Source organism: Diuraphis noxia, unplaced genomic scaffold (genome assembly GCF_037042655.1).
Source record: "Diuraphis noxia isolate RWA-SAM2 unplaced genomic scaffold, SU_Dnox_SAM2 contig0001, whole genome shotgun sequence".
Taxonomy (NCBI): domain Eukaryota; kingdom Metazoa; phylum Arthropoda; class Insecta; order Hemiptera; family Aphididae; genus Diuraphis; species Diuraphis noxia.
In genome coordinates, this window is record NW_028301711.1 from 10,070,155 (window position 1) to 10,194,049 (window position 123,895).

The 123,895-nt window shown below is 30.4% G+C and overlaps 13 protein-coding genes, 1 long non-coding RNA gene and 7 pseudogenes across 15 annotated transcripts; 12 read left to right on the top strand and 9 right to left on the bottom strand.

Annotated features, from left to right (window-relative positions):
* Positions 1 to 3,658: 3,658 nt before the first annotated feature.
* Positions 3,659 to 5,143, bottom strand: LOC149059541 (protein CFDP2-like). Its single transcript, XM_089224779.1, has one exon. It carries the CDS (start codon positions 5,141 to 5,143, stop codon positions 3,659 to 3,661), a length of 1,485 nt encoding a protein of 494 aa, XP_089080905.1.
* A 7,320-nt stretch (positions 5,144 to 12,463) lies between these two features.
* LOC107170608 (uncharacterized) lies at positions 12,464 to 13,233 on the bottom strand. Its single transcript, XM_089224803.1, has 3 exons — positions 13,229 to 13,233; positions 12,721 to 13,016; positions 12,464 to 12,663 (listed from the first exon to the last, which is right to left on the bottom strand). The coding sequence occupies exons 1-3, from the start codon at positions 13,231 to 13,233 to the stop codon at positions 12,464 to 12,466; spliced, it is 501 nt and encodes a 166-aa protein (XP_089080929.1).
* A 20,678-nt stretch (positions 13,234 to 33,911) lies between these two features.
* LOC149059542 (uncharacterized) lies at positions 33,912 to 34,485 on the top strand (annotated as a pseudogene).
* Positions 34,486 to 37,795: 3,310 nt separating this feature from the next.
* On the bottom strand, positions 37,796 to 38,434 carry LOC149059543 (uncharacterized). The gene is made up of 2 exons (XM_089224827.1): positions 38,082 to 38,434; positions 37,796 to 38,014 (listed from the first exon to the last, which is right to left on the bottom strand). The coding sequence occupies exons 1-2, from the start codon at positions 38,382 to 38,384 to the stop codon at positions 37,796 to 37,798; spliced, it is 522 nt and encodes a 173-aa protein (XP_089080953.1). The 5' UTR covers positions 38,385 to 38,434.
* Positions 38,435 to 41,008: 2,574 nt separating this feature from the next.
* Positions 41,009 to 62,243, top strand: LOC107170607 (cilia- and flagella-associated protein 61-like). The gene is made up of 23 exons (XM_089224834.1): positions 41,009 to 41,050; positions 41,121 to 41,233; positions 41,294 to 41,428; positions 41,519 to 41,679; positions 41,775 to 41,907; positions 42,601 to 42,733; positions 42,936 to 43,153; positions 43,446 to 43,651; positions 43,809 to 43,983; positions 44,053 to 44,173; positions 44,251 to 44,324; positions 44,423 to 44,602; positions 44,981 to 45,197; positions 45,254 to 45,477; positions 51,290 to 51,484; positions 51,771 to 51,896; positions 51,963 to 52,069; positions 54,443 to 54,579; positions 54,659 to 54,863; positions 61,140 to 61,561; positions 61,668 to 61,859; positions 61,915 to 61,980; positions 62,073 to 62,243. Exons 1-23 carry the CDS (start codon positions 41,009 to 41,011, stop codon positions 62,241 to 62,243), a joined length of 3,753 nt encoding a protein of 1,250 aa, XP_089080960.1.
* LOC149059544 (uncharacterized) lies at positions 52,748 to 53,781 on the bottom strand. The gene is made up of 2 exons (XM_089218111.1): positions 53,459 to 53,781; positions 52,748 to 53,007 (listed from the first exon to the last, which is right to left on the bottom strand). Exons 1-2 carry the CDS (start codon positions 53,562 to 53,564, stop codon positions 52,748 to 52,750), a joined length of 366 nt encoding a protein of 121 aa, XP_089074237.1. The 5' UTR covers positions 53,565 to 53,781.
* Positions 62,244 to 62,947: 704 nt separating the features above from the next.
* Positions 62,948 to 108,829, bottom strand: LOC149059545 (uncharacterized; annotated as a pseudogene).
* Positions 65,172 to 67,803, top strand: LOC149059546 (uncharacterized; annotated as a pseudogene).
* Positions 69,355 to 70,521, bottom strand: LOC149059547 (uncharacterized; annotated as a pseudogene).
* On the bottom strand, positions 71,773 to 74,012 carry LOC149059548 (uncharacterized). The gene is made up of 3 exons (XR_016189717.1): positions 73,713 to 74,012; positions 72,033 to 72,107; positions 71,773 to 71,959 (listed from the first exon to the last, which is right to left on the bottom strand). It is a non-coding gene; the product is annotated as an uncharacterized LOC149059548 (long non-coding RNA).
* LOC149059549 (uncharacterized) lies at positions 80,323 to 84,431 on the top strand. The gene is made up of 4 exons (XM_089218112.1): positions 80,323 to 80,386; positions 80,527 to 80,637; positions 83,846 to 83,993; positions 84,077 to 84,431. Exons 1-4 carry the CDS (start codon positions 80,323 to 80,325, stop codon positions 84,429 to 84,431), a joined length of 678 nt encoding a protein of 225 aa, XP_089074238.1.
* LOC149059550 (uncharacterized) lies at positions 81,114 to 82,469 on the bottom strand (annotated as a pseudogene).
* Positions 85,206 to 85,604, bottom strand: LOC149059551 (uncharacterized). Its single transcript, XM_089217255.1, has 2 exons — positions 85,383 to 85,604; positions 85,206 to 85,298 (listed from the first exon to the last, which is right to left on the bottom strand). The coding sequence occupies exons 1-2, from the start codon at positions 85,602 to 85,604 to the stop codon at positions 85,206 to 85,208; spliced, it is 315 nt and encodes a 104-aa protein (XP_089073381.1).
* On the top strand, positions 89,099 to 89,840 carry LOC149059552 (uncharacterized). 2 transcript variants are annotated; one of them, XM_089217254.1, is made up of 4 exons: positions 89,099 to 89,205; positions 89,275 to 89,319; positions 89,387 to 89,635; positions 89,702 to 89,840. In XM_089217254.1, the coding sequence occupies exons 1-4, from the start codon at positions 89,100 to 89,102 to the stop codon at positions 89,728 to 89,730; spliced, it is 429 nt and encodes a 142-aa protein (XP_089073380.1). In that variant the 5' UTR covers position 89,099; the 3' UTR covers positions 89,731 to 89,840. The 2 variants fall into 2 exon arrangements, with proteins under 2 accessions (XP_089073380.1, XP_089073379.1); XM_089217253.1 differs by having other exon boundaries at positions 89,099 to 89,319.
* Positions 89,727 to 91,705, top strand: LOC149059553 (uncharacterized). Its single transcript, XM_089217252.1, has 7 exons — positions 89,727 to 89,880; positions 89,961 to 90,053; positions 90,329 to 90,430; positions 90,514 to 90,660; positions 90,748 to 90,968; positions 91,031 to 91,196; positions 91,502 to 91,705. Coding segments are annotated over exons 1-7 (822 nt in total). The 5' UTR covers positions 89,727 to 89,879; the 3' UTR covers positions 91,594 to 91,705.
* Positions 97,874 to 99,496, top strand: LOC149059554 (uncharacterized). Its single transcript, XM_089217926.1, has 4 exons — positions 97,874 to 98,030; positions 98,550 to 98,700; positions 98,764 to 98,833; positions 98,885 to 99,496. The coding sequence occupies exons 1-4, from the start codon at positions 97,874 to 97,876 to the stop codon at positions 99,443 to 99,445; spliced, it is 939 nt and encodes a 312-aa protein (XP_089074052.1). The 3' UTR covers positions 99,446 to 99,496.
* On the top strand, positions 102,020 to 103,126 carry LOC149059555 (52 kDa repressor of the inhibitor of the protein kinase-like). The gene has a single exon (XM_089218113.1). It carries the CDS (start codon positions 102,020 to 102,022, stop codon positions 103,124 to 103,126), a length of 1,107 nt encoding a protein of 368 aa, XP_089074239.1.
* A 1,500-nt stretch (positions 108,830 to 110,329) lies between the features above and the next one.
* On the top strand, positions 110,330 to 114,421 carry LOC149059556 (uncharacterized; annotated as a pseudogene).
* A 94-nt stretch (positions 114,422 to 114,515) lies between these two features.
* On the top strand, positions 114,516 to 115,372 carry LOC149059557 (uncharacterized; annotated as a pseudogene).
* Positions 115,373 to 115,943: 571 nt separating this feature from the next.
* Positions 115,944 to 116,975, top strand: LOC149059558 (uncharacterized). The gene has a single exon (XM_089224850.1). It carries the CDS (start codon positions 115,944 to 115,946, stop codon positions 116,973 to 116,975), a length of 1,032 nt encoding a protein of 343 aa, XP_089080976.1.
* Positions 116,976 to 117,064: 89 nt separating this feature from the next.
* LOC149059559 (uncharacterized) lies at positions 117,065 to 117,868 on the top strand. Its single transcript, XM_089224856.1, has one exon. The coding sequence runs from the start codon at positions 117,065 to 117,067 to the stop codon at positions 117,866 to 117,868; it is 804 nt and encodes a 267-aa protein (XP_089080982.1).
* Positions 117,869 to 123,895: the final 6,027 nt, after the last annotated feature.

Consider the following 123,895-nt stretch of genomic DNA (forward strand, 5'->3'; position numbering starts at 1 on the left):
CTAATTTTATCATATCTAGGTATCTTAAATAAAGGATTTATTATTTAATAATATAGGTATGTAATTATAAATTAATTTCATTGCTATTATTAATTAATTTATAACTATATACTAAGGTAATACAATTATAAGAGTGATTTAAAAATTTAAACATCAACATTGATCACAAAGTTATCCTTCAGTCTTAGTTTGGTACAGTAATCATAATTTGCTTCTTTCTATATGATCTAAACCTTACATTTTTTTTTTTTTATAACAGTTAACTCCTACCTATATCATGTTTCATGTATAAAGAAAGCAAAACAAAATAAAAAACAAATCATCTAGATATATATTACTTTTTATCATTGTCTTGGTTGTTTCATTTTATTGTCTCAGTGTTTATTAAATGCCTACTTAATAATTAATATTATAATTTAAATTCATAAAAAACTTATATAGTAACTATTATAGAACCTATTTGATGCTATATTAGTACACATTTAATGTTTAATGCATATTATAATTGGTGAGATTATTTTGAGCACTACCTATATTATCTAAATGTATTAAGTGTTTATTAATAACAGATTAATAGATTTAGGACTTAAATCTAAGCCTTAGAGTACAAAAAATTGAATAAAATAATAGATAGAGTACTTACCAAATTGTATAGGTCTATATAATGTACATACAGGCATACATACAGCTACAGAATACACTATAATACAGTTGAAAACACACTTCACAAATTCACAACGATTAATAATTATTATATAAGTATAACCGTTTATGTTATAGATACCGCTGCCCGCTGGTACCGTTATTGAATTCAATAATGAATATTTATATTTTTTTTTTTTTTTTTTTTAGGCTTATTCCGGGCCTTGAAGGTCCATCGCCGTTTCTACTACACCTCTCCACAATTCTCTGTTCTTCGCCAGTTGTTCTCCTTCTCTAATCCCCAGGAGCTTGAGGTCTTCTTTAACCCGGTCTGTCCATCGCTGTCTTGGCCTTCCTATCGGTCGTTTTTTATTTGGTTTCCACATTGTGACATCATATACTGTTTGGCCCTCCGCTCTCCATACATGCCCGGCCCAGCTTATTCGTCTGCTTTTAAGTATTCCCACTATGTTTGGCTCATTGAACATTGCCCTTAATTCTGCATTAGTTCTTCGTTCATATACATTTTCTTCGTTTCTTTTGGGTCCATAAATTCTTCGCAGTATTTTCCTTTCAAATAGTAGTAATCTCTTCTCATCCGACTTTGTTGATGCCCATGCTCCACACGCATATAATACTATAGGTCTAATGAGTACTTTATATAGTCTTATTTTTGTATTTTTGGAGATTAATCTTGATTTAAATATAGGTACGAGCGCAAAATAGCTCTTATTTCCTGCAGTTATTCTCCTTTTAATCTCATCATGGCTGTTTGCTTGTTGGTTAACATCTACTCCCAGGTATTTAAAGTTTGTTACCCTTTCAAAGGTAAATCCACCGACTACTAACGAATTTTGTACTTGTTCTCTACGTGATACTATTAAGTATTTCGTTTTTCCTTCATTAACTTGTAGTCCAATCTCTTTTCCCTTACTTATTAATTTTTCTGCCGACCGTTTTAGGTCCTCTTCGGTTTCTCCCATAATTATTATGTCATCAGCATACGCAGCTAGTGTGATTTGGTGTCCTCCTCTAGTTCTTAGGCCCGTAACATCATCATCAAGTACTTCTCTCACTACCGATTCTAGGGCTATGTTAAATAATGTGGGGGATAACGCATCTCCTTGTCTAAGACCTGTTTCAACTGAGAAATCTTCAGATATTTCTCCGTTGAACTTAACTATGCACTTGGACTTTTGCACACATGTCTTTATCAATCTCACCAATTTTGTAGGGATTCCGAGTTGGGTCATTGCTTTCCATAATCTACCTCGATTTACGGAGTCATATGCCTGTTCGAAATCAACAAATAGTAGGTGCACATCTATGTCAAACTCGTGACTTTTCTCTACTATTTGTTTTATTGTATGAATTTGATCCACTGTAGATTTCCCTGACGTAAAACCTGCCTGATATTCCCCTATTATTTCCCTTGTGTATGGCTTGATATGGTTCAGTATGATGTTCGAAACTAATTTGTAACAAGTGTTTAGTAAGGATATTCCTCTGTAATTCTGGCAAACCATAGCGTCTCCTTTCTTGTGAACCGGGCATAGAACTGACATGTGCCATGTTACTGGTATTTCTTCTTGTTTCCATATATTATCTACTAGTCGTTTCAGTCGTGTCATTAGTTCTTTTCCTCCTTCTTTCAGTAGTTCTGCAACAATTGCGTCTTCCCCTGGTGCTTTTCTATTTTTCAACATACGAGGCGTGTCCCAAAAGTAAGGTCTCCATAATTATAATAATCGAAATAAGCTTTATTCAAAATATTTTTTACATGGTTATATATACAGTACTTATGAATTATTTTTCCACATAATCGCCATTTACTTGGATGCATTTTTCAAGGCGCTCTGGAAGTTTTTGTATGCCAGCCTCATAGAAACTCGCCGCCAGCTCCTTATTTAGGTATTGGGTGACTTCTGTCTTCACTTCTTCATCTGTCTCTAACCGTTTCCCTCCCAAATGTTTCTTTAAGTTCAAGAACAAATGGTAGTCGGACGGGGCAAGATCTGGACTATAAGGGGGATGGGAGATCACATCCCAACCAAACTTTTCCAAGAGTGCTTTTGTGTCACGGGCAACGTGGGGTCGGGCATTGTCATGCAATAGACAAACACCCTTCGTCAGCATGCCTCGTCTTCGATTTTGGATGGCTCTGCGAAGTTTTTTCAAAATCTCACAATACGAAGCTGCATTAATGGTTGTCCCAGTTGGCATAAACTCAATCAACAGAACTCCTTTCCTGTCCCAAAAAACAGTGGCCATGATTTTTCGAGCAGATTGCGTCACTTTAAACTTTCTTTTTTTCGGTGAGCGAGAATGTCTCCACTCCAGTGACTGTTGTTTGGACTCAGGAGTGAAATGGTAAACCCATGTCTCATCACCCGTTACTATGGAGTCTAAAAAATCCTCTCCTTGTTCGGCATAACGAGACAAAAATTCTCGAGAAGTCTCAATGCGTTGGCGCTTATGGTCCTCGGTCAACATTTTAGGCACCCACCGAGCACAACATTTGTGATAGCCCATATCATTAAAAAACCTTTGAATGGTGCTTTTTGACAACTCAAATCTTTGTTCGAGATCTCGAACCGTCACTCGTCGATCTTCACGAAGCTCTCTTTCAATTTGTTCTTTCAACTCGTCTGAAATCGAAGGCCTTCCACTTCTTTGTTCATCATGAACTTCCGTCCGACCTCCTGAAAATTCTCTACACCACTTTCTAACATTTTTTAAAGACATGCAACTCGTACCATATGTTTGACAAAGTTTTCGATGAATGGATATTGGTGTTTCACCCGTTGAATGCAAAAATCGAATAACGGCGCGAAGTTCGCATTGAGCATACACGGGAATAGAGGTGGCGGCGGCTGACATAGAAACGTCCATCTTAAACGCGTGTCAGACGCAAACTAAACATCGGATCTAGTTGAGCCGCCTCTCATTGGAAAGGGTACGACCGACCCTATACAACAGTGTTACCAAATTTTGAAAAATTTATTTATTTATGGCTCTAGGAGCATGGAGACCTTACTTTTGGGACACGCCTCGTATTTACTGCCCTTTCTACTTCTTCTAACGTGGGTTCGTCTAATCTCTGTTCAACCGTGTTGAGGTTTTCTTCCACTTCTACTTGAGTAGGTTGGTTCAGCATTGTTTCAAACATGTTTCTGAACTCGTTTGCAGCCTTTTTTTTATCCGTTATTAGTAATCCTTCTTCATCCTTTATAATTGTTGCTTTTGTCTTAAATCCATTCTTAATTTCATTCGCCTTTTCAAAAAAAAAAAGTCTTACATTGTTTTTATAGCTGTTTTCTATTATTTCAAGTCTAGAATTTTCCAATGCTCTTTTCTTTTTTCTAAACAATTGTTTAGTTTCCCTTTGTCTAGCCGATAGTACTCTCTTATTTTCCTCACTTGGGTCTTTTAGCATTTTTATTCGGGCAATATCTCTTTCATTATTCGCTTTTTTACATTGTTCATCAAACCATTTTTTCCCCCTTTTTCTTTCTTCAAATCCTAGGACTTCTGTGGCCACCGTTTTAATCGAGTTTTCGATCTCATTCCATAGATTATCTATGTTATTATCTACGTTATTTGAATTCTCCGTCAGATTCAAGGTCTCTTTTAGTTTGTTCTTGTACTGTCTATTGATATCTTGGTTTTTTAGGTCTTCTATGTTAAACCTTTTGATAGAGACGTTCTTTTTTCTCCATTCAACTGACAGACGTAGCTTGATTTTTGCTCTTACTATAAAATGATCGGACATTGCGCTGCTACCTCTCATGCTCCGGACATCCATGACGCATCTCTTGAAACGTCTGTCCACTACAACATGGTCTATTTGGTTTTTTATTTGTCCTGATGGTGATACCCAGGTTTCCTTGTGTATATCCTTATGTGGGAATGTGGTGCTACTTATTATCATATTTCTGGTTGTAGCAAAATTAACTAATCTTGTACCATTATCATTTGATGTTCTATGCAGGCTCTCCTTCCCAATTGTTGGTCTATACTCTACCTCCTGCCCTATTTTTGCGTTAAAATCTCCCAATAAGATTTTTACCTTGTTGGTCGGTATCCGGTCGCACTCATTTTCCAAATTTTCGTAAAAAATATCTTTGACTTCATCTTCTTTGTCTTCAGTTGGGGCGTACCCGTTAATTAGTATCACGTTAAACCATCGGCACTCCAGCTCCATATGACAAATTCTGTCATTCACTGCCTTAAACTTCTTAACTCTATGTAATATTTTGTCATTCACAATGAAACCAACCCCACCCTGGTGTTCATCGCCACCACTATGGAACACCGTCCAATTTCCAGTTTTTAAGCTTCCTTCTCCCGTCCACCTTACTTCTTGAACCGCAATAATGTCCAGCCGATATCGTTCAAGTTCCAATATCGCTGTCGTCAAATTTCCAGGTTTATATAATGTTCGTACGTTCCAGGTTCCAGTTGTAAAATCCTTAAGCTCCATATTTTTCATCCGAGGCATATTTTGTAGTTGTTTCGTAACCAGGTTTTTTTTAACACTGTAGGGTGGTTAGCCCTACGAGAAACCCCCAACCTGGAGGACCAGACTACCCCAACCAATTAAGGTCAGGGTAGGGCTATTGCGATGCATTTTTAAGATGCATCGGGCGGTGGGAGCGCCACTTTCCCTACGCCATATATTTATATATATCGCTAAAATAATACTGATAACAATATAAATAATAAACGACATCGTCGAAAGCGGAATACCCGGCTATATGCTATTACGTCAAGAAAACCTATATCATCTAAAAATACATTTTAATTAATATTGTAATGTCACCATACGTGCGACCGTGCGTCTATGCACTGTTATTATCGGTACGCTGGTAATGATAGTGAACCTATGGGCTATGGCTATTGTCATTTTTGATATTATGTACATAAATATATTATGCATTATTGTAATTTGCATGTATAATATATTATATTATATTATATTTATATATTAATATGTAAAATACGAGTTAAAATACTAGATTATATATTTATAAGTACACTATTAAACTATTAATGTTAATATTATTTTTATATAATAAAATAAAATTTATATACTTCTGTTACCTACGTGCTATAATGAATGATTGATAATATACAACTAAATAATATAGAAGTATCACTGTATCAGTATTGAATTCAACTATATGTTGGTTATTATTTAACACATATAATATATAGGATATAAACTATACAGTCTATAGTCCTATAGATGTATACCTACAATAGTTAATAATCAATATAGATAGATAGCTAGTTATTAATTAATATTTATAGGATATAAAAGTATAAAACACAATTTTTTTGGGGAAATGGGTACTTAATTTTTTGTTATGCCTCAAGTATAAAATTTGTTCAGAAATAAGTTAGACTAAGTGTGGTAAAAATAAATTTGCATCTCATATAGTTATAACTGTTATAAGTTATTACTAATTACTAATTAGTAAATAGGATTAATAGCTAGATATACATATAATATATAATAGCTCATCAATCTTATATATAGGATATTAATTGTAAATGTAAACACTATAACACCGTGCGTGCATTGCACCTATTAACTGCATTAGTACGGTTTACTAGCATCAAAATAATAATATTGACACATTGACATTTTTAACGTATGAACGCAGAGGGAACGGTATTAACTATTACCTAGGCATTGTTGGTAACCGAAAACAATTTTTCACCGTGGATCTGAATGAGAACCGTGTTTATTAGGTTATAATATTAGGTACGGTAAGATTTTGCACGTTGGCCGTCATTATGCACTAATACGATATTTTTTCCGCACACTGGAACCGTGTGTGAATTGTGCTCAAAGCACTGTGCATAAACACCGACGTTGCACATCATAAATGTTACTCGGGTAGTTGGTATTAACCAATCTAAACTTAGTGTAGTTGACCAATTCTCTGCTGAAATTTTACACCCTGATCTTGACATACCTATTAATATAAATTTTCATGTGGTGCTCAACGATACTATTAAGAGTGGCTGTTGGTTAGGGCGCAACTTTTTATCTCACCCTCGTATAATAACTTTGAGTGTTGAAAATGGACAATTTTTAATTAATTTTAAGAAAAAAAGTGTCAACATTTCTTTTGAAGAAATTTTATCTATTAATTTTAAAAATGAATCGAATAGTGATTTAAATATAGAAAACAAATTACCAGAAAATGTTAAATTAAAAGTTAAACAAATTTTCAAAAATTCATATTTGACTGGTAGTGGTATTGTAAATGATGATAATAGTATACACCCAGAAATGACTATTCAGTTAAAAAGTGATAAGCAGTTTTATTTCAGACTACGACGTCTCTCCTTTTATGAAAAAGAGTGCCTAAAAAAAATATTAGACAATATATGTTGAGTAAAAAATGTAACGGAGTCACCGGAAGCGAACATCCGTTACTTCAAATAAAGTATACAAATGCCTTTATGGTATCATCTGCTGGTTTATTTCTATGATAAGGAAATATATTTATATACAATATAAGGGGAGTGGACGGCTCGCGCTCCCACACCGATAAGGTTGTGTATGGATGCGCGGCGGTCCTTACAAAGTTGGGTATAGGTTTAATTGAAGGGGCGACCGGTTGACTATGATCAGCCCGCTCGAATAAGTGGCGTCGATCTATAGTTCCGGATGGGAAGCGTGGCCTAGGCAGGCGCACTTGGGGGGACAGTACACGTTTGTTATCGGCCCTTAAAAGTGCCGTTTTAGGTATCCGGCAACTTTACGGATTGAGTTGCGGGTCATGATCTGTTGGTAAGCCGTTCTATTGGTGTTGTTGACGGCGCTGACTGTAATGCTCGACGAGCCGCGAGGTTTCCGCAAGCTTCTTGCTCGTCTCGGCTCGTAAGCTGTGTTGGTGTTATCAGCCCGGAAACGGGCTATTTTAATAATGCGGTGTGGTCGGCGTTGGCTTCAAAGATCGTCGCCGTTCGCGGGTCTGGACTCTGGGTAGTCGTGTCCGATTCGCTTCTTAATGAACTACAACGTGTTTCGTATTCGGCTTCGTCGTCGGTCGTTCTCCTTTTCCTTCTTGTAGACAGCAATGAATCTTGTTTGATAAGTTCTTGATGTCTTGAAGGTTGAAGGAGTACTGGGTGACGATCAGTAAAATGCACCCGTATATATACCAGTTTTTGCTGTTGTGGCTGTTTTCATTGGCGGAGAATTCTGTTATGACGAGTGAACATGACATCGATCCTATGATCTATTCTGCTCCGTTGATGTCATTTTCGCTCGTCATAATCGTTGAGCATACTTGTGAAGAATCACCTAGTTTTTATCCGTATGTATGGTTGCTCGTATGATTCTGTCTTGATATGTGCATTAAATTGGTGGCCGTGAGAACGGCCGTTTTATGTGTTGTTGTTTGTGCCGTATCAAAAAATTATTAGGCCTAGTAAATCTGAATACAGCAGCCCTATAGTTCTAGTAAAAAAGAAAAACGGTAACTATAGATTATGTATTGACTATCGTGAGCTTAATAAGTATATAATAAAGGATAGGTTTCCCCTTCCGTTGATAGATGATAATATAGATTTGTTAAAAGGGAAAAAATACTTTACTTGTCTGGACCTCAAGGATGGCTTTCATCGTGTTAATATTGCTAAAGATTCGGTAAAGTACACCTCATTCATAACATCTTTAGGCCAATTTGAATTTTTAAAAATGCCCTTTGGGTTGGCCACGGGTCCCTCGTGTTTTAGTAGATTTATTCAAGACATATTTAGTGAATTTATTCGGAAAAAAGAAATAATCGTGTATTTTGATGACATTATGATCGCCACCGAGTCTATTGAAGAACATTTAGATTTACTTATCAGGGTTTTGTGTGTAATGAGAAACAAGCAACTTGAAATACGTTTGGATAAGAGTGAGTTTCTCAAATGCCAAGTAATCTACCTTGGATATAGTATAAGTCAACTTGGTATCCGACCAAATCCTAAAAATATTAGTATTGTTCAGAACTACCCAGTTCCAAAAAATCATAGGGAACTTCAAAGTTTTATAGGCTTAGCATCTTATTTTCGACGCTTCGTCCCAGATTTTGCAATCATTGCTAAACCTCTGTACAACTTACTTAAAAAAGGAATTATTTTTGAGTTTGGAGAAGAGCAACTTAAATCGTTTGATTCTATTAAAGAAAAGTTGGGAGCACAGCCGTTGTTAGCTATTTATGATCCGAGAGCGAGTACAGAGCTTCACTGCGACGCTAGCAGTCATGGGTACGGTGCTATTCTGCTTCAAAAACAGGTAGATGACAAATTCCATCCTATATTTTACTATAGTCATAGAACTACAGACACTGAGTCGCGTTATCACAGCTACGAGCTGGAAATGCTAGCTATTATTAATGCCATTAAGCGTTTTCATGTATATCTATTAGGGATACATTTCAAAATAGTTACTGACTGTAATAGTGTTACACTAACACTACAGCGAAAGGACATTAACCCGCGTATAGCCAGGTGGGCCATGTTCCTTCAAAATTATTCATATGATATCGAGCATCGCCCAGGATCACGCATGCAACATGTTGATGCGCTAAGTCGTTGCAAACAGATAATGGTGTTAGAGGCTTGTACTTTTAATCAAACTCTTGCGATCAAACAGGGAACCGACCCAGATATTAAAACTATATTTGAGTATCTTGAAAAGTCAGAACACCCGTTATTTGAACTTAGAAATGGACTTGTATATCGAAAGGGTAACGAGCGGTTGCTATTCTATGTTCAGGCAGATATGTGTGAACAAGTAATTCGTTCCTGTCATGATGAAATTTGCCACGTAGGTGAAAGTAAGACTATAGAACTGATTAAACAAATATACTGGTTCCCAAAATTAGCTGAACGCGTTAAAAAGTACATAAGTAACTGTCTAAAATGTATTATTTTTTCCCCAAAGGAAGGCAAGGGTGAAGGCTTATTAAACTTGATTGATAAAGGAAATAAACCATTTCAAACGATACATGTTGATCATTTTGGCCCAATAAATCAAACTAAAGGTCGATATAAGCATATCTTAGTTATAGTTGATGCATTCAGTAAATTTTTAACCTTATATCCTGTTCGGACAGTAGCAGCAAAAGAAACCTGTTCTAGACTGTCCCAATATTTCAAATATTATAGTAAACCTTTTAAAATCATATCTGATCGTGGTTCTTGTTTCCGCTCAGAGATATTCCAAGAATTTTGTCAAACTCATGAGTTTAAACATATTAAAACTGCAGTAGGCTCCCCATCATCAAATGGACAAGTTGAGAGATATAACAGAGGTCTACCAGCGATGTTGTCTAAGCTAATGCATGAACATAGTAATGATTGGGATGAGTATTTGTATAAAATTCAATTTGCAGTAAACAACACAATTAATAGGTCAATCCAAAATACACCCAGTAAACTTTTATTTGGCATCAATCAAATAGGTGAGCAAAGTGACTATGTGAGACTTTACCTGGAAGCTATTAGTGAAACTGACGATGTTAATGATACTCCTCGTGACTTAACAAAGTCCAAAAGCAATGCTCAGGTTAGTATTCAGATGGGTCAACTTCATAACAAAGCTTACCACGATTTAACGAAGCAAGCAGCTACTAAGTATACAATAGGTGATTATGTAATGGTTAGAAATGTTGACACTGCACCTGATACTTGTAAAAAACTTTTACCTAAATTTAAAGGCCCTTATAAAATAAGTAAAATACTTCCTCACGACAGATATGTCATATCTGATATCGAAGGGCATCAGGTGACTCAAATTCCATTGAATACTATTTTTACAGCAAGAGATATTAAACATTGGATTAAAATTTGATAAACTGTTTTTTATCTATTTTTATTTAGATTGTATATTCATACTTGTGTTATATTATAATTTGTATTGTAAGGTAACAATAACTTGTATTAATAAATTATGTTTGTTATATTAATTTTGTATTACACTGTAAAAAAAAAATAAAATGTACAGATCGAGGTCGATCTAAACGTCAGAAATGGCCGAAGCTGTAGTAATAAATAATAATGTAAATAAATAATAATGTAATGATGTGATAATATGATACTATGATTATTATAGTTTTGTGTTGGTAGACAGTAGTTCGTCTCGACGACCCATCGAGTGCGGAGTAGCCCGATGTCGAGTTCTTTTTATATGTTTCTTTGATATATTTTATATTTGTCATACGTTAATTTTTTTTATTTAAATAAAGGTTTTTGTGCCGCTAATAATTATTTATATGCAATATTAATTGATTTATCATTACACCTGACCGTGACGCCCCTACAATAATTAAATTATAATTATTTTATAATCCAATAATTTTATAATTCATCATATTTTATTTTGAATTATAATAAATTATTAAATCAATTTTAATTTTAATGTACCTACAAATCATTAGCGATGTAGACCAGTAGCAGCACGAAATTGCGGTGGCTTTCTCGCACATTGTTGGGATATACGCATATACGGCTAGTATATCCATAAATAAATATAACATATTAAAATATTTGTTATTACCTATCTAATTATAGTACAATAATTATTGCTTTCAATATATTTATTTTAAATCGACTAAGAATTTCTTATTAGTTATTACCATAACGTCACATCTTGTGCAAGAAGGTGCGTGTATTTTTGTTAAATTTTTACGGCTTTTCTGAGTTTGAAAAATGGATTACGAAGGATTCCATTACAAAATTAATAAAACACGTGGTGGTAAACGGTAAGTAACTCTTTTTTTTGTTCGTTTTTAAGACATACTATAATCATCAAAAGAAGACATCATAATCAAGCCTTGGCATAAACGCGTTAAAAAGTTAAAAGTTAAGTTAATTGAAAATGTTGATATAACTTTTAACTTAACTAAGTTAAAAAAGAATTAGGTTAACTGTTAACTTTAAACTTTTTTAAATGTTTTCCATTAACTTAACTTAACTCAGTTAAAAAATTATCATTAACTTGCCCAGGCTTGATAATAATATTAAACACTGAAATAGCTAACCTCTACCTACCTACTTATTGCAGTTATTACATATGTTCAAGCCCAAATGTCTACTGTAAGGGTACGGCAGTACAATTAGAAGATGGTACTATAAGACATAATAAACCTCACACACATGAACCATATGTTGAAGTGTTCAACGAGCAGGAGGCTAAAAATGTTTTTCGAGGTACGTTAATCGAAAGATCCAAAACCGAGACATTAGGACTGAGATCGATATATGATAAAGAAGCAATTAGGTAAGAATAATTTCATCTATCAATTTCCCCACAAATGTATTTTTAACAATTATTAACTTATACACAAACTAGCAACTACCTACCCGTTACAATAATTTGCCTTTAATTATATTTGTTATTTGTTTATTTATTATTTAATAATTTTTTTTTTCAAATATACTATCAGGAATAGGTAATCCAGATAGTTTTAAATTTGAATTAATTCATATTATAGTAATTAAACTTTAATGAATAACTAATACTTGAAATACTTAAAAATAATTTTACAGGTTTTCAATTAAAACATAAATACCTACTTTTAAGTTTCAAATTGCAAATTTATACTAATAGGTAATACTGTAATAGATGTCTATTTATTTTTCTGTTAATAATAATTATTATAATTCAGAAGAAAGAACAAATTTATAATAATATGAAATTTATTAAAATGTATTAATACATTAGTACCTTCTTCTAATGGTAAAAGTAAAAAAAAAAAATATATTTATTAATAAAAAGTACAACAAATGTATAACAATATTTATAAAATTAGTTTCCCAAACGACTTTTAATACTTTCTCTTTCAATTGAAAGTCGTTGTCTCTTAAAATTTAAATCAAGTCTTTCAGTTTTGATCTTTTGTTTTTCATCTTTCAACTCCAATAATCTTTTAGACATAAAATCATCATCGATTTTGTTTTGATGCAAAATATGTTCGTTAATAGTTTTATTTCTATTACTTTGAGGAACTATATTAAAAATAAATTATTAATAAAACAAAATAACATTTTTAAATCATTACATACCTTCAAACATATTTAATTCTTGAGAACCAATTGACACTTGGGATAAATTTAAAAGTTCTTTTTTATCAAATGTGTTGTACCAACTTTGGAGATCTGAGGTTTCATTCCAATCTGGATTAATCATGATTTTAGAAGATCCAGAAGACACCCTTATTTTATTGACATTGTTGTAATCAATAATTTTTCCTCTTAGTATTGCCATAATATCTCCTTCATCAGCATTAAAAGTAGTAGCTTGTGTATCCCATAAAGTAACAGTAACCCAAAACAAAAGTAATTTTAATATAAAAATGTATCTTGTATTCTTTTACAATCAGTATGTACCTACATTTGTTTATAAATCAAAATTAATAAACTTGTAACGATTTAGGTTTATGACAGAGATATTACAGAATGTAGATACTTAAAATAATTAGTTTATTTTAAGGAGAGAAATATATTTAAAAATACATTTTTTAATACAAATTATTAATTAATATCATATTTCTAAAATCTACAACAAATTTACTGCATAATACAATGTATTTAATAAGTTAAGTTAGGGAAACATTATAAAAACATTAACAAATACATGGCAATAAGTACTTATGCTAACTCCAGTTTTGTGACAAGCATTTTAAACAGGTTATATTTTCCTATACACATTATGCTATTTAATAAATTATAAATTTAACTTAAATTTATTGTAATTTGTTCAACATTTTTATTTTTTAGTACCTATTATTATAACACCTATTTATAACTTTAATATTATATTATATACTTGGTTACATTTCACAGAAATCCATCTGCAGACATTCTCTATGGTTGGCCAACTGCTGAATCCTCAATGCGCCACGCAAGAAGGCAAACCCTACCGTCATTGCCATCAACGCTGCGCGAATTAAGCGAATATTTCGATCTAAATCCAGAAAAGTAAATAGAAGAAAATTCAATTAAAATAGCAACTTTTTTAATGTATGATTTCCAATATTTCCAATATTTCCAACTGCTTACAGGTATCAGTGTAATAATTCTCAGTTGTATCAAGAGTGGGTTGTTGACAATGCTGGCAATTACAGTATTATATTTGCATGTCGGGAGTTGATTAGTGCCGTGGTTCATCAAGGAGCCACAGAACTACATGTAGATGCCACGTTTAAGGTAGTTCCATCTACACCTTATTGTCGACAACTTCTCATCATTCATTTGATTTTGCAAAACCATGTAAGCTAAATATGTAATTACTTTTAAGTATTAAGTTTAAAATATAATATATTACAATAGAATGTATTTTTAGTCTATACCTATATGCTATCATCATGATCGATTTTGAAGCAGCCCTTCGTAATGTTTTTCTTCATGTTTATCCTGAAGCTCAGATCTTTTCATGTTGGTTCCACTTTGTACAGGTATGCTATTTAAAATCCAATAAATATTAATTTTTCAGCGAGTAAAACAAAATATCAATTAGATGTTTGGAAATTAGGTTTGGAAATGCCCCTTCCTCACGTCTGACTACAAACATATCATGTACTTTTTTCTTTTGCTGTTTTTTAGGAACAGTAAACTTATAATTTGTTCATCTCGTTCCTCTTCTTCAATTATATGTTGAATGACCAAGGATGTCACGTCTTCCATGGTGAATGGTTGGTGATGTACTAAACTAGTATATGTAAAAATGTTTAAAATATTTGACTGCATGCAGTTGACTGTAAAAACAAAAACAGTTTTGCTGCATGCGACGGTCGCTGTAGTGACTGCATGCAGTTACTGTTGCATTCGGCTGCAGAAACGAAACCGCACCTTTATCTATAATAATTAATAGTATTCTTGTCTATTGTCTAACAGTCTGTATTAAAACATATTATAATAGCGCGTCATTCCTTATATTATACATATATATTTACGCTTTTCATTTTTGTTTATAAACATTTTAAATAATGAATTCTAAAAAGCCAAAAAGTTTGAGTTGCTAAAGAACGTGAAAAAAAAAGATTAAACTACTAATTGCAGCCCCACCATGTCAAAACATAGTATCTACAACTTATACTTTTTGAATAGTTACAAATATTTAAAATCGTTTGAGGATAAATCGTTATCGTTACGCTATTTCATAAAAATTTAAAATTCAAACGTACTTAAATTTTTTCCTATAATGATGTTTCGAGTTTTTTCTATAGCTACTTGAAGGAAAACTAATAGAAAACTTAGTGTTGTATCCTTAGTTATAAATACAAAAAAATTTATGATTTTTCAACTTCAAAATTACTTGCAAATTTTCGCGTTTTCGACAGATTTCGTAAAAATTTGAACTACCTATAAACGTTTATATAAAAAAATTGTGCCTAACAGTTTTAATTTTTTTAGCTACAATAAGAACAACTCATAAGGAACCTTGTATTAAATTTTCAAGTTTTTTGGTCATCAACATTTTTTTTTACCGGCACTTCAAAAAAAAATTATAAAAAAAATTTAAAATTTCAATGGTCTATAAATAACTCAAAAAAAGTCAAAACATTTTGAAAATTAAACTGTATATATGTAATACTAATATAAACATTTGATGAAAATTTAAACTATTCACAGTGATTATTTTTTTGAATTACATTTTAGCATATATTCCGATTAGCTTTTTTTAGTAAAAATGAATTATAATAATATTATAAATTGACTAATGGAACTGTAGGTATACAACTAAAAATTATAAAATAGTTATAACACATAAATTATTTAACTAGCCAAGCTATGAAAAAGAATTATTATGATAACTTAATTTCGAATAAAATATAATACATGTGGTGTTACACTAACATTTTTTGTGTTATTTAGTCTTCTTATTTTTCTGTTAATATCACCATGCAGTTCCCAAAACCCACTTGCACGGTACATATAAGACACATAATATCCCATCTTCAATATTTCTGAAGCAATGTATGCAATTACAGCAATAAATCTAAAACTACTATGAAAAATAATATAAAATTTAACATCTAAAATAATAACAATTAATGAAATAAACTCGTATAGTATGATTGTTATTGGTTTTTACAATGTTTAAATGTTTAATTAAGAATACTCTTTAAAAATGCATTACTAGAAAATTATAATACAAACCAACAAATCTTCAACATTTTTTTTGTTTTATAATTTATACGATATAGTATTTCATTTTTCACGATAAACATTACAGATTAGAATGCTTTCATGTGTATGTCGCATCCACATAGTGAAATCACTCATTTCATGAACTGGATATCCAGTTAGTGAAATTCATCCAGATCGTGAATTTTGATGAAAATTCATTATATAGACATTATATATTTCATTTCATGAAATGGACAATACCAACCTATATTATGTACTTTGTGTAATTATTATGAAACAAGATTATTATGTTATTTAGCAATAAATATATAATATAATATATTATTAATTCAAAGAATAAAACGGGCAAATTGCCAATAGTACAAGTAAATAAGTAAGTTTAACAATAAGTTGATACGGACATCGTACAATAACATAAATTAATAATAATAATAATAATTAAGAATATAAACTAAAATGGAAACGATTGCATAAAATAAAATATCACCTATTATTAGTAACGTAAGTTTTATAAATTGAGGATAATGGAGTAAAAAAACAATCAATATTAGATGCAAGTTTATTACACAGGGACATGGCTCTAAAAATAGGGGAGTTTTTTAAATTATTTTTACTGTGTGATGGTAAATAGAAAATGGGAGTAGTTCGATGATTATAAGCAGGGATATTGAATGATATATGTTCTAATAGTTAAGGTGCATCAATATGGTTATTAATTAGTTTATATAAAAATGAAATACCAGCTATCATCTGTTATGAATTTTGAACTACAAAACAATTTGCAAATATTTTTGGTTTTGACGAATTTTTGTCATTATTTGAAATTCAAATGCTAATAAAAATTTAATTTGAATTTCCGGTGAACATTTTTTTTGTGATAAATGTTTCATAATATGATAATATGTCAACACTGATAAAACTGCTATCACTGTTTATCAAATATATTGTAAGCTCTCTCCTTGATGTCACTGTGTGTGTTTTTCTAATAAAAGTGTTTCAAGCACATGCTTAACAATCACAACTTTATGTTATTAAGTTTATCCGCCCCAATCCACAATTACCAGCGTCAGGTGAAGACGCAACATGGCGCAGTCAATAGGATATTAACTATACTACAGTAATAGTGTATAAGTCAAGAAAACTAATAAGTAACAAAATGGTGGAGTTTGAAAAACCGGCAATACTAAAATTGGACGGAGATGTGGAGGCAAATTTTGAATTATTTCAACAAGAAGTTGAGATATTCTTCACAGCAACAGAAACTACTAAAAAATCGAAAGAAACTCAAGTAGCCAGACTTTTGAACATAGTGGGTGCAGAAGCTAGGAAAATATATTTCCAAATAAAAGATGACTTACCAGAACAATCAGTTAGTGCAATATTGGACGCATTAAAAGTAAGGTGTATACCAAAAAGAAATTTGGTAATGTCTCAATTCAAATTTTTTCAAAGAAAACAAAACCCGTCAGAGCCCTTTGACAAATTTTACACAGATCTAAAAGAATTGATAAAACATTGTCAATTCAAAGATGCTGAAAAACAGTTATTGTGTACTCAAATTGTATTGGGTATTCAAAATAAAGAATCTCAACAAAAGCTGCTTGAAAAGAACATGGATTTGGAGCAAACTGTTCAGTTCTGTCAGTCCATCGAATTATCGGAGAAAAGCAGGCAAGAGATCGAATCAACATCAGTAGCTGGCAAAGAAGGGGTATCAGTAAACAGAACAGAAGTTAAGACAATAAGGCAGCATCATAACAAGGAATTTAAAGGTAAGCAGCCGTATAAAAGTAACAAAATTGGTAATAATAGTGATGTTAATAAAAACAGTTTCCAAGATGTTAAATACTTATGTAAAAAATGTAACAATGAACATGGGCCAAAAAATTGTCCAGCGTTCGGAAAAAAGTGTAATAAGTGCTCGAAAATGAATCATTTTGCTATAGGTTGCAAAAATAAGAAAGTAAGAACAGTAGATTATGGAAAATCTGACAGTAGTGATGAATACTTAAATATAAGTAGTATAGCGAGAGATCAGAATAAAGAGGAAAATAATTTAGCAAAAGCGAGTTGGACACAATTAATACAAATAAATAATTTGGAAGTGAATATAAAACTTGATACAGGTGCTGAAGTTAGTATACTACCCTCTAGTATCTATAGCAAATTGTTACCAAAACCAGAAATTGAAAAGAGTGAGGTAAGAATAGAAACATTTGGAGGATTTGTAATAAAACCACTAGGTATTATATGGGTAGATTGTAGAGCTCATGGTGAAACGCAAATAAAAGGAAAATTTCTAGTTGTAAATGATACAATAAAACATGGGCATTGTATAAAAAAATAGAGGCAATATTAGGCTCAGAATTGTGTGAAAAATTAAATCTAGTTAAAAGAGTACAAGCAATTAAGAATGAAGATCAATTCGTAAGTAACAATATAGATGTTTTCACTGGATTAGGATTATTTCCTGAAAAATGTAAATTAGTTTTAAAAGAAAATGCAACTCCTGTTATAAACACTGCAAGAAGGGTGCCATTGTCTATTAAAGACAAGCTACAAAATACATTAGACCATTTAGTTAAAATTAAAGTGATTGCTACTGTAAATGAACCTGTTGACTGGATATCAAACATAGTAATAGTAGAGAAACCAAATAATAAGTTACGAATATGCCTGGATCCACAAGATCTTAATAGAGCACTTAAAACTGTCAAATATCCAATACCAACATTAAAAGAAATAATACCTAAATTAAAAGGAAAAAAATGGTTTACGGTGGTTGACTTATCTGATGGTTTTTGGCAGGTTGGTCTTGATGATGAGTCAAGCAAGTTATGTAATTTTAGTACCCCATTCGGAACTTATAAATTCCTAAGACTTCCTTTTGGGTTAAATGTTTCACCAGAAGTTTTCCAAAGTTTGTTAAATAAATATTTCTCTTGTGTAAAAGACTTAATAATATACTTTGATGATATTATGATAAGTGCTGACACGAAGGAGGAACATGATACAATACTAAATCAAGTAATCCAAATAGCAAGGGAAAATAATATAAAACTAAATAAAAATAAAATACAATTTGGTATGAATGAAGTAAAGTTCTTAGGGTTTTTGTTCAATGAACAGGGAATGCGCCCTGACCCACAGAGAGTAAAAGTAATAAATGAACTAAAAGATCCTTTAAATAAAACGGAACTTCAGAGAGTTTTAGGCATGGTAAATTATTTAAGAGATTTCATACCTAAAATGTCAGAAATAATATCTCCTTTAAGAGAATTACTTAAAAAAGATAAAATTTGGGTCTGGAATGAGAGTCATTCAGCAGTATTAAAAGAAGTAAAACAATTAATTTGTAACGCATCAACCTTAACTAATTTTGATCCTAATATAAAAGTAGAAATACAATGTGATGCATCACAGGATGCTATTGGTTGTTGTCTACTTCAAAACAAAAAACCAGTATGTTTCCTGTCAAGATCCCTAACTGATACAGAAAAAGGTTATGCCCAAATTGAAAAAGAACTGTTAGCGGTGACGTTCTCTTGTCAAAAACTACATAACTATATCTATGGAAATAATAATATTATAATTTATACTGATCATCAACCTTTAGTTAGCATAATTAAAAAAGGTCTGGATAAAATACAAAATAATAGAATCAAAAGATTAAGAATGAAATTATTTTTGTATACATTTCACTTAGTGTATCTACCTGGTAAACTTATGTATATCGCTGATCTTCTTAGTAGGAATTTTATTAAAGATAAAAGTGTGAAAGATGATGAAAGTATGAAGGACAAAATACACACAGTAAAAGTAGGGGAAATCAGGTTTAGTGAGGAAAAAATTAATGAGTATAAGAAAAACATGTTAGAGGACGAAACGTTAAAAATGGTAACTGCTTATTATAAAAATGGTTGGCCTAAAAGTCTTAGTAATTCTGAAATCAATTCAGAGTTAATTCATTATTTCAAATTAAAGAATGAAATAACAATGGAAGGAGACCTCCTATACTGAAATAATAGATTATTGATCCCTAAAAAAACAAGGAGAGACATTTTAGAGTTACTTCATGAAACACACCTGGGAGTTAATAAAACAAAACTTAAGGCAAGACAACATTGTTATTGGCCAGGTATTAATAGTAACATTGAAAATTTTGTGTTGAGTTGCAATATCTGTCAACAAAATTCTTATAATAATACTAAAGAACCGTTAATTCAACATGAAATACCCGAAATACCATTTTTAAAGCTGGGAGCAGATATAGCTGAATGGGCTGGGAAAAAATATTTTGTAATTGTTGACTATTACTCCAAATGGTTAGAAGTAATACCAATCAAAAGTGCAAATAGTGCTACTCTAATAGACTGTTGCAAGGAAATATTTGCCAGATTTGGTATTCCGTTAGAATTAATAGCCGACAATATGCCATTTGAAAGTTATGAATTCAAACAATTTAGTGTTGAGTATAAATTCAAAATAATAACATCTAACCCATATTATCCACGTAGTAATGGGTTAGCTGAAAAATTTGTAGGAATAGCTAAAAAGATGATAAAAAAAAGCATTATGGAAAAAAAAGATCTACAATTATTTCTTTTAAATTATAGGAACACGCCTGTTTTAGATAGTAAACTTTCTCCAGCACAATTATTGATGTCAAAAATTTTAAATACAAAACTACCAGTAAAAAAAGCAATGTTAAAGCCAAAGGTAGTGAATGCAAAAGAGAGAAGTAAGAAGGAAAAGTTTAAGGTAAAGAAATATTATGATAAAACCTCAAAGGTGAGAGAAGAATTTAAGGTAAATGAACAGGTATTAGTAAGAGACATAAAAAAGAAAGAATGGGAAAAGGAGTAATAATTAAAAAATTAAAAGTGCCAAGGTCCTATATAGTTGAGGTAAACAAAGTAAGATATAGAAGGAACTCATATTATCTTAAAAAAATAACTGTGAGAAATTCTTATTATTAATTAAAAAAAAAAAAAAAATGTTAATTTAAATATTGTTAAATTATGTTATAAGTTTGTAACAAGAAAAATGTTAATTTAAATATTGTTAAATTATGTTATAAGTTTGTAACAAGAAAAGTGTTAATTTAAATATTGTTTAATTATGTTGTAATAAAAAATGTGTTATAATAAATATTAAAATATTACCTAAGGAGAGAGATGTTTCATAATATGATAATATGTCAACACTGATAAAACTGTTATCACTGTTTATCAAATATATTGTAAGCTCTCTCCTTGATGTCACTGTGTGTGTTTTTCTAATAAAAGTGTTTCAAGCACATGCTTAACAATCACAACTTTATGTTATTAAGTTTATCCGCCCCAATCCACAATTACCAGCGCCAGGTGAAGACGCAACAATAAAGAATGACAAATTTGTAAGGAATCTTGTATTACATTTTCAAATCTTAGATTTAAAAAAAAAATTTTTATGAATTTCTGGCTTAAAACCATTTGCGAATTTTTGTGATTTTACGTATTTTTTCAAAATTCAAAATTATAATGCTTATAAAAAAAAATTGTGACTATGAATTTCTTTTATTTTTCACCTGCTGTTGTAACAATATATTAAGAGTATTGTACTAAATTTTCAAGATTTCCTACCCAAAAAATAAATTTTTATCGATATTAATTTAAAAAAATATAATAATGATCAAAAATTGCATATGCCTATGAATAGTTCAACTTAAATCGAAAATTTTTTAAAATTGAATGGTGGATAAAATATACTTATATAAACATTCGGTGAAAATGTCATGTATCAATGGTAATTTGTTTTAAAGTTACATCAAAAATCAAAATAGATTTTGTCGAAAACTAAGTGTGCGTAAAATTTCCTGTTACCCCTTATTTTTAGTTTGTTTATCCCGATTATTAAAAAAAAAATTAGAATTTTTTACTTTTGACCCCCAAAGTAACTACTAGATTCACTTTCTGATCGAATAAAGTACTGAAGTCAAAAATCGAAGAATTTTTACTGCCCCAAAACGTGATGACACTCAAAAAAAAAATATTCATGGTTTTAACGAATTTTTGTCATTATTTGAACTTAAAATGCTAATAAAAAAAAATTGTGCATATGTTATTTCTATAATTTTTTAATCATTATAAGAATAAGTTATAAGGAACTTTGTATCAAATTTTAGAGGTATTTTGATAGGGCCAAAAAAATTTTATCGACACTTCAAAAGAAAATGTTCAGAAAAATTGAAAATTTCAGTTGTCTATAAATATCTCAAAAAAAGTCAAAATATTTTTAAAATTAAATCATGTAAAGAAAATGCCAATCTTAATAACTTGTGAAATTTTCAAGTACCTACGACTTATAATTTTTGAATAATAACAAATGTTTAAATTCGGTTGAGAACAAATTGTTATCGTTACGCTATTTCGTAAAAATTTAAAATTCAAAAGCACTTAAAATTTTTCCTATGATGACGCTTCGAGTTTTCTCTATAGCTGTTTGAAGGAAAACTTATGGAAAACTTAGTGTTGTATTTTTAATCCTTAGTTATAAATACAAAAAATTTTATGATTTTTCAACTTCAAAATTACTTGCAAATTTTCGGGGTTTCGACAGATTTCGTAAAAATTTGAACTATAAACACTTATAAAGAAAAATTGTGACTAACGATTTTTAATTTTTTTTAGCTACAATAAGAACATCTCATATTAAATTTTCAAGTTTTTTTGGTGATCCAAAATTTTTTTACCGACACTTCAATAAAAAATTCTCAAAAAAATCAAAAATTTCAGTTGTCTATAAATAACTCAAAAAAAGTCAATTATTTTTGAAAATTATACTGTATATAGATAACACTAACATAAACATTTGGTGAACATTTCAAGTTTTTACAGTGATTAGTTTTTGAATTACAACCATATAAAAAAAAAATTTGGTCAAAAACTGGTTTTGCGTTAAAATTCCCGTTTTTCTGTCATTTTTTTTTTTGTTTTTCTCGATTTTTAGAAAACTGTTGGAAAATGTTTACTTTTTACCTCTATAATGCACCAAAGATATTCACTTTTACATCAGAACCCCCCCCCCGCCCCCAAAAAAAAAAGTTTGAAATTGAAGCATTATTTCGACTAGTTATGCTGTACACAGACACAAAAAAAATACACACATCATTGTAAAATCAATACATTCATCACTTCGTCCAGAATCTAAAAAACACATCATTGTAAAATCTATACATTCATCACTCCGTTTAGAATCTAAAATTGATCTATTATTTGGTTATTGCTTCGACGCTTTAAATGTCTTGCACGTAGATAATTCCGCTCTATATAAAATACATTGATTAATTAAGATTAAAATAAATACGAGTATGTAACCAAATTTATCATGATTTCCTCTGTCACACTATTTTCAAACTAATATTGACATAATATTTAGGATAAACTATTGGTTAAATTTAGATCAATTCGTCGACCAGCAGCAATATCACACGATGAACTATTGGCATTTTATATAATGTATAAAGATCATATTTTCATGAGTGAGTCCTCGACTGAGCTAGTGCCTCATAGTTATAAAATATGGAAGTATATAGAAAATCAAGTAAATGGAAAATTAAACTCAAAATCATTGTACAAGAATTTTCATTCAATTTTCAATTGGATTTATATGCTGCAAAACTTAAAAATCGATTCTGGACCCCCTCAATAATCTCAATGTTTGATTTAGTAAAGGGGCTCCAAATAGGAGATCCATACTCTAGGATGGATCTAACTAAAGCGCAATAAAGCAACTCAAGTGAATCCAAATTTTTAAATTCAGACGAATGACGTTTAACACACGAAGTGATTTTTTTACTGTACATTCTATATGTTCTTGAAAATGTAGGTTATGGGTTAAGGTTATATCTAGGTCTTTGATAGATAAAATTGAAGTAAGTTCAGTATTGTTTATATAATAAGAATAATTAATGTGTTTTCGAGACCTATAGAAGCACATTGAGTAGCATTTATAAATGTTTAAGCTCATTCCCCAGACCTGGCACCAATTATAAGATATTCAATTCCTCTTGAAGATTTATACAGTCACTAATTGAAGAAATCCGAGAATAAATTTTTAGATCATCTGCAAAAAATAGGAGATGACACTACTGTTGATAAATAAAATGGGAGAAAAATGGCCACTTTGAGGAGTACTTGAAGGGACAGGTGATAAACTAGATGAGTAACCAAGGACTGAGGTAAAGTGGGACCTATTTGTCAAGTATGAATTGAGCCAGGACAATAGGGAATCACCAAAACCTAATTGCTTTAAAGCAATAGCGAGTAAATTGTGATCCACAGGATCAAAGGCCTTTTCAAAGTCTGTATAAATAACATCGACTTGGCTGTTATTTTTAAAAGACTCGAGTATGAAGTACTGCAAAGTTAAGTTGTATATAAGGGTTGATCTACCAGGCCTAAAACCGTGTTGGCCATTGTCCAGAATGTTATTGATTGGATCGATTATATGCCTAAGAACTAGTTTCTCTAATAATTTACCAAGTTGTACAAGGCCTGAGATTGGCCGGTAATTTTCTATATCTGACTTATTACCTTTTTTAAAGACCGGGGTGATAGAGCTGATTTTCTATAAGGAAGGGAAAACACCTTCCTTGAGTGATTTGTTGAATAACAAGAAGACAGGATAGGCAATAGAATCAGATAATCTGGAGAGAAAGTAACCGGAAATACCATCAAGTCCGGGAGAATTGGATTTATATAAAGAGCGTAAGCCGTCAGAACTTCATTAAGTGTGATAGTGCAGTGCGACGGGAGGATATTGTCAAAGTTTTTAATAAAGGAGGTTAAGCTAGAGATGTCTGATGGTGGAATAACCGATAGCCTATAAACTGAAGAGAAATAAGACGAGAATAGGTCAGCAATATCCCTTCCATTATTTGCAGTTTTGTCATTAAGAAAAACAGAATTCGGTATATCACGAGTGCTAGTATTATAAGAAACCCATTTCCAGAATTTTTGAGGATTTATTTTTATTTCGTTTTCAGAACGACGAATATATTCCTAATATACGGATTTATATTTAGACTTATATTGTGCTCTCAATTTAGAAAAGATTTCATAGCTAGATTTGGTTTTATTTCTCATGTAAGTGGAATGAGCTTTAATTTTTTGCCAGACTAGGGTTTTAAGATCTTTATTAAACCAGCAAGGAAATTTATTATTGTTATTAATTATTTTTTGGGGAACAAAACAATTTAGGGCTGTTAATAGTGCATCTTGAAAGAGGTTAGCAGCAGCTTCAACATCAAGATTATTGAAAGACTCGACCCAATTGAAATAATTAAAAAATAAGTTAGCATTTATATAGTCACCTGATTTGTATAGAAATATATTAATATCATTGTTAAGATTGGGTGTGACTGTGGGTAGCTTGCAATTTATTAGGAGTACGGGATGGTATGGATCAATAGGTACTAGCGGATCAATGCAAGGATAACGGAGAGAGCAAACAAACGTGTTGACTCCACCGTGGTCAAGACTGTACTGTATAAATAATTATATCATAGCATAATATTATTATAAATTATAACTATAATTTTCTACATTGTTTTATGAACAAAAATATTAACAAAATAATTAATTCATTTACTAAAATAACAATTATTCTCCCTTAGTTTAGGATGATACGAGTTGTATTGTGACTATTGTCTGTTGACATGTGTTGCTGCATTGTATGATTTGGTCAACGCTCAGCCTGGTCTATGGTGAAAGGTGACTTCTGTGAGTAAGTTAGCGGTGGTGCTATGCGTGTGTGGGATCACACCTGTTATTTTATTGTATTTAAATAGTTACCTTCAGGGAGGCTATTCAGAAACTCATACAAAAAAGATCCGTCTACGAACGATTCACACGATTCACTTTCGTATACGAATGGAAAATAGTATTCACAAAACATTAATATTTGTATACGAATCTGCGATCCGTATGGGAATAATTTTTCCACGATTAACAGCGGCAACGTCGCAATTTTTTATTTGTATTGTGTACGTAACATTTCCCGCATTTTAATAAACCTTTGCTCTTTTTACTGTTTTGACTGTTCATTCGATTTTTTTTTTCAAATATCAAAATGTCGGTTGAAAAAAGATTTAAATCAAAGTCGGTGACAAACGACCAAAAAGCAGCTATGGTCGATTTTTTGAAAAATCACGAGGAATTGGCTAAAGGGAAACATTCCTCCACCTTCACACAAGCCATAGCCAAACAGCAGTGGGAAGAACTATCGGGGGTATTAAATTCAATTCCGGGCCCTATAAAAGACTGGAAGGCCTGGCGCCGGGTAAATTAAAATATTTAATTTAAATTAAAAATGTTTAAGTTACTTCAAAAATTCATTTTTCATATAGCTGCACACTTGTCTTTTTGAATAATACATACATAATATATAATTACAGGTACCTATATAATAAATATGCATATTTGATTTATACATTTAAGTGTAACTTTTATTCATGTTAAAAAGTATCTACCTATTTAATTATTTTTTGTTGCATAATTTCCCTAAAATGGCGTTTAATGTATTTTCAATTTATATTGAACTTTAAATTTGATCAGTACACTACACAATATAATGCAATAATATAACATACTTATATTACTAATATTCAATGATTAAAATAGCACAAGGAATACAATATTTAACAGTAAAAAAAAAACCTACCTATGTTTAATTTAGTCAATAAATAATATTTAATTTAAATTTATTGTATAAAGCTGTTTTTCAGCTTTCATTCATAAGCTAATTTTTTATTAAAAAACATAAAAATATTATTTATGAAAATGCTGGACACATTTCAAAATACAGGAATTATTGGTAGAGTCAGTACGGATTAACTATATAACATCACTGTTTACTTATAAAACTCTTACATAAATACTTATTTACATAGTGCATTTTTCATAACATAAAAAATACATAAAAACCGACAAGTCTAAGAAAATGAAAATAAAATATAATAAATGCATGGTTATAATAGTGACATAATATTTACCAATTGGCAATAGCATAATATAGTGAATATGAAAGAATATGTAATTCACATTTTTTTTTTTTTTTTTGTGGTGAGAGGTGATGGGTGATTATTAACATTTGAATATGTAATATTATGATCATGTTCATCATGCTATTGATATTTACGATATGTAAAATAATTAATATTAGATCTTATGCTTATTAACACGAGATAGCTTTTAGTCCGACTTAAATACACGTAACAATAGGAGTTTTTTTCCAAAATGTACACGCATCTGACGGCCGAATCCCTAGGAAGAATGTATGTTTATTAGTTTATTAACTAAGTAATTCTTGAAAATGTGTACAAATTCAACATTTCGCTAATCACTACAAAATTTGCGATACTTTAGAAAAATAAACAAATCTAACTTATGGAGTACCTATATGACTCAACTATACCTCGAATTGAATAAGTTTCAAAAAAGTTTTCAACTTGCCTATAAAAAAGGATCTACTGCTGAATGCTCGTGTCTAAGAGCAGCATTGGCATTTTCTTCTACTTGTTCGAGGACTTCCACGCCAGCAAGCAATTCATAAAAATCCAAATCGTCCATCGTTAGATTTTAAATTTAAAATAATAAAAAAAACTCAACAAAATGAAAAAAACACGTTAAACTTTGAAAACAAGTCACGGGTGTGCAGGTATACAGTATACACGGTGCGATTATTAGCGTTGTACCTACTGCAATGTTTAGAAATGTAATTTTAAACTCGCTAAAATTTAACTTTTTGATGACAAAATTATAACTGGGATATATAGGTATATCAGAGACGACTTAAACAAGACGATAAGTAAACTGTTTGTAGATAAAAACGGTCAACACAATCAACGTTTGATTATGATTTATGAGTATAAAGCGCGGATTTTTATAAGCATTAAAAACCAACCAAATATGCGCTAAAAAATCTTAAATACCTATGCATAAATGTATGCACTAAAATGTTAAAATATGCATAAAATGATAGGCAAAAAAAATTAATTTTTGAACATTAGTAAAATAAAGTCAATGTTCAATATTATGGTCGTAACACTCATAACCGATATTTTCTTATCTTAGTTAACGTATTTTATTTACCCGATTATTGATCTAAGTCCTAAGGCAATATTGTGGAAAACCCGTTTATTCCTACAAGTATACTTATTAATTTTCTTTGATATTAATCGAAACTATAAAAATATAATATTTTTTTCTTATTTTATAATAGACAAAATAGGTAGTTTATATTTTATAAAAATTTCTAAAAAAAAAAAATTAAAAAAACATCGAAATAAGCACTAAAAGATGAAATATGCAATTAAAATTTTAAAATAGAAAATTGCAAAATATACAAAAAATATGCAATAAAAAGTGTCTTTTTTAAATAATTATGTCATGAAATAATATTGTAATGCTCACTTAGCATATCATACGATCAACCAAAATAAATGTGCAAATGTTTACAAATCCGCGCTTTAATTAATATTATGAGTTTATAAAATATTATCTATATAATTTGTTTCTACGCGCGTCATATGTTACTAATTAACTTTTAATTCAAAATTCTTGATGCAATGAATATTATACTTAAATATATTAAATTATTTAGATGATATCATGATATTATAATAAACATAAATCATAAATTATAACTATAAGTCTAAGTCTCATCATTCAATGTTTAAACCATAATCTAAACCTTAAAACCGGTTAAATAGCATGAATCCGCATACGGAAACCAATTTTCACATACGGAAACCCATCCGAATCAATCGTGTGAATATTTTTCACATGACATAATTGTATCCGTATACGAAAAAGTGTTTAGAATACGGGTTTTCGGGATCATGTGAAAACTCATGTGGAAACCACGATTTTCGTATACGGATCTTTTTCGTATGAGTTTCTGAATAGCCTCCCAGATCCCGGCACCACGTACCATAACCATAACCTCGCAAATAGGTAGGTGGTGCCCTACAAACTAAAATTTACATTATACAGGGTGATTCTTTTATCAAACAACACTCATTATTTGAAAAAGTATTGACTTTTTTCAAATTTTTTTTTTTTCAAAATTGTAGATTTACGCTGTTCTAGAGTTGTATATATTTTTTATATTTTTCACCCTTATATTTATTAGGTAAACCACTGTCAACTTTTGATTTTCAAATGGAAACCTATACTTAAAATTTAATAATTGAATAAAACTATTTTTTTCATTAATTAATACGTTCTAATTTTCATTTTTCGTTAATCCGTTGATGAGATATTGCTCCTCAAAGTTAGGTGGTTTTGGGAGATAGTTATGGTGTGTAAATGTGTTATACCTCGTCAGCAGATACCGCAGCTATCAGGATTTTTATGTGACGTATTATGATTATATCCATTATTGCTTTTATATATTGCAAAATTATTTATTCCACATACATTTAGTAGATTGAAAAATATTGCTAGTGGCCATCGCCACTATATTACACTATATTACGTCCTTTTACAATAACAAAATCTTTTAATATCTGGCGTTTATTTTTATTGGGAGGTCCTAAATATGTTATTTTATCTTTTAGTAGATCCATCGCCAAAGGCACAGATGAAAACCAGTTATCGGCTGTAATATTTCTGCCAGACTTTTTTATAGACCGAACCACACGTTTTACGACGTTGTCTGGTGAATTACTTTGAGAATAAGGGCCATCGGGCTGGTTCCCTGGATATATTTCAAGGTTAACTGTATACATGGTTTTTGTATCGACAAGTGCAAATATTTAGATCCCGTATTTATTCAGCTTATTTGGAATATATTGTCTAAAAGAAAACCGACCACAAAATCCTACAAGTTGTTCATCTATGGTAAGATATTCACTTGGTGTAAAAATATCTTGACAATTAGTAATCAATATTTCAAATAGTTCCCGAATAGGACACAACTTATCAATTTCTTTTTTTGCACTCTATCACGAATGTCATCGAAACGCAGGCATCTCATCAGAAATCGGAATCTTTTATAACTCATTGTCAAGTACATCATTTCTACACCCAGGCCCGAAGTATTCCAAAGAGCTAAGACAATTTTTCTTCCCGATTTGAGAACCCCACTAAGAAAAAGTATTTCAATTAGAGCCCTAATTTCAACCACATCAGTATTTTTGGCATCCCTTTCGCGGCTAAAATTACTTTTCACTTTATCAATATAAATATTTGAGGATGTTGTAATAATTTGAATTATAATATCATTGGACAAAATATTGAAACTTTCAATATGAGTTTTAGCGTTTTTCCCGTGTCTTTTTGTGCCTGGTAAATGAGTGATGACATTATGAGCACGAGTTTTCGAAGTGGGTGTTAAACGAGACTTTGACCATTTTTTACCATCTTTTCCCACGTATTAATTATTACTTGACATTTGTTGAGCTTCCTCGTCACTAGATGAATCGATTTCTTGCTCCGTATCAGATTTATGACTACTATGCGATACATTATCGCATGAATCGTCATCAGTATCACTGTAGACAAAATTGTCATTGGGTTCATCCAACCAATTAGAAATAATATTTTCCATTTTATTATAATACACAAAAAAATATTTTGAAAATTCAATAGCGTATAATGTAAAACGTGTGATGAGTGATAACCGATAAAAATACGTAGATACGCGCGTGGTGGATTCCGCGACAGTGCATCGCGCATCAATTTACCGTGCTAAAAATCATCGCTGACGTTTTATCGCACGATTAATTATCGTGTAGTATCGTATCGCGAATATTTCGTCGTGGTTATTTCATCTTGAACACTACGTCGCTCGTCATCGTGCTTCACTTAATCGTGAGATTATCATCGTATTATACGCGTATATGTTGTATAGGTAACGCACCTATCTTAACTGCCAAACTGCGATAACCAAATCAATACGATGTGTAATTCCACGGGATTTAACATTATTAACTTTAATAAAAGTAAAATAAACTCGATATCATTATGGAAAATTACCATAATCATAAAAGATTACAATTCTTTACTTCGGTAAAGAAGAGATCAGACTATCAGAGTAAGTACATATACGTATTATAGTGACAGTGTTGTTTTTAAATATTTGTTCGTCTTCGTCAACTTGTGGTATTATACGGTGGTGGATCTAGGATTTTTTTATGGGGGGTGCTTAGGTTAAGGTATAATTTTATTCTGTATATTACATCCTGATAGCATGACCTTTTTTTAGTCCTATAATGTGCTTAATATTTAAATGGGTAAACATAAGTGACAACTTTAAAAATACATCTAAAACAAATACTTTTATTTAAAAAAGAATTCTTCTCTATACTTAATAAAAAAAAAAAAATAATAATAAAACAAGTAACAATCTAAACAAATTATATCACATCATTCACAAATCACATCCACTTATTGTATTCTTTATTTCTTTATATAATCAATTAACAAAAAATAAATAACAATTTTTAGGTCATTTTGACCAATCTTCTAATTCCATCCTCCTTATTTTTTTCGAGCGAAGGTGTCAACTACTTGGTTTATATCTATTTCTTTATGAATATTTAACATGGCCAAATCATTGAGACGTACTTCAGACATAGTGGACCGTAAATAATTTTTTAACCTTCTCAAGGTCGAGAAAGATCTCTCTGCTGTGGCTGTGGAAACTGGTAAAGTGGTAAAAATGTGTAATAGTATTTTTATGTTGGGGAAAAATTAATTGCAGTATTCTAATGCCTCAACTGCAGTATGTGGATTATTTTGAATGTTTGTCCACTTATTTTTCCACAAATGTATTTCCGCTTTCAATTCTAACTCTGAACCCTCAACATCTTCACAATAAAATTTAGCGGATTCTAATATACTTTTAGTATCATAAAAGTTAATGTTTGCAGGAATTAGACCTTCTAGTGTAATAATATTATTAAACCTTTCATTGAATCTAGAATAAAGTTCATGTATAATATGATCCAAAAATGGTATAAATATTGTAACTTTAAACCAATCCATAGGCTCACGAACAATTATGTTACTTCTTTGAGTTTGCTGACCACAAAGTCGAGGGATTTTTATTTCTTCTCCAAGCATTTGAGCTTTTTTGGCTGCATTCTCAAATAAAGAATTAAATGTATTTTCAGGATTTTCCCGTATGCTATTAAAAAGATTTATTATATTTTTAATATTCTTTTTAGCCATGGATAAATCTTGCTTGGAACTTTGCAATTGAATGCTTAAACTCTTGGTGTATGCAAATAAGTTTTCTACTATCTCAAGAGACACTAGAAATTCACTTCTCCTTACACTAGAATTAAAATTTGCTGCCTTATAGGATGTATCTCTATTAGAATCTTTTTCTAATTCTTCAAGTGCAATTAAAATAAATTTATATAAATCATGAAACGTAATTATAGAGTTATGTCTTTCTACCCAGCGAGTTTCACACAATGCTTTAAGTTTTATTTTATTTGAACTTTCTATACTCGGTTTTTTAATTCAATTAGTATGTTTTAAACAAATTATATTTTTGTAATCTAACACATCTATATTTCGCAAACTCACTCGCGAACTTACTCGCAAATTCTGAAAGTGGACTCGCAAATTCTCGCAAATTAGAGGCTATCATTTGATACCAATTTCAAAGTTTTAGGACAACACGGGTGGGCCAACTTCACGGTCAAAAAGTGGGTTTTGTGGGTAAATGGTCGACTCGCAAATTCTGAAAGTGGACTCGCAAATTCTCGCAAATTAGAGGCTTTCGTTTGATACCAATTTCAAAGTTTTAGGACAACATGGGTGGGCTACGTGAACTTGGCCCACTCATAAATATTTCGCAAACTGCTTACTCGCAAATTCTAAAAGTGAACTCGCAAATTCTCGCAAATAACTCGCAAAATATTTTACTTAAGATTTTAAGTCGCTATTCCAAAGTGGGTGGGCCAACTTCACGTACGTCAATTATATCAGGAGTTACCGCGTGGTAACTCATAGAGTAATACAGAAATCACAGCATTTTATTCTGATAAATAAAAAAAAAACAATAACAAAACCCAGTATCTACACGAAGTGTAAATACTGTGTTTTGAATTTGTTATGATTGTAATCTGCCGAAAATATATTTCAAGTATTGTGAAATTCAAATTCTAAACACAGTAACTACTAGCAACGATTTTTTTTTTAATTCTTAAATTTATACATTAATAACTAATCGAAAAAAGAATTATGGACTGCGATCACAATTCACTATTATGCATTACCAAGACTCATACGTAAGTTCTCTAAAGTAATTACTTATTATTATATTATATATTTTCATTAACATGTAATTCTATTTTTAATTGACAACGTTGAAGATGATTTAGATCCTGATTTTACCCCAATTACCAAACATCGAGGTACTAAATAATTAATATATACAACAATGCAGTTATAAATATAAATATTTAACATTTTCCAGATAATCAACTTATTGAAACTACAAGAAAGAAGAAGTTTAGTTCGGAAGATAAGATAGCAGTGTTAAAAGAAAAAAGGGAATTAAAGAATGTCAAAGCCAAGACAAAACATCCAAACCGTTCTCTTACATGCCCTGTAGAGTGTACAAAGAAGTGTAGAGATAATTTTGAATCTATCCACTGATCATCGAAAGTTTTTATGGAAAACTTATAGGTCTCTAACAACATACTCTAGAGGAGATAATTTTTTAGCAAAATGTGTAACAATTACATTTATAAAACGTCGAACAACAGTGGAGGATTCTGTTGATAGCTTTAAAAAGTCACAATCCAGGGTTTACAACCTTCCAGACTCCAAAAGAATGAAGTAAAAGTATGTAAGACCACTCTTCTATATGTTTTTGGCTATACAATTGATTCTGTTTTTAACAGAACTATAAAAAATATGAACAATAATTTTTTTATGTCATCTGTTACTGAAAATAGAGGACAATAAAACATTAAAAAATGTATACCCAAAGTTATTGTAGCTGATCATATACGGCTGTATAAACCATCTGTAAGTCATTATCGGTGACTTAATGCTCCAAATATAATGTACTTGCCTTTTGGACTAACAGTAAAAGCCATGTATGATGGTTTTTGCTCTCAACATAAAAACTATTGCACTCAAGAGTTTTATAGACAAATTCCACAATTAATAAATTTGAAGATTGCTCTACCTATTAAAATATAATTGAAATATGTACTGATGAAAATGAAATCAGAGATAATATTACACTTTTGGAAAACCATAAAGCCAAGGATTTAGCAGAAACGTCGAAATATAAGGAAGATTCTAAAGTGAGTATCGAGTCAACTTGTATCTACTCAATGGACTTAGAAAAAGTTATATTAATTGCTAGTATGCCAGATACCAAAACTTCTTGTTTAACCAGTAGACTAGTGGTATTTAATGAACAATTTTGCTCAATTAAAACCAAATGCCTTATACCACTATGTACTTTGGATTGAAGCCATTGCTGGGCATAAAGCTGAAAATATTACAGACTCAATATTGGCTTTAATCAGTAACCAAAGAGTAACAAGATCTTATTTTCTTGGCTGATAATTGCACTGGCCAGAACAAAATTTGGACCTTATACATGGTATTGGCATGTAACTCATTGGCGCCAACAGAAATTACAGCTAATGTAGTTTAAAGAGAAATATTAGATAAACGATAAAAATCAGCTTAATAAACAATTAATATAGTATGACATATTTTTTTAAACAATCTTATTTAAATTTAATTTAACTAGACAATATTAAATCTTACCAGATAACAACAATTAATAAACCTAGCAACGATGGGCAATTTAGCTAGTCTTTTGTATGATAATTTGTTGTAGATGCAACCACCCTGTACCACTCCAAGTATGCGTGAAGAATCAACATCAACTCTGTCTCTGATCAGGCCCACAATCTGCATCTTCCCGGCGGCGTATTAACATGCTGTACACACACGACCGCTGTTCTCTGATTGTCCGATTCAAATTTGCTGCGGTTTTAATCTTATTATTTATCAAAAGTATAATACAATGCCAGATGCCGCGGTTTTACAAAAAATATAATGTTATATTTATAGTGTGTATAATATTTATTTTTTTCAAATATAGGTACATCAATAAGCAACACTAGAGTAGAGTTCAGTTTATAAATTAGGTATACATGGTATAAATCTTTGGTTATTATTATTACATAAAATATATTTAAAATTATAACGTTTATAATTATTAATATAATTTATTATCATCAATAGTCAATAAAACAAGTAACTATTATAATAAAGATTGTTATGTTATCACAATGCATCAATGGGTTGTTGCTTGTACGGATTTTAATTCTAAAAAATTACCATTGTAATTTACAAAATGAATCTGCATTTGCCTAAGTCGTTCATTAACAAAATAGTAACTGAACTAGAATGTTTTGAATATGTTATTCGATCAAACATTAAAACTAAAGAAGACTGTAATTTGTAGGTTTCTGAATTTGGAAAATTAAATAATATTAAATGGAATGCTAGATCTTCTCGACCATATGGGAAAAAAAATAATTGTTCGTAAGTATAATATTATAGGTACATCATATAGTACGACAGTACTATTCATGAACTTACTTGGACAACCCATCAGTCTACAGACCGCTGTGCATGCTGGACACTACAGGCGGGCATGTACCGTTTCCGCCAAAATTTGAAATGACCGATTCCGCCATCGCCCGTTTCCGCCAATTTAAAAAAAGGTTCGATTCCCGTTTCCGCCAATTTACCTGCTATGGTAAAATTATTGTAATATATTCCATATTTTTGGTAAAAATATATTTTAATTAATTTGAGTTGACTGAAACTACGTTCATATGATACAGTACAAGGCAATGTTAGATACAAACGAACGATCCCCGATAAAATTATTATAATATAATATAACTATGACAAAATATTGTGTATATTAATTATGAATAAGTGATTTTTACTTTATCATTATATTTATTAAAACTATGACAAAATGTTGTGTATATTAATTATGAATAAGTGAATAGCAGGTAAATTGGCGGAAACGGGAATCGAACCTTTTTTTAAATTGGCGGAAACGGGCGATGGCGGAATCGGTCATTTCAAATTTTGGCGGAAACGGGTAATTCCCCTACAGGCAAACTACTTGAAAAACTAATTACCCACAGGCTTCGGGAACACTTGGAATGAACAGAAAATCAAACGGAGAATCAATATGGATTTAGGCCTGGTAAATCCACAGTGGATGCGATGGCAAGGCTCCGAACTATAGTCCAAAACGCAAAAAATGGTCGTAGTAGTGTTTACAACAGGTTTGTTGGCATGCTCACACTTGATGTCAAGAACGCATTTAACAGCGCATCCTGGGATTCTATTGTGAATGCACTTGAGAAAGCGCAGGCGTCAGCAAGCGGCTCGCGGACCGGTATGATGAACCAGTGGAGCGGTGACAAAGTTCTAGGCACGGGGCATCCAGAGCGGAAGACTGGTGCCGGTTCGTGAAAACAGGCAACGCGGCGACAGCTACGAGGCAAAAGGCAAACCATTTAAAGCCTTTAGTTAAGCTATCGTTCTTTGTACGCCGAAGGCGGAACTAGAGAGGGTAGGGCCTCTCGCGCGATGTAATTTTAACTTGAAAGTCGCATATAGGGGGACTGTCCCTGTAAGCGGCAAATTTTGTTTTAAGGTATTTTCAATAAATGAATAAATGATGCAGCTAGGCGGAAGGAATATCAAACGATAAATCCCGCCTAGTTGTGGTAAAAAAAAAAAAAAAAAAAGGTAACCTAACCTAAAATCAGGACTGCGAGGTGGCCATATAATGTCTAGACGATATTGAAATTGAACGTGCCGGAGAAAATATCTTTTAACATTATATAAAGCTCCAGCCCACATTACGTCTTTGAATAAATTAAGACATGATGTTTTTCAAAAACCCGCAGCCTCTAACAAAAAACAAGTTCAACTAGCTAGACTTCCACCTACTATCGATGCGGAAAGAGAACATTTACATCGAGTTTATTTGCAAATACAGTTGTGGCGTGGCAATAAATTAGATCCACAGAGTTGGGGCTGGAAAGAATATAATGGTAAACTAAATCCAGTTTTCACGAAAAAGTCACCAGCACCGAATACTCTTTTGAATGTTATTAGTTGTGCCTGCACAAAAACATGTGAACAAAATTGTAGCTGTCGAAAAGCAGGATTGCTATGTTCAGTTATATGCAAGCATTGCCAAGGAGGCTCGTGTTTAAATCAGCAACCGATCATAGATGACAAAGAGGATACACGTCAATTGATCGCAAACAATTTACCGCACGACAATTTACCGCAAATTATTGATCGCAAGCCAATTGATCGCAATTGCAATTTACCGCACATCAATTGATCGAAAAATAACATTTTCAGTAATATAAAAATATTTTGAATATATATTTAATTTTAATAAATTTGGCACAACTCTGGTTACATGTATGGTTAAAAATATATTTTTCGTCTTAGATTAAAAATGTTTAAAAAATATTGTTCAGTATATAAAAATGAGAAAAATTTAACTTTTAAAATTATAATCTGCAATATTTTTTTATATAAATAGATAATATTTGTAGGTACATTTAATTGAACATAAAAAATAAATAAATATAATATTATAATAAATCATGAAGGTAGGTATATAATAATGAAAAACACTAAATATTAAATTTGCAATTGAAAATTGTATGCAATGCCACGAAGATAGTCTTCAATATTTGTATTATTGTTATAATTGGTACATATTTTTTTTATTTTAGCTGCTCTATCTCGGTAAATTTTTTTTTTGGTTGGCTCGTTGCCCCCAACATATTGTTCGATTTTGAATCTGTTAATGCTCTCTTCTTTTTTTAATGCATCTATAAATTTCCAAATTGAAGGATGCATACTATTTATAAGTGATGTGAAACAATTGTGCCACCCTTCTATAGCATTATTTGTGGTAACCAAATTCGTGATTCAGTAGGACCGCTATCGAATTTTAAAAATAATTCACCATTGGAGTTATATCTATATTGATCTGGTATAATAAATTCAAAATTACTTGGATTAGCTGGTGCAGCTTCCTCCTTTTGGCGTACACGTTGAATTGTCCTTTTCAATGTATTAACACTCGACATTTCTGCGGAAACTGCACTTGTTACCTAATTAGTTTAATTTGAATAATTAACTATTTTTTCCATTTCTATATGTAACTAAAATATGAATTACCTGCATAACTGCGTTTCCTAAAACTGAATATGTGCTGAGAGTTGTTTGTAATGCATTTTTCTTTAAAGTTGAAATAACTTTTTTCGCTTCGATTTTTGCTGCATTTGGAACGTGATTGTTATGTTCAATAAATTTAGTAATTTTGTCGTCTACTACGTGTAAACGACCTTTACAGTGATTTTTTTTGTATTCAGAACATTTCCAGTATGTTTTATTGTCATATTCTCGTTCTTTTACGTGTAAGAAACCTTGATAAATAAGCATATACTTATTTTTTTCGCTTAATACGTACTCTAAAGCCATATTCTATGTACAGTACTTTCAGCTCAAGTTATTAGTATATACCGATTGACGATTGTGTCAGTACTAATATATTTTCATAGTGTTTCATGGTGATCTATATTCTATAGATAGATAGGGAAAAATACGGACTGATAAAATAGGGTACGAGTATAATGTTAGATAAGACTTAATCGTTAACGATCGAATAAAGTTACAAAAAAATAATATTGGCCTTGCGATCAATTATCGTGCGATAAATTGCAATTGCGATCAATTGTTTACGGTCAATTGTCGCGCGGTAAATTGTTTACGATAAATTGACGGTACACCTGACGAAGAAGAGGACGATTTTGAAGACTATATTGACGAAATAAATCTAATTGAAAATCAAAAAGAAAAAACCAACACAAACACACCGACAATAAAAAAAATTCGACCCACTTAATTTAATTAATAAAGTACAGTATGATTTTAATAATTCAATACATAATATAATATAAATATGAAAATATGAAAATATTAAGTATATTAATTAATTTTGTTTCAGGACTTACAACCCCATTACACCATTTCAGGACCTACACCATTTTTTAAATTTAATTTCATAACTTATAATCTAAAAAAATATAAATAAATGTATAATTTTCAATTTTTGTATTTATTTTAAAAATAATTGTAATTAATAGTTATTTCATAATTCAATTTTTCTATATATTTCACTTTTATAAATGTGTATGTCAAATAAAATAATGTATTCTTATTGAAAATTGTATGGTCTTTAATTTTGGTCATAGGTATTTTTATTTTAACTTGAAAAGCTGATGAGTTATAAGCGTAAACAGTGAAAGGGGCGCGCCACCCTTTGTAGAGGGGTGGAGAGCTACGCACAAGGTGTAGGTGTCAGGTCTTTTGGTATGTTTATAAGTAAGGTATAAACTACTCAGATACCAAAATTCAGCTTTCGGCAATTTTTTTTTAGTGGATTGTAATTAAATTTCTTATTTTTGTATTTTGTAATTGTCTACAAATTGTTCAATTATATTGTCACTACTGATATAAAAAACACTATTACTTACGGTAATTGAAATTTTTATAATAATTTAACGTTATATTATGTAAAATTATCTGCTCGTTAACTTTTGTCATTTTAGCGTATCATTGACGGTTTTTGCTCAAACACAATAAAAAAAAAGATAAAAAAATTTTATTTCTTATATTTTTTAAAAATATAACACTTATCGTAACATATATATACAAAAAAAAAATTAAGTCTATGGTAAATTTTATGGTCTTTAATTTTGGTCATAGGTATTTTTATTGTAAATTGAAAATCTGACGAGTTATAAGCGAAAACAGTGAAAGGGGCGCGCCACCCTTTGAAGAGGGGTGGAGAGCTACGTACAGGGGTAGGTGTCAGGACTTTTAGTATGTTCATCAGTGAGGTATAAACTAAAAAAAAAAAATCAAAATCCTGCTTTCGTGGGATTAGTTCCGAACTTTTTTCTAATTTGACTGGACTATAGTGGTAATATAAAAAGGAAATGTTTATGTTTTATTTTTAAGTCTATCTGAATGAGAATTAAAAAAACATGAAATACATCTAGGAACTTTACAAATTTAAAACATCGTTTTAACATTAATGATTACATGTATTTTTGATTGTAAATGTAGACAGCTGATATATTACATTTATCTAAAATATTATTTATTATAATTGATACTAAAAACAATTAAAATTTTAAGGTTTATAATTACCTAATTTAAAATTAAAATTTAATGATTAATTAGGTACGTACAACCTCCTATAATTTATTTATTATTTATAACTTTATAAGAAATGCAAATATTTAAATACTAAATGGAGCTTTTTGTTCTGTAGATAACAGAGAATCTGATAGTTCTTTATTTTAACGGTTACTCAGGGATTATTTGATCCCAACATAGCCTTGAGGACAAATTGACCCCTCGCGGCCCACTTAAAAATTCTACTGAGTGGCAAAAATGACCCTCATGGCAGTCAACATCTTAAGCATTAATGAAGCATTGCTACACGTAGCACCGCAATTACGGTGGGTGGACAGAGACGTGTGTCGGGCCCAACAGTTGGTAAAAGACAAAAAAAAAAAGGTTATCACTTGTCGGTTGGCAGACCGTTGACAGCATAGCTATCACCAGACGAACTATCGTTGGACACGGGGGGGGGGGGGGGGGGGACTTTCTGGGCGTTTTTATTTCCGCGCCACCGTGGTGTCCGAAACAACTGTAATATATTTATTTATACATGACAGAATCGTTCCACGTTCGAATAAAACCAATAACAATTTGTTTATATAGTTTCCAAAAAGGAATCAAAATAGTTAGGTTACTTTTAGTTAGATTTTATTATTATAACTATAAACACAAACATGGTACCTACTCATAATAATGGCCAAAAATTAGTTACATTTTGCAAAATAATTTGTTTAATGTGTACCTACTCGTAAGATCTAGGTTCTCTACGAATATAATCTGGTTTCCCTGGAGATATTACAAAATAATAAATACTCAATGTCTAGTTCTTGAAGAAAAAAAATCTTTTTAAGGAGTATATTTAAAAACTATAATTGGCTGTTTGAGAGTTTGTGTTCTTTTATTTTGTTTTTAAAATGTACAAGACACGTAAACATTTTAAAGTAACGTCATCCGAGGTAGTATCAACAATGTAAAACATATTAAATATATTAAAACTATTGTATAATCATAATTTGTAATTATCAGACTAATGGGATTTATTGGAGAAGAGTGGAATTGACGGATTTACCAAAATTAAAAAAAATGATAAACAAAGAGTCGAGTAAATTGTTTGGCGCGTTAGACATAGCACGGATAATGTACGTATCATACATTATATTATGTGTTAATTTGTGGTTAATAGTTTAATGATATTCTAGCACCAATAACCCGTTGGCTTTGTGTCAGGTCAATCCCAATGGAAAAATTACTATTTTTATGTCAGTTTCCGATCGCCCAAACGTCGATTGTATAGCGTCCGATGACTGGACAGAGTGGTTTAGTTATTTTTACGAGTACGGACTGCTTAAATTTTGAACAATATTATAATTTTTTATTTATAATTTTATCATATTGACCATATTATAAAAACGTCGATTTTTTAGATTAAAAAACGTCAGGCTAAACAATACACTATTCGTTGACGCACTCCTGTTCCGGTGCGAGGAGAGTTTAATTTACTTACCAGTTCTGCTTGAAACGATTTACGTCCAGATTCCAAATACTAAGAATATCTTACTCGTCAAACTACCTGGAACAAAAATCTGTTAGCATGCGTGTGTACACTTGGTTGTACAGTGAACGTGTTATATATATATTGGCAATTGTATAACATGGCATTTTTTTTTTAACAATATATAGGTGCAGGAATATGTTTGCCGTTTTCCACTTTGTCTGCTAAAAACATCTTCGTCGATCCAAAATTCGGATGTCCCGAAATTCTGTATCACACCAGAGCGTTCAGCATTAACAAAATTAATTTACGGACTGCCGAGTATATATTATATAAATAATAACAGTAAAAATAATAATACCTACCAATTTATTAGGAAGGCAGTATGGCACTTTGCTATTACCTATATCGTAAATGAATTCCATTAATTTTGCTTCTTTTTCATTTAAATCACACAATCAAGTTATTCAATTACCTATAAATTACGTACGTTGTTGTTACGGTTTTTAAAAACAAAAAATATTTAAAATATGTTTAATAAAGTTTAAGTACCTAGTTTAAATTAGTACCTATTAAAAAAATTCATACACATAGCTCAACACATACTGAATTTAAATGTAAATTAGAGTTTTTATTAAAGTTCTATCATTTGATTGTACCTAATTTATATACTTAATTGTCAAAAATGACGACATTATTCCTATTTATTTATTTATTATCAATTGTTCTAAACCTCAAAACATATCGCTAGTAGATAGGTAAGTAGTAATTATCAAAATTGTGTAGCAAGTCATTCTTAGTTTTAAATTTTATCAATATTAAATATGCTTGTAAATCACCTAAGTAGGTTAAAAATAAAATTTTAAGTGGCATGCATACTTGACAAAAAAACATAACGGATTACACTTAACCTACCTACCTAAATAATAAAAAAATATATATGTTATTCAAGCGTGTTTAACAATATGAACCAACATAATAACAGATAATTGTGTTTGTTATATTATCTCACAGGGTAGACGATTTTATTGACTTGAGGGCCTACTTGGGACACCGATTAAACTTTTTAGATGATTTCTACGGTGAATATAGTCTGGCAAAAATACTCGAGTTCCCCGGTGAAGGTCGTATTCATTTAGTGCCTAATGTAAGTGAATAACATTTAATAGGTAAGAACAATACTTACAATACGACTATTCTTCTCTACAATTACTTCCTAACGATATAAATATTATTTCTATACTATGTACCGATATCTACAGAGTTATTGGTACGAAAATAATAGTGCCTCCTTATATATAACAATAAATACATAAATGGACACATATTATGTTCTACTCATTGATTAGGTCAAAACGAATGGGTTGATCACTGTCTACACGAATTTGGATTATCCTATGTTGGACAGTATATTTGATTTGTATCAATACGCAGGGTTGGTCGAGTTGAAAGACGAAAAAAATAAATCAATCGAACCCAAGAATATATTACGATTAGCTACAGACCTTTACAAAATGACGGAAAAGTCGAATATTTCAAATATTCCATCCGAAATAAACGTTCAATAGTAAACTATAATATTACATATTCTAAGTGAATTCTGCACGATTTCGTGCAGAGTTAAAAACGGAAATAAACAGTTGTATTACCTAAATTTGACGATGAATGCAATTCAATAATGAAATAATTACAGAATCATACAACAAGATTTCTAAAAAATTAAATTTTTTTCTATTTTTGATTCATATTAATATTTTAATAATCGTTTAATGAATTGTATGAGAAAGTTGTGGCACTGTTTCCGTGATTTACACATTTTTTTATTAAATCTTAATATCGATAACCGTGTGCTTTTGTAGTGAATTTATATCAAATCAGTTCAAACAACTTACTGACAAATCAATAAAACCGTTAAAACAGTTTTTTCAAAGTAACCTTCTTCAGAAAGAAAGTGAGATATATTCAGTCGATCTACAATCATCTCACAAACTCTCCGTCACTAGTCTTTCCGAGGACAAAAATAGAATCGTGCACTTCGGAGAAGGACGCATTAGAGAAAACAAAAGTTGGTATTTCAATTTTTTTCAAAAATAAAATAAAATTTGATTAGGTAGGTAAATTAAACGAATATTTAAATATAATTTTATATTGAGCGATGATAAATAATAAAGAACTATTTATTATTATCTATTTAATACCCATGGATTCGTTTTAATTTACAGATATAATTAAGGATTTCCTAAAGTTTCAAGATAAAGAGTCTAAAAAAACAATTGATTCCTATTATATCAGCAGTTCATACGATTCATCAGAGATAACAACCTATACAAAAACAGACTATAAGAAAAATGCTTTTATGATCGAAATAATGTTGATCGATATCGATGAAGAAAATAAGTTACTATACACGGACTTCTTAAAATCATTTTTTTTACGTAGTATGTATTCCTAATGCAATATTTTCAGAGCCACATGGGACTATTTGATATCAATTTTTAGACATTTCACTAAGTTTCCCCAGTATGAATACTGTTTAATGAGTTTACACACAATTTCAACTCCGCCCGAACTTAAAAAGTTTTTTTGTGTAAGTACTAAGTATATGCAGTCAACACTGTATAATTTTTGTGCTATAGTTTTACTAATAAAATTCATACATTTCAGAAAACCACTTTGAAACCCAACAAATCTTATCCCATGGGATTACTTTACATACTACATCGATCATTTCTAACCGGGTAAGCATAATATAATTACATTTCACATAATAACTCTTGGTTGCTAAATGTATTTTTCAGTTAGATCTCTAATTTAGTAATTCACTTTATTATTTTAGAACCTTCTCGTGTGTAATGGTTACAAAAGAGCATTTGGAACTCATGGAACTTATGATTGAAAATCACCCTTTCAAACGTGGAATTTCAAATAATATATCCAAATCGGTTTTTGAAGATACGAGATATAGAACTTACATTTTTTTATGTAACAACCAACCCATTGGATATTGTGTAATTCGGTGATTGTGTATTTATTTTATTTCAGTATGATTAGAAACTATAAAAGTATAGTATTTTATATATTATTTTGATTTGAAAAACTTATTGAATTTCATTAAAACTACGTACTCACATAGATAAAGTAAAAAGATTCATACGAAAAAGATTTAAGATGAGCGGGATTTTTTCTAAGAGCCAGAAAAAGTATATTTACACACTTTTTAAGACGTTTCTATATTGAAATACCCATTATGTTTAGTCATGTTTATGTTTATTATGTTTTTTATTTTTTTTCATTATGTTTAGTTGGAACGTTAAAAAATTAATACAAATCAATAGAAAAACACTAGAAGCCTAGGAATATTTATTGAAATATTAATGATCTTTTTCGCTTTTAGATTAAACGATGAGATCAAAGTTTTGAGTAAACATTTTGACGTGGCTCTTTACGCATATCCCAAACTGGCTCGTAATCATATGGCGATTCTGCTGAATATGGATTTGCAACGGACGTTCATTAAGAAATCCCGTGATTTGCTTAAATTTGTAATGGAACACAGCGATGTTAATTGTTTGTTTTATAAGCTTTATGCGGACCCGATTATAATGATAGAAGTATGTAAGTAAAATAATGTTACACGCTTTATAAGTAACATCAAATGTTATTTTAGAGCGAATTTTCTTACATTACTGAATTAAAAGAATTAATACCTGTTAAACCTCGGATTCCCATACAATACGATGGTGAAAACGCGTCTTATAATCATGAAAAGTTTGCACTATTCCACATAAATTCACGATTGTGCAGTATTCAACCGTTGTCAATAGACGCCAAGATTGTCGTGGTTGGAGCGTCTGTTGTAGCTTTATCTTTTTTAGAGAGTCTCTTGTTCAAGTAAATAATAATTGAATTTTCACTTATTTATATGTTATCTTTTAGAATAAATCACTCATAAACGATGTTGAGTTTTCACTAGAAAAATTCATTAGATTTCAAAACTTTTGTTTCTTAGGTTTAAAAAATATTTTATATTATGGATTGAGATTATCAAAGTGCGTTGTGCTACTGTAATAATTTTTGAAATAAGTACTTAATGGGATCACAGCACACGTATTTTTCGTACGTATTAGGTCCGATATTAATAAATATGAATTATTTGAGAAATTATCTAGGCCAGCGGTTCCCAACCTTTTTAGCAGGCGGTGCCCTATTGTTTGCAGTGGCGGCTTGTCAAGGGAGGCAAGTGAGGCTCAGCCTCACCTAAGTATTGTAAAGAAAAATGAGGGACTTAAATGATTTTTTTAAACTGTTTTAAACATGATTTCATTGAGTTTAAAACAAAACATGAATTTTGCTAATGAAATTTGCATTTATTTGCTGGATGAATAACTGTCAAAATTATTACAGTAATATTGAAGTCCAGCGCATATGGAGGTAGTAACTGGTCAGTCATTTTTGAATAATATTCAATGATCATATTATTGTTGTATACTTATAATTAATATTGATATTATCATATTACGCATAAATTACTATTTTATAAGCACTTAACGTGTTAACACCAAATAATATTTTCTTGACAAGCATCGAAATATGAATATGAATCACGTGTTCGCATACGTACGTGTTGATTGTACATTGTACCAATTGTACCTAATATTGTACTACTGTTTAGTATCATATTTTTTTATTATTCATGATACCAAATTTCTCGGAAAAAAAAATTCAAAATCGATAATCGTTGTAATACTGATATATAAGAAATAAATTTGAATTTAAACAAACTTTAAAAATTGTTTAAAAATTATTGATTCAACCTTAGTAAAATTTTTGAACACCATATTTTTTCTAAAAATCGGATTTACAAAATAGCTATCTTGATTTTTTTAACTATCAAATAGCAAATTTTTTAATTTTTAATTTTACATACAAAATGTTTAAAAAAAATCGAAAAATATTTTAAATGTAGCGCAGACGACAATTATATTTAAAAAAAAAGTAAAAAATGTTAAATAGATCAAATGTTATTGCAATTGTCAGTTCATCATGAAACACCCTGTATAAGTAACAATTAGAAAATTGTATACTTTATTCATTTATTGGTATTTGTCCACTTAAAATATGTCAGTTACCAATAGGCAATAATATAACACAATGCGAGATTCTGATGTCTACTTACATTGGATACCATTAGAATTAGTACAGCCATAATTTTTATTTTTATTTTTGTTGGAGGACAACTAATTATTGATTATTATGTTATTTATTCTTACCTATGTCATTTTATATTAATTAGAAGATTTGTTATGAAATGTTATTTCAAGTTATATTAATAAATAATAATACAATATATAAGACATAATCTCGGACATAATTGTCAATTTTATTCATCTTTATTTTGTTTAAATTGTTTATTTATTTCCAATTTAAATTATATAAATTATCATGAATTATCAATTATAGTTTTCTGTTTTAAACAATTGTTTTTTTTTATGATGTTTAAATCATTTGTTTTAAACGTTTTAACTAAAACCATGTTTGATTAATTTAGATATTTTAAACATGTTTTAAACAAGTGTTTAAAACAAAATGTTTAAAACATCTCAACTCTAAAAGCACAAACTATAGATATCGGTTCTTATCTGTCTAGTATCTAGTGTCTTGTAATTTGTACTACAGTTTAATAGATCTCTGAGAGTAATAAATAAAACAACAATTGACAAATTTGCATTACTCAAAGACAGAAGAATAGATTTAATTTATAAAACATAATATAAAATGAATTTTGTTATTGTTTTAGTAAATGAGATTTATGTAATAAGATTTATGTATTTACTATAATAAGTATTATTTTTTTTTTAAAGTACTTTATTCTGATATTTCAGATAATATTAAGTATGGTTTATTATTTATATGTTAGCGGCAATGTGTATAATATATTTAATATATAAAATGCCTAGGAATTCTATATAATACCTGGTGGTTTTTAAAAAAGTGTATAATAATTTTTTTTTTTATACACATTTCCTAAATATTCTGTATAATAACTAGGCATTTCATAAAATGACAAACACAAATTGGTAATCTGTAGAATAGTGAAATAATCCAAAAAAATAAATTTCCTTCTATAATAATTAAGACAATTATTAATTTTATTAGCTCACAAAAAAATATTTATTACAAAGTAGGTATGAATTTAATATTACAGAATATAATGCATAAAAATGAAAAAAAATAATAATTTGTAAATTGTATGGGTAGTGTACTAACATGCAGTTATTAATTATTACTATCATATTATTCTATAAAATACAAAAATCTATGTAGAACGTAATTAAGAATAAATAGAATATACTTTTTTAAATTTATTTTAAACTTTGTTAAGACAAAAAACAAAATAAATGTTAATAATAGTATTCTATTATTACAAAAAAAAAAAATATATATTAATAATTTCATATGTTTAAGTTAATAAAAATTGGTTAAATTTATTTATTGCAACACTGTAAATTAGGATGACATTTTGAATTACAATGAATTTTATTTTTTAAACGCTTATACATCTGTTATTTTGACATCTTGTTGAACATGAACATTTAATAAAGCCTTGTCCAGGAATTCTACTTCATTAAATTTATTGATATTACAGATTACTAATGGATTTATTTTAGGTGAAGTTACATTGTCAAATATCAATAGGTACTGATAATATGGATTTAATATATTACCCATACATAGTTTAGCATTTCATATAATGCTTAGGTAATTTAAAAAATTTTATAAATTGCCAGCTGTAGTTGGTGTTATATATAATTCCTAGACATTTTATAAAATACCAATATTATACACATTGCCGCTAACATATATATTTTTAAAGGTTAATATTAAATATTAAATTGAATTATTTTAAAAGTTAACTTAAAACTCATTTTTATATAAACCCCCCCCCCAAAAAAAAAAAAAAAAATAAATAAATAAATAAATAAATAAATGAATAAAATAAAAAATAAAAATAATAATAATATTTAAATTTGTGTAGTAAATAGCTAGAGATTTAATAATAATAAAAATATATATTTAAATATAATATACAATTATTTGTGTTTAGTGATATACTGACATTTGTTTTGAGGCACTCTACCGATGAATTATCATAACAGAACCTTCAAGATCTTAATTTTTTTGGTGGGAAATTATTTCCCATTGCCCTATGGTGTGTTCATACGGTTCACGAGCTGCCACTGATTGTTTGTACAAATTTTGTTAGGTGCCCTTCTGTGAATATCACGAGAAACGTGAGAATAAACAATAGTTTTCATTTATAACTGATTTAAATAATTTTATTGAACATATTATTAATAAATGATTATTTTATTGTTGGAATTAAAAAAAAAAAAATCTGTTTTAATAGTAAAAAACTAATAATTAATGAGATATTTGAGGCTGCTTATTTTTGGAAAGTTTGGCAATATTTTTATCAGTTTTTATCTATTATTGAATTATTCAATACATATTAGAAACACTATATTTAATATTAGATATACAGATAGTATTCTAAGTAATTTTGTACGTAAAATAATAGTTTGTCTTTTCAACTACAATACATTTTTAATATATAATTTAATAATTTTTTTCATTCTCGGATTAGCCGTGGCGCCCCTTAAATGAGCTCGTGGTGCCCTTGGGGCACCGTGGTGCACAGGTTGGAACCGCTGATCTAGGCTGTTTAGGAAGAAGATTTAAAATTTAAAATTTAAAAAACCTTATTAGTTATTGCATTATCTTTGTTTGTATTTTGGTCACATCAGAATCTAAAAACAAATTCTTATATTTTCATAAAATTGTCTAGAAAATGATGAATTCAACAATTTTTTTTAAATTATAATTGAAGTTTAGAAACTGTGTTTTTTTACTACCGTTTTAGTTGTTTTTATATAGGGTGTCTCAAAAAGAACGCCGGATTTAAATCTGCTATACATTAAATTTATTTTTCTCAAAAAAACATTACAAATATATCATTCTCTTCAGAATAAATTGAGGTTTAACAGTGAAAAACAACATAGGGCATATAACCCCCCCTACTAGCCCTACAGGCGATTATTCTTTCCATAAAATTTACCATCACTCGATCACACATTGCCCCATCAAGTTCATTGAGGACACGACTAATTTCTTGCTTAAGTTCCAAGACGTTTCGGACTTTGTTCTGGTAAACTCGTGACTTAGTGTATCCCCATAAGAAAAAATCACACGGCGTCAAGTCGCAAGATCGAGGTGGGTAGCTTTGGTCTGGTAGTGAGTTTTCACTATTAAAATACGCTGTTCTTTACTGTACCTTTCCATTGCGATACAACATAAACAATGACTAAGAGTCTAAGAACCACAAAACCTCTTTTCAACACAAAACCTCAATGATAACAGATAACAAAACTATCAAAACCAGCGCAGCCAACAAAAAAAACAAAAATGGCGGCCTTTTCAAATCCGGCGTTCTTTTTGAGACACCCTTTAGTTATGGAAACAAAAATATATAAAATGGTTCATGGTGTATTGACGTATTCGTGCGCTTAAGAGACTAAGAAGCGATAACGGATTATACACACTCTAGTGTCCATACTCATAATATATTGGCAAAACACAAAAAATTTACAAGCTATATTAATTGCCTAAATATTACTCCTTAAGGATGTAAGCGCACTATCTATTTTCTCTCTCTGTCCAACGCTCAAAATAGACAAAACACATTTACACAGTCATTTTTATTTTTTCTATGTTTTCAAGTAATCACCAACTACAAAAGAGATAATGGATAATATTTTGAATGACATATCGATGTGTCTAAATATTGTCTCAAAACAATTTAAACATCGTTTCAATTTATAATATTTTTTGTTTATTTTTATAGTCAAATACAAAATAAAATAACAATAAAATATTATAAATTTAAATGATGTTTAAATTGTTTTGAGACAATATTTAGACACATCGATATGTCATTCCCTCAAAAATATTATCCTTTATCTCTTTTTCTATATTCCTTATTCTATATGTTATTCGCTCAAAAATATTATTACCTATTTTTTAAAATTTTTTTGTAATGGGTGATTTTACTCTCATATTTCCTAAAAACGTTTAAATAATGATTCTGCGTAAATGCGTTTTGTTTATGTTGAGCGTGAGCCAGAAAAAGAAAACAAATGGTGCGCTGACATCCTCTTAAACCATCATATGTTCCAATATCCTATAAGGTAGGCGTTAAATGAAGATACACCAACAGTTTTAATTTCTGCATTGATTTTAGATAACTGTTTAGAAATTATTCTAAATGTATTCTTCTATACCAGGAATCGGTAACCCTTTTGATTTCGAGGGCTAAAAAATAAATACAAAATTTTTCACAGGCCACAATTATTTTAATATATCTTATTTAATTTTAAACAAAAGTGTACAGTTATTAGTTATATCAACAAATTTAATTAGACATCTTAAATGACTACAAACAAATAACATTTTAATCCAAAGCTTCTAGTCCTTAATATTTTAGTGTTTGTTTCTTATAAAAATTATAAATTTTATTCGTGGGTCACATGAAATCTGAATGAACGATAGAATTATAAATTGTGAAAATCTAGGAATATTGTTCATTATTCATGAACTCAGTTTTTAGATTACTTTTTATTAATTGTATTTAACTTATTTTTTTTAGCCCACTTGGCTATTATATTAGATTTGACAACATAGTACTCATATCTGACTGTGGTACTCCATATCAACTTAGCTTAACTGACTTGGAAAATCGAATGATTCCAAAAATAGCACACTATGATTACGAATACATGATTTCTATAGGCTTTAAATCATTTGTGGATGTTATCACTGGTACAGTAACAACAATTAACAGGTCTGTATAATTTACATAATTTATATTAAGAACAAAAAATTAAAAAAATTCAAGCACTAAACAAATTATATAACTATGAGTTATAGTGGATTATGTACTCGTGTGCTATTGTAGGTACCTAGTTAGTATTAGTTAAATATCAATAAATAGTTATTGTGCTACAATCAGATGCAAAAACGATGAGTTAATTTCGATTTATTAGGTTATTATTTATATCACCTACCAGCGTATAATTTATAGTCATAGCAATAAATAATAATACACATATAAAACTTGTTTTGTTTAGAGCTGATAAATGCGTAACCGTTAATGAGGAAGAACAAGTATATTATGATTATTTATTTTTATTATATGGTGAACAATTTGGGTACAGTGCTAAGGAAAGTGAAACCAAATCTGATACTTCCATCAAGTAAATGGTATAAAATATTTGATTCATGTATATAGTATTTTATTGGATGTTACATTCCTATTACAGATCAAGCGATGAAAATAACATACTGGAAAATTTATTTTTATTAAACTCTGAACATGATGTCACCCTTGCTTATAAATATATCAAGTTAATAAAAAATAATGATAAAGGTAATTTTTTAATTACAAGAATGCAAGTTAAATAGGTGCATAATATTGCCTATAATAGAGCAATAAATAAAATTGTATTGCTTATTTCATCAAAAAAAAGTTCTGTAGTATTTTAAATTTAAAAACAATACTAAATAAATAGATATTAATAGTATTGTATTAGGTTTCAAAAAAATAAATAAATTTTTTCAGTAGAATTAGGTATGCCCACTATCCAGGTATTTAAAAAGGTGAAGATAATGGGAGTTTACCAATTGCGCTCTATCTTTTTTGGTTCGATATACCCAGTGGCGTGCGCAGGAATTTGGTATGGGGGGGGGGGGGATGTCATAATGTATTATGTTTATGTTGATGAACTAGAGATCCAAAATCCACTCGTTAGAAGACTAAAAAAAAGCCCATGGGGGGGGATATATCCCCCATCATCCCCCCCCTGCGCACGCCACTGGATATACCAATTGCGCTCTGTCTTTTTTGGGTCGATAGACCAATTTATTGCACTCAGTTGTTTTCAGGGTTTATAAATTATAATATTATTTTACATTACACCTAGTATATAAAAATTTGTATTATAAATAGATTCTTTCAGTCAATACAAAAAAAATTATACAATGAACGTCAATATTAATAATATTTGTACAATATAAATCTATACCAAATCATACACATAGATACTCGTCAATAAAAAATAATTAATATACATAAAAATATAAAAATATAATTATAATGCTTTGATGCCTCGAGTATTTTTCCAAAGCATTTTTTATTACATTTACAGTCAATATTCTCAAACTTCTTTCCATCTACTTTTTTATTTTTGGATGTCGTATATGATTTACCTGCATTACGGCACCTTTTACGATTTTCCACTTTACTGCCATACTTCTGACGTTTTCTCCAACGACGTCCAACATCAGTTTCAGGTCCATCGTGGCTATCTGCAAAAATGTCGTTTTTCTACATTTTTACTACTTAATAATTTTGTACAGAGCTACTTAATGTTATATTTAAAGTTATAACGGAAAAAAAAAATAAGCGAACCAAATCAAAAAATAATTATAATAATTAATGATTGAAAATATTATCAATAAACGTATGTCGTATACGTAATGTAAAAGAAAAAAGTTGCAAATAACGTTATTTAAAATAAACTAATAGGTACTATAATAAACTGCAATGCAATCATTTTAAATTTTTATAGAAATATATTATAATAAATCAGGTATACTTCAATACTTGTATAGACAAATTAATGACTAAATATAATAAAGCCGAAATTATATTATTAATTTTAATATAGGCAACATCTATTCTCTTTATTTATTAAAACTATTAAAAAACTATACTGTACATAATGAATTATGAATTAAAAATATTTAGGTGACTTACCTGAATTTTCTGAAAACAGCTCGTCATTGTCATGAACATAATCGTCACTACTATCACCATCAAAATCTACTGAATCACTAAGTTCAGAATTGTCAGAATTTGCCATCACAATAATTATATCACAATATTATACAAAACCGTGAAACTTAAATTTTTAAACTTTACATTTAATGACACTAACAAGCGGAAAAAGACAGTATCTAATCATAACTACGTATAAATAATTTAATTGATTATATTAATCTATATAAAACAATGATAAGGAAACATTTACTGTCATAGTGGTGTAAGTCAACTTACAGTACTTACACCACTTTAACTGTTAATGAAACCGTTGATATATTTCTGGTTCAAATTGTAGTGCCATCTAGTGGTAGAGATTATGAGCTACGACTTACTTCACTTTGCCATTCAATAAATCGATATTTGAAAATATGCCTACAATACATAACTCAATTTTTACGAAAATGTGACTTACTCCACTATGGCTTTAACCCACTCATATGTCCATGTAAAAATAACGAACCTAAAATATAAGTAGCGCAATTGGTGTACTGACCTAAAATTTAAGCGGCGCAATTGGTATACTGACCTAAAATATAAATATTGTTTTAAGCGCAACTGGTCCATGCCCAAAATAATCTTTTTAAAATCCATAAATTTGATGCAATACATTTCCGTCATTATAACTGTCAAAGCTATATAAGAAAATGTAGATATTGCTATTTAGCTTTCTTCTCCTTGCTATCTATCAGATAAATAAAAAAAGTTCTTACCTTTCTTAGAATTAAAACAATTTGAATAGTGAATTTACAATTATTATTTATACAAATCTATATACAATTAAAGTTTATCTTGCAAGCAATAATTATTATGTTGACACATAATTGAAGTCAAATGACTTTAATATTATTAAATTGGTATTGTAGTATTGATTAAGTGATCTTTCTTGGACTTTATAAATACATTTTTGTCAACTAATAGACATTATCGTTTATGGAAAATACCTGGGATCGCTATCGGTGATTAATGTTCTTCTTGAGACCAATATAAATAGATCTCGAATAGTTTATGTGGAGACTCGAGCCAAAGAAAACATCCCATTTATTACTAATAAATTCGTAAGTATAACTTATCTGAAATGTCTGATTTATTGTATATAAAGTAGGTTGAAAAGTACTATGTTACCTATATAATTAGATTTTAAATGCTGTTTATAACGAATTGCGCAAACAAGGCATACGTGTGTATAAGAAATGCGAATTTGAAAAACACACATTAAACGGAGATCGAACCCGTATTCAAAAAGTGACATTTAATACAGTTGGTAAGGGACTACTTACGATTGATTGTGATGCATTGTTTTGGTTCGACCAAAAATTTGTCAGTAAAGTGAATTGGTTTAGTAAGTATTTAATTATCTTTATTCATATATACGAGCAGCGCCGAATAGAGACTTTTCGGCCCACCGAGATTTTAAATTTTTACCGGCCCTCAACAAAGTATCGGCCCATTCGAAAAACATTTTTTATGATCACTCTTTTTACTTTTAGTATATGTGCTTTAAATAATAATTGTTTCTCTAAAGCACATTTGCAAATCACCTATTCAATAGGTACATTATATTAAGTTACTGAGTATACTTCAGTTATATTATTAAAAAAAAACGCAAAATATTAGATAGATAATATAGATAATATAAATTTTTACGCGGCCCATCGAGATTTTCTCGGTAGCTCGCCGGCTCAATCCGGGCCTGTATACGAGTTTTATGTTAACTAATTTTGCGGTGTAGTTAGGTTTTGAAGCTATAACTAAGTTTGCACACTATTTGAAATTTGCCAGTTAAAACCTGTAACTCGTTTGCGCACAACATATTATATAAGGAACGACTCGATTGCGCACAACATATTGTAGATAGTGACGGATTTATCTATGATTTCGACTGCTCCTTACTTCGATAAACTTTATCAATATTTATTTCACATTAACTAATTAGAAGGTACTGTTGTATTGAAATCATAACGTATTTTTTCAAATCTAGTTTCAGAAATTCTCTCGTGTAACGAAAATAGAAATATGTATTACGAAATATTGAATATGTATTATACGCATTGCGGTAAAATGTCTGTTTCTATATACTTATATTAACAATTTAAAATTTTTAAAGTTCAGAGAATTAAAATGTGATAATTTTTTATTTCGGTGTACCAATATAAAATGTAAATCGATGGCTACGTTAAATACTCAGTGTACAATTATTATTAACTATAAAAAACGAACATAACCACAGTGAATATTCTCAGAACGAAGTACAGAAATATATAATCCGAAGTTCTGTTAAGAGAAGGGCCATTGAAGAAATTCATACACAACCAAGTAAAAACGAGTGGTTGTACTAGAAATATTCTATGCGTTAACGAGTTGTAAAAATGTGTGCAAACGAGTTGTAATTTAAGTAAATGTACCTACGCAAACTAGGTGCACCCCGGTTTTGGTTCAATTATCTTAAAGGTATTCAAGTAGAGACTTAATTAGAATATAACTTAGCAATTGATTGATATTAATTAATATAGATTGGACAAAGTACATTGTATGTAGTGTTTGAAAATTTCATGAAATTTAAAAAAATGAAATATTTCAAATGTCTGAAATATTTCAGTATTTTAATAAATTTCGTTTTTTTTTAAATAAGTTTTATTTTCATGTATGTAGTTGTCATAATTTACTTTTATAATTTTATACTACCTACTGAAACCAATCACTAATTACCCATTACCGATTAGTGATACCATTAGTGATGGTTTTTTTTTGGTATTATACTTTTAAAATAGTATTCAACATTTTTAAATTGATAAAAATACATACAAAAATGTTTAAATGATACTATATGTCTATATTAAGTATACTGAATGCTTACATTGGTGTACCATACACTTCTATAAAATTAAATACTTATTATAGATTTATATATACAAATATAAATGTGGTATGCAGGTACATGGCCAAGTTTTTAATAGTAATACTAGTGATAACTAGTAGATAACTACTGAATATAGTTTAGTGTTGAAGTACACCAGATACACAGAAGCTAAAAGTAAATAATAATAAGATCGGATATATGTAATAATATAATAATATGTATAATTGATACGAATAACTATAGTGCTCCGAGGCGTAATATAAAACAGCGACTAATAATTGTCCTACAGGCTACTACATAGAACGAATATGATAGTAATACAAAATGCCTATTCTGCGTCTGCTGTACTACAGTGTGAATAATTTTACTTATAATCGAGGGGCTATATTATTGCCGAAAATATTTCAGCCGAAAATATAATATCCGAAAATATATTTACGAAAATTATTTTATCCGAAAAATATTTTAATAGAAACGTATTTTATCCGAAAATTATTAAATACGAAAGTAAGATACACGAAAAATATTTTACCAGAAAATATTGTACACGAAAATAAGAAAGACGAAAATTTTTTAATCGAAAATATTTCAACCGAAACGTTTTTCTTTCGAAAAATATTTTATCTGAAAATTATTAAAAACGAAAGTAAAATACACGAAAAATATTTTATCAGAAAATATATTACACGGAAATAAGTAAGCCGAAAATATTTCAACCGAAACGTTTTTTTTTCTGAAAAATATTTTACCCGAAACGTATTCTTGACGAAAAATATTTTATCCGAAATTAATATTTTTTTTAGGTGTACCAACTTAGAAATATAAAAATTCCCATTCCAATTTCAATTTCAATTTTTTGCTGACATCTTTAGTGCTAATCATCTACAACCTTAATCATGGTTATTCTAAATAATAATTCGTTATCATAATTTTCATAATTTATAATCTATGATTATTGATTAAGCGAATTTTGTATTTGTATGATTTTTTGGTTTTGTTTAATATGCTTTTTAAAAGTAATCTAAAGATTCGTTACACCGACCATGTAAATGGAATCTGCATACAATTCTCTATCGATAAACTTTAGATTTGACCTATGTGGGATTAATCTCATCCACAAACAGATGACCACAATAATTCTTAATAGAGTATATAGGTACCTATTACCTAATATAACTTACATATTCTGTCATTTACTAATTTACTCTACCTATTGTAAAGCGTTAGTAGATTTCAAGACATGTTATAATGTCATATTATAGTATTATAACAATATACATTTAATTATAAGAATTTTCGACACCTGGGTATATATATTATATATCATACATTTTGATGATTGAAATTCAAAGTTTATAAATTCTAATAAACAATTGTTTATGTATAACACTCTTAAATAGATTTTAATTAGGTACCGTTAATAAGTCAAAATACATTTATTTTAATAATGACTCAAGTTTTAATGTAACAACACAATCAACGTTTTCATTCGTTCAATTGTAATAGTATTTTTAAGAACCGTATAATTTTAGAGCAACTAAGCACTATTAAGTATTTAGTTATAGCAATCAATAATAAATTAAGGTGAAATTTTCATATTAATAATTTAACTAATTTTGTGCAAATACTGCAAATGTAACCTGGTTACTATCGTGAGTAATCAAGAGTTAGTATTTGTTAGAAGAAATTCTTAAGTATTTATTCATAACTCATCACTCATCAGTATTAGGTCTGTTACTATATAGTATATATTATGCTATGCTTATGTATAAATTCAGTAAGTCCTGGTCCACTGTTGTAATGTAATAAATTCTAAGGAGTTAAACGTACTTTTCTAAACATATGTTTAATAACTTTACTATACTATAATCACTAATCAGCCCTAATACATTTGGTTATTATTTCTATCTTATTTTCAATATAAAAACCTATTTTAATATAATATATAAATATTTTGTAATAAACAAATATATATTTAAATATTTTAAATTTTATACTAAATTGAAATCCACCTCTTGTCATAATCTAAAGTGTGTGGTCAGTTTCCATGCTGAATTTATTACCTAGGTACCATCATAAGATTGGTCTGTCACTAAACACCTGTATAAGCTAAGTTGTCTTTAAGTAGGTATTAATAATACATATAAACATATATTTTGAATCATAAAACGAAAACTTAAATACTTAAATAATTTATTTTATTTATATTAATAACTAGACATACCTATTGGCTGTTAGTGACTTTATAAAGACAATACCAATTTGCTTTTGGAAACTTGTATTACTGTCCTGAATAAGAGCCTTAGCACTTCAGTACATAAAAATGTGTTGATTTGAAAAGATTTAATTACAAATGGAAAAATTATTTAAACGGCCCGAATTGGTCAATTTGTCGACATTGTTAGTTTTGATGATAATTGATAAATATATGTTTTATAATTTATATTATTATGAATAATTTTTGTTATTAATACTAAATAACTAATATTTGCCAAGCAGTTTTATAATATTTGTATTGATTTATGTAATGTGTGGTCTACAAATATAAATGTAAATTCAATCTAATAACTAAATAGGTACCTACTTAAGGTGTTAGAAATGTGAAAATGTGGCACGGAAATCGTAAAAATGTTAAGCTATAGTCTATTCTACGAGCGAACAGTATACCGATGATAGACCAATGTTAACATAGAAAGAAAGGGAATTGGTTCTTTACGAGTTGAAAATGTTCAAACTAGAGAGGCTTCATTGTTTAGAACGCTCAGAGAGGAAATTAAGGCCTGACATCACCATAGCTTTCAATATTTTAACCCACAAAAACCTATTATTCTCTCGTGAAATAGATTGTAGTAGTATAACAAAATATTATTTTTATTGTTATTGTAAAATATGAAATTTATTTTATTTTTAATTCTCAAAAATTAGGTTTTTTAAAGTTAGGTAGGTTACCTAAAATTGTTAGTTATTGTAATTTAGTTATCAGTTTTAGTTTCTTCCTCAAGGGATAATGTGAGAAATAACATGAATTTAAATTTATTATGATTAAAAAATATTGAAAAAATTAACCTAACAATACGAAGTGGTGTAGATAGGTACCTAAAATTCCTTTTCATAAGACAGTGCGTGTTTTGGACACATACTTGTTGCGGTCGAAATTATTTAGGTAAATATTGTAACATAACAATTGCAGACACGAGTTTCGTTATCATAATACTAGTTGCGTACAAAGTTTTTTTTTAAATAAAAATCGTTAGTTAAAGTTGCGGACACTGTATATTTCCCTTTACCAATTTTTCAGAACTTAGGAAAGCTACCAACAAATTGGTAGATTGGGTTAAATATATTTGTTTATTTTATATGTTATTTTAAAAATTGTTAAATACATTTTTTATAAAATATTTATTGATTATTGTTATTATTTATTCAATGTGGTAGGTTTTATAGGTTTTAAACTGATTACACATATTTTTTAACAGGTGTCTCAAAAGCACCGGCACAATCTTAATGCTGATAAATAATCAGTCCAATAATGTCATTCGTCATTTATTGGTACATAGGATTATAACTGTTATCTTCTGTTCATATTGAATAGTAATTTCCCAACGTTTGGGAATTTGTCCGCAATTAATATGTTACATTTGTGTCCGCAATTCATATGTTACCTACCATTTTAGATTTCGTCCGCAACTCACGTGGTTTTTGTAACTTTGTCCGCAACTAGGAAAAACCACGTGTTTGGACAAAAAATTGAAAGATAAGCTGTTATCCAGAGCCCCAGAGGATAGTATAACATTATTACCACGCACATAAGACATAACATAAGATAATGTTATTAATTAAATAAATAATACTTTAGCCACAACAGAAAAATATGTTGTTTAAACAAAAAGTTGTTCACTTGGAAGTTATTACTCTAATGAATTATAATAGGTATGACTGTTATAATACTACCTTTTAAGAGTATTTCCGTTTTTGAAGAGAAGGATAAGACGTTGCAATTGCAAACATCTTACCAGATTATAAACACGTGGTATGAAATTATAGAGTGCAATCCTCACAGTATATCCAAGGGATTCGGTGATCTAATCAGCTTATTGAATATATAATTATATATTGTATACCTATTATATATTGTTATGTGCCTATAACCCTCTATGAATATAATATTGTATTATTGAAATGAATTGAAAAATAATGTGAAACTGGATATTAGGGGGTTAACAAAGGGATGACAGCAAATTGATAAAATATGTTTTTCGTAAATTAAAATACATTTTATTCTTCATAAATTGACTTTGTTTTAATGGTATTCTGTTTGAAACAACATCGTAGTACGTAATGTAGTATAATGTACTGTGGTCTGTAACTTTATATAAGTTTTAATTACCATTGATACTAAATACTTAGTGAGGTGTAGTGGCCGGGCGGATTAAGGCGTCGGTTGCGACGCGCACCGTCGCTGATTCGAACCAGGACAAGGGCAGCATCGCTTTCCGGTCAGTTCACGCTGTCTGGAAAGAGAGGCCGCCGCCCCCCTCCCTGGCATGGCAGAAACCTACAGCCAACTAGAAATTCTGCCAAATAGGCGTCCAAGCCTCTGAACTAGGCCTTCGTGCCTACTCCCGGACATAGCGCCATACGAAAAAAAAATACTTAGCACTAGTATTGTAACTAGGATTTTAAATTGGATAATATGATTGCAATTATTTTAATTTACATTTATAATTAAAATTTCAATTTGTTGGATTTATGTCTTAGCAATTTTACAGTCCGCGTTAAAGTTTGACGGACATTTAGTGGTAAACACATCATTCGAGACCAACATAGAATACGTGTATGCTGCAGGAACTATGGCAAGGTTCATGCATAATGATTCTGTTATCATATCAAATCATATGTATTATAATAGATTAGAGATTGGTATTCGATTAGCCAACGTGCTGATGAAACGCTTAGGAATTATTGAAGATGACAAATCGAACGACCCTTACGTTCAGCCAGTTTTTGTTTATTGTCAATTACCCGGTAAATACAATTATATGCATACCGAAGTGCCCGTTTGGCGATCGTTGAAGACTTATACCAGATCACTCAGTACTGGGAATATTACAGATGGATATTTTGAAATTGTTGTCAACAATTATGGTGACATAATGGCATTGTCATGTTATTCGAAAAAGGTAAGCTCATATCAAAATACTTGTCATTCTTTAAGAACTAGTAGGTTAAAGTTTACATTTGTATAATAACTATGTAATTTATTTATTTATTTTGGCCATTCTGTAGAATTTCAAGTATTTAAATTTAATGAATCTATGCGGGAAACACGTGAATAATTTCAATGATATGATGGACCGTTATAAAACGAATTCCATTCCGTGTTTTTTTGATTATTTCAACCAACCTTGGTCATACATTTTATACTCGGTCAGGTTTTGGAAGCTATTAGACGAAATAAAATTAAAACGAGAAAATAAGGTACGAAAATATAATATGAATTTATATTGATAGTAAAATTTGATAATTTGTATAGCGTTACATAGAGTTCGTAGGCCATGGAGGCATTGCTAAGTTGATGACCAAGCTGAATGTCAAAACGGTATATTTTAAATACATATCACCTGTACATTACTTAATAATAATAATTATCATATTATGTTATCATATCTGTATAACGTGATTTTTACATAGATTTCACAGTTGTCGAGATGTCCTTATTACGACAGTATTTTTGATAAGATATACGGGAAAAAGTTAAACACAATTTTGATGAACTTTGTCGTCAATAACGTGGATGATTTTCCAATGTTTTTTCATACTACTCATCGGAGGAATACGACGGATGAATATAACATGGTATAAAATCGAAATACTCGATAAATGTATTTTAATACATTAATAGTTTTATACGAAATGTATCAATTTGTAATCAACTATAATACATATCAATGTAGATTAAATTTGTTATTTTTTTTTCTAACGAATAAAATTATTATGATTTGTTATAATATCTAGTGTTAGTAATATTTATCTGAGCGCAGTATAGCGGAAGTCAGTGCGCCAGACCAAGTTCAATCAGCATGCTGTGTATCTATATTTGAACCAATTCACGTGGTTTTCTGATTATCATATCTATACTTCCTGAATCCTAAATTTCTATTTTGAAATTTTATACATTGATTAAGTCGAAATATTGATCTGTTTCGACACAAGAGACTTCTATATTACTGAATCACAGACTCGTCATCAAAATTATAAGGCACCTCATCTACAGATATAAATATAAAAATTGGTATTAAAATTAGGTATATATTTTAAGTAAAAGTAAAAATATAGAAAAAATTTTATTTTCTTAAAAATTAGTTCCACTCTGAGAAGGGGAGTTCTAAATACATAACAAAATAATTAGGGCTCGGAAGTTGTAGGAGCTAAAAAAGGTAAAATATGCAAAAATATTATTCTGAATTCCAAAAATTAAATACATAAGATATTGTTTACAATTTAATCATATACATAAAAATTATTTATAACTAAAAAAAAATAAAACTATTTGGGATTTTGACATCTTATTGAGCTGAAAATAAAATTAACAATATTTTTTCAGTATTTTTTAAAATTACGAAATAAATACATGCTTTCTTATACCTGTTAAGTTATTGCATTGAACCACCAATATTTTCTTAAAATTTTCTATTTCAAATGAACGACAATAATTCGATAGAAGATTTTTATATCAAGAAAACGATCTTTCAACGTCAGTTTAAGTCATCGGAGCATATTTATAAAATTTTAAGTTATCGCCTGTCAACTCTTCCGGAAGTCCGTACTATCTCCCGTTAGTATCATAGAAATCTTCATCATATTCTCGAAACCACGGTTTTTTTCCAATACATATCTTAACTTCTTCTGAATGGCAACTCCTACTTCACTATATATACCTCTTCTATTTTTTTTTTTTAGTTTGTGTAATTTCTTTTATTCTTTTACAGATAACTAGACCCCTTGAGTTTTAAGTTGCTTAATTTTTGTCGGTAAAAACCTGTAGTTTGAATCTATAAAAATTAAATTAGGTTCCATTGAACGCTGGTTGACAAGGATTTGCGCAAAGATAATTATACACTTTTTTAGGTTTTTTAAGACTTCATCAATTAAATTATAATGTATACACGTCATATTTATAATTTTATAATTAATTTAATTTATTATTTCATATAAAAATTCTTTGTAGATTAAATTAATAAATTTGTATGAAGAAAATGGAACGTTTACCGCATTATATTGATATATTGGACATTGTAAATTATCAGGACACAACATTTTATTGTTTAAAGAATTAGAGCGCTTTCAGACGAGACGCTTTGTGGCCGGCTACAAGAATCTTGCCACCGTACACAAAAAGTAGACATTGCTTCACACGAGACACTTACCATACACTCGTGTCCGATTCACTACGTTGAAATGTATAAAAATGTTTTCCAGACGCCTATTCGTGGTGCGAGCTCTTGGTTCTTTGGCTCTTTAGTTTATTTAAAATACTTAAATACTAAAATACGTATACATTTTTTAATTAGTTAATTTTTTAAAATGGACGTAGATACAGCAATCATGCTTAATGCCTTAATAATTAAAAAACGAAAAAAAAAATTAAAAAACAAATACTATTGTGGGTACATCCAATTGTCAGTCAAAGAAATGAAAAAGGACATTTTCAAAATTTATTTCCTGATCTCTTACAATACCCTTCAAAGTTTTTTAATTATTTTCGTATGTCGAGGGATTCGTTTTTTGAATTGCACGATGCTATAAAATATGATATCCGAAAAGAGGATACAAATATGCGCAAGTCGATAACTACGGAAGAACGATTAGCTGTAACATTAAGGTAAGTTTATTTTTTATCTATATAGATAATTAAGATATAAAACGTACTTTAATAAGTAACACTGAAATTTATTAGAGTTAAAATGATAAATATAACATTTAAATTTATATAAAAAGAAACTAAAACATACTCGTATAAAATATAAGAACACACACATAAAAATAATGTAGTTGATTTAACTTCAAACTACAATGTTCAACACCCATTAGTTAAATCAACTGCATAGTCATTTATATTAACCACAATAATAGGTTGGCTCAACACATATTGTTGAGAAATGATAATAAGTCATAATAACACCCAAAATTAGTTGAATTTAGAAAGTTGTAGGTAATCAATATAATCTAATGCCGGTAGTTAAATTGATAACATAGAGAATGTTGTTTTAAACATGAGCTCGATTCATAATGAACTAATTTTGTTGTTGTTTCTACTCCAAAATAGTGTTAAAATTAACCATTCAGTATGTTATTTTTACAACGCCGAAAAAACCCGAAAATCGTCCGCATGCGTCATGTGCATTGTATATGTGGATGCATGCCATAACAACATAAAATATATTTATATATTAATTTCTCCAGTGGCGGCGCTAGGCGTGGGCGGTGTGGGCCATTGCCCACGGCCTCACACCTCAAAGGGCCTCGCGTTCCATAGGGCTTTATAATTAACCATAGAGAAATATGACAGAAGTTAAAAAATTTTTTAAAAGGGCCTCTTTAAGTCCACTTCGCCCACATGTAACTTTTACCTCGCCACGCCACTGAATTTCTCCCACTCTACTACCTAGTCGCCTATGTTAGAGTTAATGACAAACTATGGGCGTTTAATTGTCCCTTAAATGCTTTAAGTGCTTGTTTTAAAACATATTTCACGTTTCATTGTAATTACCCTAGAGAATGTTATGAAACATGGTTGATGATACAACTATTTGTATTAAGATTAGTACAGAATATGACAAGCATACATCCATTACAACTACTCTAACAAGTAAATTAACTGATTTATTTGCATAATAATTTTGTTTTTATATATACTGAAAGGCTTAAAAGTATAAAAGTACTATACCACAGACCACAGGCAGTGTGCATTATTTTTAATATATTAATAAAGTAATACATTTTTAATTATGTTTAAGTGTTATTTATGTGACTCTGATGAGTTTTTGTCTGTAAAAGAGTTAATATGGCATTTTAAAGTTTTTCATCATTTAAGCAACACATCATTATTTATTTGTAATCAAGGGGCATGTGTTAGAGATTTCAAAAATTTAAACAAATTTAGAAGACATTTACATAATGATCATTCAATACTTCAGTCTGAATGTGAAACCAGGTTACAAAATAGCGATATTCCTACACATTTATGTTTTGAATCTGATTTAAATTTGAATACAAGTCCATCAAGTTTGCCAATCTTAACCGAACTACCAGTTCCAACTATATCTACTGGTGATAATGAATATGAATTTTTTGAGGATAATGTTAGAAATAGTGCTATAAGTTTTCTATCTGAATTACATATGAATACTAATATGACTAACACTTTAGTACAAAAAATTGTAAATGGAGTTACTGAATTTATTTCCAATGGTATTTTACCTTGTTTAAAAACTATAGTTCTACCACTTTTGAATAATTCTAATGATATTAAAAAAAAAAAGTTCAAAATATATTTGATGTATTAAAAAATCCTTTTTCATGTCTTGAAACTGAGTTCAAACGAATGAAATATTTAACTGATCATAATTTATTTTTTGAGCCTAAAACTATAAATGTAGGGTTTACAAAGGAAAAAAAAACTATAAGTGGAAGTGACAGAATGTTGATGGTTCCCATTGAAGGACATTTGATATCATTAAAAATGAACCTTAAAGCTTTTTTTGAACTTCCTAGTGTATTTGAAACAGCACAACAATATTTGAAAAATTCTTTAAACAATGACTCAAATATATTAACTTCATTTTTAGATGGTTCCACTTGGAAGTCAATGAGTTTACAATTTCAAAATAAAACAGTTTTTCCTCTTTTCTTATATTTTGATGATGTGGAAATAGGTAATCCTCTGGGCTCACATTCAGGAGTCCACAAAATGGGTTGTATTTATTATACTGTAGCTGCTCTCCCTCCAGAATTTTTATCTTCATTAAAAAATATTTTTGTTGCTTTTTTATTTCATTCATCAGATAGAGGCCAGTGTAAAGTCAATAACAAAACAATGTTTTCAGCCTTAATTAAAGAACTAATTGAATTACAAGAGAATGGCATACAAATATCTATAAATTCTGAAGTGCATACAATTTATTTTTGTCTTGGATTAGTGTTGGGAGATAACCTAGGTTTAAACTCGATCTTAGGGTTTGTTGAAAGTTTTTCGGCAAACTATTATTGTCGAATGTGTCGTTCTCACAAATCAGATCTCCAATACATGCTTAAAGAATCAACAATGATTAGAAATAAAAGTAACTATATAGATGATTTAAGAATAAACGATGTTTCTCAGACAGGAATAAATGAGTTATGTGTTTTTAACCAAGTTCCTAATTTCCACGTAATGGACAACATAGTGGGTGATTTTATGCAGGATGTGCTAGAAGGTGTTGCTCGTTATGATATGGCTGTCATTATAAATCATTTGATAATAAAAAAATATTTCACTTTAGATATTTTAAATAAACGGATTGAACTTTTCAACTATGGGATAACTGAACGTAAAAATACTCCTCCCAGTATTATCCAAAATAATTTAAAAAAAGGTTATATTATTATGTCTGCATCAGAAATGCTATGCCTAGTACGCTATTTTGGACTTATAGTTGAAGATCTGATACCTAAAGAAACTGGTGTATAGCGTTTGTATTTAAATTTACACAAAATTATTGATTTATGTTGTGCCAGAAAAATACAACCAGAGTGTGCAGCTCAAATTGACTCTATTGTTGCTGAACACAATCGATTGTACATACAATATTCAGAAACTCCATTAAAACCAAAATTTCATATTTTAACTCATTATGGTAGATTATTGTTGAAAAATGGACCAATAATTTTAACATCAGTAATTCGATTTGAAGCTAAACACAAAATTCTTAAATCTATTGCTAATTCAATACCATGTCGAATCAACCTTGGGTATACTTTAGCACGTAAATTACAATTACAAACTATGAATCGCTTGTTAACACTTTCAGGTTTACAGCCTGACTTAAAAGTTGGTCCTGGTAAAAGTGTAATTTCCAAAATAGAGTTAACTTATAATGTTTACAAAACTATACCTTCAGAATTGGTTAATGAATCATATAAGGTATCTTGGGTAGAGTATAAAAATATATATTATAAGATTGGATTAATTTTGGTAATACAAACAAATCTTGATGGTTGCTTATTTGGAGAAATCGATAAAATACTTGTTGGTAAGTCTAGAGTGCCATATTTTATAATCAAACCATTAATATCAATAGGGTTTGACAGCCATTTTCATGCACATGAAGTAAATTTTGACTATTCAAATATTGATAAAATAGGGTATTATTTATATCAATGAACTTGACTATCCATATCCTACTGCTGCTACAACAATAGGTAATAATAAGACATATGTCTTATTAAGATAACTAGGTATATTATGTAGCCCACTAAATACTTACTGTTAATAAATAAATGTAAATAATACCTACCTATGTAAAACATAATGTGAACATGTTGTATGTATATTATTATATAGAGTTCATTATAATTATTTTATTTAGGTATATCTAATTTATGTTTTGATGTTTATAAAAATAAAAATAATTATTTATTAATACAATTGATTTTTCATTTATATCATGTACAGTCGAGTCGCGATAACTCGAAGTTGAAGGGGGATAAAAATTCACTTCGAGATATCTAACTAATTTATAGGAGAATAATGTTCTAGGGGAATAAAACACAATTCGAGTTGTCAAGTTTTTCGAGTTATCGAGGTTCAAGTTATTGCGACTCGACTGTATTATTATATATTTATATAATATATAGGTATGGGTATATCTAATAATTTATATAAAGAATTATTATTATGTTTCATGCATAGGTACCTACAATAGTGTGAAGTATACTGATTAATCTAGTTAAATAAAACTATACTCCAATTTTTATCCATCTTTGTTTTCTTCTAAAACAAGTATTCACAAGTATACAAAGAATGATAATTGTGAGCCTGCTTATGATGTGATGTTCTAAACTTAAAACTTTTAGTTTTAAATAGTTAAGAAAAAAAAATTATTATTTAATTCCCCCCTCCCCAAAGAAAAAATATTAATAATAAGTACTCCTGTGAACCCTATCCGTATGCTTATTGTACAAAAATTAAAATGCAAGATGGTTTTATTTTTCTCCACAAACGGTGGGTAAACTGTTAAATGCCTACATTAGTTTACAAAATTCCTTTACCTAAATGGTATATTTTATCAAGTTTCTATCATAGTCCCGTTAGGTAGGTAGGTTAAGGCGTTAGGTTTGTAAACTGTATGTAACTAAGGGTCTCGGTTCGAATCCCGCATAGGGACCCATTTATTTTTGTTTTTATAATTATTTTAAACAACATTGTTCCATATCTTGGAGTTATTTTAACAACTGCTAAATCTCAATTTTAACCATTTCTTGGGGTCATTTCAACTACAACGTTTTTTCAATTTGAAACGAATTTAAAAACTCAATTTACAACATTATGAAAGTTAATCTCACTACGTTATGATATGTTAATATAGCATAATAATGTAATTATTTTAACAATATATTTTTAGTCGTTTTAATCATGTTGAATAGAAGTTAAATTAACACTTATTGAGTCCTAAGTCAAAATCGACGCTCAAATGTATTGGACATTAACTGCATTTGGAGTTAAAACAACTAACGATTTTTATGCGTGCAGTTGAAATAAAATAAAATAAAAAATGAACACCTTTGTAAAAATAATATTAAAATAAAATAATAATGATAAAACAACTTGCTATAAATCAACCAGAAATATAAAAATTAAAGAAATTACTTAAATAATAATAGATAAACAATTTTAATATTTAACTACTTTTACACTATTTATGTTATGAAAGTATCAATCATTAATATTGTAATCATTTATATATGTTACTAAATTTGGTTCATTTGATGACTGATTAGAATATGTTTCAATAGGAGAGACGTAGCTTTGTGACGATTCTGATAGAGAAGTTGACCTCGATGTTGATGAGTGATTAGAAAGATTAGATGAACAAGGGCTATGTTGTTGTTCCCCAGTTATCACTAATGGTTGTTGAAAGCTGGATTGTGGTCGGTGATATTGAGTATTATATTGTGTATGATGAATTAAGGGTGAAATGGGGATACTGTACTGCTTATTAAGTTGACAATATGGATCAAAATTCGCCGTCATACCTGGAGGTGTTTGCATCTGCAATCCATTAGATATAGCTTGCATAATATTCGATTTTACTAACATTTTTAAATGGGCAGGTACTTGCTTAAGGTCATCAACAAGTGACAACATAAACAAGCGATCTGGATCTTCCATGTATACTTTTTCTCTGCGTTCCCTTTCTTGTAAACTTTTCGTTACAGAGTTGAAAAATTCATTTTCATATTCATTTTCAACAGTTTTTTGCTTTTTGGCGGGCTAGTGACGTAAAACATTTTCTAAAACTTCTCCAGTAGTTTCATTCAAGTCGCTATTAACTTCTTCAATGTCATTTTCATTTTCATCTGGAGAATCATGTGATGAACTTAAATTTGAAGTTGTCAGTTTATTTGCTGCACAAGAAGAAAGAAACGATTATTGATTATAATAAACATATGTTTTCCATGTACTTCCTCCTGACCCAGATTCTTTCTTTTAGCCTGTTCTCTAGAAAATGAGTTCCTCAAACTCTTCCATTTTCTTTGTAACTAGGTCTATTTACTACAGTAATTGTTTCATCATCAGTTAATGAAAAATCAGACTTATATTTCACTATATCTGCTATTTTTCTTGCTTTTTCGATTGTTTCTGTAATTTAATAGATTAAGTATTTGGAATACAAGTTATTCTTATCAATATGTTTTAGGTACTCATTATGTTTACCTATGTTTTTAAGAAGAATCCTAGCTCTTAAATATTTGAATTCTTTATCATTAGGTATATGTTTTGAAGCAATAAATTTCCCAACAAGTGCCTTATTTTTTGGCCAAGCACATAACTTATTGTCTTTAAACCAAGATGAAGGCACAGCTTCAACTGATTCATCATCATGAATTAATAGAAACTTAAATAGAATTTAACTTCATTATTGAATAATATACTACTAAAGGTGAACTGAAAAAAATATTTTAATCAACAACAGAATTTTTTATCATGCATAGTTTTATTTTAAATAATTAAATTTCATAATAATAGTCGTAACTCGTAATTTATATAATATAAATAAAATTGCACAATTAACATATATATTATACAATTAACCATTACAATATAAAAATATAACTACTTTGTTAAAGTGTTGAATATAATATTGCAGATGATAAAAAATAGCTAGTTTTTTCTCTTAAAATAAAAAAAGGAAATACATAACTTGTCTTCAAAATTATGTTTATCATTATTAGACATTAAAATTTTATACATAATATCTGTATTGTAAGCTAAATACTTTTGTTTTGTTTACCTTCTAATCTTTTGAAATTGAATGGGGCTTGTGCCAAAATGTATTTTGAAACTTCTTCAATTTCATTTAACTGAGTATACTTAAATTTTGTTTGTTTTTTAACAGCATCTAAAAAAGGAATTAAATTTATACAAATTAATTATAACTATATATAAATGCATAGACTACTAGATATAATTATGAGCTTTTATTATAACATATATATATAATATACATTAAAAATAACTGGAAATCGCAAAAATTAATGAAAAAAATTTTTTTATGAAAAATATAGATAAAATAAAATATTTGGAAAATCTTACCAAACGTTTCTAATAACGTTGAAAATTTTGCTTTCTCTTTTTTCCCGGTATACGAATAAGCAGAAAGTAAACTGTCACAGAATAATTTTGACATTATTCGTTTTACCACTAACTTAACATTTTTTCCGCCAATATCAGCTACCTAAAAAAAAATACAAAAAAATAACTTACAATTAGTAATATACATTAAGTTTTTATTAATGTCACAATTATATACAACATTTTTATTGTATAAAGATAAAGCAAGATTATACAATAAAAATAAAATATATGTTAAACTACTATAATTATACAAGGTAAAATTCTTCAAAGCCTCATAACAATTTAGGTAATATTTGAAATTATTATTGGAATGTATAGTTACTATGATGTAGGTACTATACGTTTTTTAAATACAGTTAATAACTGTTTTATAATGGAAATATAATGAAATATAATATATTTAAACTCACTAATTGGTTTTTAAAATCTTGGTCGCCAGTAATTTTATCTTCGAGTGTACAAAGATCAATATTATTATTGATTGGAAGTGGACAATCTGTTAAATAAATACTATTACTGTGTTCCCTGCTTCCGTCAAATCTTCTAACTGGACTTTGTTCCAAAATGTTTTCGGTCGTTTCTAATTTTTGCATCATGATAAATTGATTGCTTAGAACTTGTTTTACTTCATACTTTAAAAATGTCAAATTTCTTAAAATTTGATCAAGACACTCGCTAGTATCTAAACATATTAGAATGTTAATATTATTTTTATATTTTAAAAGTGAACCAATTAATTACATTTCTTATAGTACCTGTGTTCACTCTCAACGGTTTTGATGATGAAGTTGGTATTGAATTTTTTTCCTCATTGCTTTTCATTTGGATTACTAGTTGAAAATATTTTAAAATTAGCAAAAATAATGGAATACAAGTTATTCTTATCAATATGTTTTAGGTACTTTGACACCAGACATTGGACTACAAAATAATATAAGTATGAATTTTTTTGTTTCATTAATTTGATTAGTGTTTTTAACTATTTGAGTAATTGTATTTAAATATTTTAATAGTATTTTAAATATTTTTTGAATGTATTTGTATCTGTTTTCAAATATGATTTTAAAAGTATTTCTATAAAACTAGTCAGAATGCTATATTCTTATATTTAATTACAATATTGTTATTTAATTTACAGATCATTCAAACAATCATTATTATTTTCCAAATACTCCTTCTACAAATGAAATCACTACCTATCCTGTCATTAACCCTGCTACATCTGTATCCAGACATTCCAGACCCACCTCTTCTTTAAGCTACACTTATTCTGCTTCTTCTATGGACGTTATAAATTTTACTGAAACTAAGGTTGCTGATGAATCTATGGTAAATAATATGCCAAATTCACAGTGGAATTATGATGATGCAAAAGTTACCGATGAATCTGCTCTTGATTTTTCCAACTCTTGTTCTTATATTAACATGTAATTTGATCAGAAGTATGATATTTTAATGTTATTTCTTTGTTACTCATGATAACTATGTTCTAGTCTATACATACTGTTATACTTACAGAAATTGTTTTTTATTTTTCAACTCAACAAGTGATTTGTATTTATTTTTTTGTTTTTTTGTGATAATTATGTTAAATAAATACTATTATTTTACATTTCTTTTTTATTAATAATTTATATATTATGTTATAATTACAAAGAATGTATTTAGTTTAAATTATTCCAAGTTTAAAGGTTTATGGTGAATAACATACAGTACACTTATTACTTACATAAATTGTTTTTTTATTTTTCAACACAACAAGTGATTTATATTTATTTTTTTGTTATTTATGATAATTATGTTAAATAAATACTATTATTTTACATTTCTTTTTTATTAATAATTTATATATTATGTTATAATTACAAAGAATGTATTTAGTTTAAATTATTCCAAGTTTAGAGGTTTATGGTGAATAACATACAGTACACTTATTACTTACATAAATTGTTTTTTTATTTTTCAACACAACAAGTGATTTATATTTATTTTTTTGTTATTTATGATAACCATGTTAAATAAATATTATTTTATGTAATTTACATTTATTTTTAATAATATTCTATGTCAAAAGTAATAATTACTGGGCACATTTATTAATTAAAAAAAGTTTCTCGTCATACCTATGTAGGTATCTTAAAAATTTAAATTGTAATAATGTGTAGGTGGTACAAGACTCAAAATGTTGAATAGTAAATGAGACATTTTTTTTTTATGATGAACAATCACATTATTGTGTTCAACAGCTCTTTATGTAGTTTAAATAATTTATCTTCACTATATTTATAGCTATTTTTATTTTATACTAAATCAACTTTAAGGTTCTGGGTTGGTACCAACTATGAATAGATTATAAACGTATTGGTGTAAAATTATCAATAACTATAAATTACTAAAAAAAAAAATTATGATGCTGTTATTTATACAATACTTACAGTAAGGTAATCCTTTTTCAAAACTTTAAAAATTGCATCACAAGTCTCAGGTATTATTTCACATAAGCTGCTAGCTGATATGGCAGTTGGAAATTTTAGTCTTTGGTAAGACATACCAGTAGCTAAGAATGTTAGTGTTGCTAACAATCTTTGTTCTGGAGGAATACTTTCCCTCATGATGGTATCCTCTTTTTGTATCAATGGGCCAACTAAACCTAGGCAGATAATTATAAATTGTATTTAATTATTGAACAACACTGAAATGTAAAAAAAAAAATTAGAAAATATATTATACTTAGTAAGAAATCAAATGTTGTTCCATCAATTCTTAAATAATTTTTGAAATCTTCAGGGTTATTATTTCTAAGTTCATTAATTAATGGTAAGTGACCAAATTTTGTCTTATCTGACAGCCAACTCTTCATCCAAATTGATCTTAGAGATCGTGCTTTTACCATATTCATATGTATATAGTAAACAGCAGCATATCCTACTAATTGTTTTTTTCTTCTTAAAGAGGACATTTTTAAACACTAAGTAGGTACGATAAACACGTTTTTTCAAATATTAGTAGTGTACAGGTGCTGTGGTACGTGTTAACTGTAGTTGCTTGAACGGTGGAGTGGTCAAAGTTTTAAAATGACTAAAGGACATGATAGATCGTGTACAATCGTTTGTAAATACTGTTTACACGCACAGTTTTGTCATGTCGCGTTCCAAATGATCACTCCAACCCGCGTGATGGAATTTTTCATTTTAATTAGGAAATGATTGGCATGTACAATCCACCACGTGGAAAAACTTGCACGGTCCAATCACGCGTGATAGTCATTTGGTTAATTTTTAATTACCAAATGATGGAATGGGACGTTCCATCCTTTTAATATCACGCATGATGGAACGGCGCGTTCCAAAACTGTCCTTAATCCTCTTGGTCTAAACGCAGCTAATACAATAATCCGTGGTCATTTTGGGACACGGACCTCCAGGTAGGCGATGACGGGTGTGCAAAGTCATTTCCGAGGAAGTAAAGGTATAATAATATAATAATATAATAATATAATAATATAACCATAAAAACTACCATCTAACAAAAATATAAAAATATATTATCAACATTATGTTTAAATTTTTTAACTTAACTTTTAAATTTTACACGCACTCGTATCACCACCGCTGTTCGTCGAGTTCGCTGCCATCAACTTGAGGTTTACAGTACACTAGAGAATTATCCGCAAAAATGAGTGAGACGGCCACACAACGCAAACGACGGCTGGAGAAAGCTCGTGATAAATACCGTGATAACAGGGATAATGAAGATCGTATTGTTAAACGAATCAGACTCGATGCTTACAGCCAATATATTATGAGACAATGGAAAATAAAATAAAACAAAACAAAACGTTTAATAAAAAAATAATTTTTTTTAAACACACTTTCCTATAAAACCATATTTAAAAAAATATAAATATATATATTAAATTGAACTAAAAAATATTTAAAAAATTGCACTAAAAAGACAAAAATAATTTTCGGTACTTAAAAATAATGAAAAATTTAAAAGTGTGTGGTGCTCTTACACTTGACATATACTCCCAGTCAGTGCCGGATAGACAAGGTATCGGCCCACCGAGTTTTAGTTTTTTAACCGGCCATAAAAAGGGGCCTTTTTCAAATAAAAATGTATAAATTGATCAAGATTTGACGTAGCGCACAGAGTTAAATAAATGTTTTCAAATTTGTGTTATGAAATAATTGCCCTAACACTTACGATCGAAATTTTTTTTGAGCGGCCCACCGAGATCTCTGTAGCTCGCCTAACCAATCCGGCCCGGCTCCCAGTCACTATCTTACAAACAGGTTTGAACAAAGAAGTGTATTTGAGACTTGGCTTGACTTTAAATATTTTGTATGATGCACCACACACTTTTAAATTTTTCATTATTTTTAAGTACCGAAAATTATTTTTGTCTTTTTAGTGCAATTTTAAAAATATTTTTTAGTTCAATCTAATATATATATTTATATTTTTTTAAATATGGTTTATAGGAGTGTTTAAAAAAAAAATTTTTATTTTTTTATCAAGTATAGATTTTTTATTTCAGAGTAATTTTTATTAATTTTATCAAATATATTTCTATAATTCAGTTTTATTAATTTTTGATAATTATTGTTTTAATTCATTATTTTTAAGATAATATAAATTGAAAAATTGAAAAATTGTTCAATTGATTTGCTAGTGTTGTTTTTTATTAATTAAAATTTTTGAGGGATGGCTGAAAAAATTTCCCAAAACTGCAATTTTGATTTACAAAATCTGAAAATCAATTTTCAATAATTTACCAAATATTTGCATAGGTTTGGATAATTTTTATGAAGTTTTGGTGTACTAATTTCATAAACATGATCCAAGTAAATTATGTATTTATGTTTTACCTTTGTCATCAGCCATCAGGAGAACCTAAACCAGCCATTTTGCATACTGTGAATGCTTTACGTCAGTGTTTCCCAAAGGGTGTGCTGGGGCACACTAGTGTGCCGTGAAATTTGAAAGGTGTGCCAGGACAAGTTGAACTTTTTTTATAAAAAAACATAAAATTTAATTTTTTATTTTTTTATATAATAAAAATAAAAATAATTAATATAAAAATTAACTTTAAAATTACAAAAAAAAGATATGATTATACATTTTAGTCTTTAGTGCGAAACGTGTGCTTGATGTTGTTTGCATAATAGTGCTATCCTAGGAGGGATCGATGATAAACACACTCGCATTTCTTGTTCAACTGATAAGAGTCGTTCACGTTTCTTATTTTTAATATTTGTTAGTGCGGAAAACCCAAGCTCACAGAGGTATGTTGTAGAAAATGGTAATAATATATTTATTGCAATTTCTGTAATTATTGGATACTCAGTTTTAATAAAACTCCAAAACTGAAATTGATTAAGTTCATTAAATTTTAATTTCAATGAACGATCAGATTGAAGTTCTAAAAGTTGTTCTTGTTCAACTAACCCTAGATGTGATATTACATATGATGTTACAGCAAAAGGATTTCGCACCCAATCATATTCGTTAATAGGCAAAGATGGGAAGTATTTTTTCATTTTTGCTTTTAAAATTATGAGATGATTTATTATCAAATCAGATGTTACTTCTCCATCTGGATCAACGTCTGCTGTTAATGTCAGTTGTTTTTTTTCTACGTGTGATATCCAAATTTAGATTCTAAAGTGTGCCGTGACTTATAATAACTAATAATAATGTGCCGCGATGGGAAAAAGTTTGGGAACCGCTGCTTTACGTCTTCAAAAGTTCAAGCAAATTAAAGCTCAAAGAAAACATGACGATTCTTTAACATCACTATATTTTATGAAGTGTGAAGATGATTTTAAAACTATTATAAGAGATGCGGGGTGCGATCCTTTTTTTGTTGACTATTACTCTAGTGAACAAATACATCTTTATCGATCTTATTGTAAACAAGAACGATCGCCAAAACTTATTATTTATGCAACTGGTTCCGTTGTCAAGCGTCAAGCAATTTAGGAAATTTGGTTTGGAAAAAACTAGTTCTGTTTTCCTGTATGAAGGAGTAGTACACGATAAAGTTGCTGGCCACTGCTTTACTGCTTTAAATATGTTAAGTGGACTACATTCCAATCTTGCAATTGCTAGATGGTTAGGACAATGGTGCGCTTGCGATGTACCAAAAACAAAAGAGAGCATTTGTGACAACTCTTTGGCTCTATTATCAGCTCTCACACAGAGCTTCACGCAATACTCATCCCTTCAAGATTATGTACGTGTGTGCGCAGATTTGCTTACAGGCCGTATTGCCGTAGAGGTACGATGGATACCGAGATGTTTTATTAGGATTGACATAGCTCATTTAATAAAAATTTCTTGTAAATGGATTCCGCTAAAGAGTTCACCATGTAGAGTAAGATAAGTAGTGTTAAGAGCAGTAATAGCACCGGACCCTTCAGTTGGACTTCTGATAAAAAGCCAATCGTTAATTGACATACGCTCAATGTTACTTTCGCTGTTTGTCGTCTTATCAAACGAAACTGACAGCATTGGTATTAACGGACAATGTACACTGTACACCATGTGAAGAACATAAGCAGCGTTTACTCCAAGCTACATCTACAGGATTTTACGGTGAGGATTTTATATTATGGTACAGTATTAAAAATATACACGGGTTTTTTTATAAAAGAAAAAAAACGCAACACCCAAATGTTTCACTAAAAAAGAAAACTATTCAATCATGGTTATTTCATACATTTTAAACGGACAAATTTACGGAGCTAGGTAAATTGGGTCCGCGATAATTTGGGTTCGTTTTGAAAGCGGTAAGTTGAGTCCCGGGTATAAAAAGGTAATAGGTAAATTGGGTCCCGGCTATAAATCATTGGCGCAATTAGGTCTAAAATATTAAAAACTTAAAACTTAAATATTTCATACTTATGTAATTTACTTTTGAATAATTATGTTACAATAATACGTCATATTGCATACAGTGGTACACTGGACACCAATTAATTCTACGCATGATGTTAATGTGTGTATTACACTGGCCGTAGCCACTTTTCTCCAAAAATTAAATACCGTAATGTTGTAAACTCGTAACTTTGATTAAACCTAATAGATATATATACGAGTATATTTATCAGTATATTTGTATCAGTTAGTAGTTATTATCGATTTTGATGATGATTACGTACAGATACACGTACGATATCTGGGGTATTTCATTATATTTTTAGTCGCCTGCTGAACGTCAACTTGTGACTATATCGTGTCTTACAGCTATATACAGTTACACAATTTTACAGTTATTGTTTTTTTATAAATCTTGAAAATGGAAATAATGACTATCGAAAAAAACAAAACTGTTATTATAAAATATGGTCATAAGTTTAGGTTTCACAAAATGTTGAAAAATGAAGTACAGAGATGGACCTGCTGTAACAGTACATGTAAGTGTTTTTTTAAAACTTATAATGGTGTTGATACTGAGATTTTTAATGATCACAATCACAATAAACCTAGCGAACAAGACATCAACCGGCAAAAATTAAGTAATAATCTCAAGAGAAAAGCGGTAGAAGAGATATCGGTGTTGCCATCGAAACTTATTTACAGAGAGTTAAAAAACTCTGATATAAATAGTTTATTTTTAAATGATACTTCTTTAATAAAAAGAAATATAAGAAATGCACGTTTATCTGTTCATCCCAACATACCAAAAAACATAACAGAAACGCATACTGCTATGAATGAAATGACATTAGTTACTAATAAAAATGAATCATTTTTATTAGTTAATCATTGCAATAATGGTATAATTGGGTTTTCAACAAAAAGTAATTTAGAAGTGTTATGCGAAATTAGTACAATATTTGTCGATGGCACTTTTAGAAGTTGTCCAAAATATTTTTACCAATTTTTTACCATTCACGGCCTTGTTGGCGAATCATATATTCCACTTGTGTTTTTTTTATTACCTAATAAAGAAACAGAAACCTACGTACGTTTATTTGAACATACTGTAAATAGTTGTGCACAATATCAATTAATATTTTCTCCTGATGTAGTATTTATAGACTTTGAGATTGCTATACATACGGCTGCAAAGCTTGTTTGGCCTAAAATCAATATAAAGGGATGTCGTTTCCACTTAGGACAAAATTGGTGGAAAAAGATTCAAGCTCATGGTTTAGTAAACACATACAACTCTTTAAACACAGAATAAAGCGATTTTTTAAAATGTTTTTTTTGGTTTGCCATTTTTAAGACCCGAAGAAGTTGGCGAATGTTTTGCACAAGATTTAATGGCAATACAACCAAATGGCAAACAAATAAAAACATTTTGCGATTATGTACTAGATAACTACATTTCACCTGATGCTACATTTCCCCCAGATATTTGGTCTGAATTTGCAGCCACCACTAAGCGTACAACAAATAGTTGTGAATCCTATCATGCTGTACTAAACCGAAGATTTTATAGTCCCCATCCCAATATTTTCAATTTTGTGGACGAACTATTACAAATACAGTCTGAGACACATATTAAACTACGAAGTACAATACAAAAAAAGAAAATCACGTTCGGTAAAGAAAAATACTTAAGAGAACAAATGATGAAATATACTAATAATATAATAACTCGATTAAGCTGGTTACACACGGAGCGGTTTAGCCGCGCGCGGTCGCGGTTTTTAACCGCCGCGGATTTTATTTAAAAATTAAACATCTATATTTAAATGGGTGTATTCAGACGAAGTAAAATGGCTTGCGAACGACCGCGGTCGATCGCCTGGAATCGCGCTTGTTCAATGTTCGGGCGGTCGGCCGCATCCGCTAGCTAAAATTAAACTGTGGATTTCCAATAGCCATATTCATACGAGGCGGATCGACCGCCAACCGCCACAGTTTTTTTCCAGCGGTTTTGTCATTTATGAATATTCAGTTAACTTGTGTGCACTTAATATTTGTATTTTAGTGATATTTAATATTCCAGCCATTATTAATTAATATTTTGTATTAATTATTATTCATACTTGGTATAATACGTTTTTTTAGGTTCCTACTATATAAATGCCGTTCGATACCGAACAATTTATATTAGAAATACAGCAAAATAACTGTATATGGGATAAACGTAAGTATCCTCTCGTTATTAATTATTTTAGTTATTAGTAATTACACATAGATTAAAAAGTAAAAACATCATCTTTCTTTCTATACGTATTATTAAGATATATTATCTATTTATCTAATACATATATGATATTATAATAGAGGCAAAAAGTCATCATGATCTTCAACAGCTGCATGTTAGTTGGACGAATGTAGCTAAGACATGTTCCGAAAATTTCGAAGACCTTGATGACAGCAAAAAGGCAGAAAAAAGTAAGATTTAATATTATTATATAAGAAAATTATTACATAATATATGATATAAAGCAATACATTTTGTTCAATACTTGTTAGTAACTTAGTTTAGATAAACTTAATATTTTAATTGTATACGTGGATCCTTACTTACTAATGGACAAGGGTAGATAGTAATAATTGCAATACTGATGGTTAATAAAAAAATAATGATAACGATTTTGTATTTTTGTATATTATATTTTTAATTTTATAAGACAAGTAGGTACCTCTACATATTTATGAATAACATGAACAATATACTCATATGTGGTATGATATTATAAAATAAGGCCCAAAATAAATATAAATATAAAATATGTAAATATGTTTTACAAACAAAATAAGCAAAATAATTCAAACTATAGTAACTATTAGTTGCATATAAGTCATACAAGTAGTATGTCATGTACTCGTGAGTCATGTTATTATTTACATCTTATTGATTTATTTAATTATTTACCAATAATTTTGTTTTGACAAGCAAGAGCGTGATTTGGGTGGTTGACATAACTCACAAAATACTCCCTGCATCTTTAGCATTTGTCTGTGCGTTGCCAACTCTTCTCCTCTCGGTTATGCTATCCATACCACAATTCAAGCTATCCTCAAAATTAAACCCATCACGGCGTCTCACAAAGTTGTGTAAAACACAACAGGCTTTAGTTATTTTGACCGCAAAATTCGGTTCAACCAACATACTCGTTTGAAAAACTCTCCATTTCTTTGATAAGATTCCAAACGAACACTCAATGTACTGACGGGCTCTTGATAAACGATAATTAAAAGTTCGTCGTTCGTCATTTAGTGTTCTGCCAGGAAACGGTCGTAATAAATTTTTATTCAGAGCAAAGGCCTCGTCAGCCACGAGTATAAATGGTTGTGGTACACCTTGATCATCCTCAGGTAGACATCGTTCGGGAGGAAAGTTTACTCTGTCTGAATATAACTTCTTACCAAACGGTGACATTTTGAAAACATTACAATCACTTTCTTTGCCGTAAGATCCAACATTAATGATGCGAAAACAATAATTTGAGTCGCAAATAGCCATAAGTATAAGTGAAAAAAAATTTTTGTAATTGTAATACAAAGACCCGATATTTTTGGGGCATTCTAATCGTATGTGTTTTCCATCAACCTGTAATTATTAATAAAAAAATAATTGTTATATTATTAGCTGCAGTCAACACTCAAATATTATCAATTTGCTAATCTACATATTATTATTATTATTATATTATTTCATTTATCAGGTAGGAACATGCAACAGAAAATTAAAAAAAAAAATTTGTCGTAATGAATTGTAAATAAATATTTTTTTATGTGGCGCGGTATGTACTTTCAGTTACGAAACCCGTTCTGTGTATACGTACCGGCCGGTGTCACTAGCTCCCGGATGGGTTTTCCCATCCAGGGATTTTTAGTGACAAATCATTGCCACACATACACACACGTGTAAAAAACCTACAGTACTCTAGGCTAATGACCTCTGTAGTCGAAGCCATAACCCCAATAAAAAAATGAAAATAAAAAAAAATAATTTAAATGATTTTAAAATGCATTCCAAAAAATGTATAATTTATTTTTTACATATATTATCTACCTATAATACGCTTTTTTTTCGAAAGTTTATATCTAATAATTAAACAACAAATCAAATATTTTTTGTTTTTTAGAACATTAAACAAGCAAAACAATAAATTTATGTTAGTTATTATACTCACCGGGGCGACTGTATTTGGAAACTGGGTCTTTTCAAAATATCCTGATGCTATATCCAGCCAATCATTAGTTGTGGGCTCTGACATTTCAATTGGCTGTAATATGTCCCATATAACCTCGCATGTTTCCATTACTATATTCGATATTGTCGACACTCCCATCAGAAACTCGAAATGTAATGCTGAGAAATGTGTTCCACAAGCCAAATATCTGAATATTGTAATATCGTATGAAAATTATCGACACAAAAATTTATATTATTTTAAATACTGAGCTGAGCAAAGAAAAATTTACCGAAAAAACATTGACATTTTTAATGAGAGTTTGAAATTAAAAATGTGACGATATTGTGATTAATCCCGTAAAACAATTATTTCTCTTCAAATGATTTTTAATATTTTTTGTAATTTAAAAATATATTACAGTAGATACTTGTAGTTTTAGATTCAGAGCGGAGCGAGGTAATTTTAGATTTTACAATGATGAGTGTTTTTTTTTGTGTGTCTGTCATCACGTTTTGGCCAGTTTTGGGTCAGTAAAAGTGCCTTGATTTTCGACTTCAGTACCTAGTTCGATCAGAAAATGAATCTAGATGGTATTTGGGGGGGGGGGGGGGTAAAGTAAAATTCTCTTAATAATTTTTCTTAATAATATTGGGATAAATAAACTAAAATTTAACGAAAAAACGAGAAATTTTACATACAATCAATTTTCGACAAAATCGATTTTGGTTTTTGATTCAACTTTAAAACAAATGACCATAGATACATGAAATTTTCACCGAATGTTTATATAAGTTTAATCTATCCACCATGCAATTTTCAAAAATTTTCGACTTAAGTTGAACTATTCATAGGTATTTGAATTTTTCGATCATTATTAGTTTTTTTTAAATTAATATCGATAAAAATATATTTGTTGGGTAGAAAAGCTTGAAAATTTAATACTAGGCTCCTAATATAATGTAGCAAATAGAGTAGCAGTTGAAAAATATAAAAATACATGGTGATACATTTTTTTATAAGCATTTAAAGTTCAAATTTTAACAAAATTCGTATAGAATAACGAAAATGTGCAAACTATTTTAAGTTAGAAATTCTTAGAAATTTTTAATTTTAAATCTATGATTTTAAAAAAATAATCAAGAATAACGTTTGTAGTTGTTTTTGTGTAATTTAAAAATATAATTTGTAGGTACCTAGAACTTCTAAAGTTATAACAATAATATTAATTCAACTTACAGACTACCGTATGAATAATAACAATATATTTTGAATCAAAAACTCACAAAAAAAACACACATTATTGTAAGACATTGGTCAGAATATATAATGTTATAATTTTTCGATCGGTCAAAAAAATTTAAAATGTTATACATCGTTTTTTATTATTTGTTTATTGTTGTATATTAAGATTGATGACTGTCATTAATAAATATTTTATGTTTTGGTTTATTAATCAGTAAAAGAACTTAAACTCAAATGGAAAAATATTCGAGATGCTTATAGAAAAAAATGTGTAACTAAATCTGGTCAGGCCACTAAAAAAACTAGAAAATATATTTACGCAGATATTTTGGAATTCATGAGAACTTCAATGGAAAATAGAATGTAATAATATACACTATATTATATTTTTATATTTTAAACTTTCATGTTTTTTTTTTTATTTGCTTACTTATTATTTTCTACAGGACTGAAGGTAATGTGATGGAAAGTGATGTGGATGAAAGGGATGACGATGAATCAATTTCAGTAGTAGGCACGGGGGTTGATATGTCAATACTTGACACTGAAGAAGATTTTGAAGTCCAACCAAAAAAGAAAAAGACTAAAAATACGTTTGAAGAAAAATTATTGACAGTGTTGGCAAATCGCCGTGTTGAAGATCCAGTGACTTCGTTTCTAATGTCCTTAGCTCCACAAATTAGATCGCTATCTCAGGACCAACAGAATGAAGTTTACATTGAATTTATAAAAACTTTTAAAAAAGTTAAAGATTCAAACAATATCATCAGTTTCAAGCACCATACATTCCTCCCCCAGTGAACAATGATTATCCTAGACCTTCAGACCATTCCTTTTAGACCAATGACGTTTTATACTCCTATCCTCAATACCCACCTCACCATGGTATACCATTTTCTTCTTCTACTTCAACTATACCAACATCTGCTGTTCAAACAAATGTTAGTCACTCTGCCAACCTTCCATACTATTCTCAACTCAATTATCCTTTATCGACTCCTCCATCTACATCTACTCCACCATGCTCTAACAATAATTTTTTATTGTTTTTATAATTAAATTTTTGGAACCCACAGGTAGGTTATGTTTTTTTCTTTCTATATTTGGAAAGTAATTTTGTTTTTTTATTAACTATCTATGCTATTAATTAGTTGAATAATGTAAATTTTATAACCTATTATTAAAAATATATAATTTTTAACTATTTAATTTTAATTATTTTATAGTTAATGATTTGTAGTTTAATTTATATTGTTATAACCATAAGTGACATCATATATGAAGTTTTGTTATTAAAAAAATTATGTGATTGTGTATTGTTTTTTTTTTAAATTATACCAATTAAAAAATATCATGTATTACCTATATTCTAATATAGATAGGCACCTACTATTTAATAATAAATGTTAATATTAGTACCTAAATGTAAATATTATCATTTACCTATCAATCATACAATACGATTTACATTTGTTCTCATAGAAATTAAATGTACCAAGCATTATTAAAAGTTTATAAAGATACATAAACATTCCTACCAACAAAATATGTAATAGATATATATAATTGATGGCTTTATCTTAACGTGACAGTCAATCTCTCCTCTGGAGAAATTGGGATACGCATATTTGTATGTTGTTTTTGGAGTTGTTGTCCAGTGAGTAAAACCTGATATTGGATATATACAAATATATAAATTATACAACAATTTATTTATAAAAAATTGTAAGCAATTATAACTTATTAACTTACCAGTTCGTCAAAAGATTGAATGCTCATTCGATAATATTTCAAAAAATTTTCAGGGTGTGCTCGTAATGTCATAAAATTTTTGTAAAATTGGCCTTCTTGGGGCCTTTTTACATTTAATGGATGTACCCAATAACGCCTTTTAACATTTTTTTGTTGCTTTTTGTGCCTTTTATTTAGTACATATGCGACGCATACTGCTTCGACATCGTCTAATGTATCCATTATTGAAAAAGATTGCTTTTTAACAAAAAAAAAGGCAAAATATCCCAGAATTAACTCTGACTAGCGTAGTAACGACGTGTTTCAATCACGTTCTAAGCCTAACTGATTGTGTTCTACCTTTGTTACAAATTCAAATTATGATAAATTGGCGCGAAATAACTTAAAATATAAATAAACCGCATTCATAATCCGCTTCGTGTGTAAGCAAACCGCGGACGTGATAGCGGTCGAAAACATCGTCCGCGCGCGGTCATTCCGCCTCGTGTGTAAATAAGGCGCGGATGCGGTCGCGGACGCCGTCTCAAAAAGAATCCGCGTCCGCGCGCGGCTAAACCTGTGTAACCAGCTTTACTATGGCTGATATAATTATTAAACATGGGTTTCAGTCTGTGAACTTTAGTTTTACATTTCCTAATAATAAAGGAGAGAAATTGGTGAATAGTGGCCATGTATTTAATGTACTAGAAATAAAATCCATTTTCGGGCATTCCAATATCATTGGGTATTGTATAAGACAAACGTCTGTAACAAATGAACCATGGAAAATTACTCTAGAAGTAAGAACTTGATTAACATAATAATACATTTTAAGTTTTAACAATTATAAAATATTGGTAGACATAGTTGAATAAATTGTACCTATTTTAATTTTAAAATGTATTATTTTAGGTGGATAATAATTGTGAAGTTAAACACACTTCATGGCAGGTTAGCAGGTGCAGGTGGTAAATGTAAGCACATTTGTGCTATTATTTATTATAAAATAAATATAATATAATATTGAAATGTGGATTAGTCATTGTTTCTGTAAGACCCTGGATTTGTGCTAGTCCAGATGGAATAATTTTGAGTGATGCTGGTATAGTGGAAAGTGTTCTAGAAATTCCAATTTCATGCAAAAATAAACCCATCATAGAAACCGGTAAACCAAACTTAAAATATATTCAAATAGATAAAAATGGAAAACCAGAATTAAAAAAAAGTTCTATGTATTTCACACAATGCCAAATGTTAATTCATTGTACTGGCTTAAACTCATGTATACTATTTATTTACAATAATGTTGATCCCATTTCCATAATAATTGAAAAATATGAGTATTTCATAGAATCATTGTTAGAAAGAATGACATATTGTTATTTTAATTTTTATCTTCAAAAATTGGTCCAGTACCTACCTAAATGTATAAATGTTTTTTTTTTTTTTTAACTGTACTAGTTATGTTTTAAATTTATTTTTTATTTTTTTAAGGTTTGAATTTGAAAGTATAATTAATATTTTTATTTGATTAAATTTATAACGATTAAGTTCATTGTCAAAATCTGAATAAATTAAATGAATACTTATATATTGGTTTAATTTGTTTTTATTATTCAAACATATAATCTGTGCTATTACATTGATATTTGTTATACCTACATAATATGTAAAAACAACTGTACTTATAAGATAACTTAAAATTATTTCATTAATATTGGCAATTATTGGAGATTAGTTAAAACACAACAAATATTTCCATATAATTGTATCATAAACGAACTTGAAGAAGTCACCACCAGAGGGGGTTCTAGTAGTACAACTGAGCAGTCTCTATATTGATAATAGGTATAAGATTACTTAATAATATTATTCATTACAATGTTCATGATATTTATGTTATACATACCTACCCAGTAAACATAGCACGTATAATATACGTGTATAATAAGGATAACTTTGGTGTATGTATATACGTAGAAATAATTCGTATAATAACGGTATAACATACGTTGAAATACGTATATTTTACGTTGACGAAACGTATATACATATTCGTACATTTTTCGTGATAAAATTACGTTTATTCTACGTTGATCGTACGGTTATTATTGGTTGGTTGAACTTACGTTGAAATGTAGGCAACTATTAACGTATATTTTACGTTGACGAAACGTATATACATATTCGTACATTTTTCGTGATAAAATTACGTTTATTCTACGTTGATCGTACGGTTATTATTGGTTGGTTCAACTTACGTTGAAATGTAGGCAACTATTAACGTATATTTTACGTTGACGAAACGTATATACATATTCGTACATTTTTCGTGATAAAATTACGTTTATTCTACGTTGATCGTACGGTTATTATTGGTTGGTTGAACTTACGTTGAAATGTAGGAAACTATTAACGTATATTTTACGTTGACGAAACGTATATACATATTCGTACATTTTTCATGATAAAATTACGTTTATTCTACGTTGATCGTACGGTTATTATTGGTTGGTTGAACTTACGTTGAAATGTAGGCAACTATTAACGTATATTTTACGTTGACGATACGTATATACATACATTTTTTTTGTGTAAAATATTTGTTGGTAATTTTGTTGTCAAAATATTGACTGTTAAGTAAACCTAAATCTTCTCTCTAATTATGTTAAGATAGCTGCCATTGGGACATTGGGTCGAACTTATTAGATCAAATATTCTTTATTAATAGTCGAATGAAAGTTGTTGCCAAATGGCTATCCTCTGATTTTGCTCGGGTTCCTGTTGATCTTAATAATTTTAACACATTCAAAGCAACTGAACTCCGACAAATTCTTTTTTATACAGGACCTTTTATTTTTAAAAATATTTTGAGTACACCTGTCTACAACAATTTTTTGTTTTTAAACATAGCTATGCGAATTTTAGCATGTCCTAATACAGTTCATGATCAAAATGATTTTGCAAGTGATCTACTGAAACATTTTTTAAAAACATTTTGTATTATTTATGGAAGAGGTAATGCATCGTATAATGTACATTCAGTTATTCATTTAGCAAATGATGCTAAGAAATATGGAGTTGTTGATCAATTCTCATCATTTCCGTATGAAAATTACCTCCAACATTTGAAAAAGATAGTGAAACCTGGACGATTTCCATTAGTTCAGCTATATAATCGTATCAGTGAAGAATGGCACTGCAAGAGTTCTGACGTTAATTCATCTTTAATTAATTATCCGGCTTTAGACGGTCATCATTATTTTGGACCACTTCCAAATAATTTGCCTAGTGGATCAGTCATTCAATATTCTATTTTAATGACTAAAAAATTTACCTTAAGAGTTTCCAATTCAAAACGTCGAAGTAAAAAAAAAGATGACTGTGTAGTTGTGAATGATGGAAAAGTTTGTATTGTTAAAAACATATTGTCTATAAATGGTCAAGTATTTCTAGTTTGTTTACGATTTGAATATGTAATCCCTATTTATGAAATTCCATGTCCTTCAACTGCTGTTGGGATGATGGAGTGCAGTAATATCTTAAGTGAACTAGAATTGTATGATCTCAATAGTATTCAGTTTAAAGCTTGTTATTTTCCCAAATCAGAAGATTTAAATATTACATCTAGTTACTATGTGTGTTCATTTCTTCATATTGCTGATTAAAAAGGTTGACATATTTTTAAACAAATGTTAAAATTTAGAAATTAATATAATTTATTTTATTGGTTTTAGAATGAATCCTCAAATATATGCTGTTGTTTTAGCCTCGGAGAACAACATAATTTGTATTCCAATAACATGGTTGAAATGTGATAATGAGAACAACACCCCATTTATAGGTAACAATTATACATTTTACTGGCCACTAGTTGAAGCAGTGAAAGAAGCTAATAATTATGCTATCGTAGACAGAAATTGGACAAAAAGAAGTGGCAAACTATTGAACATAGCTGGTAAAATAGTTATTAATCTATTTTAAATTCAGATTCTTATTAATTAATTAATTTGTATAATTTACAGATTCTTGTATTGAAGGCAAATATTTGGCTACAATAGAAAATTTAAAAAAAAATAAGTTTGTCATAGTTGAGTTTATTGATGAGCAATCGGTCGAACTAGTACCTTGCAGCTGGATCAATGCAGATCAATCTGAAAAACAATTTAAATGTCATTGGCCCATGCATGGTAATGTATCAAAATTGTCTGCATCACAAAAGCAACCTTCCAGTTTGTGGAAAATACATTTCTGTGTTCCTAAAAAGTTTTTCCGTATGTTATAGAAATATATAGACTATTGAATATATTTTATTATAATGTGTAATATGTTTATTGTAGAATCATATTCAGAAGGGAAAAAAAATTGACTTCATTTTGTGATACCAGCACCACAGAACTAGAAGTTATAACACAACAGCCAAGAAAAAGATTTAAAAAAAAACACTTTGATGATTCTTTGATTGTTATAGATGAAAGTAATTTAACAAAGAACTTAAAACAAAAAGGACGTATTTTGAGTGGGTTAATTTTCAACATTACATTTTACTTTTAATTTACTCATATTTGTATTAATTAATTTTTTTGTGATGAATTGTAGTGCAAACCCGGTCTAGCTCAGAAGACAGTAATACAAGTCAATCCTTATTTTCAAATAAAATGTTACAATTAAATGTTGCTCCGGTGCCTAAAAGTAATTTTTATTGTCATATAATATATTGTATATTTTATATGGAAATAATTTGTGCTAATGTGCATTACCTGTTACATATTGCCGAGTTATTTTAAGTTAGTCTTGATAATGTACTAATTTTACTAATGTTAATTATGATTTTTAAATTGAATTCACTCATTCTTTGATGTAGGAATGGTAAAACAATATAAGTAATCTAGTATTATTTTACTAGATGTCTTTTTATCACAAATTAATAGTGTATAAATAATATCATTACATTATATTGTGTTTAGGTATGTTTAATATGAATGAAAACCACTTTATTACTTCTACTGGTATGATGTCAGAAAATAAAATCCAGTTAACCCAGATCGATTTTGACACAGATGAAATATGTAAGTTGAATTAATAATTATTGAGCTGATAAATTACTGTAATACTGTCTTAAATGATTTAATTTGTAATATTATTTTTAAAGCTAACACAAAACTCAATTATAACGACTCAATTATAAGTAATGCAGATGGTGGTGCTAATAAAGTTGGTGGTATCGAAAATTCACAAATTATTACTATATCAGATGTAATGAACAGTATTCAGCACTTAGGCCATGTTCTTATGAATGGTAATTATTTCATTATACATTTTCATATCCACAAAAATGTAATATAAAAATATTTAAAACTTACCTGACATCATATTTTTAATTAAGTTTCTAGAAATATGTCAAATATACAGAAAGGGATAGATATTATTAAAGTTGATGTCAATAAAAATCAAGAAACACTTATGGAAATAGTAGATAAAATAAGAATTCATCAATCAACAACCACAAGTTCAAATTCATATGATTTGTCACTACTCAAAGTACCCGTCGCAGATTTGGAAGAATTGAACAAGCTCGAGGAGGATGCAGAACAAAAAAAAATATTAGTTGAGTCATTATTTATTTAAGAAAATGTCAGTGAACTATAAGTGTCTACTTTTTTGTATAGGGGTATATGTTACGTAGACATGGAAAATCATTCGATGCTAAACGTACTACGTACCTTATGATGAAGTTAACTGTAGACAATAGAATAGCAGAAAAAATCAATATGGAGGGAAGAAGAGGAGATAAATTGGCTTTTGGTCGTCTAGAAATTTCTAAAATTTTAATTGGTAGGTAAATGAAAAAAAAAATCAAATTCTAGTTTACATTCAATATTAAATATACCATTTATTTTATTATTAATATATTTTTAGTAAAATTGAAAAACATTGCTATAATGTTATATACTCTATTCCCTGTAAGTTTTCCCATTTTTCTTTGTGCACGCAGAGTATGGAGGAAACGTTGTGATGATAGTTCAATATAGGTAGCCAACAACTTGATAAAATTGTTATAATATTATTGATGTTCAAAATGAGTGCTATTTATTTTAAAACTAATATGATTAACAAATGATTTTATTTTGTTTTTACAGAAGCCGTTAAAGATATGTTTCCCGATGAGTCCATATTATCAATAAAAAGTCATATCAGTGATTGGCTGAAACAAGCCCCTAAAAGAAAATGATATATATATATATATATATATCTATTTATTTAATATTATAATAAATTAAATATTGTAACAGTATAAATGTCTATCTCATTTAATTTTTAGCTAGTTAATATTGCACTATAAATTAAAAAAAAATTGCTTATAAATATTAAATATGAAATGTTTATTGTTTCTTAAAATCAACAAAACACCCAGTATTGTTAGAAATCTATAGGCAGATTATGCACAAATAAATTGATCAATTAACATTAGTTATAAGATTGTATCTCTTTGAAGAGTCCAAATAAATATTTAAAATATTCTGTTGACAGGTTTTTAAATGAACTAAATAATATTAATTTAACATAGGTACTAAGTTAGTATGCAAAATATCAATCCTCCTTTAAATCTAATATACAAAGCTTACACATAAAATATTTATTCAATATAGGTACGTACCTGCATGTATACAAATAATATTAATCGTAAATTTATACAAAAAATATCCATTCTTTTCTTAAAAAATATTTGATCTTTACACAAAAAAATATCCACTGCATACTCAAATATATACTAACCTTACACAAAAAATATCTATTTTGTACGCGAAATTTATACGAAAAATATCCATTCTATTCTTCAAAAATATACAAACTTTACACAAAAAATATCCACCGCATACTCTAATTATATACTAACCTTACACGAAAAATATCTATTGTGTACTCGAAATATCTACTAAATCTATACGAAAAATATCTATTGTATATGCTTAATGTATATTAAACTTACACGCAAAATATCCCAAAAAACGACTTAATACTTACGCATAATATACATCGATTATACATGCACAATAAACGGATACTAAACGTAGAATATTCGTTAAATAGTTATCTTTTGACACAAAATTATCCCATAATTATACCATTTATGAACTAAAAATCTAGGAGTATTATACGTTGATTCATAAATTATAAACGTATATTTAACGGATAATATACGTAAAAATGTTTACTGGGTATAGACTATAGTGGTTACACATTATTGCCTATTTCATTAAGGTTTTTATCTAATCCACTCAAGTACGGCTAGTAGTAGTACTAGATAGTTATGTGCCGTCGAACAATTAAGTTTAACTTTTTTCTAGAATATAATAAATGTGTTTCACTATTATTACATAAGCCTGGTCGTCAATGTTTAATTTGACTGCTGGACTGCTTTTGTTATTGGTACTATGCAAATAATTAGGTAATAGAATCAAGGATTGGCAAACAAATTTATTTAAAATCCATTTTTGTATTCTGTAGTCTGTATTTTTTTTTTTTTTTAATAAGAAACATCGTTCATAATATATTCAATTTTAACAATTTATATCGATGGCTAAGAAGTAAGAGGCCAAAAGTTGTATGTCCAATTCTCTCAAAATCGTTTTTTTAAGTCCATTGGGTTTATCTGGGTAGTTTTTTTGATTCGGCAAAACATAAGTCAATGTCATAATAATTAAGACATGTTTTATTTATACTTTGATTTTTGTGTTTTTAGCGCAAGATAGTTTTTTTAGTGCACACAATATATGACAACTCCTATTTAATGTGACATACAATAAATAATTTAACATGATATAAAAATTAAGCGGATAAATATAACATCTTGTTACTTTTGTCAAAAACAATTCATTCAATTTTGGATTTGTAATATTTAAGATGATATTGAATTTGATAATCTATTTATACAAAATTAATATGTCCAGACATATTATTTTTTCGAAAAACTATTTTTAATATATGCCGTTTTAACCTCTGATGATACGTAGATTCGTCATAATATTATTATCATTTGTGTTATAATCGTGTAATGTTGGGTTGTACCTACTCAGTGGCGTTTCCTGGCTTTCGGCGTTAGGCGTTAATGTGTGAGGAAAACAATTAGGAAAACCTCTCTTATGGGAAATAAATTCGTATCAACTATTAACAATCAACATATTATTAAAATTATTTATTTTAAATACTTTAAATACGTATAGTAAATTAGTAACAAGTGTATTTTAAATAAAAATAAATACCTCACTGTCTTGAATTATCTATCATTGACCATTAACCATAGAGTAATATAGAGGGCCCGTTCCCTATAATGCCTGTATAACAAAATTGAAGTCAGAACTTAGACTCTTTTTTCAGTACTACCATTTGATATATATTAAAATATTGTAATATTTCAGTATATATGATTTGCTGGTTTCACTGTATTTTATCAAAAAAAGTGATGTGACGGCTTATGCCAGTTACAAAATGCTCATTCAATTTTCTGAATTGTTTTTTTATTGACTTACCGACTTATACTAACTCTGTACGGCAGTAATTATTTTAATTTTAAGTTATAAGTACAATTTATTTGACTGCGAACACGACAATACGTGTAGTTAGTGTTTCATACTTATATACAGGTTATCGAAATTAATACTTTTAGTTTTGATATCAGTGCATAACAATGCCGAGTTGTTTTTGTGTGTAGTAGGTCGAGAAATCTCTACATTAAAATTACAGAATATTACATTTCATATTAAGTAAGTACAATTCAATTATATTAATTAGTGGAATTTTCCTGTTTTACAGGTCACCCTTTAATGTATGTAGTTAAGCATACTGAAAACCATGGTGATGTCAGAATTTGGAGTTCGGACTTAATTTTTATGTTATAGCTCATTGAAATTTATAATATTTTCATTATATTGATGTTTAATTTAAATTAGCTATACAGAATCAAATAATTTTTAGTTGGTACCTTCGTATTTTAATATTAACAGTGCGTTTTTTTTTCAGATTTCCTACTATTCAGATTGTTAGAGAAAAATGGTGTAACTTTATCCATGAAAATGGTTTAAAAGTTAGCAATATTAATCAACATAGCTTAATATGTTCAAGTCACTTTGAATCATCTTTATTTATCACACATAAAAATTCTAGAAGACTACCAAAAACTGCAGTTCCGAATATAATGATAACTAGAATGAAGAACGTTAGTTATTCACTATTTTAACAACTATTTTTAACAAGCTAACTATATAATTTGTTTATTTGTATTTTAGGCTAAAGAAATATTTCCTGAAATTAGTCATGCTTTAGAGAAAAACACTTTAGCTGATCCTTTTGATGTAAATAGAATCATTGTGAAGGTAATAAACTAGATAAACAGTAATATTTTATAAGTGAAATAACAAATGTATAATAATTATTTAAGCTATCTATAAGTTTAATTATTAGAATTGATTTTTTTAGTTTTAAAAATGTATTTTTTTAAACATTTTAGTTGCCTGCCAGTGAAATCAATAATGAAAAAATTGTGATACCAGATAATGAAGTATCACAATTAGATATATCCATGCAGTCTGATGTTAATTGCGCTGACCAAAATTGTTCAAAAAATGTACTTGATGAATCATCTAAAATTCAGGTAATTGTGTTGTTTTTAATTATGCTGCTGTTTAATGTAATTAGCTATTTATTAAAACAAAATTTTCCCACTATGTAGGGTATTGCTAATAATATTAGCTGTGAAGGTGTATCACCATTAGATGATTCTATGCAGTTGAATATTAGTTCTTTGGAAACTTTTAAAGTTCAAGTAATTTTCTTATAAAATCTATCAAAATATTAGTTTTTAATGTCTGATTTATTATATATAGGGAAATGTAAATTCTTCATATTTGGTTGCTGCTTGTAGTGTTGATGTTGATGATACACCAAGACGTAAATTTTTGAAACAGGGAATAAATTGTCAGATCAATTAGAAGTCAAAAATAATAAATTGAAGATATTGCAACAAAATTTAAGACGCAAAGAAAAAAAAATAGCTTCTCTGAAAACTATCATACACAGCTAAAGAAGCAGAATCTTATAACTGAAGATTCCTATGATATTTTATTAGACTCTTTCGGTAAGCATAAGGCTTTAATTACGAATTGGTCTAATAAAAACACTAATAAAAAAGTACAGTCCCGCTGTACGCCAATTTGCTTTATCCTTAAACTTTCTATCGCCCAAAGCTTATAATTATGTCAGAAAACAATTCAACACTATTCTGCCACATTCACGCACATTGTCAAAATGGTATTCTCATGTTAAATAAAGTCATAAAGATAAATTTGTTCCTATATTAGACTCTAATAGAAAAACAGGATTTCTAGGATGTATTGTGTGTCTACAATCTGTGTTACACTTGCATTCGAGTTTAATTAAATCTGGTAAGTTGGAACATATCAAATTGTATAAAATGAGCCAGGACCACTTGGAGTTATTTTTTGGTACAGTAAGATCATTAGGAGGTTACAATAATAATCCTACCTGTCGACAATTTCAATCGGCCTACAAAAAGTTGGTTGTCCATACACATGACATTGGGAATTTCAATACAGGAAATTGTATTCCTCTTGATAACATTGAAATATTACATTATTCTAGTTCAGATCCGGTTAAAGTGATAAATAATTCTACATTTAATCAAAATATTGATTTAGTCTCCACTGAAGAAAATATTAAAGAGGTTAATGCATTCATAAATATGATTATTTATGCAATCAAAATAATTCTAATTTCACAAAAGAAATTATTATTTATATAGCAGGATATGTTGTCCACAAATTATCTTCAATCATTCAGTGTCAGACGTGTCTTCAATCTTTATGTTCCAGTAATAAAGAACTATTTTGTAATTCTCTTATTGCTATCAAGAATAGGGGCGGAGATAAAGGTGGTTTAAACTATCCAAGCGATGATGTTATTATTATATGTCTGCAAACAGAAAAAATTCTTAAATCATTTAGTTATCAAAATAAACCTGTCAATACATTATTTCTACAGTGTCAAGTTCTCCAGCATTTCTATAATTCTAATATATTTAATTCCTTAAAATTTCATGGTCTGGAAAGTACCAGTCCTGTATTTAATCATGTAATTTTATTAATCAAGTCTATTTCATGTACATATATTAAACTTAAGATCAATTATAATTTAAAGATACAGAACGAAAACCTATTACTGCGAATGTGGTATAACAAACTGACCCTCTTTAGAGGTCAATAGCAAGTAATTTATCGTATTAACTATTATGTATATGTGTATATTTATTGTAATAAACATGTTATATTATAATTTAAGGTTGTATTTATTTTTTAGAGATCTTGAAATGAAACTATTCATTATATCTCAAACAATATATGTAATACGTAATAATTTTAGGTAATTCAATAATGTATAATATTCAACTCGTAATACAAGTTGTAATAAAATTATAGCACAGAATTAAATTTTTTTTTTTCATTTATTATAGTGTGTAAAAGGATTAAAAAACCAAAAATTAAAAAGTACGTACGTAAAGTTTGATGATTTGATCATTCGCGTAGTATTAAATTCTCATAAATACTATGATGAAATAAAAGTAATTATTATTTTTATTTTTAGTTTGTAAATAATATGGTTCTCAAATCTCAAATATACAAGTTGATACCTTAAATATTAAATTTATATTACAAATTGCAATGATAAATAAGCAAAATGTTTATTGATTGCAAATTTTATATTATCTGAATTTCGTATGTTGGTACCTATAAATCAAACATGATACAATATTTTATTTGTATAAAATGGTAGTTCTGAAAAAGGAGTTCGAGTTTTGGCTTCAATTTATGATTACAACGGCCCCTCTATATTACTCTATGCCATTAACCCAATAAAAATGCATAGAACCGATGTACGGAAATATACAATAATAATATTAATATTAATTAACATAAAGTCATAAAAATATATTATGTTTTCGACGATCGGCGTTGCAGTCTTGCAGTATAGTACCTATGGCCTATAGTACGAGTGTACGACGTAAACGGGATAACGTGCAGCCGCGACGATCCCCACTAACGGTCCAAACACGGTGTATAGGCTAGCGCTAGACTAGTGAGTAGTGGCTAGTCGTTAATTTAATTTTCAACAACTTGGTCTGTTATTAACATGGCAACGAAGTTTTCCGAAAATATCACGACAAATTACGAATATGAGATATCTTTGATACCACAAGTCGTTGTTCGAAACATTAACGTCCTACACGGCTACACGGCTACACCCTAAAGGTACGGTTTCCTAGACGCGACCGGTCGCGGTGACAGGTCGCCGCGACGGTCTCTCTCCCACTGTTTATATGTATTTTATATTGACTGGTTTCCCAAACGCGACCGTCGCGCTGCGACCAACTTTTTTCGGCGCGACCAGCGACAGCACCGGTCTGAAAGCAGTGTATCGCGACCGTCGCCTGCGACAATATGGCAAAATTAACTTTTTCTGCCGAAGAAGAAGAAAAATTAATTGAAGTGATTCAAAAAAATTCTGTTATTTACGATCTTGCGCATCCAAAATATAAAAACACAATTTACAAGGATGAAATTTGGATTGATATCGCCAACACAATAGGAAAATCTGGTAAGTATAAAATAAAATATTGTTGAAATAATTAAATAATTTAGCACATTAGACAAACAATTTTAGATATATGTTCTTGTAGCAAATTTGTTGGGGAGTAACTCTACCATTGATTAAATATACATATATTACGTATATTTAATCAATGACTAAACTACAAACATTATGATTATTCATTATAATTTCCAATATATTTAAAAAAAACGTGTGGACAATATTGTATTATTTTATAATCATATATTACACAATTCTTTGATTGGTTTATTTTTGATATTGTCAGATAAAAATAATAATAATATCTATTAATACACATTAAATTTGACGTATTATTATACATTGTATTGGGAATAACACAAAAATATTTGCACAGACCTAATAATATATTATATAATATTATTATTATATTATTAGGTCTATGAATATTTAACAAAAGCTATACAACTAAGTTTCACAAAAGTACAGATACTGAGTGTTTTAAATTCTATTTTATAAATACACGATACATGTATTATTTTTCAGTCGAAGATTGTAAAAAAAAGTGGAAATACATACGGGATACCCACAATCGCTGTAAAAGAAAATTATGTACTGGATCTGCAAGCTCAGCAAAAAAACATTGGCCTTTGGCAGACCGTGTGTCATTTTTAAACTCTGTCGAAAATGAACGAAGGTACCTATATAAAAATAAATTATTTGTTTGAAAATTAAATATTTATAAATAATTTGTTTATAGTTCTGAGAGCAACATGGGATCACATAGTGAAGAAGGAACTATTGACACTTTGAATATTGGCAGAGATTCGGTCATTTCACCAGTCCAAGATGAAGAATTGTCTGGGCCTTCATTTACAGAGGAACAAGTGGACCACCCTCTCCAAGATCGAAATTCTCCAGAACGTCTTTTTAAAAAAAAGCAAGCTCGTTTTAAAACAAGCAAACTACCAATGTTGTTATCAAAAAAGGCAGAAGAAAGAAATAAGACCATTAAAAAAATTGAAGAGCAGAACCAGCTTCTTTTAGATGCTGAAAATAAAAGAAATGAAGATGACGAAATTGATTTGTTTTTTAAAAGTGTAGCTTTAAGTGTTAAAAAATTACCCAGAATAGCTATAAAAGAAGCTAAATTCAGAGCATTAAATATGGTAAATGAACTTGAAGACAAATATGGTGATCATTCACATCAAACAATACCAGCTTTCTACCCAATTCAACCAAATTATAACCTTGAGTTTTCTAATTCTGGTACGCCGTCACCTGCAATATCATACTCGATGACAGATACTCAAAGTACACCGTCGCCAGTATCATACAATATAATGCCACATACTCAAGTCACGCCCTCCGCTTCACCTGACTTATTTCAAACATCAATTGCAAATACTTCTTCATTGTCATTAGCACCTTTCGACAACTAGATATAAGGTAAAAATAAGATACAAATAGTTTTAATTTAAACTATGTATTTAAAAAGCACATAAGCATAATACTTTTTTTTATTTAATGAATTTAGTTCTTATTCTTACAAAAAATATGTCGAGTAGACTATAACAATTTTAAAAAATACATGTTAAAGTAATTAATACATTTTTCATGTAATATTTATTTGATACCTAGTAAAATACAAAGGACAATTTTTTTATCAAACAGTATTTAAATATTATTTTTCACTAAAAATATGTAAACATCTACCAGTTTAATGCACCTTCGTTGTTGAAAAAATGTTTAAATTGATCTCTCACCTTGAATCCTTCCATGTTAAAAAATCCACCTCCTGCACTGATTTTCAACATATTGTTGGTTGGTGCCAGTGGCGTACCCAGGTGGTGGCTTAGAGGGCTTCAGCCCTCCCCATTGGCCGTGTTATGAAATAAATTTTATATTATAAAATACAAAGTACAAACCATGATATTCCTAAAAACAATGTTGAGTACACAACATATTATCACAGATTAAAAATAATATATATAATCTGTGGTATTATCTTAAGTAACAACGACATAATATTAGCCAAAGAATAAACGTTCCGTATATGGTACCGATATACTATTATTTGATCGGTATGAACATAGTAACAAACATTAAGATACGACAACGACTGTTATCTGTGGTGTACGGTGTACGGCATGACGCACGTGATGCGCGACCAACAACACTATCGCTGATAGTGTTGAGTATCACAATCGTCAATCCTTACTCCTTAGCCTTTACTAAATACTAGCTACTACTTTTTATATTTTCTGTACAGTTTTTTTGTGAATAATGTCTGAGAAAAGACCTAACGTGTTTTCTGTATTCAATTTTAAGAAAAGCAAAGTTGAGTCTGTCGTAAGTAAATATTATAATAAAAAATAAATTTGTATGTGGTAGGTAGCAAAATATAGATTAGTATAATTATATTTTTTTTAGGATGGTTGTAGTAATATTGAAATAAAAAAAAACAGCCTTTTGCCCGATAGTATAGAAGTTGACAATCCTAATTTATTAAAAAATGAGACCCTGAAAAGTTCAGTAAGTCATTTTAAATTATCTAATAATTATAGAATAATAGAGCATTGTAATTTATAATAGTTATATAATGCTTATCGTTGCATTACTAAGTACAATTCATTAGGTGCAAATTTTTATTAGATATAACTATTGATAAAATTAAAATTAACTATTATTTGCTTTGCTGTCTTTGTAAGTTTTAAATCATAGACATTGTATATTTGTATTCTTAGTTCTTATCAATGCCTGCTATGACTGAAAATAAAATTTACAAGAATGATATTGCTTGCTTCATAATGAACCGAACGCTGAAAAAGTCTGAAATTGTTGATTGCTTAAAACACATTTGGATACCTCCATTAGATTTTAATTTTCCAGAGAACATAGAAGGCAAACAAAAAAGAAAATTTCAGCATAAGTATTTGACACAATATTCTTGGCTTGCTTATAGTGATATGCATAAAGGAGCCTATTGTAAATTTTGCGTTTTGTTTGCTTTTTCTGGTGGTGGAATAGGCAGACAGGTAAATTTATGCTTATGTATTAAACCTATATAGGTACCTAATGATTTTTAGTTTACTTTTTAAAATACAACATATTAATTAAAACTTAATACATAATTTTAGAATTTGGGAAAATTAGTAACTGCACCTATGTTAAAGTTTAAAGATGCTAAGAATGACTTCAACAAACATTCAAAAACAGAATATCATCTTCTTTCTGTTCAAAGAGCAAACGACTTCCTAATCAATTTTGAAAGTGGGTTTGAAAAAACAGTTGATGTACTCTTTGATAAACATCTACAACAAACGATTGAGAGCAACAAAAAAAGGCTGATACCAATTGTTAAGACAATATTATTCTGTGCTAGAAATAATTTACCATTGCGTGGTCATCGAGAAACTGGTTCTTTATCATTAGAAAGTGTGAGAAGTTCTTGTATAGTTGGTGAACAAGGTGTTCTTCGTGCACTTCTGGCTTTTCGGGTAGACAGTGGTGATACAGAACTTCAAAGACACTTTGAAACTTCCCCTAAAAACTGCACAATGATCAGTCCCAAAGTCCAGAATGAGATAATTGATGTGATTGGTGATGTAATTGTAGGGAAAATAGTTGAACGAGTCAAACAATTTCGATTTTTTTCATTACTATGTGATGAAACTACTGACATTAGCACTACTGAACAGATGACAGTATGTATACGATATGTAGATACGTCATCTTGGATACTTAGAGAAGATTTTCTGGGATTTGTAAAAATGACTTCAACTACTGGTTTAGCAATAAAAGATGCAATATTAATAAAACTTAAAGAAGTTGGTCTTAGCATAGATAATCTTAGAGGACAAGGTTATGATGGAGGAGCAAACATGTCTGGTAAACGTAATGGTGTCCAAAGTCTGATTTTAAATGAGCAACCACTAGCATTCTATACGCATTGTTTTAGCCACTCTTTGAACCTTTGCTTATCCAAGGCCTGATATGTTTCCTCGATCAAAAATATGATGGGAATTGTATCAAGTATTGCTGCTTTTTTTTCTGCTTCAGCTAAGAGATCTGATAAATTGAAATCAGTTATTTTAAGCGATAGCAATAATTCACAAAAAAAAGAAAAATTGAAAACACTGTGCGAGACACGTTGGATTGAGCGTCATGAAGCATTGATTACATTTAAACAATTGTATGTTTATGTAGTGCATGTTCTTGAAGATATTTCACATGATCCTAATCCTGAAAGCTCATGCAAAGCAGCATTATATTTAAATTCAGTGACGAAAATTGATTTTCTCGTTGCACTTGAAGTTACAGTAACTTGTTTTGCCTACACTTTGCAACTCAGTATTTCTCTTCAGAGCAAACAACAAGATATTTCTAAAGCATTATCCGACGTAATGGTTATTCGCAGTGCACTAGAAGAGTTTCGAGAAGGTGCAGATGGACACTTTAAACAAATTTTTAAGGATGTTTCTGATATTGCAAATTTAGCAAATGTAGAAATATGCATGCCTCGGATATGTGGTAGGCAAACACAAAGAATAAATATAAATTCAAAAGATCCAGAGACATACTTCAAAGTATCAGTGTTTCTTCCTTTTCTTGATTTCATCCTTCAAGAATTGGATGCACGATTTAATCAACGACTTAGTGATATAATACCTTTACAGGGACTTATTCCATCAAATTTTAGTATGTACGATGATGAAACTATTTTGAAAGCGGCTTCTATCTATGCTCAAGATCTTTCAACTGATGATAATTCTATTCTTAAAGCAGAGTTGCGCATTTGGAGACACCAATGGAAAAATAAGCAAATTAAAACAGATTCAGCTATTGATACATTACCCCATTGCACAACTGTCGTACCAAATATAAAAATACTTTTACAATTGTTTGCGACATTGCCAGTCACCTCGGCGACGCCTGAACGTACATTTTCAACTCTAAAACGATTAAAAACATATCTACGTTCAACCATGTCGGAAGAACGACTCAATGGATTGGCATTAACAAATATTAACAAAAAAGAACTACTCTGTGAGGATGAAATAATTAAATTATTTTCCAAAAAGGCACCCAGAAGGATGCAATTAGAAGACTGGAGCAAATAATGTAAAAAATAAAATATGTATTTTGAAGTTACCTATATAAAATAAAATAATTTATCGTATAACATATTTTGTATAATAAATCAGTCCCTACTTCCTAGTTCCTACAAATTAAATATATCACTAATATATTATGTATGTGTTATAAGAATTATATTATAATGAAATATTACAATTAACTGTTATAAGACTTTATTGAAAATTGTTAAGATGATGTCAAATTTGAATTTACTTTGTTTAGCCCCCCCCATTTGAAAATCCTGGGTACGCCACTGGTTGGTGCAGTTTGTTCACAGTCGTATTCATAAAATGGTTTATTATTTTTTTCCAAGTATCCGTCTCTCAGCATATTATGTAAACAACGGCTGCATCCGAATTGCGTGCGGAAAAAAAGAACTATGTTTGACAACAACCGAATTGCGTGCGCGGTTTTTTCGAGACACAGCCGAATTGCGTGCGTGGTTTCTTCATGACAGAGCTGAATTGCGTGCGCATATTTTATTTAAAGACAACCGGTATCGTAATATCTGTATCTGATATGATAGCTATATATGGGTATTATAATTGTATTATCATATGGTCTTATGTACTATGCAGGGAATGGGATTTTTCGGCAATAAGATATAAGTTGATAATTTGATAAATAATATTAAACGATCTATATTCTATATGCATCAATTTCAAAATAAAATGTTAACTCGTTTGGAATTTATTGAAATTTTTTGCTACTCATATAAAATATTTCAATATAATCGTTTTTACGAGATACCTAATAATTTTATTGTATTATCACTTGAATTAATATTGTTTTAATAATTTGTATTCGAAAAATAAATGTATTCTTTAATTATTTAGTGTAAATAAATCTGGCACACTGTGCGGCATCAACACTGTATCTCGCACGCAACTCGGCTCTGTCACAGAAAAACCGCGCACGCAACTCAACCCTGTTATGAAAAAACCACGCACGCAATTCGACCCAGAAAACGATTTTCGCACGCAACTCGGAACCGCCGGTAAACAACATGACACCCATATTAAATTATCACATGTTGTAGTTTGAACATTTATAGGCTGATAAAAAACTCGAAACACTTGACTTAACAACCCAAACGCATTTTCGGTGACACGCCTTGCTCGGCTTAGTCTATAATTAAATGTTTTTTTTGATACATCTTCTCTACTTGATTTTTTAGAATATGGTTTCATTATATGAGTGTGTAAACGAAACGCTTCGTCACCTACAATTACGTGTGGAACTACAATATTAGAACCGGGGAGAAAGCTTTCTTCTGGAAATCCAAATGATCCGTTTAAAATTCGCTGCCCTATGTCAGATTTAAGGAAAATACTACTGTCTCCTTTCTTTCCGTAGGAACCGATATCAACAATCACAAATTTATAATTGGCATCAACCATCGCCAAAAGTACAATAGAAAAAAAATCTTTGTAATTGTAGTATAAAGATCCCGAATTCTGTGGACACCGTATACGTATAATATGTTTACCATCAATACCAAGTATACAGTTAGGAAAGTTCCATTTATAACAAAATTCTTCAGCCTTTTTTTTAAAATCAATTTGGCGTGTGCCTGGCAAAAAAATTGGAACTAGTTTATGTTTTAAAACTGTTAAAGTTTGCTTTACTATTATGCTAATATAGTCGTGACATATTCGAAAACCAAATGACAGCGATCGAAATGATTCTCCAGTAGCCATATACCTATAAAAAGTGAATGATATTGATACATATATTTATTTTAAATTATTTTATTACGGTATTTAGTAAAACCATTACAATTTACAACAAACAATGAGCACGTCTTTATCAAATATTTATATACGGTAAAATTGTATAACCACAAAAACTTAATGTCTAATATATAACATTATGTATAACTTTATAAGTTAGGTAACTAATGATGATTGATACAAATACGTATGACAAGTTTATATTATACTAGTAGCTCACCTTAAAGTAACTGCCAATTTTTCTGAAGCTGTAATTGGTTCTTTCACTCGATTGTATGGTTCTTTCGATAATTCTACCTCAACAAGTGATAACAAGTAATCGAATTGTATTTTGTTAACACGGAAAAACTCGCGAAATTTCGTTTCGTCATTCGACAAATGTCTATTTATTAAAATTTCAAAGAATCCCTCTGTTTTTCTATTGATAAATAAGTCATTCACTTTTTGTCTCTTTTTATAACGTGTAATTAATAATTCATCATCTTCTTCTTCTTCAAGTAAGAGTAATATAATTTTATTATTATTAGTTATTATATTAGTGATACTCATATTGCAACTAAAAAATAATAAAACACAAAATACGTCTTCACGGCGAGAACACTGAGACGATACAAAATATAATGTAGACTAATTGTTGGTCTCGGCGACCAGTCGCGCCTGGGAAACCAGCACGCACCAACGACAGGTCGTAGCGACCGATCGCGGCGACCTGTCGCTGAGACCGGTCGCGTCTAGGAAACCGTACCTTAAACAAACACAACATAATACAATATTATTCCGTAATCGGCGTAATCTTATTGGACGCCGTCGCGCGTCGTAGCTGCAGACGGCGCGGGCGCATGGTCTAGTTTAGAGCTTAAAATAGACAATAGTTAATATAATAATATAATTAATTATGTAATATAATTATTTTTACATGACAATTATTTTAAGATTTTGTAAATTAAATTATATAACAATGTAATATACTAATATCAATTACAAATTACAATATTACATACATGTATGATATCAATGTTTAGGGCGTTAACACACAACTTGCACTCCCAGAGAAAACGCCACTGGTTGTACTGTTGTGGTTGTGTCTACCTCTACACATTACAGTCTTGTGAGTTTCCCATTTTATTTTAATTGGTTAATAGCCAATAAAAATATTAGACATTTAAACTGTTTTAATACCTTGCAGTGTTATTTATTTTTTAATTTACATTTTTTATTATTTAGAGTAAAATATACTTTTTATTTGCCAATAGTATTTAGTTTTTTTATATTTTGACAAGGACCTAAATTTTACTTTTTCTTTAATTTTTAATTTGTATGTTTGTTATTATTACGCCTATACTGAAGAATTGATAAAATTAATTAATTTTCTTTATAGAAGGTATTTGTCAATAAATTATACTGAATACAATTTGTAACTATGATTATTTATGGCATATATTTATATTTCATACATTTAAAAATATGTGATATCTTTAATTAGCATAAAATAACATTAAAGAACAAATTTTTAAGTTTTTTAATTTCAGTAAAAAAAATAAAAAATGTATTCTAAAAATGTAGCGCAAGTGTCTATGAATTATATTTAAAAGAAATTTTTTTTAAATATTGATTAGAACAAAAGTTATTTCATTTGTCAGATCTCTGTGGGACAATGTATATAAAAATATATCTATCTATAACGAATTTTATGTATTCATTTAACATTAGGCAGGAAATAAAATCAAATTTAGTATACAACAAATACACTGTTATAATTTATAAATAAAATATGATATGTGTACCTATATATTAAACTTCATGATTATTTTTTATAATGTTCATTTAATTCAGATAAAAATTAAATTATGTACAATACAGTTGGTTAACATATTTGATTATTAGATTTTTTCCGTCTATGTTTCTATGATATGATTTAACATACTGTGTATTAGTAGTAATGTATTTTGAAATAAAATTACAGACAATGGATTCAAAAAACAAAGATGAACTTATGAATAAATATCATTACATATATTCATTATAACGCTTAACAGCTTGTTGTAGTGGTTGATGACTATCCTTAAATATTTTTTTTAATACTGATATGTGACCTCGAAGGGAAATGCACTGCAGTTATCTAATGACCCAAAATGTATGTTATCTTTGCAGATATGTTCCAATGCATGAATATTATGTGAAATGAATTGTTCATTATACATATATCTCACTAAATGTTTTGATAAAATAATTTAGTAGCTTTCTACAAAATATTAAATGCCAATCACTTATGTTTCGAGTTAAAAGGAATCTCATACTAACATGCAAACATAAGAAATTCAAGTAACATCTTTCATTTATAACATTTTTTAACACAATAGGTCCAAAGTATAGTAAAAACATTCTCAGCTCAGTGGCTTTCCATCGGTTAAATTCATCTAAACACCATGGTTTTCGTTGGAAATCAACAGGTGTATATTGTTTCATACTTAATAATGAAGTGCTCAATTGTGTGCTACTTTTGCTACCAATACGATTAATCAGTGAACCTTTTAACCACAGGTTTATCAACTTTTTTATAAACATCGAGGCAAATGAGATGCATGTAGTCAAGACTAAATGATTTAATAACATCTATGCCGGGTATGTTTGTAATAATAGAAATAGACATTCCAATATGGTGTTCTTCATTTTTTTTAGTTATAAAATTCTCAAGAGTTCTTTTTGTACAGTTAAGATCTGGGAAACACACTCTGTGTCCAATATAATTTCCTTCAACAAAACATCTTGAACATGAAAAAACCCCACTATGGCTTTTTTTTTTCAAATTAAATGATTTTGCTGGCACATCACATACAAATACATCCATTATAACTTTCATCTTGTATGAAATGCCTTAACCTGCCTAACTAAATCCGTTTCCAACGACGGATTATTCAATATTTTTTGAGCTTCTTTAATTGAAATAGCATCGTTTTGATTGAGCTCTAGTACGATATTTTTTACTTCTTGAAAATAGGTACAGTAATAAGAGGCAGCTCTTAGCCATGTACCCCAATGAGTAATAATAGGCTCAGGAGGTAATGGTACATTCGGGGCGCTATTTAAAAAAAAAAATACACGAGCCGGGCATTTCAAAAATATTTGTTTTACCTTAGAAATTAATTTGTCAACTTTGGTAAATCGTCCTCTTATTTCTTCAGCAACTCTATGTACACCATGTGCTAGGCATGTAACATGGACCATTTTAGAATAAAGCGCGCCAATTGTTTTTCCTGCTTTGACCATGTACGGCGCCGCATCACTAAGGAATAACAACACATCATCATGGCGTATACCATCAGGCCAAAGAAGAAACATGGATCGATCAAAGACTTTTGTGATTGTCGAATAATTTGTCTTCTCGAGCACTTCTGAGTTTAAAAGATAAACTTGGCCAGGTTTGTTGACTTCCAATGTACCTATAATGACGTTGGCTATGTATCTACCTTGAACGTCGGTTGTTTCATACACTGAAACCCATATTTTGTGTCCGACAATATTAGATCTGATTTTGTTCATAGTTTCTACATAAATATCATTCACGTAATTTTTACGCAAAGTGCTTTCATCGGGAATTTCTTTGTTGGTATATTTTTCCATAAACAAACGGAAATCCTTGTTGTTAACTTTATTTAAAGGAATATTTGCAGATAACAATGCCTTGCAAAGATCTTTCGAAAATGTACATTTTTTCGAGTATAACGTTACTTGTTGCTGTATTTTTGAGGTTGTTGCGTTTTGATGACGATTTACCGAACGGGTGTGTTTATCGGTTTTTAAGTGTTGTGTAACTATGTATCTTCTTTCAGCAGATACTCGAGTTTCACATAACTTGCAAAATAAAACTGAACCGTCACTCGAAAATATGTTTTCCCCAAACTCATCGACATATTTGTTTAATACGTTCTTCATCGATGGCTTACTTTTCGGCATTTTGACGAACAAATTAGAAAAAAAATACAAACTAGTGTGTACTGTGCGGTGTTAGCGAAATACAGTGCGATACTGAACTATTATAAATTGAAACATGCATTTCTCCCAACATTTTATAATTGTATAACAATCAAGTCGTTAATCTTATCTTGTTATTGACTGCAAGCCTAAAAATACTTCCCGTAGTCATATTATAGCGTAATGACCGCGCTATCTACTAATTAAATGGTTTTTCCAGTTACCGCCGACGACGACGGTCAATTAATAAGGCTCGAGCACACAGAACGCGGTCTGTCGTGGCGGGCGTGATATCGTTATATATATATTATGATTATCGCAACGGTCAAGGTCAAATTCTGTATTTAATTACAAACGGACCACTGCAAAAAATACATAAAATTGTATTGAAAATGCAACAATCAACAAAATTGCAATAAAATTGAAAAAAGGTCAAAAATTGCAAAAAGTTGCACTTAAAATTTTTATATATTAATTGGTACTCGTTTGAAACAAATTTATAACCTATTTAGCAACGAATCCGAACAATAGAAAAAAAGTTGCAAATGCAACAACATCCGAGCCCTAATTATAACTATTGTAATTAGGTATTCTAATGACACTGTTTCAATGTTATACCAAACTACACATAAACATAAGTTACACCACACAAATTATATGAGGTTAATTATTCTTTTCTTTTCTTAATAAATTATGAAATGATTAATTTCCAAAATATTTCTTAAACAACCTTTCTCAAATAACTAGGCACTAATTGCAGTAACAAGTAACAATATTACATAATGTCATATAGTGATATCATATATTAACGTATAGCTTCATGCTTATTAGACACAATACTAAGTATATTATTTTAAAGTAAAATACCAATTGTTTGTTTCATATTACTATTCAGATACACCAAAAGTAATTTTTTCTAACAAATTAATTGAACTATTCACATAAACACATTTGTTCTTTTAACACATTCATTTCTACACCACCATTATGTGTATCTTAAATGTATTGTTTCCCTTATTATCAGAGGGAATACATTTCCTAGGCTATAATTTATTTTATTCATGTAACATATACATTTTATTACAGTTTTAATTATTCAACAAATGGTACTAATAAACTTTTTTCAGTCTTTAGTGTAACTCACTATGTCATACAGCTAAAATGTTACTAACTAAATGACTGTAACATGCTCTCTATACACTGTTTTTAATTTATTTAATGTGTTGTGCTTATTACATTCCCTATCGGTGAGCTAAATCCCAGATGCTTAGCAAGTTACACGTCATTGATATGTAGTTAATCATTATAAAACACATACAACACATATATTGACTGTTTAAGCTTATAATATTTGGAATTGTTATTACACATCACAACAGACTTTCTTTAATACTATAGGTAGTTCAACCAGTCCTTGAGATTGCGGCACCAGAAGGTGAACTGGAAGCGGACGTGGCAATCCTTGGTAACAACGGGTTGGAGATGGAAGTTGTTGAAGTGCAAGTGGAAGAGGTAATGATGGACCTAGCGGAAGAAGAAATTCTACAAGAGGAAGTGGTACAAGATGACATTGAGTATGTTGATTTACCTCCTGCTGACGCAGAGGCAGAATTTGAATTCAGGGATATATTTGACGTTTCACTACCAGACGTCAATGAAGAAGTTAGTAAATACATCTTATTAACATTAAAATAAACATTTATAACATTATTCTTAATAACTGTGCATTTTAATTACAGTTTGTACCGATTCCTCCTGTTGTACCGAGAGTATGGGCGCCCTTGAGAGACCGACCAGCAGGCATTAAACACGAACTTCCAGAACGGCATGACATGGGATCATTGAATGTTGTCTGCTTGCACTGTGGTGCCCGCCATTTCTTCTGCGAGCGTACTTCAATGGGTCATTTTTCTACATGTTGCAATAACGGTCAAATGGCTATTACAGGAGACCGTGTTTTGGGTCCACCACCAGAGTTATTAATTCGTTTATTGGTTGATGATTCGCAGGTAGCAAAACATTATCGAAAAGAAATCCGCAGGTACAGCGGGCATAGCTCATTCGGCTCCCGATTTTCCTAAACGGCTCCCGTTTTCAAAAAGGTCAATTCCCAAACGGCTCCCGTCAAAAAAGGTTTTACGAACAGGTCAATACTCAAACGGTTCCCATCGAAAAAAGTTTTACTATCAGGTAAAATCCGGGTAGTAATCCTGTTTTTTACAACAAAAATTCCTTCCCACTTCATACAGACTTAGGACTGTCTCTAAAGAGGTGTGGTTAAAAATGTATTGTTGTTTTTTAAGGTTAAATTATAAAAAATATATTCTGTGAATCAAATGTAAAAAAGTTTTGAAAAATAGACGAAAATGTATGAATAAAAATATAAAAAAAAATGTATGTATAAAAATATAAAAAAAAATTATAGAATAGGTAAATTTTTGATGCCCATTTTTTTTATATAATCTATGGTAGTTATTTCATTTGATGAAAATTCTCGGATAATGTTTTCAATGAGCTCCTGTTTTTTTGTTGATTTTGGTGTATTTACACCACTTCGAGCTTTAATTTGTGTTTCGGATTGTATTTCGGTTAGTATGTCATTAAATCATCTGTAAAACAGTTCAATACTTCTGACGGTGGTAGGTAAGGAAGGCCAAATAAATATTTTAGAGATTTTCCTATTTCAGAATCTTTGTTTCTAAATTCTGATGCAAGTCCAACTGACTGAATCTTCCGCCACCACCTCTGACCTAAATGGAATCTACATCCCTTTATTTTTACCGATGGCCACGTTTTTCGTATTGCAAAATGAATAGCCTCTTCAAAATCTGCGAAAACAACTTGTGGGTCAATGTAATCACACAATGCTGAAAAAGCTTTTCCGTAGGTAACCGAGGTTTTATTAGGCAAAAAACAGAAAATCAGGGAAAGATAGTATCCGTTATGTAAAACATGGATGGTAAACATTTGGTAAAAAAATTTTGGACAACACTTAAACGTGCCATCAACATAAATACTACGGCTACTCTTGAGAATGTTCAAGTTGGTGTTACATGTAAGAATAACAATATTTGATGCTGTATCATTATGAAATAAAAAATTCTCGCCTGTCAAAGTCTTAATACCAATTGTATCTAGAGCATCCTGCGCTTCCTCTGTAGATTTAGGTAATTTTGGTAGTAATTTTGAACGTGCATAATATACTATCTTACGAATAGCATTGACATCTTGTGTGGTCAAAACGTGTAAATCATTAGGTACAAGTTCACTTCGGAGAAGTTTCGCTGGCCTTTGGTGCAAATTTTCTTGCGCTTTACGCTTTAAGCTATTGCTAATCTCCCTCCTCCTTAAAACACTGACATCTATTGCTCGTGGTTATGGTCCAGATGTTCATCGTTAGGTTAGATTAACTAGTAAATAAGCCTTACAGCTACGTGTTGTACATTTCCAACGCTCCGCGTCATCAGCGAGTTTTTTGTGAAAAGAAAACCAAAAATGTTCTATACATTTTTTTTCACGGATTTCACTTGACATCTCGGAACATACACACAACGGCGGCGGATATCGTGAACAGACTGAAGTTCAAACAAACTGCACAAGCTGACACGATTGTGTGCCATATCCATTATCTTATATCGCATAATCGGTCGATATCTCCAATTAGCCATGAACACATATGCTATAGATTAGATATCGATGATATACGAGTCATTTATACACGAAAAAATAATACACACAAGCTTTGGCGATTATGATAGACGTAGCATATAACTATTTATACTTTATAAGAATTTTGTTAATAAAAATTTTTATAATATTTTTTACGTGGGTGTACTTTAAAAATAATACATATAAAAAAAATAAAACATATAAATTAATTAACTAATACACACGGTACACACTTACACGTAGGCTGTTCGTCGGTCACTGAACAGTAACCGTACAGTTACAAAATATAAAAAAAATATAAAAATATTGTAAAATCGTGCGTCTTAAAATGTGCACGTTTTTCGACGGGAGCCGTTTGGTAATTTACCTGTTCGTAAAACCTTTTTCGACGGGAGCCGTTTGGGTATTGACCTGTTCGTAAAACCTTTTTTGACGGGAGCCGTTTGGGAATAATAAACAATAGACGGGAGTTAAAAACAATAGACGGGTTTGGGTATTGACGGGTACAACAACACTCTGGCATTTGCAGCGTTCTCCGCTGATCTAAGCCCAAGGCGTTTGCCAGGTCAGGGACCAAGAGTATTCTCCGTTCACGGTCAGGTGTATCGTGGGATTAGTAATGATGTCAGAAATGAACTAATGCAACCGAGGTATTGTGAGTTGTATTTGATTGAATCAGGGGCAGCAATCAGATTCGCATGGCACAACAGCCACGTGAACGACCATTATTGGAGAACTTGCTTACAGACTTAGACAGTATGTTACGGCGAATCAATCCATTTGCAGTGGCTTTCGAGTAATATATATAACTTTAAATTATTAACATAATTACATATTATTTAGCAAAATAAGTACATCACATTTATTAACATGTTTGTAATCAATCAAATAACAATAATACTTCAACATTTTATTGTTTAAAAAAAAAAAACCATTTAAGTTAGTATTGAGTGCATTGAATACACATTACATTAATATAGGTATTGCACTTTTACATATTTCTATAGGATACAACAAATAATAACTTTGGTTAAAATTGCATTGAATAGTAGAGCAACATTTTTGATTAAATATCTATCTATATTCTGTAGTTTACATTTTAATTAAAACACACTACTTAAAATAATTATTTTAAGTTTAAAAGACATGATTAAAAACCCAAAGCTCTTTACAATTTAATATTTGCAATTATTCAATATAAATATTGATTTTACTTTTGTAACCATTACAGTGCGTATTGTACCAAACGACACTTTCACTTAATACTTCTATGCAAAATTGTATTTCATACTTTACATTATTTGTGCTTAGTAATATGTATTTAACAGTATCAGTACACATCCAAATAATATGATATATACTGTGCTGTGATATTTATCAGGTTACACTTGCATATGGATAACATTTAATCTTTATCCTTATACTGTACACACATGTGGATATATCATATGGCTTTATTAATACCACAATATTATTTTCTTACAGAAACATGCGACAAGTATGGCAAAGGAAACAAGATGCTGCTGCTGCCAATCCTATGTTGCAACCGAAAAGAGTGACCATGCACATCATAGCCGACCCGAACAATGACCCACGGCGATACAATCAACCAGCTGCTCATGTGAACGAAGTAGCAGTTGTCTTTGTTGGTGAAGATGGTCTACCACCAAGGAACCTCGATCTGGTCATCTATGACTTGAACCCAGTTGACCAAAATCACCGGATGCAAAGCATATCAGCTGGCTCACCTCATGCAGATCCAATGCTGTATCCATTGCTCTTCCTACATGGAGAAACCGGCTGGCATTACAACCTGCAACAAGATGGCAACCGCCGGAACGCAGTGCGTGTTCGGAACTCTACCAGAGAGTTTGCTGCTTATCGCCTGGCCATCAGATACACTGAAACTAATAGCAATGGGAATGAAGGCCATACATTTAGTTTATTACACGCTGGTGGTTTTTTATTACAGATGTACATATGCGATCAGTACGTTCGCATGGAAGCGAACAATCTACGTTACATCCGAGCCAATCAGAAAGCACTCTTTGCTAATTCCTATCAAGGCATTTTGGACCATATCAACCAACAGCTCCACCTAGACGAAATCAATCCGGTCGGCCGCAGGACAATTCTGCCTTCAACGTTTCTAGGTGGCCCTCGGTACATGAAACAATGTTACCATGACGCAATGGCCATTGTGCGTAAGTATGGAAAGCCTGACTTATTCATAACATTTACGTGTAACCCTAGGTGGCCAGAGATAGTAGATAACATTCCAAGTTGGTTGAAGGCAACCGACAGGCCTGATTTGGTGGCAAGGGTGTTTCACGCAAAACTGAAGGAGCTAATGCGTGACATTACAGTGAATAAAATGTTTGGTAATGTCGATGCTTATGTTTACACCATTGAGTTTCAGAAACGTGGTCTTCCACACGCACATATCCTCATCATCTTGCATGAGGACAGCAAGTTACTTACTAAGGATGACGTCGACAATGTTGTGTGTGCCTTCTTGCCTGACCCGGCAACTGAAAGGCGCCTACTCGACAGTGTGAAATCGCACATGATTCATGGTCCGTGTGGACAACTCAACCACAACAGTCCGTGTATGTTGGACAACAGTTGTACAAAAAAATATCCCAAAGAATACAGCGAGGAGACTACATACATTTCTGATGGTGGTTACCCGACTTATCGTAGTCCGAACAATGGACTTGTGGTCAAGTATGATGCACACATAAACGTTGAGGTGTACTCAACCGTGAAGAGCGTAATCTATTTGTATAAATACGTCTAAAGGGCCATGACGCAGCTACCTTAGAAGTTTGTAATGGAGATGAAATTGAAAAGTAAATGATTCAAACTTATAGTTTTAATTGTTGACTTCAAAATTACATTTCATCTATCACTGTTGTGTTAAATTATTTTTATGATACAAATGATATTAACATTGTCCAACAGTCAACCTAAATTATTTTAAAGCTGCATCAATCTCAGTAATGTTACCTTAAGTGTTATTCTGTATTTGTGATTAATGTTGTTGGTAAATTGGATTTTCATTAATATTAATATCTACAATATAATAATAAATTACATTTTGTAATCTCATACACAATAACAACATTTTGTTAACAAAAGTAACATTGCATACCACTGCAATACATTAATTAACTATACTTTCCACTTAACAGACATTTGTATACAACATAAACGGAACATTAGCTATTTCACTTAAAAGGAAGTATTCACTTCTTTATTACATAATGTTCTATTGACATTGAATTGGATGTAAGCTAATCACATTTCTATGATTTATATATTTTATTCTTGAATTTTTATTATATACGTTGGTATTGATTTCAGTTACGTAAACTCACGGTACGTCAGTCCACCAGAAGCCGTTTGGAGGTTATTATCGAATGAAATGCATAATAAGAGTCATACGATCGTTAGACTTCCTGTCCACCTGGAACACTATCACAACGTGTACTTTGGACCAGGACAGGTACTAGAGCGGGTGCAGAACGCAGCTCTGGCTCGGACCAAACTCACGGCATTCTTTGAGCTCAACGTGACGGACGTAGAGGCTAGACAGTACCTTTACCAAGAGATACCGGTACATTACACTTGGAACGCGTCTAGGAGAACGTGGTCACGACGGCAAAGACAGATGACGTACGAGACGTTGGCTCGAATGTACGTTGTCAACCCACTTGATCGCGATCGTTTCTATTTACGATTGCTACTTCTTCACAAGAGAGGCCCACAGTGTTTCCGGGACATGAGGATGGTAGACGGGGTAGAGCATCCAACATACGCGGCTGCAACCGTCGCGATGGGAATTGTGGAAGACGACCAAGCTATGTTGGCGTGCATAGCTGAATCAGCAACATTGGACACTCCAGCCCAGCTACGTTACCTATATGTGACGATGCTATTGCACTGCGAGATAACAAACCCACTGGCGTTGTATCAAGCCAGCGAACCTCACGTGTTGGAGGACTTCAATCACCGATTGAGAGACATTGACCGCGCGAGGGCTGCGTGTTTGGACGCAATCAACAGCATGCTTCGTGGTCACGGGAAATCGCTTGCGGACTATGGTTTGCCACTACCGGACGTCACATTGCTGGAAGAAGACCCGGACGATGACATGTTTTGTGCTATAGACGCTGTGGTGCCCTGGGCCGTACAATTGGACAATTTGAACGACGAACAACGGGCGGTGTTCAATCGTGTAATGGCTACTGTAGACGACAACAGAAACGTTTCAAAACTTTTCTACGTTGACGGTCCCGGAGAAACAGGTAAGACAACACTATACGGATGCTTCATATGGTCGCTTCGCAACCAAGGACGATCCGTGTTGTCCGTGGCTTTTACAGGTATCGCAGCGTCGCTCATGGACGGCGGCATGACAGTGCACTCGACGTTTGGATGCCATTCGGTACACTGAACGACGATTTGACGTCGACCATCACCTTGCAGTCGTTGCGTGCTCAGAGGATACGTGACGCAGTACTCATTGTCTGGGACGAAGCGCCCATGTCTCCGGGACTGCAACTCACAGTGGTCAATAGGTTGCTCAAGGACATCATGGAATCAGAATTGCCGTTCGGCGGTAAACCTGTACTGTTCGCCGGTGACTTCAGGCAGATTCTACCTGTTGTGCGCAGGGGAACAAGGAGTGACAACGTCAGGTCATCTACCAAATACAACTCTTTGTGGCGCAACTTGGAGCAGTTCAATTTGACGCGGAACATGCGCGCTGATAATGACGCTGACTTTGCAACATGGTTGCTTCAGCTCGGGAGCGGCCAATTGCCAGCGGTTGACGTTGTTCAGGACACTGTTGAAATACTTCGGGAAATGGTATGTGAAGTCGCTAATTTGATTGATTTTGTTTTTCCGCAGCAAATGTCGTTAAATAATGTCAACGAGTTTGCTCGGAAAATAATTTTATGTCCCAGGAACGACGAATGCAGGCAGGTCAATCGTATGGTGTTACAATGTATTGATGGAGTTCACCGAACCTACACGGCCATAGACACTGTGGTTGTAGACGACCCCGATGAAGTGGCTAATTATCCGACAGAATTTCTCAACACTCTGCAACCAGACAGACTACCACCGTACAACTTGACGCTAAAGGTCGGTTCGGTTGTTATGTTGCTTAGGAACCTAGATTCTAAGAGACATCTTTGCAATGGTACACGGTTGGTTGTTACTGAACTGCGACGATACAATTTCAAAGCGAGGATGTTGTCTGGTGGTGCACAGGAAAATATAGTCATACCTGCGGTACCACTCACGTCGAGTGGCGAAGACGACCTGCCCATTATAATGTGACGAGTGAATTTCCTGTACGTTTGTCATTTGCTATGACTATTAACAAGTCACAGGGACAAACGTTTGATAGAGTTGGATTACTCCTGCCTTCACCAGTTTTCACGCACGGACAACTGTATGTAGCGTTTTCACGTGTGAGGGACTCTCAATCCATCAGAGTTGGTATGTACAGTGATGGTCGTGGTAGATTCGTCACTAGGAACATGGTTTACAGAGAAGTTCTACAAGCAATATAACTGTATAATATGAAGTCTACTACAACTTTGTGAACATCAAATCTGATCTGTGTGACAAGTCTGTGTGACGTATGGTTTATAAGCAGTCATAAGTACAACTTGCGGAGGAGAGAAAGTTCGACAACCTCCACGTGGTTCTCTCTGGATGCGGATTTCGTAATGAATTCGTAACTGATGTCGAACATAAATTTAAACTGGCTGCAACTCACACACTGGGTGGTAAATTATTTATTTACTTAAAACAATATCAGCAGATATTTGTATTGTTTTAGAAACATTACTAGAAAAAATTTTATCAACGCAGATGTAACAGAAACACAATAACAAAAAAATCATCATTGTACTACTACTAATCCAAAGAAAGTTCGACAACCTCCACATACTCTCTCTGAATGCTGATTTTGTAATGCAATTGTATCTAATGTTAAACATGCGTTTCAACTGGCTGCAACTCACACACTGAGTGGTAAATTATTCAGAATTATTTATTTACTTAAAAAAATATCAGCAGATATTTGTATATATTTCTATTGTTTCAGAAACAATACTAGAAATAATTTTATCAATGCAGATGTAACAGAAACACAATAAAAAAAAACATCATTATACTACTGTCTACTTCTAATCCAAAGACAGTTTGACAACCTCCACGTGGTCTCTATCTGGATGCTGATTTTGTAATGCATTTTTATCTAATGTCAAACATGCGTTTCAAACTGGCTGCAACTCACACACTAGGTGGTAAATTATTTAGAATGTTTTATCATCATCGTATAAATACTGATTACTAACTTCTAACTAAACCATACTCTGTTAATCATAAGAACTACTACACTCAATTATTATTAATAGTAAATTTGTTACTGATGTCGCACACACATATATTTAAATTGATTAATTGTTAGTTTCATACAAAAATTATTATGATTTCAAAAGCACTTACCTACTATGACCAGTGTTTCTAACTGATTTAAAATTTTGTGCAGTCAACGCACCACTTAATGAAATTTTTTAAATATCATTACACTACACTATGTATGTTTGTTTTTGTATTGTTTAGCAACATCTTTAGTAGGTAAACATAAAGAGGTATGATTAAAATATTGTGCCACCGCTAATGATTTACATTTTAAATATATTACATAAATACTGATTAGTAGTACCGTATAGATTGTATATTATTTATTATGTAAAAAATATAACTAATGACTACAGAAATAGTACAGCGTTTAATTTATGTACTTTAATATTCTTCAAAATGCTTAACAAATAATCAATGTTCATATTTATCATTATTATATTATTACTTATTAAAACTAAAATTGAAAAGATTGTGAATGACAGCAGTAACACTAAAACTACAAGCATGTACACAATTCACACAACATATATAATATGATACATTTAATTGATGTTTTATAACCTACAACAATATATGCATTTAACTGTAGTTAAGTACTTATAAACAATAATAATGTTATGATAGGTACATCACACCTATAGGTGTCTATATAAGTAATTTATAGCATTCAATTATCAAGTTAATGGAACATTTTAATTTCACTTACTACGCACACGGTGTCGCAACCAGACACCTATATTTCTGATTGACTTATCCTTTTTATTCACTTCACATTCGGCATTAACAATTTCTCCTACAACAATACAACATCAGACTATCGACGTTAGGAGGTATGCCCAGCACACGTATAAATTCGTACCAATTGAGAACTGAAAGCTAGACACACAATAATTATACTTTTCGTTATGCGTTAATTCTTTTTGCAAGCACAATTAATTATTAAATTTATAAGTAGTTTGAATGCAAGGATTGGATAGACATTTTTCATGTGTATTGCAATACATTTAACTCATAGATAAGAGTTTAAGTAGGAGCTTGGTGTGTCAATTGTTTATGACACGGCACAAACAACCTTCTTCCCCGCTGAGTGCGGTGAATGTTGTGAGCCGGACGGTAATAAACTCCCGTTATACACGGGTGTGCCACAGGCCAGTGTATTCCACTACCGCCACCAACGATCGGGACAGTGAGACTACCCACCAGGAGCCACTACCGCCACTGACGATCGGGACAGTGAGACTACCCACCAGGAGCCACTACCCCGTCCAAAGGAGCTAAACCATTCTCCATACGTCAACAGACGGGATTTGTACGCCGCCAAGTACCACCGCGCACACTTTGTTGTAACGTCGGGAACGGTCCCACCAAAACTACCGAAGACAACCGTGAGTTCTATGTAACCATTCCCACCCTTTTATGTAAATCCCATATATCTAGTTTCAGTGTAAACTCTTTGAGTATAAATATATATATCTGTTCAACACCTTGTAAACTAATAAATGTAATATTTGTACTTGAAAATAAAGTTAATGAATTGAATTGTACTACCAACAACTCGAAATTCGTTACATTGGCGCCCAACTGCAGTGCTCGATTTAGAAGCGAATTCTACTTCGAACTCCGAGATTAAATGTAAGAAGAAATACTGCGTCGTGTGCAGAGAAGAAAACTACATCTTTAAAAATGGCATCAAAAAAGAATGTTACGGAAGAAGCATTCAATACATTCAAAGCAGAAGTGGAAAGAAATAGCCGATATTTGGTTGACCAATTATTGCAAAAAATTAACAAACTTGAAGAAAAATGTAGCAATATGGAAGAAGAAAATACCAGAGGAATCGGGTAAATAGAAGGAAATTATGAAAGGAAAATTAAATTAATTGAACAAGAACTAAAAGACGTAAAAATCAAATACGATCGAGTTAATCGACAACCAGGGCACAATTACAAGCCAGAACCAACGCACAACACTGAGATATCATGTCCAATATTTTATGGGAACAATCGCGACGTACACCCCAAAGATTTCCTATACCGACTTGAAGAATATTTTGCAATAAAACAATCATATGTCGGTGAAAAACTTATCATTGTGGGTGATTTTTAAAGGCTGCTGCGTCAAGTCGATTTTCAACAATCCGATTTCAACTGACCAACTACGATGACTTCAAAAAGGCATTCATTGATGAATTCTGGTCCAGGGAAATACAAATACAGGTATGGAGTCAGTGTCTGAGTACAAAACACATACCCAACAACACCAACTACCGTGAACATTTTGCCTCATGGGCAACCAAACTTTGACACCTTGAAGTGCCACGATTGTCTGAGAACGAAATAGTAAAGCACATAGCAAGACACTACCCAGGGTACCTTAGGGCAATATTAGTGTCACTACCCGGATGTACGATACTCACAGCCATGAAAATACTAGGTGAGGAGGGGCAAAATGATCAACCCACGGAAAACAAGACAAATAGTCAAAAAGCCAGCCAAAATAATTCCTACAACAACAACAACAATTCAAGTGAGCAAACCAATAACAATCACCGGGATAGTCGATGGAACAACATGCCACCTCGCAACAACCGCTGGAATAACAACCGCAACAACGAGAAGAATGGGGAGGTCCAGACAGTCAACAGCAGACCGAAAGAATCAATCAAGTGGTTACAAGAGATGACGAGCTAGCAGGATCAAGTGGTGCCGAGCAACATGCGATAAACTTGTTGAATACCACTAATCAGTCCGTGAGTCCTTATGTTCAATGTAACATAGAAGGGGAGGATGTCACCCTACTCATCGACACCGGAGCAACGATTAGTGTGCTTACTAAGGAGGTGGTAGACATTATCACAATTAAAAATCCAAAAATTCCACAGCTCCCAGTAACAGGGGTCAGAATAAGTAACGCGGTCGGAAAAAAATATGCAAAGTATCAAAGCAGGTTTTTTGCGAATGCAGAAAAAAGTCACAATTTCTCAAAAGGCAAATAGTTTTTTTAGGACATATAATTTCAGAGAAAGGGATTTCTATGGACCCAGACAAAATACAGATAATAAAAAACTTTCAACCGCCTAAGACCAAGAAGCAAATCCAGTCATTCCTAGGATTCATAAACTTCCACCGTAAGTTTATCAGAGACTTATCCCAAGACACGGAACAGTTAAGTACCTTAACGAAAAAGGACGCGAAGTGCACGTGGGGAAAACAACAACAACAGGCCTTCGAAAACATTAAGACTAAATTTTTGGAGGACATCATAATTCAATTTCCTGACTTCACGAGGGAATTCTATATCAATACCGACGCTTCAACCACCCACGTGGGAGCTGAACTATATCAACTGAATGAAGAAGAACGTCACCAATCTCTGGGATTCACCAGCAGAACGCTAAATGCCGCTGAAAGGAATTACAACACCACGGAGCTCGAACTACTAGCCATCGTATTTACATGTAAAAAATTCCGTCATTATTTACTAGGACACAAGGTCAAAGTGCTAACCGATCATCATGCCTTAACTTTCTTGAACACCTGTCAATTGTTAAATGCGAGACTGATAAGATGGTCCACGTTCCTACAGAAATATCAGCTCAAAATCATCCATGTACCAGGCAGAGAAAATGTCGGGGCGGACACACTGACACGCTATCCACAGTCACCCACCGAAGAGACACCAACCAGTAACAGGACTATTATCATCAACAAGTTAGCCCTGTTGGATTATAGCCCGGAATTAAAGAAAAAAGTCAAGGAGCTACACACACTACAACATGCAGATGCATACATTACCAAGTTGAAACAGCGCTTGAATCACCGAGCCGACCACAACTTAATCATGCACAATCAATTACTATTTCGCAAGTCTCACCAAGAGGAGTATCAGATCATAGTTCCGAAAGAGCTAGTACAACCACTAGTGCACGAAACCCACCAGATCTACGGGCACTGCGGTACCTACAAAACTTATCAACTACTGCAGCAAAACCACCAATTCCAAAATATGTACCACACTATCAAGAGGATCATCAAAACATGTGACCTGTGTCAATGAACCAAAATCATTAACAGCATCGCCAGGGGACCAACACTAAGCCTGATTCCAGAGAAACCCCTTGAAATGGTGTCAGCAGATCTGATGGAACCACTACCCAGGGGACAAGGGGGATGCAGATATATTCTAGCCAACCTGGACCTGTTTTCAAAATACGTCAAGCTCTACCCACTAAAACGAGCAACAACCGACACCGTAGTAAAAGGAAAAGTGACCGATTATATCCCCACCGGGGGACTTTTCCATAAGATCCTCACGGACAACGGATAACAATTTACAAGTCAAAAGTGGAGACAGGTCATGGAAGGACTAAAAATAAAAAGTATACACACTACAGGGTATCATCCTGAAAGCAATCCAGTGGAACGAACTAACCGAGATATTGGGTGGTTACTCCGCACCTACTGCCACAAGCAGCACACCAATTGGCTACGTTGGTTGGACAATATCGAATTTTGGATCAACCACACAACACACTCATCCACAGGATATACACCTCAATATATATTGTTTGGACGAAACACACCACTGTCAATCACAAAATTAGTGGCGTTCCCAACATCTGAAGCTACTGACCTAACCCCAGACATCATCTAAATCGTTATAAAGAGAACGCAGAAACAGGCACAGTTGCGGAACAAATACAAGGATAAAGACAAAGTTTTCCCGAAGTACGAAGCAGGGATGAAAATCCACATCAAGGAACATCGATTATCTGCTGCTGAAGATAACGAGACCCACAAATTATTTTTAGTGTACCATGGGCCATACCAAATCGACGAAGTGCACAATAACAATACGGTCACGATACGCAATCAGGCTGGAACCCAACGCACGTACAACTTAAAGAATATCATGCGGTATCATGAAGCT

What these genes read in the sequence shown, in the direction of transcription:
- LOC149059541 (XM_089224779.1), bottom strand. Translation starts at nt 5,143, where the DNA reads ATGCCTCGGATGAAAAATATGGAGCTTAAGGATTTTACAACTGGAACC.
- LOC107170608 (XM_089224803.1), bottom strand. An exon ending in AGAATTAAATATGTTTGAAG is followed by an intron (nt 12,664 to 12,720) that starts GTATGTAATGAT and finishes TTTTTAATATAG; the next exon opens with TTCCTCAAAGTAATAGAAAT.
- LOC149059543 (XM_089224827.1), bottom strand. Translation starts at nt 38,384, where the DNA reads ATGGCTTTAGAGTACGTATTAAGCGAAAAAAATAAGTATATGCTTATT. An exon ending in TAGGAAACGCAGTTATGCAG is followed by an intron (nt 38,015 to 38,081) that starts GTAATTCATATT and finishes TAAACTAATTAG; the next exon opens with GTAACAAGTGCAGTTTCCGC.
- LOC107170607 (XM_089224834.1), top strand. Translation starts at nt 41,009, where the DNA reads ATGTACAAGACACGTAAACATTTTAAAGTAACGTCATCCGAG. An exon ending in TGGTTTAGTTATTTTTACGA is followed by an intron (nt 41,429 to 41,518) that starts GTACGGACTGCT and finishes TCGATTTTTTAG; the next exon opens with ATTAAAAAACGTCAGGCTAA. An exon ending in ACAGTAACAACAATTAACAG is followed by an intron (nt 51,485 to 51,770) that starts GTCTGTATAATT and finishes TGTTTTGTTTAG; the next exon opens with AGCTGATAAATGCGTAACCG.
- LOC149059544 (XM_089218111.1), bottom strand. Translation starts at nt 53,564, where the DNA reads ATGGCAAATTCTGACAATTCTGAACTTAGTGATTCAGTAGATTTTGAT. An exon ending in GCTGTTTTCAGAAAATTCAG is followed by an intron (nt 53,008 to 53,458) that starts GTAAGTCACCTA and finishes ACATTTTTGCAG; the next exon opens with ATAGCCACGATGGACCTGAA.
- LOC149059549 (XM_089218112.1), top strand. Translation starts at nt 80,323, where the DNA reads ATGCCGTTCGATACCGAACAATTTATATTAGAAATACAGCAAAATAAC. An exon ending in TAACTGTATATGGGATAAAC is followed by an intron (nt 80,387 to 80,526) that starts GTAAGTATCCTC and finishes ATATTATAATAG; the next exon opens with AGGCAAAAAGTCATCATGAT. An exon ending in ACTTCAATGGAAAATAGAAT is followed by an intron (nt 83,994 to 84,076) that starts GTAATAATATAC and finishes TATTTTCTACAG; the next exon opens with GACTGAAGGTAATGTGATGG.
- LOC149059551 (XM_089217255.1), bottom strand. Translation starts at nt 85,604, where the DNA reads ATGGATACATTAGACGATGTCGAAGCAGTATGCGTCGCATATGTACTA. An exon ending in TTCAATCTTTTGACGAACTG is followed by an intron (nt 85,299 to 85,382) that starts GTAAGTTAATAA and finishes ATCCAATATCAG; the next exon opens with GTTTTACTCACTGGACAACA.
- LOC149059552 (XM_089217253.1), top strand. Translation starts at nt 89,100, where the DNA reads ATGAATCCTCAAATATATGCTGTTGTTTTAGCCTCGGAGAACAACATA. An exon ending in CAAACTATTGAACATAGCTG is followed by an intron (nt 89,320 to 89,386) that starts GTAAAATAGTTA and finishes TATAATTTACAG; the next exon opens with ATTCTTGTATTGAAGGCAAA. An exon ending in TGTTCCTAAAAAGTTTTTCC is followed by an intron (nt 89,636 to 89,701) that starts GTATGTTATAGA and finishes TGTTTATTGTAG; the next exon opens with AATCATATTCAGAAGGGAAA.
- LOC149059553 (XM_089217252.1), top strand. An exon ending in TGTTGCTCCGGTGCCTAAAA is followed by an intron (nt 90,054 to 90,328) that starts GTAATTTTTATT and finishes TATTGTGTTTAG; the next exon opens with GTATGTTTAATATGAATGAA. An exon ending in TTTTGACACAGATGAAATAT is followed by an intron (nt 90,431 to 90,513) that starts GTAAGTTGAATT and finishes TTATTTTTAAAG; the next exon opens with CTAACACAAAACTCAATTAT.
- LOC149059554 (XM_089217926.1), top strand. Translation starts at nt 97,874, where the DNA reads ATGGCAAAATTAACTTTTTCTGCCGAAGAAGAAGAAAAATTAATTGAA. An exon ending in CAACACAATAGGAAAATCTG is followed by an intron (nt 98,031 to 98,549) that starts GTAAGTATAAAA and finishes ATTATTTTTCAG; the next exon opens with TCGAAGATTGTAAAAAAAAG. An exon ending in TCTGTCGAAAATGAACGAAG is followed by an intron (nt 98,701 to 98,763) that starts GTACCTATATAA and finishes ATTTGTTTATAG; the next exon opens with TTCTGAGAGCAACATGGGAT.
- LOC149059555 (XM_089218113.1), top strand. Translation starts at nt 102,020, where the DNA reads ATGATGGGAATTGTATCAAGTATTGCTGCTTTTTTTTCTGCTTCAGCT.
- LOC149059558 (XM_089224850.1), top strand. Translation starts at nt 115,944, where the DNA reads ATGCATAATAAGAGTCATACGATCGTTAGACTTCCTGTCCACCTGGAA.
- LOC149059559 (XM_089224856.1), top strand. Translation starts at nt 117,065, where the DNA reads ATGTCTCCGGGACTGCAACTCACAGTGGTCAATAGGTTGCTCAAGGAC.